General features: G+C 39.4%; 3 protein-coding genes across 3 annotated transcripts in view; 1 reads left to right on the forward strand and 2 right to left on the reverse strand.

The window, feature by feature from the left end:
- The window catches only part of ywhaba (tyrosine 3-monooxygenase/tryptophan 5-monooxygenase activation protein, beta polypeptide a), a 25,516-nt gene extending 21,786 nt beyond the window's left edge, over window positions 1-3,730 (reverse strand). The window contains exon 1 of the mRNA XM_084740727.1: window positions 3,592-3,730. The gene's annotated coding sequence lies outside the window, so the exon portion shown is untranslated. The remainder of the gene's footprint in view (window positions 1-3,591) is intronic.
- A 44,836-nt stretch (window positions 3,731-48,566) lies between these two features.
- Window positions 48,567-120,233, forward strand: rims4 (regulating synaptic membrane exocytosis 4). The gene is made up of 6 exons (XM_084745908.1): window positions 48,567-48,738; window positions 92,339-92,483; window positions 103,678-103,790; window positions 107,478-107,579; window positions 110,953-111,092; window positions 118,773-120,233. Exons 1-6 carry the CDS (start codon window positions 48,642-48,644, stop codon window positions 118,989-118,991), a joined length of 816 nt encoding a protein of 271 aa, XP_084602034.1. The 5' UTR covers window positions 48,567-48,641; the 3' UTR covers window positions 118,992-120,233.
- A 14,393-nt stretch (window positions 120,234-134,626) lies between these two features.
- The window catches only part of abraa (actin binding Rho activating protein a), a 7,787-nt gene continuing 4,137 nt past the window's right edge, over window positions 134,627-138,276 (reverse strand). The window contains exon 2 of the mRNA XM_084740739.1: window positions 134,627-136,675. Coding sequence (XP_084596865.1) covers window positions 136,238-136,675 — 438 coding nt within the window. The 3' untranslated portion in view covers window positions 134,627-136,237. The remainder of the gene's footprint in view (window positions 136,676-138,276) is intronic.

Here is a 138,276-nt window from a genome sequence, read left to right on the forward strand (position 1 = left end):
AAGACAGCAGGGATGCAACTAATGATTATTTTCACATAGTTTAGTCTATAAAATGTCAACATTGTGAAAAATGCTCATCACAATTTCCCAGACTCCTAAGTGGCATATTCAAATAGCTTATTTTGTCCAACCAACAGTCCAAAACTCAAATACCCATATACATTCAGGAATGGCAAGGACATGCAACAAATCCTTACATTTAAGAAGCTGGAACAAGAAAATGTTTAACAATTTTGCTTGGAAAAAAAAGAAGAAACTAATTTTCTTAAAGGCCTGAAGCCTACAAATTGACTAGTCCAATCAGAAAGAAACTTGTCTGTATAAGTGTTATGAGAATACAATGCGTTGAGACAAAACTGAAAAGAAAAGGGAAAAAAAACCTGCCCAAATGAAAAGCCTGTCATTCAAAGTTTGATCCTCTTATGCACTTCCTGTGGTCTTTAATTATCAGTCTCTCAGCCAGGAGCGCGCCAGTGGCACATTTCCCATGTTGAATTGTAAAATCAATTATCTGCTGATGATATTGAGTGCAATTCCATTCGTTTACCGAAAAACAAAATGATGACACCATTAGTTAATGGGATCATTATAAATTCAGACACCCATTTCCTCCATTATCACAACAGTCATTGAGAAGAAACCAGTGCTGTGTTGAGGTTGACATGAGGGAAATCTGATTGATTTCTATTGGCTAAATGCCCAACATCAGCATCGCTATGTATATACACTATATACACTATACACTTTTTAATTGCATTATACATTTTTGTATTGAAAGACCAAACCAATTAAATGAGTGATTCTGGGAAAAGCATTGTTTTCTACATGGATTTTACAACCCTAAAATTAGCATTAAAAGTATAATGAGTTAAGCATTACTTTAAAGGTCTAAAATGAGCATTTGCTGGCTTTCCATACCTTATATGATAGCGTACTAAATATCTGAATATTTGGCCTAGGCTGGAAAACAAACAAAAGAAAAACAACCAATTTCAGTCTATCGACTTTGGTTCTGGGAAATTGTCATGGTCATTTTCACAATTTTCTTACCTTTACCAGGAAGTAATGATTAATGAAAAACAATAACCATTTGATTCTTCAGTAAAAAAAATAAACATTAAAAAAAATTATGGCTGCAAATGGTCTTTATCTGGGAGAGATAAAGGATTTTAACAACCGCACATATCAATCAATCATTGCATAATTTTAGGAAATATAAGGTATTTGTGCAAGGTGGTTTATTTGCTGTTGCCAGATTTCACCCAATGTGTACCTTTAAAGGCTGCTACATGCTAAACTCTTTTATATCATTCATTATAATAAATGATTAGAAAAAAGGGTGGCTATTAGGGATGCACAATACAGATTTTTTAATCTTTTACTGGATATTACTACACTGAAAAACATTTAATATCAACTGAACACTGTCCGGCCTCTTGATTTATGCTCCTTATCTTGTCTTTTCATCTGTCAGTGGTTTCATGTCCACATTATGACACCATTAAATTACTACCTAAATTCCTGTATTTAAAAAAAAGATTTTTAGTGACTTTAACATGTTTGTTGATTTTTAGCAGCAACAATGAATCGAATTATGGCTTTGTGCACTACTGAATAATCAATTATTTGAGTCATTTTCTGAAGAAAAGATTTCCAAATGCTGCTTTAAGCTTCTCAAATGTGAATATTTTCTTGTTTCTTAAGTCCGCATTGACAGCAAACTGAATAGGTTTGTGGACAAAATAAAACATTTGAAGACATTACCTTGGACTTTGGGAAACAACATTTTAACTAGGGCTGCGCAAAATGGTTTTTAAAAAAGTTACATTTAGAAATGCAAAACGATTGGGGAATTATCATTTTCATGTTACAATTTTCATTTTTACTAGGACAAAAACTATTAAAATCGTGACCATCTGACATTTGTTGGGGTCTGTACCAATCAAACATGTTTTCTTTGTCCCTCTAATGGTACATTAAGGAATTTCCGAAAATTTTCAAGATGAAATAACGAGATCGAAATGCTACAAATTTTTAAATGAATACTATGAGATTGCTGAAATTGAATTTTAAATAAGTGTTGTCTTTTCCTACAACATTTCAGTATCAGCCTGCTATGTAGTCATGCACAATTCGCACACATACATCATCCATGATTAGTGATGAGTAATGTGTGAACTGTCCATAGCTGAAATCGGCAGGCCTATGCTACTGTATTATGTATATGTCATGAAAGTGGTACTAGAGTTGAATATTTTCTTAAGTGGTACATGGCGTGAAAAGTTTGACGAACACTGTTTGGCACATTTTAGCATCCTCAGGTTAGCATTTAGCATCGGATGAAATGGCTATTATCACGGTTGCATGCGCATTTATGAACCGCCGCAGCGACATGAACATCTTTTGTTCAAATTGATCCAAGCTGGCCTTTTCGCAGCTAAAATCATTTGGCACGCCACCAACATACTCGACATTAGCAATGCTGTTACCCAATCACCAGCTAACTGTTAAGGTTAACAGGGCTGGTGCGCACCGAGGAAAATGGGGAACACCGTCTTCACCAGCAAATCCGCCGAGCTAGACAGACTGAACAGACGAAACCTCTGCGCCCCGGGAAATGTTTTGACACGAGTGCTTTAAAAACTATCTCCAGGGTACAAAATATGAGAGTACGGCGTTGAGCCGGCCTGCTAACAGCTACGCCCTCCTTGTCGCATTCCCCTGCGGAATTTTAAGATGGAGAGATAGATTAGCGCCAGTTAGCTAGCTAGCATGCTAACCGAACGTCACAGCACGGCCGTTAGCTGTAGCCGTTAGCTTAGCTGCTAAGGGGACCTGACCCAGTTCAATCAAGAACGGCGATACAATGTGTGAGCTGAAACGGCTGGAGGGTTGAATACAATATCTATTCTTTTTCACAGCTGTGAAACTGACAGCTAAATTATATGTTAAGATTTTTTCTTTTAAAAAAGCATACATATTTGAGGGGACACTCCTGGGATATCGGGAGGGTGTGTTAGCATCCATATCCTTTCACTGCTACGCCATGACGGCTTTGAGCTAAAGACATCGCGCTGTTCTGTCATTTCTGCGGATAATGAGGGCAGATATGTCGGTTGCTGGCCTATGGCAGCAACTCAGCACTAGCCTCATGTTATCCATCGTGTTAAGTACTAAGCACAAGCTGCTAAAATGTCTATTCTGCTCTCACGACGGCCTGGCCACGGCTGCTGCTGCTAAGCTGTCAAAATGGCCAAACTTGGGTGCTGCTTCTCCCCCCCTCCCCTACACGGTCACCGCGCACCACGCATGGCATCCACCGGACTCTGGGCCTTCAAAAATCACGACATACAGCACATCTGACAGCACAAACAACACATGCAACATCATGGTAGGTGTTTAGTGGGTTATTTCTCGCCATTTGGCCAGAAGTGTCGGCCTAAATCCTTCACACCCAGCCCCTAACCACAATAGGCACCTTCCGCCGCAGAGGCAGGGAACGGGGCCACCGCTGGGGCTGCTGCTCCCCTTCAAACACCCGCCTCACCCTGCATACAACACAATAACCGAGTGATATGCAAGTGAACTCACATTTAGAGCGTACTAGGAGTCCCGATGTGATTCTGTGAACGATGGGAGTTTGTGAAGCCGTCCTCCGCTCGCTGCTCACGGTATTCAGGGCAGTACCACTTCCGCCTGCTCTGACACTTCCGCTTCCTCTAAACCCCACCCCTCCCCCCGCCAGTATCCATGGTGACCGCGCCAGGGGGTTTCCTGAGCATCTTGCGAGGGGCTTTGACGTCAGGAGGACCATGGCAACCGCTACAGGATGACGTGCGCCGGTCCCCATGGCAACTGTCTCCATGAGGCCGCTGCTGTCGTATCTGAGTTCACCATCGTGTCAGCTGATACAGCTTTGTGTGGGTTACACTGATTTTTTTTTTTTTTTTTTTTTTTTTTTTTTTTTAACAAGCGTTCATACTTTATAACAAGCTGGTCTGTTTCTCCCACTACACCACCTACACAACCACTGCAAACCCTGAAACACACAGGCCATCAACAATCATTATCTTATCTGTGCAGTACATTTTTTTTATACATATTTTTCTAAGTAAAAAATACAAAAATAATAAAATTGTGACCATCTAAATAATCCAGCGCCTCTTTAACATTCTTTATGCATTTAAATCAGTTTCAGTTATGGTTGCAAACTCTCTATGTCTCCCATATTTTGAGTGTAATTTTGCTGCCAAAAAAAGAGACAAAATGTGCAATAAACAAAGTTAAGATGAATTTTACTGATAGCATTATTTGTTTTTTATATTTTTAATAGATAGTGCGATACTATGATTATCCTGAGCTGAATTGAGTTGAGTTGAGTGAAAATCTAATATTGTGACAGAACTATTTGTGCAAAATAGCCTATAAGACTGCGTTTACATGTGCACATATATCCTGAATATGGGAATATGGGGTTTAATATAGTATTTACACGGAACACAACAAGCCTTGTTATTCATATCTTTGTATACACTGTCCTAACCAGTATGCAGGTTTGTCATCATCTGTGTGCAGCTGTTTGATCTCTCACCATCTCAACCACTGCCTTCTGTACCTACAAAGAAATTTCAGAAACCAGGATGAGGTGTTTACATGCTGCAGTATCCTGGTTTCTATCGGAGTACTCCACGTAGCATATCCAGGTTTATCAAAACCAAGATAAGGCCTTATCCAGGTTTCTGAAACTAGGATATGACATTTACATGCACAACACATAGCCAGGATACTTATGTGCTGTAAACACACTCAATAACCAACTAAACCAACAGAGGCAACGGGCCCATTAGTGGCAGAGTTCCCGGAGTACGGATAGAAAAACTATCAGATAACTGCCTGAACATTGAAAACGGTGGTTTGCTTTAACATTAGTTTTTAAAGGATTTTTAAAGGTATACAATTTGCACACAAACAGCACAATAAAGACATGATCTGCATGTCTGCCAGTAGCCTCCCATACACCATTCCCCCCCCCAGGATGGTGAAGTCATGTTCTGTGGCATTCATTGTCTGTATGTATTTAGTCAGTGTTTTACAAAGGGTTTAACTTGAGCTAGGTCATACAACAATGATAGCAATCATATCACATCCATACAGGGTTAGTGCACACAACTGTTAAAAAAAAATAATAATAGATTTTTAATGTGCTGGTATCGGTACTTGGTATCAGCCAATATGTAAATCAGGTTTCAAGATCAGTATTTTGAAGAAAAAAAAAGGTATCAGAAAATCTCTAATTTTAATAACAGAGCCCCATTTTGTTCAACTTAAAATACTGAAGGTTGGAAGTTGTTGCATCTCCATCTTTTTTTGTTGACCACCGCATAGTTTTTGCAGGCAAATGAAATTATCTTTGGTATAATTTTGTTCAAGTGGTGCTCAGAGTGGTCCTCTCCTGCAGTTTGACTGGATGCTGTCAGATTGGTTCAAAGAAAGGGGACCTAAGGAATTAGGTGTCGACTTGCTGAGAATGAACAGCATTAAGTTAGTTAGTTGATTCAGGAAATTAAGTGAGCGGTGGCGCGCACACAAATTAATTTATAAGCTTCCTCATCTTTTGGCTTTGGGGAAGGAATCAATTAGCCTATTTTTAGGTCAAAAGGCTCAAGTCCAGGTGAAGTCCGAGTCAAGTTGCATGTCTTTTTTGATTTTGTCTGAAGTTGCCAAATTTGCGAGTCTGACTTGAGTCCATCTGATAATAGAATACTTTTAAAGAGTGTCAAGCCGTATCAGTTCAGTGAGACAATCTGAATATGTATTGTTTCATCTGGCCAAATATTATTTTTAATATATTAACATTTTTATTTTATCCTAGTCTTTAGAGTAAAGTGATGATCCAAGTAATCATTTAATGATTCAGCAAGGCTGAAGATTCAGAGCATAAAAAATTAGCTTTTCATATAACAAAGAGTGCTTGTCAACATGAACTCTATTTTATCTGTTTGATTTATTTATGTATTTGGAGCGTGGTTGAGCGGTCCCCTAAGGCAACCAGCAACCAGTGACAAGCACTTAATTTCTGTTTGTGACCCCCTAGAGAGCAGTAAATTATGATTTTGAACCACTGTAAATCATCAATATTTCACATCGTTACTGACAACTACACTGTTGAATAATTAAATGTCTGTATCAAATGCAGTGCTTTGCATTTTGGGGTTGTTTTGTATCTTTCAGGACACTATGTAGTAAACTATATAGTGAATAAGGAGTGATTCTATACATGGCCTAAGATTCCAATTAATTCTTTGTAGAACAGAAGTCTGCACCAATCAATTTCTGTCCAGGAATTTCACTCTGAGCCCAAATTGTTCACCTGCTGGTGAGTTGGCCGACTGATGGGTGATATTTTAAAATAATACCACATAAAGAAAGGTCATATAATCTAGAATTATACTCCAATTATTACTTAATCAAACAAGCAATAAAAACAAGACAGTGAAAGTGAGGAGTAACACAAGACCAGACCTGCAGTTAAAATGAGCAAGCAACCAGGAAATGAATCAATAAATCCATAAAACTAATCAGTCAGTGACATCAGAAGTTACTGATTGAGTGTAACTGGACTGTAACTGATAGATTACCTGTTTAAAACCTTTTGTTCTGCATAAGCCAGTGAATGTGTTCTCACATGTGTGTTTATATTGTGTTTGGTGCATGGATGGATTGTTGAACTAAGCAAAGCAACTATAAAAAGATCCAAAACTACAGACAGGCAAAACAACTATAAATGATACAAAGGGACACGTCTACAAAAAGACTGCAAGGAAAACCAAAACATGACAGCAAAGAGACACAAGCAAAAGATTCATAATGACTTAAAAAATTGTAAAATGTCTAATAAGACACCCAAAAAAACAACAACAAAAAGAACACAGAGCCAAAACAAAGCTGTACAAAATATATGCAAAACAACCACAAAGCTACAAAAAAACCTATTGTGAGATGCTTAATGCGCTGCGAAATAACCATAAAGAGAATCAAAAAGACTACAATAAGACACAAAATGACTACGAAGATATGCAAATCAGCTGCAAAGACTACAGAGAGATGTTTTGTGTATCTTGCTCAAATGTAGGAGGTGTTTTGTCCCTGGTCTGGAGGAACCCAGACATCACTTGACATGTGACTCCCCCATCTTCCCATTCCTGAGAAAGACCAGCAGCACAACGAAGATAAGGTCAATGTAGCGGTTTTATTTTGACTTCACAGTAAGCAGTGCCTAACACGACATACAAAACCTCTCTAAACAGGAGAAAAGAGGGTTAAACTGTATTTACAGGGTGCCAATTATTATTTTCATTGTTTGATTCAGTATCTTAAGTTCAAACTTCAATAAGACTATCAAAATCACAAAGCACAAACCAAATAAAATCTCTCCTAGACTGCTTGTTACTCATCTTACTTAAGAAAAAACTCTACAAGCCGACCCTTTCAGCTGGAGCTTCAAAAAGACTGCTGTCCTCCCTCCGACCAATCCCGCGGCAGCAATCAAGCTGAATGGACCAATCCACTGTTTCATAATCCGTCCATGCATAGGCCTACCTGCGGCTGAAATGTTTTTATGAAACGTCATAAATAAGGCAATAAAGTAAGAATAAATATAATAATAAAACTAAATAAATAATATGTGCAGATTTTTGACCTCAAAATGCAGTTATATTATCCAACTGGTGCAAAGAGAAGAAAAGAGCATGAAGATGGATAAAAATACAGAAATTAACAAACACAATAAATGGACTGTGTGTGTTTAAGATAAACCAATGAATAGTATATGCAGTAGAATGAGTTCAGCTAAGTTATGTACTGTAAACAGTAATGCAAGAAATAGTTCAAAAATATTGACACGACAGAGATAAAAATTTATTCAGAATTAAACTCTTATCACTCATCTGTATTTATTTACTGTAAATGGAAACCATCCTCGTGGGAGAGCCTTTGTGTCGGCTGCATTATGGACAGTTTCCTCCATAGTTTTACCCCAGTGAGCTGTCTGACAAGGAAGGTTAAGCATCCAATAGTCTTCCCAGCTGTCAATCTCCTGTGTTTCCTTGACATGTTCTAGTATTTGAACTGGGAACAGGTTCATTTTGTCTTCCAGTAATTCTTGGATGCTCTGCAGAATTGTTCATAGCAGGCAGCTGTTACTGAACGCAACATACAGATGTTTTGTTTTCCTGAAAGGCCACATGTTTGTATTTACTGCAGGGAATAACTCCTCTGTCATTCCCTTATGCTATTTTACAGTAAGTGGCAAATACCATAAGATTTTATTTTCTCTCTGTTCCTTTTTGATCATTGAATATGTGTCACATTATTCCTCACATTTTGTATAAACATGTTGAGGTTAACATACACTTGCTAACCTGACCTTGGTGTGCCCCGCCTCTTGCCCAGTGCATGCTGGGACAGTCTTCTTCCTGTCACATCACTGAGCATCACATACGGTTGAGAAAAAGGATAAATGGGAGTCAGAGAACGACACAAAGAAAATGAGAAAAAAATAACCATGTGAAAAGAGAACTGAACAATTCTGAAGAGACGTCTAATATTTATATTTACTCTGACAGGTCTTAGGAGGTAAAGAAGGCAGTCAGAGGAGCTGTTGTTCCTCTGTGCTGTACCTCTCTGTAGCAGCCACTAGATGGCAGTAAAGACTGCTGGTAGTTTTAATGTGGTTCAGTCTGATCTGCGGAGGCTGCTGGAGTTTTATATGGTACAGCAAATAAGTACCTCAATTCAGATCATACAAATTATTTTGAAGATAATGTTATATTATGTATTGTTTTCACTAATATTATTTGTTAATTTTCTTTCAGATCTAAGGTAGAATAAATTCAGCATAGATTCTAAAGCTATATATATACGTGTGTATGTATATGTATTGATTTTACTTTTTGCAAAAGAAAAAACAAGGAAAGGAATAAAGGAAATGAAAAAACATTAAAAGAAAAATATAGAAAAGAAAAAGAGAGTATGAGTGTGTAAATATTGGGATGAAAAAAATTGAAAAAAGACTTACAATTAAACTAAACTTAGAATTTAAAAAATGCCCATAATCATACTCTCTACTTGTTTCATTAAAACCATCATCATTAATTTACACAGCACCTCTCAAAACAAACGGCTCTTTGTATGGGCAAATCAAAATTTAACATTTCAAAAATTGTAAAAGGAACAATGAGACAAGTAAAATCAAGCAGAAGATACTTGTACAAAAATTTCATTAAATAAAATACAATAAAATATAACGAGAATAAATAGGCTCAGTAAGATACATAAAGACATACAAATAGATAAATAAATAAATAAATAAATAAATAGATAAAGGGCAAGTCCAAAAAAGTCTGCTAAGAAAACTTTTAACAGGAGAAAATACATTTTTTTTTGCATTGCTGTTGCTTCAGCAGCACTGATTCCCCCATGTCTCTGTAAATTTTGTATATTTAAACTTTGTAGGTTGTTTGGGAGTTGATGAATCACTTTCTTTGCATGTTTGCTATTTTTTCACAACATGACAGAAAACATTCAGTCAATAAACCACGCCTGTAAGTTGCCACTTTTGTCAAAAACACCTGCAGATACTAAATACAAGTCGTGTTTGTCATTTCTCTGACAGCTCAACCAGTTTGCTGTGACCCAGAAGTGTATTAAATTTAGATCATCATCAGCAGCATCATCATCATCATCATCATCGTCCTCGTCGTCATCGTCTCTGCGGGAGGTGTTCAATCTCAATATGTTCTACATCTATGTAGGAAAGGTTACTCAGACTTTATTCATCAATAGTCTATTTTTAAAAAAGTACTTGACGATGTTTCTATTTTGTCCAGGAGGATTTTAGGATGACTCATAAATTCATTCAAGAGCAAAAAAGCATTAGGATTCATTTACCAAAATCTTGGCAAGTTTTTTCTTCAATTTCTTCAATTTGTTCGCAAGAAAGTTCCTAAGAAAAATCTAATGAATGATTCATGAAAGTGTTCTTAACTCACAGAATTGTTCTTGTCTGTGTTCTCACATTGATTAATTCCATTGTCCTCATCAGTGCCAATCCAGTATAAGAGCATGAGACTGCAGGGCTGCGTGTACGCACAAAAATCACACACAGAAGAGCTGAGAGAGAGGTCAAGATATTCCCGAACAAAACTGTGAAGATGGTGGGGCGGCATCAGCAGTCAGCTGTTTTTTTTTCAGTATTAATACAATTTTATAGTACATTTTATCCAAAAGTCATGAACCAGGCTGACACATATAAACATCAGTGTGTAAAACCTGAAAGCAGGGGAATATTTTAGTGAACACGTGTTTAGTTTGTATTCAAAATTTAAACATTTGCTTTTGCAGTATAAATCAAACATTGCATGATTTAAAACAGTCACTACAATAGTTTAGTTTTTAGCATTTATTTACAGATGAAATCCCAGTGGGGTGATGAACCCAGGTCCTGTTCAACTGTCCCAGGTCTGATCTCAGATGCTGTCCTCGACAACCTCAGAAATAAATACACACAAAGAAAAATAAACAAATAAATAAATAAAGACATATACTGAAACCTGTTGCATTTTCTAAGTGATGTGTTTCTTTCTTGAGCTTATTTGCAAGCTACAAATAATCACAATGTAAAGTCAAATTAATTATTTGTTTTATAAGACCATAATGCCTTGTAAAATATTGAAAAAAATATCAAAAATACTATTATTTTATTTTATATGTGCATAGTTAAAATCCTATAATATTACACAACAGTGACATGGAAGAAAACACAACAACAAACGTTTTTTCACAAACATGTCAACGCAAATTTCATTTTTTTTTTTTTTTATCTGATTTTTAACAACATACTCCACCTCAGAAAACATTAGGCTCTCTACATTTGGCCATTATGACTGACATTAAAATACAGTTGTGTAGACCTACCCTATGCAGCTACAGAGTTCACACAGTTTATTCCTAATAAGAAGATTATTTATTGTTGACTGACAGTAAGGCAGTGGCTTACTGCCATCACAGTTTAGCTTATAACCAATCATGGATGACGTAGGTACATGTGATGAGCAGGCTGATGCTGATGCAAAAAATATCACAGAAAAGACAAATTTTATCATTTCAAATTACATTTCAACAATCTCATGACGAAACTTTGTAGTATTTTGATAAAAAAAGTGTACCTTTGTGAATATAAATGGTCTTCACGTGGAGCAGTATAATAAAATTTATGCTATTTAACACAGTACAGAGACGGCAGGACATAGAGAGACAGTTGAATATTGAAGAACATGATAAATGAAGAGACGGTATGTGACATTTTTTCTCTTAGCAACCACAGTTGGCACCATCACTGCACAACAACCAGTTCTACCATAACCCACGTGGTAACCAAGACATTATACTGGCCTCTACTTGTTACCACACAAGCAGACAGAAAAACTCAAAGGATGATTGGTATTATATTGGCCTGTATAATCAGAGAGGAAAATATAATGTATCAAATGCTAACACTTACTGATTTGGGCCCACATACTGCCTGGTGCTATAAAACATCCCGACTAGTATTGTGGATGGATCATCTTCATGGTTAAAAAAAACATTAAATAAACAAGAATTAAAGGGATATTTCACCCAAAAATGAAACCCAGCCTTATTTTGTGGCCTAAAAAAACTAAACCTGACCTTCAGTCTGCATGAGGGTGAATAGATAATGACAGAATTTTTATTTCTGGGTGAACTATACCTTTAATAGAGGCCATGGAAGTGCTCTGCCTGGTCATACTGAGGCCTCACAGAGCCTTGGGCAGAGGTGCTTTTTAGCTAAGATGCACACAGCAATGATGCTAACATGCTGACATTTAGCGGGCATGGGCTACATCCAAAATACCATACTAGCCTGCAAATTAGTGCACCAAAACAGTATTTGAGACTTTTACTGTCTGAAATCGTGGTATGAAACCAGTAATAGGTAACAAGACCCCATTTGAACATACCAACAATCCCATAATGCAATGCAGTAGTAACAGACAAAGGCAGACGGCGACCAAGGCAGTTCTGGTGTAGCATTGATAATGCTTTCATATAAATGTAAGTTCAGTTTCACTTCTCAAGCTGTAATACATTTTTTAAATTAGTTTGTTTGGGTTACCATGGCTACAGCTCTCAGGAAAGCGTGTCTAAAAGGACATATATTACTGTTTATTTACACAAAAGTATACTGAATGACAGTACACATTTTGGACATGCAGTGCATGTGTGATTTCGGACGCGGCGATAATGTCGTAATCATGGTTGCCATCTTAGTTTAGAATGTTAGCATGCTAATATTTGCTAACTAGCACTAAACAGAAAGGTCAGTTGAGGATGATGTTGGATGTCTTTAGCTTTGCAGGTACAAATTAAGGTGACCAGATTTCTGAAATGAAAACTGTAGACATGCCCAGTTTGGTGGTCAATATATCATTAAAACAGACAATGTTATTATCTATGTGATAAAATAGGAGAATAGTTACCTTAGAATTAGCTCTTTTTAGGCCGCCATATTTCTACAGTAGCCCAGAACAGACAAACCAAACACTGGCTCTAGATACAGCCTATTTCATGAGACCTTTCATTGAAATGGATATTATTCTACCATTATTTCTGTGTCCCAATACACTGTAGCCTATGGAGTTTCTCTCCACCAGTATTTTCAGGGTTCCCTTGATAGTTAAAATAAAAATGAATGAGACAAGGCCGTTAATACCATATTACCAATAACAAGAAAAATGTGACCACAATGGAGCGACAGGTGGATCCTCCAGTAGTCTAAACTGCACAAAACACCTGAACCTCTTGAGGTTTCCTCTGTCCAGCTGCAGGCTACATGCTGCCTCTGAATTGGTCGTCATCCAGGAGAGTGACTGAGAGCTGCCTCGCCTTGACGCAAGAGTCCAGTCTCCGCAGTCCTCAATCAATCTGACAGAGTTTTAATCAATATGTTATGAAGTCCTATAACTCAGGCCTTGCTGTGGGGCTCCAAGCAGAAGAAGGATCTGCTGAAAATCAATGGAGTCACAGTTTCTCTACACAGCCATTTGGTCCGAAAGTGACAGCTCTGGAAAGTAACGGGAACCAGAACAAGAGAGATGAGGGGGAGAGACACAAGACGAGGAGGACAGGTGGATATTTAAAAGACAGGACAGGAAGACATGAAGAGCAAGACTACTCTTCATGATTTCCTCCTTTATTTACACAAAATGTTATTTTTACATTTCTGTTTGTGTGCAACTTAAAGAAACTTATCTCATAATCTAAACTTTTTATGTCATAATTCTATTCTATTCTATTCTGCATTCTATTCTGTTCTATTCTACTTAGGCCATCACCTTTTATGTCAGACGTTAGAGAGAATAGCAGAAAGATAAACAGCAGTGGTGGAAAAGAAAACAGAAACAAATCAGAAAACATGGAGACAAGAATACAGAGAAAGACCAACAATGGCTGTCACGTTTGTATGAGTGTGAGTGTGTGCGCGCATGCGTGTGTGTGTGTACATGTTGTCAACACGTTAGTTAATGGTCCACGTCTTAGTGCTGTAGATTGAATTTCATCCCATGTTGGTAAATTCCCAGGAGAGTGCAGGTTCAATTCTTCATCCCGGCCTTTTGTCAGCGCTATCAGTCACTCTGAGACAGAGGTTAGCAACGAGAGGCCCGTGTTTCACCATGTAGGTGTGTTTTCTGTGTTTATGTGTGCAGAGTTTATGGATCTGTGTGTGTGTTTAAGAGACACAGTACCGGTCTCCTCATTCATGTCATTGAAGGTCTTTCAAGGTTTGTGATATACACTACCCATACATATGATAAACATAATAAACATATATCAGTGAAAAACTACATTTTGCAAACAAATTCACAAGTTAAACAAATTATTAATATTTTTATTAATGTACAGTGACAGCTAATTATAACTAAGATGTAGGCTAACTTTTACATTATCCATGTTCCTGGTCAGACAAAAGTATTGATAAGCTCCGGTCCTGCTATCAGCATTTATGTAATGTTAATTTACCACATTCATTTCACATCTTTGCATATAATGTCTTTATTTTTTGCATCAAATTATGGAAAGCAGTATCAATAAGAGAACTGACAAGTATTGAAATTGATAAGAAGCATTAGTATTGATATTGGTACCGAAAAATGACACTGCAGACGTCACAAATGACACAACAGGTGATGTGGATTGATGGGTCATACGAGTTCATGTCCGATGTGAAACCAGGAGCCGATGTTGACTTATTTTAACTTAAACTGTGTTGTTCCACATTGTGAACCACTTGTTTATAATTATCACCAAGCCACAAAGGTCACCTGACTTCATTCTTTTTTCTTTTTTTCTTTTTTTTAATAAACTTTATTGTGCATTATGCAAACATAGCAATAGTGGCATGATAATATATTACACTGGAATATAGAACAGGGATCACCAAAGGGAGAAGTAGACAATTAGACAATGCCAGGGGTTACAAATTAAGTTGCATTATAAATAAATAAAATATATGCAATAAAATTGTATAAAAAAAAATTATTATAACAGAATCTTAAATTTAGAGCACAATCTTAGAGTTTTCACAGCTTTTCTATTACTTGAGGTATGTAAAGTCTTGATGTAGGATTCTGCTTCCTTTTTAAAGGCCCAGAAAAAGGGTTTGATTTTTAGCACCACCTGACTTCATTCTTCCCATCACTTCTAAAGCATATTAACTCTTTCCCCACCATTGACACTGACCTGTCATGTCACTCTAAGAAGAAGAGGACTGCTGGAATAAGCAGCAGAAAAAGAAGATGAATGAGAAGTGTTATCTAGAAATGAAAACATCAGTGCTCAGTGGCAGATCTATGGGTCAGAGAGTGTCGCGACCTGGCCGCCAAGCTTGGGCACGCAGCGGTGCAGCTCACACTGCAGCCCCTGGGAGTCATGCTGCAGCTGGGTCAGATAACACCACGAACTGGGCACAGAGCCCGGGGCACAGAGCCCAGGGCACAGAGCAGGGATGCTCATGCTGCGGTCCCCGGACCTCAACAGCAGCCAGGACACAGCAAGGCTGCTCACACCGCAGCCCCTGGGACTCACGCCTCATCTGGGACGGACAGCACTCCAGCCCCTGTCCGAAACTAAAAGACCTGTTCTTTCTTTTGATATATTCCATGTTAACTTATTCATAGATCAGGGTGTTGAAAAATCAGTGAACTTTGTCAAAAATGTTGGTGCTGGCTTGCAACTTTAAAAAAAAAAAAACTCTGGCGGTGAAAGGGATAAATGCCACAGAGTAAACAGCGTTAAACGGCGTGCAAGAGCTTAAAATACATAGACATGAAATGCGAAAGGTCTTTAAAACGTGGCATGCTGTTTACACACCATCCCAAGAGATTTCAGCACATAGACCACCAGTACATCATTTATATCATAACTTGAGTTGAGAATGCATCAGAAAACATGGCTGACAGTGACCAGAAACCCTGAGCAGGTGATGCCACAGTATCCTGATTTCTATCTGAACACACCAGCTAGGATATTCAGGTTTCTCAAAACCACCACAAGGGCTAATCCGGGTTAGGATATGATGCCCACATGTACAAACACAAACCTGCATGCTCCAAAAAGCTGAGCTTAAGCAGGATCCTTTGTGGATGTGAGTGCGCTCACTGATGTAAAACATTTAAGGAATGCAGGAAACGAGCAGAACCTCCAGTGAGGCAGGAACTGTCCTTTGAGCAGCCTGTCTCTGCTTTCATGGCTCCCGCTTGCTTCCTCAGATTAACAAGAACAGAACAGTTATTTATAGAGCATGGAGAACAGGGGATTAGTGCTATTCCTGTTGTGTTTTGGATGCTTCTTTGATGACTCAAGGTGTGGAAGTGTGTACTTGTGCATCAACTGTATGTCTGTGTGCATCATAAACCCTCTCCTCTTCTCTTCTCACACTGCTCCCCACACAGCCCTGCTGTCAGTGAAGGATGCACTGTTTCTGCTTACCTACCTGTCTCTATAGTCTGTGTATTTGCGCATTTATGAGGTGTGAATGTACATTTCTGTCTATAATATAAATTATGTGTGAGTGTACAGGTTGTTTTTTATGTTGATTACATGTGTGTGTTTGTAGTTGCCTGCAGTTTTCTGTCATCATGAGGCTTTTTGGTGGAGGATGAGTCAAGCAAGCAGCGGGTTCCTGTTTATTTTTGGACAGGCTGTATACAGAAACAGGACAGGATATTAAAGAACTCACAGGACGGTGGTTATCACGGCAGCGCGTGTGTACGGGGACATGTTTCTTCACAAAATAACACAAATGTAATGACACAGACTGACATCCACGTGCAGAAAAACTTTTTTTCTGCCGACATGCTTAAAAAAACAGGCCATAAAAATCCAGAGACCTGCCTGTGAATTATAGTCAAACATGTTTCTTGTGGTTTCTTGTGTTGAAATAATGTTGTCACATTAAGAGCGGCACATTCTCGTTGATGAAGTACTCCATCACTTTAAGAGCAGTGCAGGTCAGGATCATGCAGAAGTGCTCAATAAGATGCTAGAGACACATACGTATGTATATCGGGAAAAATTAATAACTGCTGAGATGTGTGTTTTTGTTTATGCTCAGGAAAAAAAACCCATAAACATTGATAAAACACAGAAATAGTTACCAGTGGCAGTAGATGAGAGTGTAATGAAGTTGTCAGACTAAGGATGATGAGTGATGATTTCATATTCTTGCCAATTGTAGTAAATTTGTAAAACGTGTTGGCTGCTTGATGTCTCCACCATACTGTGGGAAAGACTGAACAGTGGGTTGGAATAAGTGGTGATGAAGTAGACTTATGAACAGAACTACATCTGACTGGTGTAAGCTGACTAATTTAATAAACTGTAATAAATGTTGAGGCCCAGGTATGTGTCTTTGTGCACAGGCTGCACCCTGGAGTGAGAGTGAGTTAATTATTTTATAATGAGAAAATTCATTTTGCAGTTCATGTGAAAATGTTTATGAAAATACATTTTGTTCATGAATGCACTTTGCTGTAAAATACTTGATACATTACAAATTTATCTATTTGTGTTTTTTGTGTATTTTCTTAATTTAGAAAAGCCACTACTGTTGTCTAATATTGACTATTATTTTCTAATACTGTCTAATACTATTTAGTACTGTCTAGTTAGTCTAGTAGCGTCTAGTATTGTCCAGTACTGCCCAGTATTGTCTATGAATGTCTAGTACTGTCTAGTTAGTCTAGTACCGTCTAGTATTGTCCAGTACTGCCTAGAATTGTCTATGAATATTTAGTACTGTCTAGTTGGTCTAGTACTGTCTAGTATTGTCTAGTGCTGTCTAGAACTGTCAAGTATTGTCTAGTAATGTCTAGTGTTGTCTAGTATTGTCTATTACTGTCTAGCACTGTCTAGTATGTTTAGTACTGTCTAGGTGGTCTAGTACTGTCAAGTATTGTCTAGCAATGTCTAGTGTTGTCTAGTGTTGACTAACACTGTCTGGTATTGTCTAGTACTGTCTAGAACGGTCAAGTATTGTCTAGTACTGTCTAGAACTGTCAAGTATTGTCTAGTAATGTCTAGTGTTGTCTAGCATTGTATATTACTGTCTATTACTGTCTAGTATGTCTAGTACTGTCTAGGTGGTCTAGTACTATCAAGTATTGTCTAGTAATGTCTAGTGTTGTCTAGTGTTGTCTAACGCTGTCTAGTAATGTCTAGTACTGTCTAGTATTGTCTAGTATTGCATAGTACTGTCTAGTGTTGTCTTGTAGAGTCTATTCAAGTCTAGTAGAGACTGTAAAACTGGAGTTCATTAGAGTTTTTAACAGGAGGCTCTAACCAAGAGTCTGTCTACTATAAATGGTCCTGTGTTGTGGTACTACCTACATCACTGTTTACCAGTATTGCTGTATGTGGACTGAAGTTGATATTCAGTGAACAGAAAAGCAGAGAAAGCACAACAAATGAGGAAAATATTTTTCTGCTTTGTTATCACTGTGATTTTTGTGAAATCCTTGATACCTACAATCCTACAATATTAATGCACTTTTGTTCAAAGGCAGTCTGGGAATAAATACCCACACAATAATTTTATTGTGTCCAGTCCCACCATTTTTTGATTTGGCTACACATACATTGACTACTAATCTAAAATGTTCATTTGCAACACATTTCAAAGATTTATATTCCCAAAGACTTGTGCATTGATCTATGGACTAAAGAAAGACATGCGAGATCAAAAACTCTCAAATTCACTGCAAAATGATTTTATTTACTGTTGAGTTATTTCACCACTCTTCTGAGGATTCTCAGCAATACAAGCCTTAACACAAATCCTTTCTTTTGGCAGCTTTTAAGTTTTCATTTAATTCAATTCCATTATTTAATTCAGTTCAATTAATTGATCAGAAATCATATCAATAACAATTTAACATTAACTGTTTAAGTCCTTGATCAAGTAAAGCTACCAAACATTCTCTAATCCTGCCGTATCCAGTGTGAGGATTTGTTTTTGTTGTATACCACTGTGAATTTAATCTCTGTTGGTTTTGAACTTTTGGTGAGACAAAAAATGAACAAGTGACCTTGGCTCTGGGAGCATGACGGTTTTTCCTGGCCTCTCAGGCCAACCGATCAAATGAAAAAGCAATGAATAAATTAGAAACAATGAAAATAATCATTTACAGCCCGAAATAAATTAAAAGAGACACAAAGGACTGAGAGAGAGGTAGACAAGATGAGATAGTGTTCCTCTCAGCATCTCTGAGTGAGGAATAAAGAAAGCAATAATCTGTGTGCGTGTCACTACTTTCTCCCTCAAGACAGCCAGATCTCCCATGGTAGAGCTTCTTAATCTCAGGACAGTGTCAGTGGCCTTCTGGGAAATCTGCAGGGATGAGCGGCGGTGGAATACAGAGCGGACGTCCTGTTGACTCAGCAGAAAAACACAATGAACTCCTGGAGAGGAGGAGCAGATGGAGGAGTGAGACAATCATCTGAAGACTGAGTGTGAGTGTGTTTGTTTGTGTGTTTCGTTGATGCTGATTGGTCACAGGCACTGACCGCACCGCTTACTGCTGCTTTCCAAGAAAGAGCATCTTGACCTACTTCATCAATCAATAATATTGGACTGGAGATGCTCCTGAAAGTACCAGTCACATAACATGCATGCCGGTGAAATAAAATTCATTTGACAGATATGAAGACTTTACGTAAAACAAAGAAAATAAAGCCAATGTGGCAAAAACTTTCCTGTTACCTTCAGTTTCATTTTTACCTAGCTCCTGAATGCTTTTAAGCATGACCCGTTTGTAATGCCATCGTGTTTTACTCAAGTGCTGAAATTAAGTTCATTTTTTCAGGTACTTAAACTTTAATTTTTCCATTTTTGCTTCTGCTCAAAGCTTCTCCACCACCTTTCTGAGGAAAATGTAGCGTTTACTCCACTATAAGTCTTCATTACTTTCAGATTAAGAAGTTACATTAAAATATATATATATAATAATCTTACAAAGGGTCCACCAGAGAGACATTTACTGTTTGCTTCATTTAAATAACTGTTTGTGGCCAAAGGGGTCAAAGAGGTTAGCATCTAAATTATATCTGCTGTTACATACATTAACTGCCAAACGAAAATATTAAAACAAGAAACAAAGACGCTCCTAAAAGAACAAATGCTGGATCATGTACCTCTTGCAAGAACACGATCCATTTCTTCATGGAGGCAAAGATTTGTAATCCCACCATTTTTTGCCTCTACTTGAATCTTTTTCTCCACTACATTTAATAGAAAATGTATAGTTTACTCCACTTACTTACTTTCAGATTAGTTACATTAAAAGAATACATTATAATCTTATACAATACAACATTTTGTTAAGGATTAAACCAGTAACTGTGAACCTCCTTGGCTTGCAAGCCTTTACAAAAGGTTCAGAAGGTTCAGAATTTACTTTCTAAACTTATCATTTGTTTCATTTAAATAACTGCTTGTGACGGAAATAGGTCACATTATCTAATATTTGATGAAAAGCAGCAAAATCAGAATACGGATCTGTGTAGCAGACATTTGTAGGTTAAAAACCAGTGGACTAAACTGTAAAATAAGGCAGTAAAAACTAGTTTTACCTCAACCAGATACAACTGTAAAATGCTACTTACACACTGATGCACTTAAGTGTGACTGTGGAGATTTATTCCTCATCTTGGAAATGCATCTGAAAAAATATTCTACACTCAAGTTCACACAGTAGCTTTTTCCAGATTTTTTAAAACAATATTTTGGTGCATATCCAAGTGTGAGAACATTTCAAAAGTAATTTAGGTGCACTGATGATTGACACTGAGGTTGGCAAAATACACAAATTTGTTAGCTGTCTTGTCTTTCTTATTAGCAAACAGCAGTGAATAAAAGACTCAAGCGACAACATATGAATAACTGGACGACAATTTGACATGAACTTTTGAACCAGGACCTCGTAAAAAAAATCAAAATGTAAGTGAATAATTATAGATTTGGACCTGGTATGTGTAGATACCCAATACTTGGATGGGGACTGGGACAAAAAAAACCTTGATCAGGACATCCCAAACTTTTAGGGCCGACTGGCTTCAAGAGACACAATATAAATGGGACTTGAAGAAACCTGCTAGCCTAGCAACATTAATGCTACTAACAACCTACCAGCAGTCCACGATGAAACACTCTACATTCAAAAAGAATACCTGAAGTTGTGAACACATAATTGTCAAATACAATGCTCTCTTCTACTGCTAATTTCATTAAACAGTGATTGTCTGATATTCAGGTCAATACAGTCGGAAAACTATGGTGCTGCTTCCCCTCTTAAATGGGTGCATACAGCATAATAAAACACATTTATGAAAAAAAAAACAACTGGTCAGAAATGGTCATAGTTGTTTCCATAGACAGGTATGTGGACAGAGGGAGGAGTTGGTAAAGAATTGATCAACCAGGTGAGAGAAGATGAGGAGAAAGACAGTGAGGAAGAAGAGGTGATAATTGTGAGTCTGAGCTCCAGTTTCTATATAAACTGTCTGTCTGAGGCCGCGGCCCAGTTTCTCTCCAAACTAGGCTGAGATGGCCTAAAAGAAATTGACTGCTGTACTTCAGACAGAAGGACTCAAGTACTTGAGGTCTGACCGTCTGGGACACACACACACAAACACACACACACACACACACACACACACACACACACACACACACACACACACACACACACACTTGTACTTCTATACTTCTAATATGATATGATGCATCCAATAGCCTGTAACCATAACTTTCATAATTAACATGTCTAATTCGAACACTTCACATGATACACAGCATTATTTGCTTTCAGTGAACTGAACCTTAAATTATATACTAAATTGAACCATTTTCTCATTGTTGCACACATTTAGTGTTAATTTTGTAGTAGCCCAGACACAAAAAAAATAATTTGAGTACAGGGTTAAGTATTACTTCCTCTGCCTGTTCAAAGTGTCATGTAAGTTCCTCTTTAACTTCTCAAACAAAATAAGATCGATGAAAACCTAAATCTCAAACTGAGTCTTTGTTAGGACACGTGAACTCCTTTTTGCAGTGGACTAAAGGCTGCAGCGCCTCACAGTTAGAGGTCCATCCCAGAGAGGAGCCGCCTGCAGGCAGAGAGGATTTTAATGGGACAGAGCCACTGGTCCAGAATTAGAAAAACCTCATGATCAAAATATCAGAGCAACACTTCCCCAGACTTCCTTGACTTTAGTGCACAGTTGAAAAAGTCTGCAAAGGGCAGTTAGTTTTAGTAATTTAAATGGGGCGCACAGAGGAGCCATTCTTCAAGTCTCAAGTCCAAGTCTCATACTTTCAGGTGAAATGAGTCCTTGCAGAAAAAGCTGCTTTTGAGGCAACAGATGACAAAGTGAAAAGGTCATCAGTCAAACACACTAGCTGACCTACCTGAAATATAGAAATCCCTGCAGTCACTCTAATGCAATTCACTAAAAAACAGACCTGTAATAAATAAAACCTTTGTGAAAAATGCAGCTGTTGTTCACACTGTGTTATAAAGGTGTTGATTCACTCTGTTATTCTTTAGTGGCATGGCTCTGTTGGTCGGTCGGTCCAGACTGAGACATCTCAACACAACTTTAGATTTCCATGAAATTTTGATCAGACGTTCATGGTCCCCAGAGGCTGAATCATACTGAGTTTGGTGATTCCCTGAAAATTATTGATAAATGCATAAATAAATTTTACAAAATTCAAATTTTGGTGTTTAAGCTACAATCATTGTTTTTTGCATTATTCTATTTCTCTGTGATCCTTTTACTTTCATTCTATTATTGTATTGTTCTAATTTTATCCTTGCATTTTTATATAACTTAATTTATTTGTATTTTTTATCATTCTTTGTTTGTTTTTGTTTGTTTCCTGTTGAGTTGGTGTTATTTTATTAAAAAAAGATAAACAAACAGAATAAATGCATTAATTTCTGAGTATTTATCATGAGAGATAATAGAGTTGGAAGTCAAAGGTCAAAATGACACTCATGGCTATATCAGCTGTAATTCTGGCACTTCTACCTTAAACATGTGAGGTTTTGTTTGAGAAACAAAAAATTATATTCATAAAATTGTATGATTGTTTCTGTTTGTCTGAATATAAGATTCAAAGGCTTTAAGTCACACAGTTTCTTCTAACAAAACCTGTCTTATCCAGTCACACGTGGACACAGTAACTAGCAGGTCTGTGAAGCCAAAAATGGTCTGATCCAGACTGTTCATAGTCTGGAAGACTTCTAGCAGTAATGTTCGTAAGACAATAAGAGATGGAGAGCGAGATCAGGAAGCAGCAATGCAGACACCACTTTAAACAAATATTCGCAGCAGCCACATGATATTTACGGGCCAAGTGTGGACAAACAGAGACGTGATTTCATCGAGTCCGATCTCAAGAATCAGATCTCACAGAAATAACAAGCGTAACCGCAGGCGGTGACACAGAACAGCGGAGCGCGACAGGCCTCAGCCATGAGAGGAATGCGTCCTGCAACATCTGCAACATCTAACCTTTACGATGAAAATGTCACACCAACAAACGACGGCCTGCGAGCTATTTATGGTGCGGAGCCAGAACCACCTGCATTGTTTCACCCAGCAGGGGATGATCCTCATCTGTGGATGAGATATTTATATTCACAAAGAAACACTGACATTAAAGAGCTGTGGATACAACAGAAGCTCTAAGAAGTGGGTTAAATGTGGTGAAATTTGTCAAGCAAGGAACTGAACCACTGAAAACTGATTCACCAGATACCATTATAATGTTCAACATATCTATCTACAACATAACAACACCCAGAAATTTATTAAAAAGTGATTTCATAACTGTCATTTTGGTTGAATATTTTTGCAGGACTAGCTTTGTGTCTCTCTTTCAAGTGTTTACACAATGTATTTTAATAGTTCTGAACTGTGGAGAGGTTAGGGATTGCATAACAGCAGAGTACCAGTGTTTATCAAGCCTGTCATGGAGCTGCGACTGTAGCGTGTGTGTGAGAGATTTAGGCTACATTTTTTCATTTGAAGCTGAGCGCATATTCCAGATGACAGCTGACGTCCAGGTAAAAGTCAAACTGTCCTTTTAAATTCCATTCAGTAACAAAGTGAGAGCAGTCTGCACACGATGAGCTTGATTTAATTACTGCTCATACCAGTTGTGATGATATGATCTTTGTGTAGCTAATTTTCTAAATAAAGTTGCACGGCTCAATAAGCCTTTCAGGCTTCCTTCCTCTCCTACACTGCAATCATTGTCTTTTCTATTGCATGCATTTCTTCGTTATCGTGCAAACAAAGTAAACTAAAGGTGCTTTACAAAGGCACAGTTATCGTCCATAATATCCATGTCTGTCCAGACACATATAATGCATGTTGTGAAGAATTTAAAGGAAATTAATGAAAGGTTAATTGAAGTTATACTATACTGACGTTAGTGAAGCATGGATGTACACATAAATAATCCACCTGCCACACATCTGTACACGTAATTTTCTCTGCACTTCTTCCCCTCCCTGGAGGCCATATTGCCTCTTAACTAGTGTAGAGCAGCACAAGTTTTCCAGGCAATTTCTTTATTGTGTTTGAATAATTTAATGATTAGAGAGTCTGCTTTCAGTGTCATTTCAATGCATGCAATAATGCAGTTAAATATCATCAATATTTAAGAAGCAAATTTAAAAACTGTTCTTATAAACTTGAGAGGACAGAGGAAACTCTCTTGATTTAAGTAATCAAAGAAATTGCACTGCTGTGCCTTGTGCGTAAATGCACACACAGCCTCTCTCTCTCTCTCTCTCTCTCTCTCTCTCTCTCTCTCTCTCTCTCTTGTGACCCACCACCTATTAATCAGAATGTTAATGTAGTGACTGTGGATTTACAATGATGCACAAAGTCATAACAGCACTAATTGACATGTATAATTCCAGTGAATAAAATGTATCCACCACACCCTCTAAAAAAAACCCCGGAAACTATTTTGAAATAAATGATATAAATGAAAATATATATTTAATAGAAGCCAACTCCACTTTTGAAATAATTCACACACAACACAGGTTCTATTTAGCTAAGTGGTATCAACCGCATGCATGACCTGTCTTCTACTAATGGACCTTGTTTATAGCAGCATGTAATGTAGGAAGCTGAGCTAAAACCAACCTGTTTTCTACTTCTCTCAGTTCATAAAGTTCACATTATGAGCACGAACTGCAACCAAAATAGAGACAGCGTCTCTGCTCCACTTTGCCTCCCCCCTCGATCCAAACAGACAAGTCCAGGACTGAATTTCACCTCTGTCCCCCTCTAAGTCGCAATGAGGTCTGCACCCTTGCCGCTAGCATTACTGAAAACAGACTGGAGTTATTAACTAGAACGACAAACAAGAACAAAGCTGGACTGCTACAGTGACACAGCTGACAATGACAGGAAACTAGTGTTTGTAGGCAGGTATTCAGACTGAGTGGCTGATCGGGGGAATGAGGCGCCGGTGAAGATCACGTGACGCGGTGGAAACTGACGACAGAAAAAAACAAGTTAAACTAATTAAGGTTCCATTCCATTCAGATCAAACAGAATGGAGGTGCTGCTATTGTGCATGTTGGCTCACTGGAAAGTCTCTGCTACACTAAATGGAACTGGACCTTAATCACTATCATTTATAACACCTGTGTTTACCTACTGTAACAGGGATTGAAATGACAGGAAACAGGAAGCAGAAAAATGTAAAAAAAATGTTGCTTTGAAGCAGTGTCTATGACATACGTATCAGTGAGATGTTAAAGTGTCCTCAGCTCTCCTGTTGGTTGCTCACACTCAGTACCTGAATTTCACATCAACACAACACAGTGTGGTTCTGAGCCTCTGTAAGCTCCCAGGGATCATCAGTCATCTGCTGCCCAGCCTGCACACTTCATGCGTCACACAGACTCAACGTGCAGCCTTCAGCCCTTCTCTGTGTATGTGTGTGTGTGTGTGTGTGTGTGTGTGTGTGTGTGTGTGTGTGTGTGTAGGGAAATACATTTAGCTGAATCCAATACCGCAGATTTATGTCGAGTTAGGGACACTAGATCACAGTAATGCTGCTTACACACACAAATCGTTCTGGTTCTTTCTCTCCTCTGTTTATTATTTCTTATTTGTCCTCTCAACCTTTCCTCACTCCACTCCCCATGGAAGTTCAGTTCACTCAACTGTACTGCTGCAAATACATTTCGCTTTATTCTGCCAAATCCTTGTCAATAATGAAACAATACTGATAATAATAAAACCTGCTGAAATAAGAAAGAAAGCATCTTCTTGTGTGTCTGTGATTTCACCTTTTCAGACGGCCTGAAGAGGTAAAAATTACTTAATATTTCTAAAGAACTAAATAAAGCAAAAATACATTTTGTGTAGCAGTATAGTCTGTTTTCTACTTTTCCCATCCTGACAATCTGAGACTGTTGTTTCAGCAAGTACCCCAAAAAATCACATGTTGCACACAAACTTGTCACCTTTCAGTGAAATTCACGGTTTTTAATCCAAAATAGGCTTATCCTCCATTCTATATGTGGGATATGAAAGTAAATGTCACCAAAAAATGAGCTTGCAACTTATTTTAAATGCAGGAAAAATACTTTTATCTTACAAAAGTGTTAATTTATCTGGTCTATCATCCTTAAAAGTCAGTTTTGCCCTGTTTTCCTCTGCTTTTGGAAATGCATCCATGGATGCAAAGATATAGTGTACTTTTGCTCAATCTTCCTGAGTCCTGAAACTCATGAAAACATAAGCATTTTGTAGCTTAAAAAAAAAACAAAAAACAAACAAACAAAAAAAAAAGCCAGGAACATTATGTAATTGTAGTGACAACTTTAGCAAAAGTAGGAGGTCATGGCAGATGGATGGTTGGGTGATATCTAAATGTTATATGACGATGTCCACAGTGAAACGCTGAAATGGACGATGATCGCATTGGTGGGGTGTGAGGCCTACAAATCTTGATCGAACTTAACCAGGTACCTGGACGGAGGAGGAAGCTGAGCTAAAAAACAACAACAGCACAAATAATGGCACGACTGAAAGAAAGACGCTAACAGCAGCCTGCAGAAAAGAAACACCACTGCCACCAATGTAACCCAGTGTCTTGAGATCGCCTAAGTGAGCAGGTTTAATAAGAAAATAGTGACCAGCAAAAACTGTTTCTTTTTGTTTTTACATGTCAAATACAGAACGTCACCAAATAAATCCTTGATTCATGGCGTAAAGGAGCATGCAGGCAAGAAAGAAGCTCTGCAGGCGAACTGATTTTATACCTCAACTATAAAAGAAGGGACACTATTACTTGTTAAAAAAAAAAGATTAAGGTCAAATTGTCAAATATTTGTATTGATCTGACTTCAGGGAAAGCCCTTGTTCTAAACATGACAACAAACATCCCCTAACTTTTGCAAAGTATTTACCCAAACAATTTGTCTAACTTTGTAGTGAGATAAGTTATGAGATATAAGTAATTTGGTAATATGCATTATTCAATTATTGTTCTGCAATAACCCTTCAATGTACTTAAATTTTTTTAAGTACATTTTGTTAGTGGCAGAGTCCGCCATTTCCTTGCAGGATTTAATGTACTCATAATCCAGTGTTAAAGTTGTACATTTTACCTCAAGAAGAAAGAAAGAAAGAAAGAAAGAAAGAAAGAAAGAAAGAAAGAAAGAAAGAAAGAAAGAAATGTAATAAAGCAGAAGCAGATAACAAGATCACACAGACAAGATCAAAGATTTGAGAGATAATGAGGGAGCGAGTGACGAAGGAGGGTTATTGGAGGAGGAAGGAGAGATTGATGGAGTCGAGGTAAGTAGGAGACCTAGGAGACAGAGAAAAGAGAGAAATGGCAAAGAAGAAATTAATGATAAAGAGAGAGGGGGAGAGTTGTCTGCAGGTTTTCCAAAGCTTATTTTTTATTTTGTTACAGTGACAGCTGAGTAAAATCAACTAATGAAGTCTTACATACTCCTTTGCAGGTCATCCAAATTCATCAACATAATAAGTTGTTTGCCCATGATGCCTGGAAGGATTGAATCATTTGCCTGTGTCTTCAAAACTAATCACTGCTTGGGTTTAGGATAATATCACAGAGAGGAAGAAAATAAGTATGTTACATTACGTTATGTTACGCAGGGCTGGGAGGGTTACTTTAGAAATGTATTCTGATACAGTAATAACGTAATAAAAATATCACAATATTAAAGTAAAGTAACTTGATTACTTACTATTGGATTACGCCTAATATAGTGTCTTTAGGGCTGCAACTAATGATTATTTTCATCATCACATAATTGATTAGTTGTTTGGTCCATGAAATGTTAGAAAATGGTTAAAAATGCTAAAGCAGCTCAAAGCTCAAGATGACGTCCTAAAATGTCTCTGCTGTAACTATTGCTTGTTGCTGAGGTACTTATGGCTCTGGCAATAATTTGCTAGGAATGACCTCTAGCATTTTAGCCTCTCATTTGGCTGAACTGACTTTAATAGATTGACTCCCCTTATGAGTCAATAAGAGGTTCATATTTTGAACATTGTTCCTTTGATGAAAGTCATGAGGGACTGAGAGACTAAAAATCAGTTCTGGGCTGGCTATTGGTCAGGTCTAACTCCAGATCAGAACTTTTCATCAATAGATCAACAGACTGACCAACTGACCGATGTCACTGTCTGTGGGTCCCGCTGCAGAAATATCTTTCTTATTTAGACTAAATGAACAAAGAAATGAAAGGAAAGAAGAAAAGACAGGGAATAAACTGTGCATGTGGACGCATTGCTGTGGGGACATAAAATCTGCTTACACAAAAGGGCAAAGTTGAAGGTTAGGCAGTAATGGTTGTGGTTAAGGTTAGTATTAAGTCTCCAGGAAATTAATGTAGTCAATGTAATGTCCTCTGAAATGATGGAAACACGGCTGTGTGTGTGTGTGTGTGTGTGTGTGTGTGTGTGTGTGTGTGTGTGTGTGGTGTGTGTGTGTGATCCAGTGTAAGTGGAACAGTTGGGCAGCATCTGTGTCCTTGACAAGAGGGTATGTTCCCTCTGCCCCTACAGGACCTGCTGTCCCTTTGTACCTGCAGAACAGTACACACATTCATTAACTGAACAAGAGGACAGACAGACAGACGGGCAGTCAGACAGAGACACACACGGACAGACGTTCACACCTGGATATGCCTGTATAAGGTTATAGAAGGCCGATGGCAGGTTTATATACAGTGCAGATGCAAACACGTCTTTGCATTACTTAAAATTACTAATAAAAAATAAATATGAAGGGTCACCATCTTAAAATATTTAGTTACTGTTGCTAAATTTAGGACTCTGAGTTTTCTGTCAATTTGTATCTTTGTAGAGAGAAATCTAATTGATTTTGTCAGTGACATGGATCAAGTCTGTGTTAGCTGGGTTCAGGAGTGAAAATCTGTTTGGATCCTTTGCCAGCTGCAGAATCAGACCACGAGACAATGCATTAGAGTCTGCCAAAGCACCAGTGTGGCTGCATGACACACTGTTAGACTTACATTCACAGTCTTTTTATTTACCTCTGAAAACTGATAGATGATGATTAAAAGAGAGAGAGACATGTATTTAATTTAAACTCTTATGCTCATGTGTTTTCAGACACTGTTGTGGTATTCCTCGGGAGACAGCAATTTTGGTCAGTATGTCCAACAGTCTTTGTCTATCATGAGACCAACATTAATGGTGTTTAGAAAGTAGCAATTGTCGTAGTTGTACAGTACGGTATGGATTTTTTCTTGCCACAGTGAAAAAGCAACATATTCCAGCAGGATGGCAGTTTAGCTGCTTTAATAATTACGTTTTATTGGACTTGGCAGAAAGTTGTCAGTCTGGCAGTAAATGTACAGTACAGGTTACAGTGTGTCAGTTAACACGCTGCAGCTTCACAGGACCAAGAGAAGTCTCATCTGTTGTTTTCCAACTGCCGGAAAAGTGAAGGAGTTTAGTTTGATAAGTGTGAATGCTGCATACCGTGCTGGGACACGATTAGTGGATCTCTGCCTGGGTCAGTTTTAGATGGTGGTCTGGAGCACGGTTCATGTGTGGTCGGGCATGGTCCGCATCGGGCGTGAAAGCAGCTGGACCCAAACACGGAAGTTCTGATTGACAGTCAGCAAAAGCAGCAGCAAAGACATCTCTCAACGCTGCATGACGAGCCCATCGCATCCTCTGAGTTGCAAAGCCATAGAGGAAGATGCAGGAAGGCAGGCGAGAATCTAAAACATTAGCAATAGCAGGCGTTTCGACTCCACTGTATGACGTCTGAGATCTTGCGATTGACATGGTTTTGTGGCCAAGACATAAACACATCACCTAGTTGATGACCAGCGCATTTAAGTCCACTTCCTTAACATGACCATGACTACCTGGGCAGCAGGTAACATCAGGTGACTGTCTGCTGTTGTGCACTTGGCTCACTGGGTTGAATTTGTAGCACTGATAAAGTCTGTCTGTATTTAATGTCTGCCAAAAAAAGGCTTCTGGCACAAACAAAGCAAACAAACACTCTGGTCTCTTTTTCTGCTCCATCTGTGCCTGCGTCTCTTCCTTTTCCCTCCTGACTAAAAAGAGACACCAAACACTCTATTTGTCTCTTTAAATATCTCTCTCACACATAAACGGCCATGACCGTACATCATGGCCAGCGATGGTGTCACAGTGATGTCATATATTCAGTGTGTGGGCTGTGACAAGCTGCTACATCAGAGGTGTCATGTTTGTGTCCTGTTTGGTTCATTTTGTTCCCAAATGAGGAAAAAAGAGCAAAAATCTCTGAAGGGACATTTTGTCCAGATCTCCTCTCACCTCTGTAAAGGTTTCAGGTTATTCCTAAAAGAACAAATTAACATATCTAAAAGGGCGTATTTAGTTTGAGATTATACGATGAGTGGAAATTTTAATACTTGTGTTGAGTTTTACATCGGTACATTTTATTGAGTAATGCCTTCATCAGGAGCTTAAATTAGGCTGGTGCTTCGTAGTTAAAAAGTCACATCAATGACAGGAAAATCACATAAAAGGGAATATTGATAGAGTTCAATAAGACAGAGCAGAAAAAAATTAACCTTAATGTAACCTTAAAATAACAAATCCTCTAGATGTTGACAGTTTCATCTGTTCATCTCAATTTCTGGGCTGAAAGATTCATCTACCAGTTATTAAAACACTGACTGAATCTTAAGAACTTTAATTGTTGCCAGCGGGTCTTTGGGAAAGTGGTACTCAGACCAGATCATGAAGGGGTACAAGACTCACCGATCTGGGAACTCATTGGCTTTCATTTGGCAAAGATTTAGCCTCTGGGGGCAGTGGCCAATGGTTTCGGGTCAAACGGTGTAGTCACTGTATATCCAGATAATGGCCATCTGGGCTAAGACCTCCTTTCCTGCGTACCAGCTATCGTTTACAGTCCGATTAGCAACTTGAGACGCAAAAATGGAGAATCGTATGGATGTGAGTCCTTATGGACAAACCAAACACTGGCTGTAGATGTGTACTTGAGTGTTTTGGTGGCCTCTGAAGGTTTTCCTACACCCTTGACATTGGAGAGTGACATGAGTTGGTTGCAATCTGCAAGCTCACAACTAGATACCACTAAATCCTTCACACTGGTCCTTTAAAATGGCCTTGGCTCGTTGTTTGAGGCAACTTGGAGGTTATAATTCAGGACACATTACAAAATTTTACACAGACAACTGGCCACACCTCTACTACTAACTCATAGTTCACCCAAAAATGAAAATTCAGTCATTATGTACTCATCCTCATGCCGATTGAAGGTTGGGTTTAGTGTTTTAGGTTATAAAACACTGCTGGAGTTTCACAGGAAAACAGTATTGTAGAATCCCAAACAATAAAAGTGAATGGTGACCAGTTTTCAAAGGGAAAAAAACAACAGAATAAAAACATTAAATGCCTCCATACTGCTCGTCTGGCGTAATCTACGTCTCTCAAAGCCCCAACATGCCAAGTTATCTAGAAAAATGTTATTTACATCATGATTTTAGCCTGAATCTTCACTGTAAATCTTTGGTTTGGAGCCATGTTCACATGTGCATACATGCTGTCTGAACTGGGTGTGTGATGTGATGGTGTGCAAATGGCATGTCGGGACATTTTGGATACTTGGATTATTCCCAATGAACAGTATGGAGGCATTTTATGTTTTTTTTTCAGTTGTTTTTACGTTTGAAAACTGGGCACCATTTACTTCCATTGTTTGGGGGATTCTGCAACACTGTTTTCCTGTGGAAAGCAGTGTTTTGTGGACTTAACAAAATAAACCCAACCTTCAATCAGCATGAGGATGAGTAGTTATTGACTGAATTTTCATTTTTGAGTAAACTATCCCTTTAAATGTCCAACATATCCAACACAGTATTATAGTTTGTGCATATCTGAGCATGTAAGCCTGAAACTCAATACTGGAAACATGTACTTGTACATGTACATGCACTGTTTGTGTGCGTGTGTGCAAGCATCCAAGTGTGTTTGTGCAGGAGCCCAGCAGAGCGGCACCCAGTGGCATGATTGGTGATGGCATTAGTCATTCACAGAGGGGACCAGCTGCTCTCTGCTAATGTGGTTCTTTGACATTTTGTGGAAACAGACACACGCACACAGACAAATACTTGCAAACGTACGTGCCCACAAAACAAAAAAACCTATAATATATGTAGCAGCAAACACAATCTATTGTTTTTTTATGAGCTGTTGTACAAATTCTAAAGCAATTTTTTCCTCAAGCATGTAGAAATCCAGATACTTGTGTAAAAAAGACTGATAAAAGTAGAAGTACTGATTCAGAGCGCAGACTCTGAAATGTTTTCAAAGGAAGCTCTCTGAAAGACATTTTCTCCAGCTGTTTCTGTGCAAAACCAACTAAACTAAGCTTTTTAATGCAGTTTAATTGACTACAAACATTGCAACATGCACCACAATTTTTTTTAGAATACCTATTGTGAGATCAGGTATTTAAGGCTGCAACAATCACAAAAAAGCCAGTAAAATCCTGGAGGGACAGGTTGAAAAGTGACACCTGCTAAATCCAAGAACAATTTTTTTCCTCCAATGTTGCTCTGTTTTCCTCTGTTTGCTTAAAAGAGCTATAAGTACAAGTTTATTTTAAAACAGTAAAAAAAAAATAATTAACATGATCATCAGAAGGCCTGTGTGAAGAAATAACAGTTTAGACATCATGCCAAAGATGTTTGTGGTAATATTTTTCCTATAAAATTTAATTTAAAATTTCCTTAAAAATTGCTTTAGATAAGTAATTTTCTTATTACTTGTCACCTTTATTTTAACTACTAAGGGAACCCTGAAAATATTGGTGGGCTAAATGTGTAATGACCAGTAGAGGGAGTGATTATTGAAACAACATTAAGTTCTTGGTGAGTAAAGGGATTAACCCTGATGCTGAACTCCTTTCAGGCTGCTAAGTAAACAGATGTTAATACTAACATTAGCTACTTAGCAGCAGCTTATAAAGGCAGCTAACTGTATGTATGTTACTGACAGTGTTAATATTTTTGCTATGTTAGCTGTTTTTTTTTCTTTAAAAAGACCTATTTTGAATTTGACAGATGGACAACTCTTAAATATAGCTCCTTTAAAAGCTAAATAACACACCACTTGCTCATTTTTTAACTGGGTTTGGAGTGACCACTTCTGTTTACATGAAATATTGAATTAATTAATTAATGTTAAGTCCCAAATGCTCATCCGAGTGAAGGTATTAATAAATTATTATATTAACACAGTGAGTCACCTGATTTTTCAGGTTGTAAACACAGCGGGAGAGGTAAGCAGATGGTCCAAGTCCCGTGTTGTCCATTTCCAACATGGAGCAGCATATTTTACTGGTCTAAAATTGTTTTTGTTTTGTTTTTTTCTTCCCCACCAGCTGCCACCAGCTCCTCCATTTTCACACCAAAACTAATGCTGTTTTGGAGCAAATCAGTCAATTAATGTTTGTGATTTTTTATTAGCTGTCTTAACGTTCGCACAGAAAATGTTTCAGTTTTAAATCCAGTTTGGTTTTTTTTCTGTTTTTAACTCTCCTCCCATTATTTTCTTCCCCTTTACTCTTCATCCATCTCTTTCTGTCCCTTACCTTTCCCCTAAACACACAGTCACATGGCCACAAAATCATTATTTACATGCTCTGTGACAAACACACAAACACATACATGCTCTCTCTCCCTCTCTCTCTCTCTCTCTCTCTCTCTCTCTCTCTCTCTCTCACACACACACACACACACACACACACACAGAGTGAGTGATAAAGCAGATGAAAGGCTGGAATGAGGAATTGAACCTACGCTCTCCTGGGACTTTCCCAACATGTGATTGGGATTCAGTCTGCAGCACAGAGAGACCCTGCCCATTAACTAACATGTTGCAATACACACTCACAGACACACATTCACTCAGACATACAGCCTGTGTGTGTGTGCATGTGTGTGTGTGTGTGTGTGTGTGTGTGTGTGTGTGTGTGTGTGTGTGTGTGTGTGTGTGTGTGTGCATGTGCATGTGTGCATGTGTGCGTGCGTGTGTGCGTGTGTGTGTGTGTGTGTGTGTGTGTGTTTGAAGAACACATTAGAGATGCTGTAAGGCTGTTTCTCTATTTCCTCAGTTTTTGGGTCAGAGAGGGAGGGCAAACAGAGAGACAGAGGAATGAAAGTGGTCAATATTTAAAGGTGCACTTCAACTGTTGTAACATCAAACCAATGTGATATTTAGTAATTGAGAAGATTGGGATGTGGCCCAATACCTCCTGCCTCCTCCACAACATGCTGATTGAAAAAAGGAGCATCTTCAGCAAAGGACATATAGCCTGAAGGTGTTTCATCAAGGAGGACAGGACATTGTTCCTGCTGGTGGCCATTAAACAGTTCAACTCATTCCCTGTCCTTCTAGATTTGCAAACAGAACTAATAAATGGAACATTTCCCTATAACTCTTTTTAACTTATGACTTATAATTGGAGGTGTTTGATCAAATGAAGCACCATATGAAACAGATTTTGAGGAAAAGCTGCAGAGGTGAAGCTCATCTAATAGGCTACGCTCTGAACACATAGCTAAGCTACCTGTTATCTCCTGCAGGCATTGTGGATGCAGCACAAGTTGGCCAAGCTTTGTAATGTTTCTTTGCAAATGCATCTCAGTAGAGTACAGATCCCAGCCAGGAAACAGATTGTGAAGCACCTACTGCAATGTCACCATAACTGCCAGGTGCTACCACTGAAGATTTGTCACAGTGACCTTGACCCCTGACCGGTCCAAGTGGACGATTGAATCAAGCTTGAAGAAACTCCTTCTAAGGATTCCTGAGATATCACCCTCAAGACCTTTGAGGGTGATATTTAATCACTTCATCTTTAAATCCAAGTGAAAATTTGTGCCAAGTTTAAAGAAGTATGCAATATTAGTTCTGGACAAGATGCGGGAATAAGTGGGGATAATTTTTTTTTGTTGTTGTTGCATTTTTGCAGAAATTAAATATGTTGTTCTAAGGTTACCGCCAACTCTTAAGGTGCCACGTTTTCCTTCATTTTATCCAATGCATGAGTTGAGGTTGTGAATCAGTCGACACACCTGAAATGTCAATATGGCAACTTTGACCAGTCCATTTATTTCTATTGGCTCTGACCAACTGACTGATCTACCTACCTATCTATCCTAGCTATCTATCGAAACGTCATGTAACAGTAGTTCTGACAAGCTTTTTACCGGTGAAGCATGTGTGACACTAAAACTTCAGACATCACTCTTATTTCTATTCCTTCTGTGAAACCAAATCAGTAAAATAATTACACATTTCTAAATGATCCCAGCCACATTAAATAAAAACCACCTCCGCCGACTCAACTGACTGTTTTATTAGAACCGAAAGCAAATTACTCATATCATAGCGAGATTAAACACATTGCTCTTCGTTGTGATTAGATATGAGACAAAATGAGGATGGACAGAGTGACAGGAGAGATATGAGGAGGAGAGAGGTAAGACAGAGGGTCTGAGGGAGGAGATAAGACAGGCTGGTTGGAGATCAATGATAGCGGGAGAAGAAAGGAGAAACAGGTGAGAGGAGGAGGTGAGGAAGGAGCAGAAACACGAGGGGAGGAGGTTAGAAGTCTGAGATAGAGGGGTGAGAAAAAAAGATACAGAGCCTTGTGGGAAGGAATGCCTCATCCTCAAAGACAAATCAATGTCACCTCTATATTTGCACGCCCACCGGGACACACACGCACGCACACACACATGCACACACACTGAGAGACAAACAGCTGCACGCATCACGTGCTGGTGCAAAGCTGCTCACCTCCTATGGTTCCACAGACACAAACACACACACGGGGAAAACACAGTGCACAGTTTCTCAGTAGCTCAGTTACATTCAATTCTTTCACTCTGGTTTATTTGCTCTCATTTCTGTGCGTCTTAATGTTTGTGATCATGATTATATAAAGCTGCATTTCCACTGCATGTCACTGTATGGCTCACCTCGACTTAAAAGCTCTTTTTTTTGTGGTTTTCCATTGAGGATGGTACTTGGTCCCTCGGTTGAGGTTCCAAGCAAGCTGAGCTGATGAAAGGTGATGTAAAAACACTGCAGACCAATGACTGGTCACAGGGAATCATCACTAGATTCAGCACTCGTACAACATGGAACATCCTGCACAAACTCTACATTATAGCTCCATTATAACACCAGAATAGGTTGATCACTTAGTCAGGTTAGATCAGTCAGTTATTCCCAAAATGACATACATTACTGGTGGAGAGTAACAGCAGTGACTGGCTTTCTGGACCTTAACTATGGCTACATTCAGCTACACATTCACCACATGTACACTATCGTGCACAGTTTTCATTAAACATGTTGTTCAATCTGGAAAAGTTAGCAAAATGGTGCACAGTGTTTTCAGACTGAACGTGCCCTACATTACATACGTTACTTGACATACCTCATGCGACATTATACACATGGTTTACATTGTTAACCAGTCACAGTTTGGTTAAGTTTAGGTTTCTGTGCTTGTCTGAGTCATCCATCCACCCCATCCCAAATGAGGACATCCTCCTGGTGGTGCCGCCTTACAATAAACAGACAAATCAATTGGAAAAAGCTACGTGCACTTTTGACCGACACGCATGTTTTTCTGGTGAGAACGGGCTCCATAATATCCAAGATTCCCTCAATAGTGACTGTGATTTATTTATTCACCTCACTTTTTACAAACGGCAACCCACAAAGCAACCCTATACCTGGCATCATCATCATCATCATCAGTGTAGACGTATCAAGAACACCATCCCTTGGGTTGAGAACAGGTTGCATATGTCTAAGTATGTGTGTATGTGTGTGTGTCCTGATAGATGTAAGAAAGACGAATACGTAAGTACTGTGGTCCTACCCTGCTCTGCCAGTTAAAGTAAGTTAAAATGAAAATCACTCAAGGTTTCATACCGCAAATTTATGCTTGCATTACATTAAAGGATCAGCGTGTTGGGGTTTGGATCTGGTGGTGAGCTTGCAGAGTGTAAATTAGAGTTACAACGGTTTTGCAGAAGAGTTTTGAAGAGAAGAAAAGAGGGGTAAACACAAGGCAATCAGTGATCAGAGGGAGTGAGAAAGAGAAAAGAACAAAAATAACCTGCACTGCCCTACACCCAAGTGTTTCATATCTGTGACAGATCCTATAGATACAGACAAGGAAACTGTAGTGAAAGGTGTCATGGTGCTGACATAATGTTGATATGACTGTGAAAAAATAATTTTCACTGTGTGTTTTTGCAGAGAAGTGTGTGCATCACACAGAAAAGTTAGATGAGACTCTGAATCTCTTGATGAAGTGTGGCTGCAGCCACACGTGAGCAACGCAGCTCAAGCTGTGTGGCTGCTTTTTGATGTAAAGGAGGAAAGATTTCTGCTTTCACGTAGTGCGTGTGTGTGTGTTGATAGATTTGTCCTGACTGAACTTACTATGACGGGGACACACACACGCACAGACACACACACAGACATAGACGCACAAACTCACAGTGCAGGGCTACCTGGTGATCCATCATGACTTGGTTATATAACACTTTTATCTGTCCTCTGTCCCCTCCCTGTCTGCTCATGAACTCACAGACAGAAAATCATGGTGTCACAGAAAGACGAGCATAAGAAAGTAAAGCTTGTAACAGATGCACACACACGTACACACAGACACACACACACACACACACACACACACACACACACACACACACACACACACACACACACACACACACACACTGTGGTAGCTCAGCGGAGGTCTTTACCTCTGGCTGCTCAGCCTTCTGTCTCTTCCTGGATGGACCCCAGAGACACAGCAAGACTGACAGACTGACGTCAGTGTGTGTGCGTGTGTGTGTGTGTTATACAGCATAACTGAGCCATGCATGACCTGGAGAACATACTCCTCTGTCTGCTAGTCCTCAAAAGAAAAAAAAAAAAGAAAAAAAAAATACTGCTCTAATCAGTTGTAGTGACAGATTTCAAGACTTTGGAGAGTACTGAAAGATCTGCGTGAAAATATTGTGTCTGTTACGTATTTGATCGTCAGGACAATATAACCAACATACACAAGGAAAAAGACAGGTGGTTTTCAGTTTTGCTAAAGCAAAACTACTCTAACAGCAACTCAAACATTACAAGTTACTTTTTAGTGGCAGTAATCTTGTAATGTAAGAAGTTACTTTTTCAGGACCATTCTTGAAAAATTTAGTATTATTCTTATTATTGATTATTCTGTTATTATAGGGTAAATATGATCTACTAAGCAATTATCTAGATGGTTGTGATGAATTTAAAGAGAATTTACACTATAGTTATTTTTTAACTACTAGGTACCTTTTCTATTATTAAATTTCAACTATACTTATAATTCAAAGTAACTACAGGAAATGCAGGTTGTATACTAAAGCACTGACATCCTGTAATAATTGAATAGGTGTGCATGTGCATTTTCTATTAAAGCTAAACTTAATCAACAGTCTGATGCATCTGGCTTTAATGTGTAAGATGTGAATGCATCAGAGGGCCTGTGTTGGTAAGTGCATATGCATCAGTTTTAGCAACAAAAAGTAAGAAAGAAAGTAACTTTCCTCCATTTTCTCTCTCCCCTGCCTCTGCCTGCACCGCTCTCATTGGATACCTGCTGCCTCGCTCACACAAAACAAGCACTCTTCCCTCCCTCTCCCATCTCTTCTCTACATTTTCTCAAAAGAGTAAAAGAACTGACATTGCACCGAATCGCACTGCCAAACTTTCACAGCACGCAAGAGTGGAATAGGTTTGAGTTTTATAAGAAAGAAGACACTGGTGCAAATCATTTCTATTTGTCGGTAACATGTAACATCACTGTTCCTCCACGCCTCACTTCCTCTACACGGTCAGATTCAATAAAAACCACAACACTCTTCACATGAAACACTGCAAAAAATGCATTTTTAACAGTTTTCAACTATTGTCCACAGATTTAGGCTACAGTATCTCATCTACAAATGAGATTCCTAATAAGATAGTAACACCACTGTAATGTCCGCTTCTCTCTGACCTGGATTTAGTAAAACTAGCAGGATTTCTTCTTGCAGCTAATAATACCCAACAAATATAGCATTAATAGAATCAAAAGTAAAGATTCTCACATCGTTAGGTATTGAAAAAAGATACCTAAGATATCGCTGAACATTGGGATGTGCATTGAATCATCTCAGTCAGAGAGATGCACAGGTGGTGTTGCTAATGCTAGGCTAGCAGGATAGATTGAGGTGAGCCATTGAGTTCAGTCAGAGTTTGGGAATGATAACTGTCCAGCCCAGGGTGTGTGTGTTTGTGTGTGTGAGAGAGAGATGAAGAAAATGAGAAAGAGAATAAGACAACACTTTAGACCTGGTCTGCTCTACTCATAAAAGTTTTCACTGTTAATATCCAGCCAGGCAGGATTATGATGGAATAACACACATTCAGTTGCATAATCTCACTGGACTACATGGCTGTGTGTGTGTGTGTGTGTGTGTGTGTGTGTGAGCTTAGAGTTGGGAGTGATTTCAAAAATAACTGATTTGAACACTGACGGACCCCTCCATGTTATTTTTCATCTCTCCTCCGTCTGTCTGACTCTGCATTTCCATCTTATTCCAACAGTTACGGCGTGTCACTTCAAATATACGCCGTTAGGAAACGTCCTCATGTCCTCAGTCTGTTCCTTAATTATTTCTTTTTCCCATTTACTCTCTCCTCATCGCCGGGTGGTCTTGTCATCTCACATCAGTGTCAGCTGATCCTGACGTTGCTGCTGCAACTTGCAGTTGCCTTGGCAACGCCCCGGTTTGGGCGGGCAGGCAGCCAAGCAGGCAGGCAGGCAGCAGAGACGTGACCTTTCTTGCCCTATCCTGATCACAGCGTGCAGGTCAGGGTTCAGTCCGGATGAATTTTATTTCTTGATGAAGTGGCTCACATAGAAATGAACTTTACTGGTGCTCTTTTAATTAAAAGGTCTTTATTAGACGAACAGAAATGTGAAAAATCTGATTAGTTGTGGAAGATAAAAGGACAGAAAAACAGACAGATAGCTACTGTGGACAGACAGGTGGTTACAACATGGGGAGGTGTTTAGTCACTGTTAGTCAACGGCAACACGGATGCTAAACTGTTGGAGTCTAGAAGCCACAGAGACTAACAATTTAATAAATCAGGGAGTGCAAGAAATGCAAAGTATAATGAAAAGATGAGGCTGTTGGGATTATCTACATTTCAGAAAATTATGAAGAAAAGTATTCAACTAAAATTACAATATATGGAGCTATCATCTACTGAAAAAATTAATTTCCACAGCCTCACATGTCACAACTTGTGAGCTTTCAGAAAATTTCCACTTTGGAGTTTGCAAATGCCACAGGAGGGGGAGCGATTCTTCTTGTGAGCAGGATAAACATGATTGAAGGCAGCATCTCCGACAGAGCAACGGTCGAGCTGCATTGTGCCAATGTAGGTGGCAGATTGTGTCAAGGACGTGGTAATATGATACAGTTTAGTGAGATTGTCCTCTAAAGTAAAAATGATCTCAGCTGCTTCAGCAGAAGTTGCTGTGAAGCCACAAAGTGAGGAGGTTGAGGAGAACAAAATGTAAGAAATATAATTTGACAAAAATATTTAACTTTTTTAATATCGGCCATCTTCAGTACAGATATGTTGTGACACCTTTAGTATGGACAAATGTATTTTGTTGTTTGGCTTCAAGGGTGGAAGTCGATTTACTGAACGAATTCGGTTAAATTTGCCTGGAGGAGCTTCTAACCTACCTGAACTAATACTGTGACATTTTCATCTAAATAAATGTCAGTTTTGCTGTTCTCTACCTCCAGGTAACAAAGCAGAACAGTGTTTTGACCTACTGTTCTCAGACTCCGGGCTCATGTGTTTCAGGTTTTGTGCCAAAACGAGTTTATCCTGCAAGAAATGTTGCTCCTGTTGTTGTAGTTGCCTTGATTTAATGTCTGCAAGTCATTTTCCATCAGTACAACTTTGGGAAGGACTGTGCTTTACAAAGTTGGTGCAACAGGAGAAGCAACTGTTGAACAATCATGACTGAATATACATCCATAAAAACTTAATCAGTGTTGGGGAAACTATTTTAAACTATAGTTCACCAAACTACTAGCTACATCACAATGAAAAAATAAATCTTAACTAACTTTAACTTTTTCCAAAACATTATCCAGTTCACACCAACTTAACTGCCAAACTGCCAATGCCAATTGAAGGTCAGGTTTTTTATTTTTTAGTCCACAAAATACTGCTCACAGGAAAACAGTGTTACAGAATCTCCTGAATGATGGAAGTGAATAGAGATGAGTTTTCAAATGTACAGAAAAAAGAAAGTAAAAACATAAAATGCTTCCGTACTGCTCATCCGGTGTAATCCAAGTCTCCTAAAGCCCCAACTTTCCAAACTGACTGAAAAAATTTTATTTACACGTGTTTTTAGCCTCAATCCTCACTGTAGATCCTTAGTTTAACGCCACGTTCACTTGCACATGCAACGACATGTTGGGACTTTAGGAGACTTGGATTATGCCAGACAAGCAGTATGGAGGCATGTTATGTGCTTTTTCCAGTTGTTTTTTTACATTTTGAAACTGGTCACTATTCACTTACTTTGGTTGGGAGTTTCTGCAACGCTGTTTTCCTGTGAAACTCCAGCAGTGTTTTGTGGACTAACAAAATAAACCCAACCCTCAGTGGGCATGAGGGTGAGTAGATAATGACTGAATTTTCACTTTTGGGTGAACTTTCCCTTTAAAGGAGAACAATATCCCATGAATGAATGCAAAGATAGGGACGCCATCATGAATTTTTCAAAGGACCGAGACATAGAGGAGATTTGATGTTACAGGAACAAAAGTAAGGTTCAGACAGTAGCATGACTGTCAGGTACACAAATAAACACAAGCAAATAAAGGCAGACAACTAAAGACGGCTGATGATAGCATCAGCAAGACAAATAGAAATGCAAAAAAAAAAAAAGAAGACAGATAGTCTGCCAGAGGAGCAGATGGAGGAAAAAGGCAGGGAGGCAGAGAGACAGGCAGCGACACGAAAAAGGCGGAGACGGAGACTGAGGCAGGTACTTGTAGTAAAAGGTCAGCGCTCCTGTGATAAGGTGTGCTTGGACAGCATGCTCACAGCGAGCGGCCGAACGCTTGTCAACACGATACCAGTGCACTTCACTAGCCACAGTACACTCAGCAGAGCACACAAGGACGGAAGCATCGCAGTGTAAAGAGCCTTTTATGAAGCATCGGCAGGTTAGTGACTGAAAGAACACAAACACGAGCAGGAACCCCAAAATAAGACAACCACCGTATCAAAAGGCCACTGAGTAAAAATGTTCATAGTCCCAGAGAGACAGAAAAAAAAATGATAATGTCTGCACAGGCTTGATAAGGTTGTTTATAACCTGTATTTCTGACTTATACAAACTCTTTCTCTGCCTGTATTTGCTGAATAGACTAAAAGTGAACAACAACTGGAGCTGACAGTGGAGGGAGGACAGTGGTGACACAGGATTCTTCCGTGATAGCCTATAGTACGTCATCACTTTTACTGAAGAAAAAAAATAGATAAATAGATAGATAAAAATCAGGCTGAAAAAGCGAGATCATCACTGAAATATTTAGCAAGCAGAAATTTAAGGCAGGTAAAATGAAACGTAAAATATCCTCTCAGCCAGAATAAGTGTGTCAAAACAAATGTATCTCTAAATGCACAATATGTAAATCCTGCTGCTTGGGATCACTCATTAAAACAATAACGAAACACGTAGTTTGATGATGCCGTGAAGTAGCATGGGATCACTTTTAAACAACCAGAGCTGATGAAAATGTGCCTGACATGACTCAGGCAGATATTATGTTAATGGATGATGGATTATTTTATGCATGTTACTTTAAGTCACATGTGCCAGCTGACTATCCCAGAAGTTATTTAGCAGGAAATGTTTCCTTAAATTATAGATTTCTCTATTTGAGCATTCTTGGAAACATTTGGGATAATGTAAGTACACAACTCAACAAAATATATATGACATATGTTGAGCATTTATAGACATTTTAATGCAGAAATGTTACAGAATATAGTTTTAAAGGGATGCAACAGTGATAGAGCAAGCAGACTATTTATGTTTATCGGAAACCAAAATATTGCCTAATGAAGATCATTAACAATGAAACGTTGCTGGGAACTTGGGAATTTTTGTTTGCTTTTAAAATTTTAAATCAATAATCAAAAGTGAAGCAGCTTGAACTGAGTTTATTACATTATTATCATCATGAAAACACTTCTCAGGTCTGGTTTCAGTGCAAAGCATGGATCTATGGAAAGCATTGTTGGTCTGCTGGTCGGGATTTGGGATTTTTCCACCCCTCGATTCCCAGCAGGCGAGTCTCGTCTGCAAGAGGCTTGTTAATGACGTCGCCTGTTAAAATGACTGAAACCAGCGTGGTACTTCATGACATTGACACCAACCAGGTGTACTTACAAGCTTGCATGTATAAGTATGCATACACATTAAACAGGAGACTATCTCTGTGTTTCTCTACAGAGACGGTCACACAGACGGCAGCAGCAGAGAGAATGGGTGAGGGAGGGGTGGAGTGAGGTACAGTGAGTGGAGACTGTCTATCAGGCCTAATTTAAAAAAAAAAAAAATCTTTTTATTATTTTTAGCAGTATAGGGATAACACAAAAAATCCCCCACATGCCTCCACATCTCACCCTTCCTTGCATGACAGTGCATAGTATCTACAAAGGAGTAAAAATAGATAAATAACACAATAAGCGTGGAATGCAAGAAAAAATTGGAAGATGACCAAATCAAAGCATTACATTGTTCCTGGCTAAAAAGATAAGAGCATTGAGTAAAACATCAACTGAGATTTACAGTAAGACTTTGTTAAATCTTTCTAAATTGTAGGCTAGTTTTAAATTTAAAAGTAAGCCACGATTTAATCAGGTTTAAAAAATGAATCGTTGTTGTTGCAAGCCAGTCTCACCGTATTAGCATTTAGTTCCATTGCATAAAATAAGCCCTCATCTAAACAAAGTGCACAAACTCATGTGAAATAAAGGAGACAAACATGCATATTTTCATGTAACAAGCAAAAAACTCTATTTTCTCCTGTCTTCACACTTCACAACACTCAGACTGAATATCTTCAGCCTGGAAAGAGTTTTCAGGGAGGAAAGACCAGGATGCAAAAACCTGTTTTAAAAAAAAATACCTGTCTTGTTAAACAAGTGCTGCAAAGCTGCCTTATCACTGTGCTACAGTATCAATGTGATAAGGCAGCTTTGCACTATACATGTGTGTATTTCCGTGTCTCAAACTGTGCAGTGAATGTGTTTGTTTTGATTATGTTTGTGTGTGAGTGTGCGTGTGTGTGTGTGTGTGTTTTGTGTGTGTGTGTCCCCTATGGCTTCTATCTATAGAAGCAGAGCGAGATGAATGGAGTCCTGTGAAGCACCGTTGATTACACAGCCCATCTCCTCCCTCACTCCTTCCCTCTCTGCTTCACAGAAAAGAACAGAGGGAGAGAGCACACAATATGGAGATGCAGACAGGAAGAGACACAGGGAGGTGGTGAAGAAGAGGTGAGAAAGATGGAGGAATAAAAGACAGTTAAGAGTAAATGATAATGATAAGCTTTATTTATATAGCACTTTTGAGAACAGCAGTTACAAAGTGCTTCACAGTTAATAAAGCAAGTAAATAAAAACAATAACAGCAACATAACGAGCAGATAAAATCGATGAAGCAGCAATTTGTAAAAACGACAGCTTACAAAAGTGGGTTTTTAAATGTTTTTTTTTAATGTGGCACAGATTCAGCTGACCTGACATTGAATAGGAGGCAGTTCCATGGCGTCAAAGCCAAAGTGGTAAAAAGCACGGCACCCCTTTGATTTGAGCCTGGACCGTGGGACATCTAAAAGCAATTGGTCAGCCGATCTGAGTAGTCTTGGTGCAGACGGCCATAAGATCAGAAATACAGGAGGGTGCCATGAATTCTGAAAAGTTTAGGAAGTCATTGTAAGTCGGCCATAACGGTGGTAACATGCTCTTTTCGATTGGTGTTTGTTAAAAGCCTGGCTGCTGCGTTCTGCACGAACTGAAGTCGAGAAATTGCAGATTTGAGTTACAGTAATCCAAGCAGGAAATGAAAGCATGAATGATTTTCTCTACAACACACCACTGAGTTTTAAGAAGCGAGATTGAGCCAGTTTATTAATGTGGCTCTCAAAATTTAGATTTTTGTCAAACACTGCACCAAGATTTCTAATGGATACCTTTATATTACCTGGAAAAAGCTATAAAACATAAGGACTAACATATTTAGGAGCTTGGTCTGGGCCAGCGACCAAGACTTTGGTTTTATCTGTATTCATTTGTAGAGAATTTAATGACATCCAGTCTCTGAGAGAAGTAAAGCAACAGTGTGTCCACATTCTCAAGTGTCAGATTTAAATGATACAGTTGGGTGTCATCTGCATACCTGTGGTGAGCAACAGTCTTACACAAGCAGAACAAGATGGGACCAAGGACTGACCCTTCTGACCATTTTTAAATGGTATTTGAGTGTAGACAAGATGACCTGAACAGAGGCCTAGTCATGACCAAGACTGAGTGATGGAGACCAAGATCATGACAAAAACTAAGGCGTGACAACGTATTGTTTTGGGCTATGTTGGAGCCAACTTTAACATAAGTTTATATACATGAGCCAGATAACTTTAAGTGGCCTCACATTTTTTTTTTCATCACAACCAAAAACAGAAGTTAGGAACAACAATTTGTCACCTACCACACTGTCCCTTCAGTGTCACAAAGGAGGGAGGAGTGGCAGCTCAAATAAAAATTCAAATTAGAAATGAGTCAAATCAAAGTTGCATTTAAAGCAGGAAGTTTTGCATCAGTCATAGTAATGATGTTCACAGAAAAAAATCAGGCATTGTGTGTTATCCCCACAGTCCTCTTTGTCTGATATGGTAATTTCTACTGTATCTGGGACAATGGGACATCATTCATCTCAAGCCCTGATTTAATAAAAAAAAAAAAAAAAAGTCAAGTCCTGTCATCTGTCTCCAGTGTAAAACCCCTTGAACATGTGCACTGCAACTCTGCAATTATCTAGACATTACCCAGAGGAGCTGTATGTGTGAACACAAATGTCTGCATTAGTTGGCCTGGATTTAACCCCGTCAGCTCCCTAGTCCAAAGTCTGGGTAAGCCTCGTGTGCGACTAGAGCAGCTCAGTGTCCAGAGTGACTGCTGATTAATATCAGCCTACATGAATCATGTATTCTTTTCAGTTTCTGTTTTATGTCTTTTTGAAAAACACCAGATTACAGTTTGAAAAGTAAGATGTGTGTCCTGTAAACATTGCAGGCAGACTGGACTCAGCTCATCTTCTCTGTCACCCGTCTCTGCTTCCCTCACAGTTTGACATAAAAGCAAAAACAGTTGTCATTACAGATGAGTCGTCGTCCTCCTGCGTGGTCTGGAGGTGCCCGTCCTTGCCTAAACCACGTGCAATATTTTCAGCATGTGTGAACACGTCTGTCGCAGACAATATCCTAATGCATGCTGCATGTGTAAAAGGGCACATTTGGACCATGTCCTGACCTGGTTCTCGGGGTATAGGTCGGCGTACATATGTGAGAACAGCTTAAGTTAAGTCTCAAGTCATGAATACCAATACCGTCAGTGTTAATCGCGTGAGTCTCAAGTCCTCAAATTTGCAACTTACAAAAAACAGTCAAATATTCTGCTTCCAAAATATAGAGAAAGGCATCATCCAGCATCTGAGCACCTCCCTTGCGACTCTGATTCACGTATTTCATGTGATCTTTGTTTGGAAAGGGCTGATGACCACTGATATGGAGAGACACAAGGAGATGGAGAGAGAAAGGAAGAGAGAGACACTGTAAACTTATCCTGCCCTGCATTGCCTCCACTGTCCCCAAGTCACGCCCATATTCCCTCATCCACGTTTCCATTGGTCGGGCTGCCAGCAACAGTCTGCTCTCCATCCCCTCTGTTCCCCCTCCTTCCTCCCCCACCTCCTTCCCCCCTTGCTCTCTCTCCCTCGCTCTCCATGCAGCTCGTCAGTGAATGAGTCCAGTCAGACACAAGCTGTTAAACAGCACAGCCTCTCTCCCTCTCTGTTCCTCTCTCATCATCTCTCTCGCTCTCTCTCTGTGTCCTTTCCCGTCTCAGGAGCAGACAGTCAGTGGAGCATCGGCACGGCAACGGAGCGACACAGGACTGAGGGAGGAGAGAGGAAGCAAACAGCAAACCTCGCTCACAGCAACACAACATTGACAACATTTACAGCAGACCGCCAACTGCAACACAGTTCAGATCAAAGCAGAAGCAACAGATTGCTCCCAGTTGCAATTGTTGCTGCAACTGATACTCTCTCGGCTGATCTGGGCTTGGAAACGATTTGCAACAGCTCCTGCAGCTGACGTCTCCTGAGGGTTTGAAAGTCAGTTTATCTGTGCGAAAGAAAGAAAAGCTTTTGCTCTGTCAAAACACGAGGAGATGACAACGCCGAAAGACAGAGACGAAAAGCTTTGATTCATTCGGGAAGCAACACGTTTCAAGCTGGGCGTCAACATCAACCTCTGCCACCACCAGCGTCTCCTCCCATCTTCGGTCTGAAGAAGACCAGGCATCCGGGCCGTGAATGCACAAGCAGGAGGATGTTAGGTTGACACGCAGAGTGCAGAGTTCAGGGAGTTTTGCTGTGACACAAACTGAGCGAGATCAGGTTTTATCAGCGTGAGGAAGCAGCTAAGACAACAAGTCCATCAGACTATCAGCTGGACCTCTGAGGACAAAAGGGGATGAACAGGACAGGAGGATGTACACCAGCTTCTGCCTGAGAATGGAAGCAATACAAGAATCCAAAAATTAAAGCAGAAATGACAGAAAGAGACAGATCCAACTTTGCTATGCACCATCACAGATAGATATTCTTTTAGGAAAAAGCATAAACAAAGATTTAATTTATTAGAACACTTAACCTCATCAAAAGTGAGCAACCAACTGAGATATATCGGACTTCACAAGGATGATTTTGCACCATCGGAGCTTGCATTTTGTCTAGAGAAAGAGCAACATCGTCGACGTCTGCTGCCACTTGCTGCAACTAAGTTTTTGCACCGATTCGATTCGGTGCGAGCACCTCTGGGGTTCTTGCTCGACTCTTCTTTTCGGGGTGAGGTGGATCTGCCGTGGGGGGCAGCTGACAGCCATCCAAGACGCCGCGAGCCGTACTCCGCGTGAAGAATGCCCAGCCGCGCTTGGCCAAGCCGGCCGACCCGGGCCCGACGACGGGCCTCTACATGGAGAGATCGCAGAGCCGCATCAGCCTGTCGGCGTCCTTCGAGGCACTCGCCATCTACTTCCCCTGCATGAACTCCTTCGATGAGGACGATGGGGGTGAGTGGGAATCGCACACAGACACACACGTGCAACCACAATAAGACTGACTTGAGCCACACATAAAACATACACACAGAAAGCACATGTGTTTGTCACCTGTCTGCTGGAAAACTGATATTTCCATCCACACGACAGGCAGGCAGTGTGTTATGTAAATCTGTCCTGGCTCAGAGGACAGTCTCACTCAGTAAATCACCTTTCAACATGTACATGTCCTGCAGAAACCTTGTTTGCTCTCCATGTTTAGTATTATATTCATCTTGGCTGATTTTTCCAGTAAGAAAAAAATCACATTTTTATTCATAAAGTCTGTAATTTGTGCACAATATGTGGAAATAATTATACTAACATTCAGTACTGAAACACAACTTTTGGTTATGATAATTGATTAATCCTTTAAGTCATTTGTCAGTCTAAAAATACCAAACATTCACTCAGCAAACAGCTTCTCAAATGTGATATTTGCTGCTTTTATGTCCTTCACATCTAAAGATGGCACTCTTTTATTTTATAGTACAAATGATTAATCTTTTTGACAAGATAATAGACATCAAATGACTGTGAAAATATTTCTTAGTTGCAGCCCTATATAGGCTTCAAATAAACATCACAGGCTGGGCAGTAATGGTTGGAATGGCAGATGTCTGCTTAGCCGTTAATGCTGGCATTTAACCAAATTAAATGCATCAGTGTTTGTGTGAGTGCAGTATGTAGGCCTGCCATATGTGTGCATGTAGTCACACAAAACTTAAAGTGATTTAGTCTTCTAAAATGTCACTTGAAAGCTCACTGAATAACAAACAAAGTCTCAGTTTTAATGATATAATGAGTCCATTTCACATCAGTTATTTTTTTTATAATAACCTGTAGAGTCTATGAAGTCAATTTGAAAATGGACGAGGTATGAGACAACAATATTTCCTCTGAGACAGAGTGACCTGAACACTGAAGTACTCAGATCCTTTATAAATCCTAAAATATCCTAAAATTAAGCAGATTACTCACTATGCAAAATCATAGTGTGAAATCATGGAACCATCAAGGTCTTGTATGCACAAATTATTTTTGCATGCACCAAGACAAAAATTGAATTTTCTGAAACTTCAGGGGCTCTGCTGTTAGTTTTGTTTGTTAGCACACGAGGGCCTCGTGTAAATCCCAGTAGAGATTTGAATCTAATCAGCAACATAACTGAAAACACCTGCAAGGGTCCGTGGGGCTTTTAATTCCTAACAATGCATCTTATTATCATATAAACTGATCATATGTTTGTATGTAAAATTAAAGTGTCTAGTAACTAATGTAGTTCTTGTCAAATACAGCTTGGTCAGTGGCCCTATGCATCAAACTAGCAGCAACAATATATGTGCAACGTCTGGGAAGACTTTCAAACTAAAGGCACAAAAACTATTTCAGCTTTAATAAAAGATCAGGTTTGTGCCTTGCATAAGTTCAAAAAGAAGTTGACTACTGGTTTCACTTGGGACACAAACCCCTGTCTCCTGTGTTCATTAATCACATCCTTCCACCTCATTGCTTCCTACGTGGACTTTGTCTCTCTTTGTGCTACATCTCCTGACGTTTATAGCATATCAAAACATCACGCTAGAGGTGCGCCTCCTCAAATAAGGCTCGAGGGATACCTACAGCATCATAGTTTGACACGTTGAGAATAAAAACAGGCTGAATATTTCCCTCTGAAATGTAGTGCAGTAGAAGACATTGTAACTGTAAGTAAAAAATGTCTCCAGCTATGGTTAAACTGGACTATGACTGACATGTATTTTTCATGTGTTGTCTGTGTGTGTGTGTGTGTGTGTGTGTGTGTGTGTGTGTGTGTGTGTGTGTGTGTGTGACAGAGTGCCTGTGCACACCTGTGTGGTTATGTCAGGTTTTCTATGATGAGATTGTCAGTAGGATCAAGTATTTCCTCAAATCGGATGCATCAGATGATGTAATTTGCTCTGAACTGGCTTTATTGCTGCATTACATTACGCCTGATTTCCTGTCATATAATCCTGTCTGAAAAACTGCAGTACCGGATTGTCTTTCCCATACAAATTGAAGTAAAGGATAAAAGTACATGGAATGTATATAAAAATATCTCTAGAAAGAAAACAACACAGGTTTCGATAAGATTGTGTATTGGCAGGTTTGAACTGCTAATGTAAGTGTAAGTAGGTCACATTGTTCCTGCTTAAACACATTTAACACAATGTATTGATAATTTATCAGCTGACATTTTCAGCATTTGTGTAAACTGCTAGAAAACAGTAAAACAGTTGTTCACACTTCATTTCCCCCATTTACCATTTACAGTAATTTCAGAAACAGTCTATAACAAAGAATAAAGGAGTGTTAAGTGCTATGAAGGTACAGAATTTGTCATTTTATTACTCCAACTGTGTTTTATTATATAGTCATTAGGGGTGGAAATTTTGTGCATTTTCTTTAGCCAATAGTTGAAACGATTAACAACTGATTAATCAATTAATAGGGCACAAAATTCATGTTTTTTTTTTCCAGAATTTTAATCTCATTTTATGTTTAGGTCAAATGGCTCCGTCAGACAAAACAAACAAGGTGAAATTACTGCCAATTTTTAGACTATCAAATAATCATCGATGAATGCATTTTAATCAGTCAAATCCTTAAAGCTGATTAATTGATCAGTGATTAATCATTAAAATCGCTAATTGTCATTTATTACTGTGTTGCCATGCATTTTCTTTTGGACTTCAATTAATGGGTGCCTACAGGAAGCATTTCTTGGGTATCAGGCCTGTAATGTACATTACCACTTTTTGCTAAAGGCTGAGTGTGAGTTTCCATTTGAAAAACATGCAAAAGAATGCAGATGGATTCGCCCTTAGTCAGGACACTATGACATCACTGCCAGGTGTGGTTAGACGTGCAACTGAGCTCACTTCAGACTTCAGACTGCACAGTGCAGCACACTTGAAAGTTTCGAGTCTGCTGAGAGGGTACAGACACAGGGGAACATTACTGACTGTGCACACTGACTCATAAAAGACATAATGTAAAAAAAAAACAAAAAAAACAAAAAACTGTGAGAAAACAGGTTAGTTATAGTGGAGAAGTGCTAAACAACATCTATCATGACCACTGAGGCTGAATTTTAAGTTGGGGATTGCAGGCCACTTTTTGAGCTATGGTTGTGGTTGGGGACATGTTAACTCTGCCTAATTAGTATGCAAAAGATTGCAATGTGATTGGTTCTACACAGAGTATGCTTGTATTTCTATTTCCTGTAACAATTGTGGGATATTCCAGAATTCTTCTCACAGAAAACAAACCTTGAACCCCCACATGAGAGTCCTCGTCGTCCTCACACAGACTTTATCACTCTTTAATCAGTACCCCATATAGAAAATCTTCATCCTTCAGGATATTTTTTACTGTGATTTAAGAGCAGAAAGCTTTGGTAGGCATCATTTTGTCGTCATTGGGCAAAATTTCTGCAATAACCTCTCAGCATATAGTAATTCAAGTGGTCTGAGGGAAAATTGGACATCTGCACCTCCTCTTGGCTCCGTTTCCAGAATCTTACCCGTGACAGGAAACACTGGCCAATTACAGTAAGTGATTCTGGAGAAAGATGGTCGATTGCTGAGTCTCATTCCCAGGTCGTCATACACTGACGCTCTGGATTGTTGTGTGTCACCTGACGACCTGAGAGTGAGACTCAGCAACCAAGTATCTCTTGCTCCAGAATCACGTACTGCACCTTTAAGTGCTGCTGTTGCATCACCTACATTTCAATGAAAACCGGCGTGAAAAAAAATGCAGCCTGGTCAGCAGTATCTCGTGGGATTTTTTTTTTTTTTTTTTTCACACAGTTGGAGCTTGTTGGAGCAGCTGGGACGTGACCAAATAGTCTGCTTGGCTGAAACCACCTGTTGTAATTATTTACACAGCAAATAACAGTAATTTCCAATCCAACACTCGCAGCAGCTCAGTCTATCCAAACCGTTCGGCCGAAGCTCTGAGACGGCAGCTCATTTTTAGAAATATCTTTCACAACATTTACACCTGCTGCCTCACAGCTACACACACACACACAACTGTGGGCAACTAATTGCTTTTGTGAAATCTGATTGTCAATGAGACACAAAGCTGGGAAAAAAAGGAAGAGTTTGAGATAAAAAGCGCTGAAAGTGACTGTTTTTTTCTTACATTAGAATTGACACATTGATGCACGTTAACAGGTTATTTGTCCTGTCCTCTCACGGGAGCACATGGCCCGTAACGATCACAGATAACACAGCTGTGCACGCGACTAAAATCACCTTTAATCACCCCAGTGAAAGTCAATATCCTACCTGTGACAATACAGCTAATCCCCCCCCCCCCCAAAAAAAAAAACACTGAGGACTTAAAAATCCTCGGGGTTAAGGTGCTCCTAAACCACAGGTCAACACCTCCATAATCTTTCAGTGAGTTGTCCTTTCTAGTTAAAGCAGCAACCATGAATAAACAGCATCCTCCATCTGACCGGAAACTTCTGTTGCATGTCTTCTCTGATTCCTTCTTCTTTCTCCTGCAGTTACGTAACAGAGTCATAAAAACGCAGCCATTTTAAGCGTAGTGATTATCGTAACGCACGTGTTATTATTATTGCTTTTATTATTCCTGTCTGTGAGCAGCAAGCGGTGCTCGCTGGTCCTGTAAAGCCTAAAACTCATTAGACGGCAGCACTGATGCTCACATGCTTGCAGGGTCATTGTTCAGGTCAGCGTGCGCTCGTTTAATTGCCACCTGGAGCTCATGACATAATGTGGGGTGTTGTTATTGTAATCAAACTTTTTTTTCTTGTGAGTCTTGCAGCTATTAGATATTAGTGTTTTGATATTATTATTATTATTTTTTGATTTGTCCACTACACTGGTGAACATGATACACAAACCTGCTGCTAATAATCAGCATCTTGAGTTCCAAGTATCACAGAATTAAAGTAATGTAACTTGTTTACTTTCCATTACCTCATTGTAAAATGTGGTGAAATTGTTTAGTCTAATATAGTGTATGTAGGGCTGCAAATAATGATTATTTTCATCATCAATTAATTGGTTGATCATTTTCTCAGTTGGTCAGTTAGTTGTTTGGTCCATGCTGATCAAAGCTGAGGCCAGTGTCCTCAAACATCTTGTTTTGTTCACAACTCAAACACATTCAGTTAACTGTCAAAGAAGATTAAAGAAACCAGAAACTATTTATATTTATGAAGCTGAAATCAGAGAATTATGACTTTTTTAACTGAAAAAAAATGACTCAGAACAATTAATCAAATATCAAAGTAGATGCAGGTTAATTAAATAGTTGATTAAATTACAGCAGGGATTAAGTTGCAGCTCTAAGCGTTTTATGTTTGTTGTTAGGTTTATTTGTTTGTCCAGCTGTTCCTCCCTTTGTTGTGCACAAATTATTGATTGATTGATTGATTTAAAGATTAAAGAAAATGGTGATATTTCCACCCAGTGACGCATCTTTTCATTAAAGGCCATGATAATGAATTGGCAACTGTTTATGCACTGTGCATGGTAGTATATTTTTTTATTTTTACTAAATGTATCTGTAATCTGATTATTTTTTAATCTAACTGTAATGAAACAGTTAACTTTTTTGTATCTAGGTTCTCCAAGCCTGCAAGTACCTTATTTTGCAGACAGTTTGTGTTATCAACAAATGCTGAGTGTAAAAATGTCAGCGAGTACTTGTTCTGGCTGACAGGAAGGCTGAAGCACTGGGGATCTTACGGTCTTAAAAGAAATTTGATATTATTCCCCTGAGTTCATTTTCACTGCAATTTTCATCCTAAGATTCAACATAAGTGGTTCTCTGTGCAGGGGAATCTGGAAATAAATAAGTATAAATGAACAAACTCATTAGAAAATGCTGAGTCAGCAACACATTTCCAGGAAAATTGGTTCCCAGTGATGTGAGGCCATCTTGGGAGACCAGACAGAACACATGAAGATCGTCGCCAAAGCTAATTCACACTGTCACCTGCCTCAGAGGTGTCAGTGTTTACATGCTAGCCAAGAGGAGTCTGATGTAAGGCAGCATGCTGGGACATCACCTGTATGAAAGTGTGAATAATTTGTTTACACTCACGAACAGAATTCAACCTGTCGACGCTCTTTTGTTCCTGTGGACGTCTCCGCGGGAAAAAACAGGCACCCACACATCAGTGCCAGCATTGCTGTACACACATCTGTATGAGCACTCATGCATTCATAAATAAAAGTCTTCCTGCGCTAAGAAACACACATTTACACATTTTTATGATTGTGGGCCACACGTTCCCGCACACACACACACACACACACACACACACACACACACACACACACACACACTGATATGAAAGCAGTGTGTGAGGTAATCAGAGCGGAGCGGGAGGCCGTGGTTTGTGGCTCTCAGTCTAATTAAATGCTAATATGGCTCCTGATTGTGGCTGACTGCAGCTAAATAGAGGCCTGATTGCAGGTTAATTCTCTCTCTCTCCCTCTTTATCCCAATGTCTCTCTGTCAAGCTTTCACTCTCTCTCACCCACCCCCTTTCATTCAATGATTTAAAAATCCTGTTTGCAGGTTAACTCGGTCTTTCCACCTTAAATTGTCTTTTAATCGCTTTCCTTTTCTTGTTTTCCCCTCACTCTGTTCCTGCTCCACTCACTCTCGCTCTTCAGTTTAATTCAGTTCAAATATGTTTAACTGACAGTGGAGTGAGGTAATAAAAACAGAGGGTAAATTTTTTGTTTATGTACGTTTTGTGTCTGAAATCTGCATCAGCTTTTAGAAGATGGAGACCTGGAGATCTGACATCCCCACTGTGTAGTTATGAGTCACCTTAGAAAATCAAAAGGAGCTTTGATGGTGTCGACATGTAACAGGTTCAGGTGAAATAATTAAATTTTATCCAGGGAGTCCAGTTTGACTCACAGATTCATGAGCGTGAAGCCTTATCCGATACCCAAAAGCAGATGTGCGCTTTTCACATTATGAGTTATGTTGAGCAAAAAAAATTTAGCCCATTGTTTTGCAGAATAACCCTGTGATATTAGGCAGAAGTCATCACTGTCTAATGAACTTGGGGCTGTTTTTTACAAATGGATAACGATTCGATTTAGTATCAATATTTCAATTACAATACCACTTTTGGTTGGATATGAAAGAGATTATATGCTGTAACTTGTACAAGGAACCTTCTAATCTGGTGCATTATTAAAAAATATTCATGTTTATATTGGGTATTGACCTTACAGCATTTACTGGCAGTAACAGTTAAGATAGTCCAAGCTACACTGTAAACAGACAGTGGCGATCAGCTGTGTCTATGCCTTCACAGCCTCTAAAATCACCTCCAACAGAGCAGATATTTCCACTCATCTTCCAGCATCAGTTCACTTCCTGTTTTGGCTCGTTCCATCATTTTAAAAGTGCTGATAAAGTATGGACTGTATTGTCCTCTGATCAGCAAAGCCCAATTTGCAGAAAGCACCAGACACTGGTGGCCGAGGTCCTGCTGCAGCTTGGGGGAAACTGGCTAAATCCCAGCCTTATAGAATGAAAAAGAAAATACACCAAACTTCACCTTCTGATCTGGATGTTTTTTTTGCAATATAAGCAGTTTGACTCAGCTGAAGTTCACTAGTCTAGATCTGGGGGCCAGATCTCATTAAGGCTGACCACGCCAGACTAACGGGGTTTAAGCTTCACACATTCACCGGAAAAAATTACATGAATGTGGCAGGTGTTGGGGCAACATTTTGATAAATAATGCAGTCAAAATTGGTCATGTGTGGTATCTCTTTACATTAAATTTGTTGCACAGTTTGCAAGCATAAAGCAGTAGAGTTACAAGGAAAGTCCAGTTCAGTTAACGATTCAGCCAGAGTCAAAACCAGGAAAACAGTCACACAGGCGAACAAATCTGACAAGAGAGCAGGGAATCCAAGGTTCAAAAACAGGCAAATCTGGCAAAATAACACTGGATAGGTTTGCAAAAACACACATGACAATCCGGGAAAGGGCAAGGGAAAGTTGACTGGTGTATATACTGAGGGTCTGATGAGAGAATGAGGCACAGGTGAGGAGATGGGCGGAGAAAACCAGGTGAAGGTAATGAGCCGACTGCATGGGCTGAGAGGAAGGCAGGAAAGTTATGAGACATGAAGACAAAACCAGATGAAAACAAAATGTGCTGTGCTGTTTACATGACAACATTTTCAACATAATAAAGGTAAACGTTTGCTGCGTTTTGGCCAGTCCTTCACATGGTAACGGCGCATTCAGGGCCTGAAAATGCAAACTTCTGAAACCAGGTTCCAGAGTGTCAGCTTTTGAAAATGTCACCTTTACCACTGCTGCAATATGAGCTTCCTGTGATTATGTTTTTTGGTCGAATAGCCATGCTTGAGTCATGCACACTATAGCTTTTCCATTCTTAGCATTCTTAGCAACACAGCTGTCATGTAAACGTGGCCGAAGAGTCGGAGAGATTCATGACATCCGTCTTTATTGACTTCCTCTTAAGAAGCAATAAACAGGATGATATATTATGTCAGTTTAAACCCCATTATACTGAAAGATAATTAATAAACACTAATAAAAGTATGATATAAGTATAAATATAAAGTATATTAAGATCCAAAAGGTGATACTGTGTAGCAGCCATGGTTCAGCCTCTGCTGTAAAGGCAGGTTGATTTGTCGTCTTAATTATTAGACTGTATTACTTGTTGAACTAATAAATTGACAACTAGCCCACAGTGAGCGATCATTTCAGTTCGCTGACTGAACTAAAATGAATTTACACTCTAAAGATTTATGCCCACCTTAAAATACAAGTAACCTTTAAATCAAAAGTAGCTGAGGTGAGTTCAGCAGATTTTACTCTTTACTGTCACATCTCTCTCTTTGACCTGAATTACAGTTTGCGGTTTTTGCTCTCAGTCTGTTCTCATGTCTCCCCAGATGATCAGCAGACGGAACATGCGCACACACACACACACACACACACACACACACACACACACACACACACACACACACACACACACACACACACACACACACACGCACACACACACATTATGTATGTGTTATCTAGCGGCTCAGGTGTCAGCTCTCACTGCTCCTGGTGACAGACTGACAGCTGAGTGCTGATTCTCCTGCATTACAGATTAAATGTTAAACATGAAAAATTAAATGTTCACTCAGCGACTCATCGATCCGTCCATCTCATCACCTGTCTGACATAAACCAACATCCAACATCCATGCGTCTTAAAGGAGAAATCCCCCTAAAAGTTACAGTGTTCACAGAAATAAAGAGCATCCTAGAAGTTACTCTTTGCACCTAAAATTTTCTTCTGCTGGTAGTAGTTTCCTACAATCCAACTGATATCTACTTGTTGCTTTCAGCTGTTTCAGCAGTTTTCTAGGAAAATCATGTATGCCTTTTATTCAAAACCAATTGCTGCATTGTATTCTGAGATGTTTCCTGCTTTAGAGGTCGCAGAAACTGAACTTTGTGTCTCTTCTATGACAGATTCCCTCCTGTATGATAACTAAATGTTGGTGTTCATATCGCCAATGTTGGAATAACTTCAGTAAAGACACTAATACTAGAGTAGAATTTTACTCCAACTGAAACTGAAAGTCCAAACCAAAGTCAGTATTTTTGATAAGATTCAGTTGATTGGTTTGACAGGCATGCATCTGGCATCAGTGTGTTGTCAGTCCAGTTCATCCTCTTGGAAAATAATTAAAAAGTATCAGAATATATGTGTTTTTTTTCCCCAAATGACTCTTTATAAAGTCGTCGGACTTAATGTCAGTTAAACATTCGGTCTTCTCTCCCTCATTTTGTTTTGTTGTGCTGTTTTTCAACAATAGCCTGAAGAAGAACTTCCTGTAATTGGTCCCAATCTATCTAAAACATCAGACTTCATGTACAACAATGTTTTGCATATAAAATCATATTCTGCAAAGTAGTGAAAGAAGTAAGTCTTTAAAAATAAAACTATTCAAGAGTTTTCATTCATAATTATACCTGTATGCCTCAGTATATTTGTTGATATACTTACTGAGATCCCAGCCAGGCAACAGATAGTGAAGCACCTACTGCAATGACACCACAGCTGCCAGATACAGATGCAGGAGGACAGGAATGATAGAGAGCTGAACATTATGTCACAGTTTCTGAGAATTCTTGGCAAAAAAATGTGTTTAGTGAGGTCACTGTAACCTCGACCACTAAAGTCTAATCAGCTCTTCTTTGAATCTAAGTGGTCATTTGTACAGAATTTGAAGAAATTCCCTCCCTGGACACAGGTTTGTCAATATTTTTCAACAATTCTGAATCACAGAGGTCTTTCAGCATACAGTTATGAATATGCCTGGTGATCGGTCCAGTAGTAGTGAAGATCAGACAAGCTGCAAGTCTGTTGATCATGTGTGCACGCAAGCAAATGCATTATCTCCGACATTTGGTGGGGATAATACTAATAATAATAATAACTTGATCTGTGTGATTAATAAGGAAACATAAATACAACAGAGAAAGCAATGGTAAATTTCCAAAAGGTGTTTTTAAAGAAATATTGGTAAAGTGTTTTAGGGAGGATGTATTTTCCTCTCAGGCTTGTTCTTGTCCATTCTGATCTTCCCATTAATCAGTTGAAGAAAAAAAAATCTCTAATATAGAAACAGAGCAGGCGCTGCTGCTGCTGCTCAGGGAGACTAATTGAGTCTATATTTCTTTGTGTGAGAGTCTGCTGCTGTAATTCTCTGCTTGTAGGGACCAAATGTTCTCACAAGAAGAGAAAAATGATGAAAATCTTCCACAGTGAGGATTTTTTCTTCAGCCCCTCACTTCCTAAAAGGGTAACTTTAGTATTTTTCAACCTGGTCCTTAACTTTCCATGTTTTTTTTGTGTGTGTGTCTAAGTGACTAATGGGGACAACAATTTTTGAAAATGGTGCAGTATTGAGTCAGAATGTTGCAGCCACCAGAGGCAAAACTAAGCTATAACATAATCCCTACAGACAACTGCACACTGTCACAATAAGTCCAGAGTTTTTGTTTTTGCCACTGACAGGCTCAGATTGTTATTCTAAGTGTGTGACGACATTATGGAAAGGATACCTGCAGAGATAAACGCTTTTTTTTTTATGTTTGGTTTAACCAGAAACAGTTATTTTATTGCTCTTGCCAAACTAACCAGACTCCCTTTGCAAAACTGTAATTGTCATCTTGACTCAAACTCAGCAGAAACAAAATCATACTCACCAAAAAATCTCGGCTCATCTTTTCAGTGCTCCAACAATCTCCAGCTCTGGTTGTTTGGTCAGAATGAAAGTCTTTATTTGCCGAGGCAGGTGTGAAAACAGTCTGCATCAACATGCTGTTTCTCCTCGCTGCTTATCTGATATCCGACCCCTCTCTTGCTCCTCTCCCGTCTGAATAAAGGGGTTATTTTGACCAAACCAAAGTTAGTGATTGTCGAAAAAGTGGAAACATGAGCCAGGATGGTTTTGGTGAGTTTTATTTTGTTTCTGTCGAGTTTGAATGGAGATGAGGAGGACAATGTTAAAGAAGAGCACTTCATCTGCAGTGTCTTCCTTGGAAATCTCTGTTCTGGCCCATAATTTGTTATTGTTTGCACACTGAACATTAATTTGACTTTAAATTAATGCAGAATGTTTGTTGAATGAGTGTCTGATCTCATACAACGGTTAAATTAAGCAATAAGTTAATGGAGTCTTGCAGGCAGAGACTAAACTCCAACTCCAGAATGTGCATTTTCAGAGCAGTGGGCTTTTGTTTTCAGGATACTGGGATTAACTTTACATTGACAGACTTTTGACTGTTATAAAAAGCAGTGGAGGACTTTTGTTACTCGTTATTGTCAGAGTCCAATGTTGTACTTGGCTTGTACTCCTGCAGCATTCCTGCAGCCTGTCTGAGTTTCCCAGGGTCCATAGAGGACAGGGCAGGAGGAAACAACTTGTTTCTTTAAAAATACTAAAAAATACCAAAGTTGCACCCAATTTAGAACAAAATCTTTGCTTTATGGTGAAGATTAGAATTTAGATTACATTTAGGTTGAAGTTCAGGTGATTGGTTTACATTTTTTCTGAGTATATTTCAGAAACTTATGAATGAGAGTGAGCTAAACGTGTGTGAATTATGAGCATGCACCAGATATTATGATGTCATAACAACAGCTGAGGTAATGAGAGGTCACTTATTGTGGGAGGATCCGGAACATTAGCTTTCAGCGAATCAGAGGACAGATGGAAAAAAGTGATGGGATGGAAAAAGAGCAAATGATGGATGTTGGAGCAGAGGTGGAGGGAGTCAAGGAAGAAAGGAGCTATGGAGAGAAGAAAGCAGCATCAATCATACATCAACCAGGGGTGAGGGAGGGACAGAAAAGACAGAGAGGAGAGTGATAGAGGTGACAGAACAGCGGGGGGAGGGATGGAGGAAGCAAGAATTTAAAAATTAAAATGGCTCGGTAGGTCTCTTTTCCCCTCCTCGCTCGTTACCCTCGTCTTTTATCCTCGCTCCTTTCCTTCCCTTAGTGCTTTCCTCCCTCCTCTCTCCTTCCCTTCATTGTATCATCATCACTCCATCTCTCTGTCTTCACTCCCGCTGTTGAGCCGCATGCAGGCCAAGCACTGAAAGGACAAAAGGAGAAAGAAAAAATAAGTTTCCTTGTCAAAATAAATCTCATAATGCTGTGAGGTTGTGTTTTTAATCAAATGAAAAAAAAAAAACTCAGTAAAAGGATTTCTACCCACTGCAAATGTAGCTATGATAATGATGCATGGAGCAAAGATATGAGTTATGGAGGAGAAAGAGGGGTGATGGAGAGGAGGAGAGCAGTCTCTGGTGTGCATCTGAGCTGGAGAGATGACCCAGAAAAGTCAGGAGTACAAAATGGACTGCCAGGAAAGGAGGTCTATTCTATAGGGAGGAGGAGGAGGCAGAGGAGGGGCGGAGGAGGTGAAGGCTGCAGGTGTTCATTTGTTATACTGAGCATTATGGGAGCAGCGAAGGTGTTCTTCAGCGTGCTGTAGTCTAATGCAGGAACAATGGCTGTGCTTGTTGTTTCAGTGCAGTGGAAGGAGTAAAGATGCAGGAAAGATGTGGTGCCAGGCAGCAGCGATGCACACCAGCAGCACCACATGTTAGGGAGAGGTTTGATTAATTAGATTTTCATTACCCGGGGTTTATACTGTAATATGATGTTAGACAATATGCTCATCTTCTCCAAATGAAGCAAAAAAGAGATGCGAGAGGACAAATATTTAATGTTGGCAAGATTAGCTTTTTCTGGACCAAACTGGCTCGCTGCTGTGTTGGAAATTTTTATTCTTCAGGGATGTTCAGACTGAAATCAAAGCACACATTTCGCTTTGCTTAGTTAGTATAAAAGAGTGTTTTTGCAATGTTTTTATCAGCCTCACACACCGATTTGAAACAGACCCGATGGAAAAACCTGCCCAAACTGGACATGCGTGAATTAATGTTCAAACAAATGTGATCCAATCTGTAGGGGACGCATGAACAGTCAGACCTGATCAGACCCGACCAGTGGTGGGGGAAGCATCCAGACCCTTTATCTGAGGAAAATTTCAATACTGCACTGTAGACATGCTCGGTTACAAAAGTCAAGTCCTGCATTGAAAATATTACCCAAGTAAAAGTATGCAAGCGTAAGGAAAAGTCAGGAAAATATAATTAAAGTATTTTATTAAAAATATAAAGCATACCTCTGTCCCCTGTGACTGTTTCACTATTATATATTATATCATTAGTTTATTATGACTCATGCATTAATGCAAATTCAGGATTTTTACTTTTATAGTTGGATGAGTCACACCTCATTTTGAACTATTTTGTGTGGAACTGCAACTAACGATTATGTTTTTATCATGGATGATTCTGCTGATTATTGTCTCCATTAATTGGCTGACTGTTTGGTGTATAATAACAACAGTCCAAACTTCATAATTATTTAAAAAAGTAATTAATTTATTAAAGGAAAAGCAGTAAATCCTCACTTTTGTGATGCTGGAACTGCGAAAGGTATGAAAAGTTGACTAATTGATTAATTGACAAATCATTTCGGCTGTATTTGTATAAACTGCTGAGTAGTTTAATTTATAACATCACATTTTATCAGCTCTTCTTATGTTTTGTGCATAAAAATCTTAATTTGTAACGTAACTAGCAAATGTAGAGGAGGTAAAAGTACAATAGTCCACCATAGTAATGTAGTATAGTAACTACTTGAGTAAATGAACTTAGTTAGATTCCACCACTGGAACAGACCTGAAGATAATTAGGTCTGACCCAAAATATGGTGGAACTGAACAGACACACTAAGTACAGACTGTTTACCTCCACCTGTGCACGACGGAGAGCCTTACTGAACTGCAGAGGCTCGTATCTCTGTGGAAACTGTCTACACTGACAGTGATGCTGCTGCTGTGCTGCTACTGCCAGCCTTATCTTTCTACACGAGTCTGCAGAAGAGTTGTGAAGAGAAGTGACAAGCTATAACCACAAAGCAGTCATGTCGTTCAGAGAGAGAGAGAGAGCAGAGATGGGTTTGTCTGTTCAAGGGTACAGCAAATGGATAATATTGAAATTTAATGTGACTTCTTTCAACACAGGTGTATTTCTGAGGTTGTAATTATAGCTCGCTGCTGTTGGGTACTGTTTAGCACCATTTTTGTTGAAGCAACATAGTGTCATATTGCACTTCTAACTCTAATTGCTTTATATAGCACCAAAAGCAGCTCCCCACATGATTACACTACTTTTAGTGCTCTTTAGCGCCGTTTTTATTTAGTGTGTACAGACATAGATATTGAAACTGTAGTAAAAGGTGTCCTGTTGCTGGTATGTTGTCAATATGACTATCAACAGATCATTTTCATAATCTATTTTTGCTGAGAGCCGTGCGTCTCACATGAAAAAAAAAACAGGCATGATGCCAAATCTCTTACATGAAGTGTCGCTGTGCATGAGCTGCGCTGCTCACACAGACTGTGTGGCTTGTTAAAAACAACTGAAAAGCAAGAGGTTCCAGGGTGCACACACACTGCTCACGTAAGGCAGTGTGTCTTGGGCGTTTAATAATGAGAGAACAGCAACACCGGCAGCAGCAGCATGATATCCCACCAATTAAAGAGCACAGCGATACATGTCGCCATTTTTCCTGCACTTTACGGCTCGCTCATACTCTCTGCCTGCCTCAAAAAAAAAAAAAAAAAAAAGATTCTCTCCTGTGATGATGATGCCACCTGAGATTTGAAGATGCAACGGAGGGAAAGAGGCAGAAAATGAAGAATGGTCAGAGGACAGAATGAGACGGTCTGAATGATGCACTTGTGTCCTGACAGACTGCTTTGTGCCAGACGGAGAGCAGGAAGTCAAGTTGTCATGCGGGCTTCAAGTGCAGACAAAGCCGCATGAGACGAGCTCTACGCTTGCCTCTTCAAACACACCATTACATAATGAATGAGAGTGTGATTTCATTCTTAATGCCACAGCCGGTTAACAGCCGTGCTTTGTGTGGTAATGACAGGAAATCACCGAAAGGCAATTTGAATGTGTTGATCCATCGAGCTTTGACAGCCGCCACCCATTGTTTCTGATGACAGGTTAAATCCTCCCATCCTGCTCCGGCAGCTTGTAAATCTTCCTGATACGAGTGTCTGTTAGTAATGACAGAGAAATATTAGTTAAGAGGAGGAAAAGAAGGCCTGTTTTCTTATATCTTCCTTTCGCTGTGACCTTTTCCTCCTCTCCCTCTGTGCATCTCCTTCTCCTCCTTTCTAATCAGCTCTTTGTCCTCTTTCCCTCTCCCTGGTCCTCCTTTTCCTCTTGAACCCATCTTCTTCGTGCCTCTGTTGATTTTCATCTCTCCTCTTTTCAATTTTCCCCTCTACTCCTCTTCTGTCATCTCTCCCCTCTTCTCCCATCTTTCCCTGAGTCTCTCCCACTGTGCGTCTCCTCTCGAGTCTTCACCCCTCATCACCTCTAATTTTCTGCCTTCTCCTTCACCTCCTGCTCTCTCTCATATTCATCTCTCCTACTTATCACTCCTTAAACTCTTCTGTCCTCTCCTGTCTTCTTCTGCTGTGGCGTCTCTCTCTGTGTTCTGGGTTATACACAAAAGGAAAACTGTTTTATAGCATCTTGTTTTTTTACTTTCTTTGCTCTGTCTGTCAGTTTTATTGGTTACAGTAACATTTTCCTCACCAAAGTTAGTTCTGAGATCTGGGAATGCGGCATTTTTCACAGCAGACATTTGGTCTTTTCATAGTAGGAAAAGCACAGATGGAACTAAAAACATTAACGTCTCTGTTTGAATCAAGTGTCCCAGGAAGCCGTGAACTGTATCCACTTCCTGCAGTCTTGTTTTCCTAATAAAATGAGTTTTTGTCAAGCAAATGTGTTGCCAGCAGAAAATGTATTCCTGTAATATAATGAATATGCTTTTTTTAGTCAGTCCATGAACATTTATATTGAATGTGTCATGATCAAGAAAAATATTTGGGGTTGTTTTTAGGCAGCGGAAAGCAGTTGGATTACGTTTCGGAGAGATGGTCTAGATTTTTTTGCTAGTTTAAAGGACACAGCACAGTTTTCTTCAAACTTAAAGAAATGGTCTGACACTTTAGAAGTAGAAGCAGAAATTAGAAGAAAGCACTACTCTCATATTTGTCCATTTGTCGGTGTGTCAGCAGAGCATGGCAGGGATTTGCATTTCTGTTACAACAGAGCTTCACATTTGGAGGTGTTTCTTTTAACTTATAATGCCATCGTCTTGCAAAAGAATGGATAATCACTTTTCATCTTCTTTAAATTCTTGACAGTAAAAGTCCCCTGTTATTTTGTTATTTAAAAACTTTCCTCATGGAGGAGCAAAATCAATGCCGGCTTTAACTTAACATGATTTTGATTCAGCTGAAAGTGAACATGAAACAACAAAATAAAGCAGATATCTGAAAGTACAAACAGCAATGCAACTAAACATCAAACTGCAGAGATTCGGGTTAGTTGAGTCTTGCGACACAGGTTGTTTGAGGGGTAGAGTGGGGGTTGTCAGTTGATTGGCTGTGATCGGTGAGTGACCGCAACCTGCTTGGAGGGGGTTCAGGGACAGTTTGGTCTGATTTCAGAGATGGTCCATCTTGGGTGTGACATGACACAGCTCAACACTTTTAGACTAACACAAATCAATGCTGGAAGATTTGACTATCTGCAGCCAAATGTGCCAATAGAAAAACACCAAAGGTTAGCTTAGCTTAGCGCTGGCAACGGGGGGAAACAGCTAGCCTGCTACCAGCACCCCTAAACCTCAATTTTAACTCAACTTACATTTTGTTTGTTTAATACATTAAATAAGTGTTAGGCAAAACTTTGCTTGACTTTTTCTGTTATGTGTGTGAAGTAAACTAGTAAAACAAAGGATGGACCTAAATAAGGCAGACTGAAATGAAGCAGGCAGAGTTCAAAGTGATTTAATTACAAACCAAAAGTAACAGAGGATCAGGCTTAGATGGATGACGTGGTAGTCCAAAACACAAAACTAAAGCTGTTGAAATACAAAATAAAAGGTCAAAAAACATGTGGAAAACACAGACACAGCTTGGATACTCAACACAATAGAGAACGACGAACTGACACAGAAACAGAGAAACACAAGGACTAAATAAACAAGCAACTAATCAGACACAAGTGGAACTAATCAGACAGGTGAAACAAATGGCAATCAGAAAGGGCAGGAAAAGGACGAAGACGGGAAATAAAGTCAAGACACATGAGGGAGGACCAGGACTACAAAATAAAACAGGAAGTAATCGACAAAAAACCCCAAACCTTAACAGTTTCTTAAAAACTGTGGCTTCCCTGGCAGTGGCTCAGACCAAAGAAATAGCCTGGCCACATATCCTGCCATAAAATGTTGTTTTATGCTCACACAAACCATATATATAATGTGTTAACTAGTGAGCTTTACAAGTGCTAATAGATATATTTTGTTACCTGTGGACTGACCTAGCTTTCTTTATGCTAAGCTAAGCTAACAGGCTACAGCGTTCCCTTTAACAGACTGATATGAAAGTGGTATCAGTCTTCTCATCATGAGTAGGGCGTGGTGTATATTACCAAATTTTGAACTTAAGCTTTAACCAATAATTTTTAGCAGTAACAACACATGGGTCACTGGGTGTAAACTCCAGTCTCCAGTGTGAGAGAGAGTCTGGTGCTCTGTGGGCCCAATCATCAGCCTCAGCCTCCTCCCTGTGACATTTGTGCAATATAAGGATGTGTCATGCTTCCTTCCAGGATATAAATGTCATTTGGAAGAGATACGGTTGAATTCAGACACTGTGAACACACTTATTAGTATGAAATTTGAGTTTCTCACATACAGTATGCTTCCACATTTTGATGCACCACGCTCAAAGCTGTGACAGCATCAAAGACCATCACTAATGTCTCACAACTACACCTTTCCTCCACCTCTTGTTTCGGTGCTGCAATGCCGCTAAATTAAAAAAAGTGTATACACATCTCTTTACTGTCTGTGCCCTATTTTGTGACAGAGCAATGAAGATAAAGATATAATTCACTTAAAGTGAACAGGTCTCGCCTCTCTTACAATTCAGCAGCTCCTCTCTTCGGTGTCATGTTGCTAATTAGATTAAGTTGCGAATACAGAAAAGCTTTAATAAAATTAACTTTGTGTAATTATCTGATACGATTATCAGGTCTTATTAATGAATCTAATATGGTTATAATTTGCTTACATCACACTCCTGACACGTTTTGATGAACCTCAAGTTAGAGAATCATCAGGTGTTTCTGCTTTTTGCTGCAGCATCGCAAAATAATTGAATGTGAAGGTGCACATTAGCTCTAATTTAATTTCTGTGTAATTTCTTGATGTGATTATCATGTAGAAAAGTGCATTAACACTTAATGGAGTTACAAAATCTCTAATGACACCTGCATGCTGCAGATAACATTTCCCGTAGCTTCGGTATGTTAATTAAATGAATGTGAGGACATACAGAATGGCTGTGAAGGTGTCTTTATGGCGAGGCGTAAAGCTGGACTGACTGAACAGAGGGGCGAGCAGTAAAACAGGCACTTTTCTCCACATGCAGCACTTTATTGCTGACTGCTGCCTCGTCCGCTCATTATCTGGCAAGATGCCGTTCGTTGCTCACCGTGCTGCTTATGAGTGTTTGGGGGGCGTTCAAGTGCCATTGTTCCTCTCTGTTTAAAGATATACTCGCTGATTTTGTTATTCTTTTCAACATTGTCACATTTTATGTGGTTGTTCAGTCAGTGTTGATGGTAAATGTAGTCAGTGGAAGCAATAAATTCCTCAGTGTGTGTTTTATTTTACAAGAAAGCTGAGTTCTTCTTCTCCAGAATCCACTGTTCATCCTGCATCCAGTTATGTCACAGTGACGTTGTTGGTACTCGATCAAAGCTTAGAGCATTTCTTGGCTTTCAGTTACATGTACCATCATGAAAAAGTGGAATTTTCCCTTTCACTAAGAATCAATTTTATAATCAATTTTTTTTGTGAAGATGATTAGATGACATGTGTCTTATTTTTAATGCCGTGACAACCAATTTGGAGGTGTACATGTCTGTTTTTAATCAAATTTCCATTCCTTGGAATGAAGGACACAAACTGACATTACATGTTAACAGGGGTGTAACAATACATCGATCTGGGCTGATGTATCGATTCAGTGATCCAATATTATCAAGCTACATTGTCATCTTTAAGGTTAGCCTTTATTTTTTGAAAGTCCCGCGATATGTCTGTGCCATAAATGTCTCAGAGGGTTCAGTCATAAAACTGTCAAATCTTATCTTTTTGTGAGTTGATGTAAAATGTAACATATGATATTGTCTGATATCAGTCACAGACCCCTGAACTGAATCAACCTGAAATCGTGTTGTGGCAGACTTTGGACAATGATATGATATTTGTCAATATCACAAAGAATCAATATGATAAACTTGTAATTTCCACCTCTACATGTTCAGATAAGATTTTTGGTACTGCGGGAAAAATAAGACAAATAAACTTTACACCTGTGTTTTCCAAAAACTATAAGACTGTTGGAAATCAACAATCTTTGCTTTCATTAAATTTAAGAAATGCTCCAGCAGCTAAATGAATTGGGACTCATCAGTCAGTCAGGTGATGTTATTATAGAGCCACAAGCTTGGACGTACTTCTCTAGGGAGCATTGGACAAACAATGTGATACTCAAAAAGAAAAAAAAAAGTCTCAAGTGCTCAGACATTTAAATGATGAAGCTGCAAAGAAAGTTCTCTTGGGTAGGGAACACAAAAGTCCAAAAATAAGAAAGGCTCTTATCTGGCAATAGTTTAAATAGTCTTTATTCAGACAGGCTTTTTGTGCTTGTGGGTTGTGACCCAGCTCCATTTAAACAAAACAACATTTCTTCTTTTTAAAACAATCCATCGTCTTGCTTAATTTCGAGGACTTAACAATAGAAATATGAAGCCTTCTTTCTTCTAAAATGTAGTGTTTCTGATCCCTCACAAAGTCAGTTCTCATCTTTATCTGTTGCATCAGGCAGTCTGAATTTTATTTGGTCTTTGCACCTTGTTGACAATTACATTTCTGGGCCTCATACCAACCCAGCGTTTTTGATTCTGATGTTAGCTCTGAATATAATACAAGCCATCCTTCATCGGAGTGTGTCTTGTTTTTTAAGTGAGGCGGAATCGCTTCAGAGGGACTTTTCCAGTGGAGCGCACAGTGACTTATTAAGACTCCAAACCACAGCAACACGATGCGTTGTCATCTGATGATACAATAAAAATTTAAAACCATAACAGCTGTTAGGCCGTCGGTGCACACAGAGGGAAGGTGGCTCAACTAAATAAACTTTGCAAAGAACTTCAGTGATGGTTATAGCTCATAAAAACAAAAAGTGTGCTTTGGTTTGTGCAAATATTACCTCTGGAGAAGGCGTCCTTAAAAATGTCCTTCATGTCAATATTTACTTGGCTCTTTTGGAGCTCTTTACTGAATTCATCAAGTCTTTGTTGCTGTTGAGTCTTCAGGGTAGACTTTTCATTTCCAAAAGTCCTTGCTCAGACATTTTCCTCATTTTAAAAAGTCCTTGTTGGAGCCTCTTCTTCCACTTTGGATCAGTTAGTCTTCCTCGCTTCCTTGTCGTCTCAATACAGACATTGGCAGGGAGAAATCCCCACAGTGCCAGCTCTAATAGAGGATAGAGGACTCTGTTGTGTGTGTGTGTGAGTGACTGAGTGCTAACACAAGTGCTTTTCGTATGTGTGTAAGTGTGTGTGTGTGTGTGTGTTCTTGGTCAAAGATCCAGCCAAAATCATGTTAAATTTATTTCATTGGAAGCACCAACAGAATCGGTCCCCCTTAAAGTGATTTGTTTCCCTGCAGCAACACAGTCAAACTGTCCAGTCATGGCTCTGTCCAGAAGAGAGGGAATGAGGACATAAACGCCAAAAGATGGTTTTTGTATTCACTTAAATGGATTTCATCAAGATCCTGTCAGTATGTCACTCAGGTTAAGTATCTGAACCTTTAGGGCACTGGTACGATATAAAGATGTTTTTGTTGAGATTGATTTACAGAACGTATTCAGCATCAGTCTGATAGGACAGCTCTTCTGGGTTCACCAAAATGCTGGTGCATGTTTAGCTTATCTTTGCAGAAAATTAAAGCAGAATGAAAGTGTTAATGTAGCTCTAACGCCTTCTAATAACTGAACGACTACAGATACACTTCTTTCTGTAATTAAAGTGTGAAATTTCCAATCTGGCAAAAAAAAAAAAAACAAAAAAAAAAAACAGCAACCAGTTCCTGTGTAGAACAAAGAGAAGTTTAGATTTAAAGTCTCTTTCAAGATGATAACTAATCATTTAGGTTTTCATCTGTCTGCACTACCATCAGGTGAAAACTGTATCTGACTTCTATGAGAGCAAATACCTGCAAACTTAATGACATTTCCATCAGCCTCAGCTGTACTGTTTCTGTGCCAATTATTGTTATGCTAACATGCTAAACTAAAGTGGTGAACATTACCTGCTAACATTCTAAGCATGTTAGCATGCTGATGTTATCGTTAAGGTCAAAGCTACTTGTCATCATAGACAATGGCATTAGTGGACGGAGCGTCCAGGTCGGAAAAGTGAAGCCAATGGCCAACAGAGGGCAACTCCATGTGTAAATCATGTCCCATGTGGAGTAAAATACATCATAAAGCACGGTATGCCTTAAGGATTTTAATTCAGAGTACATAACACACCAGCTTCATGTTCTTGTCTGTCCTGTGGTTGCAAAAAAAAACAAAAAACAAGATAGGAACCCCCATAATACCAAATTTGAAGTCCACAGGTAGACCACAAACCAATGGGTGACATCATGGTGGCTCCATCCACTTATTCTATTGTCTGTGAGCCTCATAGAGCCACTAGCATGGCCGTATACTTGTTTAGACATGAAACTTTAAAAAAGGGACATTGCTGTTTTATGCTTTGTAAATATTTCTTGACCAACGACATTTTGGTGCATTAATCTCATGTTTTGTCTGACAAGTCACAGTAAAGTTGCCGACTTGTCGGGTGGATTGATAACTGGCTTGCTACTTAAATAAACATAAATGCAACTTTTTAGGAATTGCCCAAGGTGTAGTTTTTCACATTTGGAGTAATTGTAACCTGATACCGATACCAGTTTTGGAAAATGCCTCCAAGGACTGTCTAAATTTCCATTGCCATAGAAAGATGATAGCAATCATATCACATACATACAGGGTTAGTATACAATAATGCACTGGTACTGAATCGGTACTTTGGATCAGCTGATATGCAAAGTTCAGGCATTGCAATCCATGGTGGGAAAGAAAAATGGGTTCGGAGCGTGTCTAATTGTCCAGTGTAAAATATAGCATGGACCTATATGTCTGTGCAGACATTAAATGTATAAACAACAGAACTCAGGTTGCAAAAAAGCTGAATTCTGATGCAAGAAAAGATGAAGAAATCGATATATAATGACAATATTAATGCCCAAATAGCCTGAACTAAAGGTAGAAAATATTGTGACGCTAAAATAAGCAGCTTTAAACTACTTTGTGTTGCCTCTCTCACTTCTTTAAGAGCATCTTGAGAATTCAGTTTAGTGCTGTACGTGATCTGATTTCTTTACTGCATTGTTTTGTTATAAACTACCTATTTAAGACTTTATGGTTTTTAACAAGTGGAGGAGCACAGTTTATTTTATTCTCGTCTGTCTCACAATGAAGATAAACATCAGCGTTTTAATCCTCTGGAAAATAGTTTATCAGTTTGTTGTATTGCTTCAGCGACACAGCACTTAATGTTTGGAGGAGCAGAAATCTGCGCTCTTTCTTCTTTTTCTTCTCCTTAATTATCACTCAACAGCGATGCTGTCAGCTTCTATCTCTTTTCCATCTCTATCTCTTCTTTCTCTCATTCCTGTCTTGTTATATTTTTCTGTTTTCTTATTTTTTGTGCCTTGAAAGATTTTCCCTCCCTCTTTTTTCTGTCTTCTCTCTATCTTTCATTGCCTCTCTATCAGTGTATACCCACCCTCTCACCAACTGTATCACAGTCTGTTCATGCATCAGACCACAATCTTCTGGTGTATTTAAATCACAGCAATAAGAAGCAGCAGTTTGTGTGGAAATTATATGCACAGGAGATATTTAAGTCTGTGTAGGTAAATAATGTATAAACATCCTGACGTCAGCGTCCTCAGATCCTCCTGCTGCCGCCACACTGAGCACATCACCAAGGAGGTCTCAGGGAAGGAAGCAGACAGCTGACTGAGGCTCAGCCAATGTCCTCACAGTGTTACAAATTCATGGCCAGCTCACAAACTGTGGTTACATTTATATTTTACCATTTACATGTTTAGCTGGCCTAATACAGAGTGACTTAAAGTGATAGTTCAGCCAAAAATGAAACTTCACTCAATATCTAGTTACCCCTGTGCTGATGTGAGGATGAGTGAAGATCTCCAGTTCACAAAACACTCCCAGAGCTTCACAGCGCTGCAGCCAAATCCAGTACAATTGATGTAAACGGTGACCAGAACACAAAAAAAACAACACAAAATGTAATATTTTAAGCACCAAAATAATGACAAATCAGATTCACAGTTCACTGTGACCAAATTTTGAAATACAATTTCTTTGAGTTTGAAAAACTCAAATATGAGTTTGAGTTGGGCTCAAAATTATCCCAGGATGTTGCTTTGAAATGTTGAGTTGTCTCTACAGTGTAAAGTGATTTTTACATTTACCAACTATAAAAATATGTAGCCAAAAATGTCTCTTTTGATCATGAAGGTTGCAGACCCCTGGCCTACAGCTGGTGGAATGAATTTGAATTTCTATTTTTCTAATCAGATCAATCATTACGGTGAGCCTATTAGAAATAATCTAGCACTTCCACCTTGACATTTTCATTTTTCTGCATTTATTTGATGGTTTATTGGAGCAAATGCATGTCATGTGTAATATAGGAGCCATAATGTTCACATAACAGATAGAGAAACATCATTTGTGTCTGTAGATTGACCAGTCTAATGTTCCATACATGTATGAGTTTAAACTACAGTACAGCAGGTCAAACTCAGTGCAGCAGGTTAAAAGGTCACTAATGAACCAATGATGGATGAGGACTTTTTATGACAGAAATGTATAATCAATGCAAAGGTTTAACCAGAGTATTGGCAGCTGCAGGCCTGATCAATAACTCTCCCACGGGTCACCGTGAAACTCCATTTACCCTGAGTGGAGAGGATGGAAGACATCCACTCCAATTTACCTGGGAAATTTTCCGTGGCAGCGAGGAGGAAAAAGTGATCAAGTGATGGCGATCCATTCATGCACAAACACACACACACACACACACACACACACACACACACACACACACACAGACACAAACACAAGTTGTTGTTGCTACAGTTCATATGCACTTAGTTTTACTCCTCTAATCTCACAATTGAACATCAGAGTATAAGTGAGTTGGAAGTGATGCAGAGATTGAAATGTAGCTGAAGTGGCCGGACTTGTATTAGTGGTACAAGTCAATCCTGAGTTGCAGGTCACTCTCGGTTTTTGGTGTGATTATCATGTTCCACTGTCAAATACCACTTCCTACCAACCTGTACTGATTCGTATCGTGTTAAAGGTGGTATACGCCATTGGTTCCCAACATGGGATCTGGATGTGCCAAAAATAACAGGGGGCCCCCAAGGCTTTGTCTGCTCTGAGGTTGTCAAAATTATTAGATTTACATGCTAACTAAAATCACGATTATGCAAAAGTTTGTGTACATAACTACTGAAAAAGTTGATCGTCGTCGTAAATACAAATTGGGGGCTCCAAGGAAAAAAAGTCAGGAGCCACTGCTGTATATAACATAGGCTGCCACTAAATCTCACACTAGAGCACCGTCATCTCAGATCAAAACAAATGTACACTAGGACTGTACTGAATGCTTATAAGCCACTACCATCTCTGGAAGGTACTGTGTAAAAAGTAATGCCATAACAATATACTGGAAGATACGGTAACAGCTTACTGTCGGCCAATACTAATAGAATTGTCTGAACCATCATGCAGACACTAAAACAGTTACAGAGACTGTTGGTACTAAAACCTGAATTATCTTGTTGCATGAGGCTTTTTCTGAACCAATTGTGGCTGTTTGATGTCAAACAGAGGAAAGGTTGTAAGACTATGGGCTTCATTTATAAGACAGACTAATGTTTTTTTTTTTTATCTTGAAGCTGCTGCATACTTTTAAGTGCTTATGAAACAGTATCAGTTCATTACTGATGCTTTTATATGACCTGTTTAAGTTAAGTTTGTTCTCAGTGTCTACCACTCAGTCAGATTCTCAGTCAATCGTAATTTTGCCAGTTCAAAATAATCAGGAGGAGATATTTATTTAGATTAAAAAGAAAAAGTTGTTTTCTTTCATGGTTATTACAGTGGAAAATTAAAATGACTTATGCAGAAAACCACTTACTGAAACCAGAAGTAGCTATTTGTAAAACCTTACTTTGACGTGGAAATTATTTTAGTTCTATGCAAAGTCTAGAGGTGATGTAAGTGATTGCTATTTATGACTAAACCTGTGTTTCTGCTGCATTATATGATGTGTTATATTACAGGCTGCTGAGTTAAAAAATATGCTTCTTAAAACCTGTGTAACCAAGGTTTTTTAATGCACAATATCTTTTATGAATCAAACGTAAGCCTGCCATCAGAAAGACTGAGGTCAGGTCTAAATTTAAGAACGTATTTATAAATGACGCCCTCGGTTCTTGCTGTCACTGTTGTTTGACAGGCTGCCAATTTGCCATCTTTATTCATTTCAAACATTAAGCATAAACCAGCTTGAAAAATCTTAACTTGATGTGTCCTTGAGCAAGGCATTTAAAGCCTGGCTTCCCTTTGCCAACTGTAATTGGTCCGGTAGCTCCCAGCAGGTGTTCAAAAATAGCATGGTGTGCTCAGCAAAACCCTTCATTTGGAGAAAGGTTAAAAAATGCTTATCTACCAATAAAGTAATTAGCTCTGACTCTGTCTTCCGGCCTGCGACGTTCTGCTTTGCCTGTCGTTTGTGGTGCCAAGAGGTTTCAAAAAGCAGCTTCTTTATTCATCTCCGGCCTTAGTCATCACTCGTCATCGGCTGTAGCACCTCTACAGGAAAGTCATTTTTCAAATGAATGCAACTCTTTCAGGGCCTCCCAGGGTCCTCCTTCTCCTCTATCTTGCTCTGACAAGCACCTTATGCCAGATATTCTCTCTTTCTGTAATGAATGGTCTGATGGTGACAGAGCAGTTTCACTCACTGGATATTGCAGTACATCCATTTTATTTTATTTAACCATTTATTCATCCATGGAGGTTTGAATGTGCAGCACTGCCCTTTCCCAGCAAAGTGTTGCTTCATTGTGACCCAGGTATAGGATGATGGTAACACTTCATTTGCAGGGGTTACACTGTCATAACCATGTGATGTTACCTGTCATGAATATGAATGAGCCTGAAATTTTACGACTATAAGTGTCATTCTGTCATTTAAGGCATTTGTAAAGCAAAGCTGACATTGTTTGAGATGTCATTGTTGTAACAACTTGGCATTTATCAAGCCAGTAATGTCTTTGTTATGACAACTAAGACAAAAATGTCACAGCATAACCTGTCAATGTCATTTTTCTGACAAGTGTGTGTTGCGAATGTTTTCCTTGACCTCGAGTAAAATGGTACATTTAGTAATTGTCATAAGTATATCATTAAATTGTATAACACTGTCAAATGCTTTTGTCACAGTGTCATGATTCGTTTCCTGGACTGAACAAATAAAGTAGTACTATTTGGACTTGTCATAAAGATGTCATTGAAATGTTATGAAGGCAGTTTGACAACAGTACAGTACCAAGATGTCCAAAATGCACTGTTTAACTTGACAAAGACATTGACAGGTGATGTTGTTTTGGTTAATGTCACATTGTCATAAGAAAGACATTCTTAGCTTGATTAATGCCAAATTCCCGAGCAATATCAACTTTGCATTAAAGACGACTTAAGACATAATTGACCAAATGACACAATGTCAGCAGTAATAAACATTCATAAAGACTCCCTCATGTTCAAGCCAGGTATCATGACATGGTCATGACAGTTTAGTTGAAGAGGTGTGCATAAGACTGTCATTAAAGTGTGATCGGTTAGATAAAAAGTTTTGGCCAGTGATAATACAAGGAATGTTCGGATGGCTATAGTTAGAGAAATGACAGATGATGTTTAAAACTTGTCTGCATAACTAATAGATAGAAGCAGGGAAAATGCAAGCAGGAGGTCTTTCATGGTGGCTGTAATGTGTACAGTTAAATTTAGTAAGAGCAGTTTCTACAAAGTATTCTTTATCTCACCCCGAGAAGACTTTTTAGGCGTCTGCTTCTCCTCCCAAAGACTGTCTGTGAGAAATTAGGCCAAGCTCAAATGTATCATGATGTTTTATCTTTTTTTCCCTACGTCACCCAAAGGAGGAGATGTACCCCGACTCTCTTCATTAGCTTTTGTGACAAACTCAGTGTGGAGGTACAGGAGGGTGGGTGGGCGCAGGGATACGTCACAAGCTCCCAGCATGGCCTGGGAGGGAAGTTGGGCCTCAGATGTGTGTGAAGTTGAGAGTTTTGAAACTTTACAAAGGATTTCAAGGTGTCTTGAGGTGAGTCTTAGGAGCCTGCACGATTCTACAGTTTATCATATAGATGTATAGAGTGTGGCACTAACACTGACAGGGTTAGGACTGAGGTAGAGGTGAATCAAGAAGTGGATTTATTTGCAGTGCTGTTAGGAGGCTTGGATATGATCCTGCATGGAACTTTTTAATTCTCCTTAGAAGTAAAGAACGTTGCTGACATGAAAAACAACCGGGTTGTCTGGGCAAGCAGCTTATTATGACCCATATTTACAATTATCATTAGGTGGCAACATCTAGTGTCTATAGTAATTATGTCAGGGGAAAATTAGTCAGTTAGATGACGTAGTATAAAGAGCGACAAAGTCCGTCTAGGAAGGAGGTCGGCGTGGAAGGAGAGGACAAACACAACATGACTTTCACCCAGGAGACTGCTGTTTGTGTCCTGCATGAGACCAAAAGTCAATATTGACTTATTTTAACTGAAATGCATAAGTTAATGTACAAAAATGTAACCTAATTAACGTACTAATTTGAACCCAGGCTATGATCTTTTTCTCAACCTAACCGAGCAATTTTGTTGCCTTCACCCAACCAAACTACTGTTGTTTCACAACATAGACCATGTCCCGTACAGTGAAGGTCGCTGATAAGTGACTGTTGGGATGACAGAAATTTTTTTTTAGCTGGTTAAAAGTTTGCTTTTCGTCTATAATTAACACGCATGCTTGTCGCATGTCACAGTACTGATTCTCACTGACTGGACACCCAGGGACAACAGCGATTATGTTTTAATTTTTAATCAAAATTAATGCTAAGGACAGTAAGTAGTTGCTGGACATTGGTAAGGACATGTCTTCACCCTCCCTTCCAAATTCTATGCTCTTGGTTTGGCTGGCACTCTCTAAAGGTCATATGGGCTTTGTCATTTCGGCAGTCATTGGCAATTGACCTTCTGTTGTGCAGGTATGAGGACGTTTTGGACGTTTTTGTCATCCAGCGTCTCAGTCTGCACATTTTTCTCAACACATCTGAGATTCAACTTCATCTCGCACCTCTTTATCTTCTACCTCCTCTTCCTCTCAGCAGGTCTGTCTCAGAGAGAGGATGTTATTAGACTCTATCTCTGCCGCTGTAGTTAATGTGACTAAGGTGGGAGTTGATTGATGCTAATGTCATTGATTGCTCAAGTAGTCCAGACACCACATAAATCAGGATCTGTCTATGGTCAGGGTAGTTAAAGGTTTATTGCATTTTTTTTCTAGTGTCTGTTGTACAGCTGAGTTCATTACTAAAATCTGATCAGAGAAGACAGGCTTCACTAACAACAAACACAAAAAAAACAATAAGATTAATCAAATCAATGTCCAAAGATAGAGAAAGGTGTTAAGTGAAACACGTTTCACAATGGCGCATTGCAAATGTAGATTTTAAAAGAGCAGAACAAGCAAGAAAATGATATAATTCAGTACATTCAAATTGTAACTAGAGGGGCACTCCAGTTATCTACAGTATTATGCGCAAATATATGTCAAATTGTAAAAAACAGTAAGGATAATTTAGGCATTGCTTGTTTCTTACATACCTGCTGCATTTGTTACTAAAATTTTTGAAATTTTTGAGGTGGCTGTTATGTTTTGTTGTATGTTTTTTGCAGCACAACATTCACACGCTGTATTCAGTTCACACCAGGGATACAACTGACCTGTCTTGCAGTGTTAATGAAAGTAAGGAAAATAATTGTGTCAGCACCAAATTTAATGGGTTCCTCCTTGGACCACGCTACAAACTTCCACCAAGTTTCATGAAAATTGGGCCTGTAGTTTTTCCTCCTAACCTGTGGCCATAACAAATAAACCAAAAACATCTTTGGTGGAGGTAATAATAATAATCACTGTGGAGCTTTTCTGTTATCACTTTTGCTGGGACTCAAACAGTGTTGCACTGATTTGCATTTCCATTACCACTTTTATTGCACCGAGCTGTGCCGAGTCGTGCCTGAGATGGACCTACTCTGGAGGGTGGCCAAAGCCAAGCGAGCTGTGCTGATGTTTCGCCGACTGCAGCCGACTTGTGACGACCCCCCTTTCTCCCCCTCAAACAAGCATTCATCGGCTGTGTTTCAAATGTGCTTCTCAAAACCTGTGTAAAACCTGGGGGAGTGTTGTGATACTCAACTCATGTCTGCACAGAGAAGAGAGAAAGACATTTTCAAAAGTGTCTGTGACTGAGTGTTCAGCTCTCAGTTATCTAGAAGCTAATTTCTGTGGTTTGCAATTCAGTATCTTTTTGTGTGTTGCTGTTTTTACATTCAGGTATCTGCTATATTTTATTGTCTTGTCAAGTTACCGCTAATGAAAACCGAAAATTTCCTGGTTTTGCTGCTTCATAATAAAAGCTTGGGAATTACAGTAGCACATGACTTGTATTGTTAAGAATTTATAGGAAGTTCAGGGTTTATTTGCCATTTTGCGGCTGCTTGACACGAGCTAAGTGTCTCATCTGCAGTTAAAAACACACCTTTAAGTGAGTGGTCCTGTTGTAACGGAGGTGCTAATCCCTGACGTGCTGGGCTGAGTCAAACCAAGCCAGCACATGTTTATGGAAAAGGGGTAAAGGATAGCTTGGATAAGAGACTGAAGTCTGTATATTTAAAATTTCCTGTCAAGGCTTGCTTTTTTGTTAGTATAATTAGCTTCTGAAGCTTATTTAGTTATTAAAACCACATTAAACTCACACACCAGCTAATTACCAAAGAGAAACTGACATTAGCAGGTAAAACACAGGTCAACATTTGCATGTTGTATTGATAATTTTGCTAAACAGTTGCTGTTGGCTATTTACTGTAGCTAAGAGTTTGTTCAGGTTCACTACTTCAGCTGACAGGACCCTGAGGCAGACCAAAAATGCAACAAATGCATGCAGTTCAATGACTTCATGATCAAAACCACTGAGTAGAGAAGGCATAACAAAGCAATAATAGAGGGCTACTGGAATAGTGAGGCAGACAGGGGACAAAACCAGGGAAGCAGTTCAACACAGGCAAAAAATACAGACAAAAAGAAAAGAAATAAAGTGCAAAAAAGGTAGGTAACAGAATACAAAAGCTAGAAAGCAAAGGCACAATTCACATTCTGGCAGGAAACAAAGGAGAGGGGTATATATGGTGAGGGATGGGCGTAGTCGGGCATGTAGCTGCAGGACTGATGAGAGGAGGGAACAGGTGCTGGGGAAAGGAGAGGGAAAGTCGGAGGGCATCTGCTGGAAAGGTGAAGAAAGGCGGGTCCGCATGTGGAGCAGAGGAAAGTACACGACCTGGGAGATGTGAAAATGTGGCTGGAGAGGAGAGACAGAAGTAGACTAAAAGACTTTACTGTGTCACAACCTGTAACCTATTTAGAAACTTTATCTAGTGCTGAAAGGATCAACGTGGGTTTATTTAGTGTCATTTTATTTTAGACATTTAGCTTATTTGAATATTGCAAATTGTCAAGGGGACAGCAGTGTCAAAGCTGCAAGAAAATAGCTTCTTCATAGCATGTCTTCGGTTTCTGTAGAAGTCCTACATGTCTGTGTTTTGGGTCATCTGGGACACAGGTATGACCTACCTTCTACCAGTGTCTGTCAGTCTGTCTGTCTGTCTGTCTGTGTGTTGGCCAGAGAAGTTGGCTGAATGGGGAGCAGCTATTTTTGTGTCTGTTCTGCTTTCATTAATATCTCTCTGCTGGGAGACAAACTAATGAGTCCTGGCTCTCTGATTGCTACATCACAACTTTTGTGAGTCACATCAGGCACTTTTTGTGCTACATCACAGTGGGCGCTCTCCATCACATGCTGTGAACCACATTCACCACAAACACAGTCGCCTATTTTGGAGTTTGGTGGGGATTTTTTTTTTTTTTACTTTTATTCTGTTTTCAGAGACTCGGTACACAGAGAACAGATGGGAAGAGACGCCCATGCTCATATTAAAAACAACAGAAGTGAGACATTATAAAGATACAAGTCCTTGCAGACGTATGACCTTCACAGGACACTCACAGGATGGACTGTTGTGGAGCAGACTTGTGGGTGTGAGTGGACAGAAGCGCTCTGCAATTCCTCTGACACACTGAGCTACCAGATTTCATGTGACTGGACCAGCCTTAAGATCCAGAACATCTGGAAACAAATAAACAACAACAGCTGGTCACAGAGGGGAAAAAAAAGTGGTGCGGCTTGGCTTTCCAAGCAGATGCTGGCTGTCCAAACATCTGTCTCCTTCCACCCGTAAACATTTGTGTTTCAGGGTCATTACCTGTAGCTGGTGTGGACTGCTCACTATGAATGCAACACATAGACCGCACCGGTTTTTAAAGGGACTTTCTCATTTTTCTGCAAGCAAAACCTTTGATTTGAAAGACTGACAAAACTACATTTTCCACATGGTGGCTTTAGCTGTATAAAATTTAATAAATGTCTCTAAAAATGCTCAGTAGAAACGCACTATCACTATTTTTCTCTCTACAGTATATATATTGGTGCACGGTTGTATAGCATAGTTGTAATTATTGAGTTATAGATTAAAATCATTTTATTTAATTGCATTTCCTGTCTGATCATACAGTATAATATAGGCCTATTTTATTCCTATCTTCAGATAAGATGGAAGTGAAGCATTACCAGCTTTATAAAACATAAATAATCAATAACATTGTTCTCTAAAGCTGTCCTTGTATTGCATGAATACAATTTCAGAGCAGTAACAAACTGCCATTTTGCACTCTCTTTTGTAGTTTGAGTTTTGACTATTTTGTTTGAATCTTACCTGTAAGCAAAAATTAATCTTAAGGGAGAGAAAAACTGAGACAGAATATTCTGATGTGAGAAAAAGGCAGAAGATAGATCAGTCAGAAACAGCAGAGACACAACAAGAGAAACATCAATACAGAAAAAAAAAAGGGTGTATGGAGTGAGAAAGCAGAGCAAGTCAACTGCAACCTGAATCCAGTGCAAACAGGTGCGTAACCAGTTTGATGACTAGAGATCATACAGGTCAGGCATCGGGAAAGAGAAAATGTTAATATACTCGGCCTGAGACGGGGATGATTGTGTTGTCTCTTAGACTGAATTATTCATTAAAGTTTGAAAACAGTTCCTCCAGTGAAAACCATTAAAATCTTTCTGTTTGCACCACCTCTGACTGAGGGATAACATCAACTGATGCAAAAGCTAAAGGAGAAATACAGGATATATTTATTCTCTGAAATCATAAAATGACCATGACATGTCAAGGAAACATGCCGTCTTTTCTGACTACGCACAGCCAGTATGTTCTCCTTTGAAATTTCCAGTCTGGTGTGAAACATTTCACAACACTGGCAAACAGTACCACTGGAATCACTTCAGAAGGATGACTGAGGATAGAACCACCGAAAGGCAATCAAATCAATCAAAATGTAGCCTACAACTTATTAAAAGCTTATATAACCTGTAATATTATGCTTCAAATTACATAAAAAATATGTCATTTTACCTGAGAAGAACTGCCAATCAGTCTTTGGCATTGATGTGGAGTGATGTCCTCTTTGTTGATTGGCAGGTTACCATCAAATTAATGCTGACTCATACAAAAATTTGATTAAATTTTTCGCCAAAAGATGACAGCTCTCGCAGCAGAGCTGGATTCTCGTCTTTGAAGAATTTCCTGAACCCACATCCTTCTTTTTGTTTCTCATAACAAGTCATCAATATCCATTTTACCATGCAGCTAACACAGCTTGATGCCACTGTTTACAGAACTTTAACATTAATCAGTGTGGATGCTCACATAGTTATTGCTGTAGTTACTGTTACGGTTATCTTTTTTGGTGCGGTTGACCCTTTCGGCTAGCAGTCGTTCTTATCTGTGTCCTAAAATGGTATGTGTGCAGTTAAGTTTTCAGACATTTTTGGAACTTGCAGACTGGCAGAGCGAGTAATAATGCTGAGTACAGCTTAAAGCACAGAAATAGAAATCTGCAGCCGGACAGAGAAGAAGAGAAATGTAATGTTATGTGGTAAGAAGTGCTGGAGACAATCAGTGTAGAAATGTTGTAAATAAGAAAAGACGTCAATCTTCTAAATTTGAATCTTTTATCTTGATTGCCTGGGATGATTGCCTTTCACTCTGCTGCAGATAAAGCATGTTGACTCGGATCGAATTGAACTGAGATAATATCCCATCAGCGCCATGAAAGGGTCACCGAGGAGCAGAGTGGCTGATGTGTCTCCAGCCATTATCCACCTGCTGTATTAGTTATGTAACTCAACTCCGCCTTAATACACCACCGCTGACAAGAGGTGACAGCAAGTTACACACACACACGCACAAGCTAATGTAGAAAATAACAGGCCTCTCTGTGTTAAAAGGCTCTTAGAGTATTTTCACCGTAGGTTTTGGATTCCAACGAGGTCTCCGTAGTAACGACATCCATGTCCATGGCAACCGTGTCTGTGTCACTGATGATGACACAAGCTGTGTCCAAAATCACTTCCTCGTTCACTCCCTCATTACTCCCTGTACAGTAAACACCCTGTAGTTTACTCAGCAGTGAGCAGTAAATCAAGATTTTGGCCAATCAGTCATCATTCTGTGTCATCACTGACAGCAGTGGAGTCACATAGCGGCAGGGTCAAACTGGGAACAAAATTACCTTTGTAATTTTCATCTGATCTGCTCCATTTTTCCCCAACATACACATTTAAAGCATGAGTTATATAATGGATTATCAGACTATTTATAAGATATAGGCTGAGTTATATACTGTATATCAACACTGTCATAACATACATTAGCACTAGCAGATCACCTGCTGGGACATAATCACTTTGTTTGTCCTCAGCAGCAGCCTGATCTTCTTGCTCGCCACTGGAATCAGCCTGCTGCTCATCTGTCCAGATTCTTCCCTCGTTCTCTTCAGTTGGGGCTGGCAGTCTGTTAATGTTTTTTGCTGCAGCTAGCAGGATTTTGCATGGCACAGACGTCTTTAAATAATGAATGTGTTAACTTTCTTTTTCTATCTGACATTTTCAGTTCCACCTTTTCAGTTTCTTCAGTCCTTTATCCATACCGTTTGTGTTTTGAATTGGAATACGCTCTTATTTGTTCTGGATTTCATTTGATTGTTTCCTGCTTGACCTCTGACATGGATGGATCCACTTGAAGAGGTCAGGTAAGGTGATGATGGTCTGTACCACTTCCTGCACGTCCCTCAAAACAAAGGGTCACCTATTGACAATTTTGGCATCATGTAACCCACAACCAAATGGGCTGTTCCAAAATTAAGTGGGCAGCAGTCGGCAGGTCAGATTTTTTCCACAAATTTTCCCCCCACATTGCTGGTGGCGGCCTTATGGCCCACAAGGCCCCTTTCCACCAAATCTGCTCTGGTTCTTGGACTGGTTCCATTCAAGATTCTAAGAACCTTTATGCCAAATAGGAAACCAGCTCACATTTCAGTCAGTTTTGTGCAGACCCATTGTTCAATCAAGGAGAGACTAAGAGTAAAAGAGAAATGGTTTATTGGCACATGCATGATATATGAAACACGAACAGTCTTTGGCAGTTAGACCCCATTGAGGTGAAACAATATGTATATATAAATGGGGGTGATGAAGCTGTAGTGAAGAGAACCCCCCGGGGTCTAGACACTGGTGGTGGTGGTGATGATGAGGTGCAAAGCAGAGACTGGTGAGGTGAAGTGGCTCTGGACTCCTGCTGCCTGGACCTGAAGACTGGAGGAGAGGGCGTCAGGGAGGATCGAGGTGAACATCTTGTGACTACCTGGGTCCAATGACTGGAGGAGAGAAGGGTGGAGGAGGGTCGCACGACTGACTGAATGACAACTGATGGAGCAAAGACAGAGACTATTTAAAGTTTGACTGCCTATCGCAACCGTGGCAAAATCTGATTGGATAGTAAAGACGAAGGTGAACGCCCACAAACAGCTGATTAGAGGGAATAGGAGGAGAGAGACGGAGTAAAGGAAAGTTATGAATGAAGGCAGTGTAATAGAAGGTCTTCCTGATTGAACTTATGCTGAGCTTCATTTGTCAAAGATGGTATTTTTCATATTTTACTGGGAACCAACTTTTCGGGTTCCAAACCAGTATATTTTTGGTGGAAATGCTCTGAACAGTTCAAAGTTAACAGGAATGGAGTCGGTTCCATGTTGGTGGAAAAGGCATTGACACAATTGCCATTCCAAACCTGCACAGGGGTAACTTTTGTGCCTATAACATGCAGAGCATTGCCTTGTGCGATTGTCATCAGAAAGTACTCACTACTGCATATAATAACACATTCCTATATGAATACACAACTTTTCCTTCACAGCAAACACAAGATTTTAGTGGTTGTAGTTGCAGAAATATGGACTAGTGAAACATTTTAAAACATGTTGAGATTCTGAAATGCAACTTTTTCTTTTTCAATTTTCTTGAATCTTACTGAAAAGTTTTTAGTAGTCTTTTATTTTGTTTTACTTTTTACTTTGTTCTTTAAAAAACTGTGGGCTTTAATGCAAATGTCAACTTTATTGCAACATCTACAGTATAGTATACAAATATACAGTGAGATTTAGTCTGCATGTAACTCATCCTGATATCAGGAGCCACTGCTGCGCTGTTTGTTAGCCACCACCTTGACTGACCTCTTGACATAACACACATGTGACTGATGGTGGGGGAAACTGGAGAACCCTGAGGGAACCTGTGCAGTCAAACTGGGATTTGAATCCATGATGTTCTTGTTGTTAGTTGCAATTTCTGAATGAAAGGAACTATACAAATAAAGTTAAATATAATTACTAAACTGTCACACCGTCTGGATTGCACTGCAGCAGTTAGTGATATGCGTCAGTGTTTGTCCAGAGTCCATCTTCTGTTTTTAGCAGTCAAACAAACCTGACATGTCTGATCCTTAGTGTGGTAATTGCACAGACTTTTACTGTCTGCACACTGTGAAGCATGTCATTCTGTTAGATGCAGTCATTTATCTTCCGGTGGTATCTTCCCTAATGAGCTTTTTGTTGCTGGGGGCGGCCTGAAGAGTCCCAGTGTCATTTGGGTCCAAGTGACAAACAAGAAAAATCCATGTTTCAGTGGCTTTTGAAGGTTTTTTAATATTGAAAGGGTTTTGCAGAAAAGTGTAATGTTTCTGTGGCTTCACACAGCCCTTTAAATGTTTGATTACATACTGACAAAGACGGACATGACTTGTGACCGTTCTTACCACAATGGTGCACATTGCACTGCTGGACTGAGAGTAAAGCAGATTTGGATGCTTGTAAATCCAGATGCAGGGCAAGATTAGGATTAGGAAGTGTGTTTTACAACTACAATCGTTTTTATGTGGCTGGTCAGGTTGTTCACCGGGGCTCACCAGCTTTAAAAGTGCATTCTGACCCAATTTTTGTCACTTGTAATCCCAGGAGTTTTAGGCTTCTGCTTTGCTAAATCGCTCAGAATGAAAGCATTACTGTAGGTAAATGTTTGAAATGAAAATTGTATGTGCAGGTGTGTACACACATGTAAACACGTAACATAATGAAGTTCATATAATCCCAGATAACTTGATGAGTTGAGCCCACATTTGGCATATTTTGCTGTTTTTTTGTTTTTTTTAATCAACTGAGCTAGGTTTGACCCAATGATGGTTCATGGAAATGTTGCGCATCAAGTCTGGCTTGTGTCAATTTAGGTCTCTGTTGGTTCAATCCATCTGGGCTATCGGTGCTATCTTGCTATCATCTGTGCAAGCAGATGTAGGCGATGACCATTGTGGCTGTAGTCTTCATGATGGGAGCGAAGGAAGAAGTCAGGTGATGTAGTGTGAAGAGCAGCAAGGTCTGAATGGATGGATAACCCAGACCTTCACAGAGGCTGCTGTTCATATCATGCATGAAACCAAGTCACTGTTGACTTATTTTAACCTATGTCACAAATGCAAGGTGACATAATGTATGTGCATAAGTTAAAGGCAAATTATGCAGGATTCTCCTCCAAAAACAATGCATAGACTCATATAAAAATAAGCCTTCTCAATGATCACCCGCCTAACCCTGCCTGTACCTTTCTAGACATTATTTTGCTGTAGTTTGGAGGCTTCACTATCCCAAAATGTCTGTACGTGTTGCCCTGGGAATGAGACTCAACATTCAACCATCTTTTTGTTGCATTTATAACTGCAACTGACAAATATTCTACCTTTAAATTACATAACTACGCTTATTTTAACTCAAAACAGGATCTCTTCCTGAACCTAACCAAGTAGTTTTGGTGCAAAAACATAACCAAACTGCAACCATTTCACAATGTTAACCATGGTTCAGCAAGTAAAGTAGCCCTATCACTGGTACAGGGTCATATATGGGAGTCATTGGTGTCTTTAGCTATGGAGCTGTTTTGTATTCGGGCCACCAGAGAGATCTCAAGCTACCTTATTTTATGAAAGATGATAATTCGTCTCCTAACAGTTCACTTCCTGCAGTTGAGTTTGAGAAAATGTTTCGGTGATAGAAAAGATCATTTTTAAACATCAGGTTTTTGTGACAATCCCTCGGAATCAAAAGGCTTCTTTCTTGAGCCACTATTTTGCACCATCAGAGAAGAGGCTCAGACACCAATTTATATAAGCCCACAGTAGTTATAGCTGAGACCAGAATGCAGCAAAACAACATTAGGATTAAGGGCAATAAGGGATGAGGCTGCAATCAGTGATTTATCCCGGCGGGGTCTCTGTGCCCTGCACACCACACTCCATTTACACCTGGTACTAAAATGGGATCTGATCTTACCTCTGTGTTTACATCTGGTATATTAATGCATTGTTGTTATGACTGAGATCAGATCTCTGTCCTCCAGACCAAGCATGTGTGGCTGGCAAATTAGCCACAGACATCCTTAAGAAAATACAAAGTTTTGAATGCATTACGAACTCTGTAAAATGCTATCTATGACATATGACATTTAAGATTGCTATGGACTCAAAAAGATAGAGAGAGTTATTTGTCCTCCTCTTGTAAGTTTGGTGAATCCAACACACTGAGTTATCACTTTCTTTGTATGAACAATATTGTGTCATTGTCTTTGTGTCATGCATTGCTTTCATTTTTCATGCAGCTCTGTTGAATAGCTCATCTTCTGGGGCTCCCATGGAACGAAATAGACAAACAATCAGTAATAAGAGCCTTGTCTCTTTCTGCCTTCTTGCACTCTCTCTAAATTGGAACACAAACCTCTATTTCATGTTAGTTAAACCAGTGTTATGTTGTGTACGGATGCCAGCACGTTGTGTTTACACCTCCCTCCTGATGTGGTCAGGCAGATCTGATCATGACACATCTACGCCTTGCATTAACATGTGTTTTTTATTTTATTTGGATAACAGGTCTGGATACAGATCACATTTTAATACCAGGTGTAAATGGGATGCTAGTGGTTCACGGTGTATTTATAAAATTGCAACATCCCTGGTTTAATTCTGCCCAGAGACCTTTGCTGCAGGTCCTTCCTCTTCACTGTATTTTCTCTCTTCCATACTGTCAACTATTTCTGCGTGTCTGTGCTTGCACTTTTGATGGAAAGCAACAAATCCAGAGCTGTTCTCAGGAGCCAAAGCCAGTCTAGGAAATGAGGAAATATAGGAAACTACAAGCAGAGGTAGAAGAGACAGGCTGAGGAAAGGTAGGTTCACCAAAAAAAGACACCCCATCAAATACATCACAAACCACTGGAGAGCACTGAGCACCACACTGAGGAGATCTTACAGGATTTCTTGCAGAAAAGCAACACATTTGTAGCTTTATGATGTAAAATTATGTCCTTCACTGGTCAGGTTATGGTTATTTTGACCTTCGTCGTGGGCTGCAGTGTTGATGTGTGATTCTGTGTCTGCTGTGTCTGAGTTAACTGATCATACGAAACCAGTCAGGCAGCAGAAGCACTAACCCAAATCTGCCAGCGTCCCGTCCCACATGAACGATAGAAATAGCACCATTCTAGGTCGCTCTTTAATAACTGCAGAACTAACTTCATGGCACTGTGACCATGTGTATGTGTGTCTGTGTGTGTGCGTGTGTGTGCCAGGCTTCCTAAAGCACGTTTCTTTCCATTAAGGTGATTGAAACTGTCTGTGGAGAAAGAGAGAGTACGACATAGACTGGATTTGATCAGTGGCTGTAACACAGGAACTAAAATGCCTCTGGATGTGGAGGAGCAACCCGTTTTCACTCCAGGTCGTCGTCAAATGCTGACGTATTTGTCGCGTTCCACGGCGTCTCATACTGATGCACAAGGTACCTTTTAGTTTCTGTAAGGTTTAGAAATGAAGGTAGTTCATATATTTGAGGTAACTTGCTACAAAATAGATTAGGTAACTATTATTAAGTTGTTGTCTAAACCGTTATTATTCACATATTTTTATGTTTAAATAATTACAGCAGCATCTTTAAAACAGCTAAAATGATTTGCTGAACCTGCTTCTGTGGTTCACACTCGTTCGCCACAGTCCGAGTCCATCGTAGCTTCTGATTGGTTAGTTCAGTCACATGTGAGTCGTAAGAAGTAAGCGCAATCAGGAAGTGTTGCTAAGCTGCTGAAATGTGGAGAACAGTCGAGTGCTGCTTAAGGAACATATCTGTCTCCATCCTGCTGTTTTGTCTTCTTAATAAGAGCAGTCCAACCCCAGACATATATACGTAGACGCCGCCACCATTTTCGTTAGGTCATGTGTTTTTTTTTTCTAACTTGATCATAAACCCTTGATTATAACATCACTTGTTTCGATCGGCTGAGAAATAAAAACTACTTTTTGACCAGAAGAAAGGCAGTGCTCCTGTTTACAAAGAGTCACTCATAGGTCAGTCTTGACGGAATGAAAATGGCGGCGACGGTGACGAATGATTCAGGCCAACGTGACGTCTACGTATATATGTCTATGGATCCAACCACACCTCATGTTACATTTGGTTATGTTTAGGTAACAAAAGTAATTGGTTAGGTTTAGCATGCTTTGGGCTAAAATTATTATTGTTATAACATAAATCTAATATTATATTATTTATCATAAATTAATATTATCATTTCCTTTTGTTTTTATTCTATTCTATCAACTTAATTACCTGTATACAGTGCTGTGCATGAATGTGCTAAAAGAGCAGCGTTCATTCAATGTGCTCATATTTTTGGGGAACAGTGAACTGCATTAATCAGTTTTAATTAAGTAATGTGGATGTGAGCATAATTTACACCTGAGAGAGATAACAGCACTCACATGGTTACCTGATTTTAAAAAAGCAGATGTGTGGATATGGACAGAAGTGTCGACGTGATATAAAAACTTTTCTTTGATCACGAAACCTGATGTTTCTTTTTCAAAGTGACTTCCATGCAAAGCCATTATTTTAAGATGTTAAGTCATTATTTTGGGATGCTAACTTCCTTCATAACTCACAGACCACTTGAAATGCACTAGTCATCTTTTGATATGAGAAACATAGGTTTGCAATAATACAGCTGATATATTTTCACCAATAAGGATGAGACTGTAATATTTAATGTCATGCCAGAAGTCAAAATGTTACTGCTACCCCCTTGGTGGGGGCAACTGATACAGCAGTTTGGGACAGTTGAAACACTGAAAAAATAAGTCATATTAACCCACCGCATCTCAAATAAAAGTTTCAAGTTAATGACATTGCTGCTGTACACTAAGTTTGTTTGTTGTTTTGTCTGTGGTTTGCATTCAGTCTTTCTCTAGTTTTTTTTTGCAGTAGATGAAGCTGCTATTCTGAGATTTTAATTATTTGAAATGAGTTAAAAGTGATTTCTTTCTCTGTGAACTGAATGTTGGGCTAGCTCTTTTAAAGCATGAACGAGCACAACACCGCCTGTAAATATGTTGTATTTGTGTGGAGCATGATGGAACTACAAATCTCATTTTGTTTTACAACCCTGTGTTGTGTTACAATAATAAATTACCTCAATACCTTGATAAAAATAAGTACATTATGTACATTATGTACATAAGTGAAGTAAGTCAGTATGTAACAGTACACAGCATCAAACTTTAGGTAACGTTTGGCCTCCTGGGCTTGTTGTTTGACCTGTCCATCCATCTCTTATCCTCCACATGCAGACTTTTTCACTCTTTATACTGTGTCACCTGACACAGATGGGTTTATACCGCAGTTACTTGAATGTGTCTCAACAGCTGGTAAAGGGTGTCTTCTGTGTCTGTGTGAGACACAGAGGGGCAAGACAAAATGTCTGACAACCTGGGAATGAGAATGAGCTGAGAGAGGGGGCAAAAAATATGAATTTTGTTTTATAGTTTTACATTTAATCCACTCATTTGATGAATTTTAGTGTATATTCAGTTAGAAAACCTGCTGTAAACTCAGTCAGTGAATCAGTTCTGTTTCAGACTCGTGTGTGTGTGTGTGTGTCTTCCTGTGTGTGTCCTCGCTATTACAGGAAAACAACTTTCCTGTCCTGTCCTAAAAACAAGGTCAAAGACCTCCTGCTAGAGCACTTCATTATAAACTCAACCTCCATCAACACACACACACACATACACACACACACACACACACACACACACACACACACACACACACACACACACACACACACACACACACAGAGGACACCTTGCAGCCACAGATAGGTCCCATAAAGAGCTCCATGCATCGATTTTGTGGTCTATTTTGCAACAAGATGTATGTCTGTGCTCTGAGGAGGAATCGAGTGCATTTTGTCCTTGGCCTTGTTAAAGTGATTTCTCATCACTGTGGTCATCCTTTTCCTGACACCGATGAGGTCACAGCGGGACAAACGCATAAGCAGCTATAGGCAAACAGTTTAGGCACAGAAATGTGGGGATTACTTTCACTTATTTAAAAAAAAACAGATTTTTATTTTGTTGCTTTGTAGAAATTTGACAATAAGGTTAAAGGATGTGGATGCATTATAAAATGCCAGTTGCAGAGCATATATTTAGTCATTAAAAAAAAAAAAAAAAACTTTTTTACTCTTTGTAACTCACCCCTACCTGGGAGTATCAGTACCTTGTGTAAGATTTCAAGCAAGAAATAATGCAGATGGATGCAAAGTTTATCATCAACTCAATCAGCTGAGTTTTATTTCAAAAGAGTTTATCTGCTTCAGTGGATAAAAATCTGTGGCTCCAGCATTTATTTATTCATGTGCGTCTGTTTGTTTCCCTGCAGTGGATACGGAGGGCAGGAAGTTGAAGGGAGGCATCCAGAGGAGCACAGAGACGGGTCTGGCTGTAGAGATGCCCAGTCGGACCGTCCGCCAGGCCAGCCACGAGTCTATAGAGGACAGCATGAACAGCTACGGCTCCGAGGGCAAGTGAGTAACTCATCCTGCTCCGCTTCATCAGCATAAACACGACCCCTTCAGCTGGATCCAACACATTCAGATTCATGAAATCATCTTGAAATCATAAACATTAATTTTATGAATGTTTATTTTCCAACAGCTGCTTTATTTTTTGGTCATTTTGCCTTTTATTGGAGAGCTGACAGTGTGGAGTCAGGCAGGAAACAAGGGGGAGGGGGGCAACAATCGTTCACAGCCAGAATCCAGCGGTGGATGTCGCGGTCATGTGCCCAAACCATTCAGCTACTGGGGCGTTCATTCCAGGTCTTTGTTTGTCTGTTAGTCAGCAGGATATTTCCACCACAGTGAACTGATTTCAGTGAAATTTGGTCACAGTTAAGCCATGGCCCCAGGAACAAAAGACATTTTGCTATAATTCTGAAGCCAGGATTTTCTTCTGCTTTATTTGCAAGCGTTTTGATTTTTGGAGAGGTACGCACAGTCTTTCTAGTTTGTACTGAAACACAAACTAAATCTTTCCACTTCCTTATGTATTTGCAAACTGCCCTGATCCCAGGTCGTCAAATACTGACATCTTTGTAACACCCCTCAGCATTTCACAGTGATGCACACGGTACCCTTATGAAATGCTGCCAGAAAGGCTTTCTAACACATGGTTAACACTGTGAAATAGTTGCAGTTTGGTTAGGTTTAGGTTTTGACTGGATCACAGTCAAAAACAGTGGGGGGCAGCCTGACAAATGCAAAAGTCTGTCCATGACTTACTGACTGATGAAGTTACACAAGTTGGTCGGTTGAGTGTTAGAGTTTCCCCATTGACAGTCCTCAGTTACGTACTCGGGTGGCTTTTACAGCAATTCCACTCATTGACTGCCACCCTTTCCAAACTGATCACATGCCAGGTCTTAAGACTTCTCCTTCGTTATAAGTTCCTTTTCAAATCAAATCTAAGATATGAGTGGAAAGTATTGCTCTTGCAACTGCTTTTTTTTGCCTTTACTACTGTATATAGTGCAGACAAAGAATAGACAGGAAAGGGGCTAGACAGAGAGGGGGCAACATGCAGCAAAGTGCCCCAGGCTGCATTTCAGGAGTGCTTCAACATTTTTCAACTCAAACATAGTAGAACCATTTATCTGGATCTGCAACATCAGTACACTATAGGAACAAATATTAAGGTATCAATTTGGCCACATTTTTGCATATTGACCAGACATGGTCCAGTCATACACCAGGTTTTGAGACCACTCTTGTTGCTTGTTAATGATCTTCTCTGTGTTTGTGTCTGGAGCAGATGTATTTTAATGAACTAGAAACAGCCTGCAAAGATGGCGCCCATTCAGTCCAATGAGAATTGCTTGCCTGGCGCATAAGCTGAGAAAGTTTCCAGGTCTACTTCCTGGTTATACAGCCCACTGAATATGGGCCACGAGTTCACACTCGGACCACAAATTTTACAAGTTTTACTGAATTTAAAAACTCCATGGATCAAAAATTCAGCACAGAAAGAGTTGTAATTGAATGTGTTTGCAGTTTGAGGTGTCCTGTCAAACAATTTCATCTCTTTTATAATCGTAGGTTATTGGGAAAATGCTTGTCTGGGCTGTAGGGTAATTTATTTGCTGCAACACCACGAGTGGCAACTGGAAAAAACTGACTGGACAGCTAGACTTACCTAGGTTTATATATCGCATCTCTGGTCTGGAGCATATCTCAACAGATTCCGATGAAATTTGAAGGACTCTTTAGCATTTGTGGAGGTTTTACACACGAAAAGTCCCTTTAATCTTTTTTGTTTCCATTTTATTTTCCTCCCGTCTTCTGTGTTTCTCTCATCCATCTAACAGAAACAGTCGGCGGGGTGCCGGCACACAGAGGGGGAGCGTATACAGCAAAGCCCAGTGGAAAAGCAGCTATGACATCAGCAATACTAGTGTAGTACTACTGAAAACACACACACACACACACACACACACACACACACACACACACACACACACACACGGACACATGCTGATCAGTGCCAACCTGGCTACCAGCTTGAATTCCTACAGTTACATAACAAGACGAGGCAGACAGACAGACAGACAGACAGACAGACAGGGTGATGGGGGCTGGGAGGGTTTAAAGACAAACAGACGAGTGAGGAAAACAAGGAGAGGTAGAGACTCACAGAGAGGATGATTGCATCATTCGGTGTGTTTGCATGCATATTAATATTCCATTTATATTTGGAACATGTAGATGTTCTGTTTATGAGCTGCTGCAGGAAAACGTTGTTTAGCTCGTAGTCCAAATGAAAAAGAAAATCCGAGCAGATAAATGATGATACCACCTGATTTATTGTGTGATGTAAACTATACGTTTAATGTCGTAAAGCAGCATTAGAGGAGGCGTCAGAGACAATCTGGACTACATACAGCTGTAAATAAAAAAAGAAAACAAAGATGTCATTGATTGCTTGGTGACACTTTATTTGAATGTTGATGTACATAAGACTGACATGACACAAGCATAACATTTCACATTCATTCAAACCTTACAGTTTACTCCTCTTCCTCTGTGGGTCGAGCTAAAAACACAAACCAGTCACATTCTTAAATGCAACCCTGTCTCTCAGAAAATATGTTTATCTTCTTCTAATTTGAAACTGCAAATCTGCTTTGAAAGAAACTTTATCAACCCCTGGATTATATTTTCTATTAACATAATGAGAAAACGTTGTTAATTAACATATCTGGCAAGTCACAAATTGTTGATACTGAATGTAGCAGCAAAATGTTCCCAGAGAAAGTATTTAATTTCCACCCATGGCAACTGCAGAATGATAAAACTTGTGTTGTGGTTATATTTAGGCACTCACAGCACTTGTTTCAGGTTAGGGGGAACATCATGGTGTTGGTTGGTTAATATTGAAAAGAGACATTTTTATTATAACCCTAACCTCACAGACAATAAATGAAGTTGTAAGTGACAGGCAGAATTTAAAGTCTGGTCTTTTTGTGTACAAAAGAGGTGGGATACTTATTTCCTCTTTTTTTCAAGGATCTTAAGCTGACCTTGGACTCTTGCGATACCATTAATGTGTTGAGCGCACAAGAGGGGAGAAGCATCCTTCAACCTCCCTCATAAAATAGTTTGATAGGGGAGGCTCAAGGCAAGAAGATTGGCATTGAAATGCTCATTATATTTGTCATTGAGAGGGTAAATTTTATGTTTCCCAGCTCAATAAATTGTGCCCAAAACCTTCAACATTAACACTAACCCAGGGTTGCCAGGTCTCTGTGACAAAACCAGCCCGATGGCAGATCAAAAACCAGCCCAAAACCAACCAAACAGCCAAGATGGAGAGTGTAGACATGTTGTATTTGTGAGTGTTTATGTGGGTTAGGGTTTATAGATATTATTCTAAGACAGGGTTCTCTCCCTCTGCCTTAACTATTACTTGTTACTGAATTAAACTATTATATTATATTATATTAAACTAAACTAGGGCTGTGGGTAAAGCAAGAGCACAGGGACATCTTCATCTGTGTAACTCGGTCCTCTTTAATGCCCGAATGAAAACGTAGGACAACTGAACACCCACGACAAAAGTGGCATCTCATATCTTACGAATTACTCCACCAATCTTAATCATAACTCACATTCCCTGCACGTAAGGTGCACCATGATATATAGTTCCAGATCTAAATTAAAGAGCAGAATACAATATGTATAAATATGTGGTTACCATTAATTAAATTGTGAAGATTCCAAATAATGAACAGAGAAAAATAAGACAATCTACATCTACCCAACCAGTGGACAAAACATTCACTTTACTGGCAAAACTTCAAAAGTAGCCCAATTCTACTTAAAAAAAAAGCAGAACTGGCAACCCGGCCTTTCCCATATAGCCACTGTTTCTCTGCAAACTTAACTTTTGGTGCTTTCCCTACAGGAAAACTACAGGAAAATAGTTTTTGTTAAGCCATTTTCAGCCATCTGGGAAGCATCACAACAACGGCCTTAATCAAAAAATTTAAATTCAAAAGTTAGAAAATCTGCATAGTACTATTGTTACATAACCGTTTTATTATCTCTTGATTCTGTCAGACATAGGAGCTAAGTGGTTAAAATGTAAATCTGTTTACGCTCCAAGCTACAAGCTTCACTCCGTGGAGGGAAACTACAGTGGAGTCATTAAACGGAGCTGCACCAGTACATTATTTAAATCAGCAGCAGCAGCAGCACACCGCTGGCTGCTCGTCCTCCTGTCTGCCTGCGTTTCCGTCAGCTGTTTGGCTCCGGTTGCTGATTGAAAAGCTCTGTGCCTGCGTATGCACGACCATGAATAAGCACTTTGTTAGCTAACACCATCCAATCACACTTATGAGCTTATTGATTTATGGTTCGGCCAATTCAGGATCCGGCAAATGCGTATGTGGGTGTGTTTCCGTGTGTGTGTGTGTGTGTCTGCTGATGGTGATGATGGGGCTAAATGGAAATGGTTTGCTATGTTTGTGAATGGGATATTACACATAGTTTTGTCTGTTCAAATTTGTCTGCAAAACTTTCTGCCTTTTCAAAAATCTACCCATTTCTCTCGGCAACTGTTTCTTTGCTTTACTACGCCTGTAGTCATGTGCAGCACTATAGAGGTGATAACAGAGACAGATATTACTTTGAAAAGCCAAGAAAGGCACCATAAAACAGTGCATAAACCTGAGCCTTCAGTTTACCATTCACAAAAAACTTTTACGCAATACTGGCAAATATATTTTGAAAGAGACATAATGCAGATCAGTGTTTCATTGTGAAAATACCTGCAAAACATTCACTGACAACAAACTCAATTTAATTAGTTTTTCCTACAATATGCATGATTAATGTTTTGATGTTTATGTGTATGTTTGCTAAGTATCTTTTCCTGAACTTAACCAAAGTGTCTTTTGTGGACTAAACACACACAGGATGCAAACCCTGATTTCCAAGGCTGCAGTTAGATATCCTCAGAAATATTTGTGCAAGAAACTGATAATTTTTTTGGAGACCGGGTTGACATTTGTCACTCCTAATTCTTAGAAATATTTCAGCCAGGAAGTTTTTCTTTTGCTGCCTAAAATGACAACTTTCAACAGCCAAATTTATCAGCTGTAATTAGCAGGTATGTCTGTAATATTAAACCTACAACCTGGTCAACCTGGTAATCCTGCAAACTAAATGTAAGTTTGTTTTTAATGTCTATGTCCAGTAGGACTCACTGCACTACATGCACAGTGCTGCATTCAGTAGTCAGTAACTACTTCCAAAAAGCAGTTGAATAGTTGGTCAATTCTAGTCCAAAAGGTTGATTAATGTAGGCGGGACCAACCTGGGTCACCAGCAAGCTTGTCTGAGCTGGTAAGAGGCCACTGCAGTAACAACACAACTCCTTTCTTTCCTTCTCTAAATACCTTTCCTTATGTTTATTTTACGTGGCTGACCACAGATGAACAATAAGTCTGCATTGATGCACACTGTCGACTGGTTGACTACTCTGTGAAACCCCTGTGTATGATCCTTGTGCATGGTTATGAGGCAAAAAACCACAGGCACAATCATCACCAGTTATAAGATAAGATAGGATAAACTTTATTGATCCCACACTGATGAAATTTACACGAGACAGCAGCTCAAAAAGTAAAGAAAAAGAGTGGGTGATACTGTAAACAGTATAATGATCAAGTAAAAATAGTTAAATAATTAGAAAAACTAAACACACACTTTATACGCTAATATATGGAAATCTATGACAGTATGGACAGATATGTGTATATGTATGGATAATTATACAGGATTGTACACATTGTAAACAAACACATGGTGTGCAGCATTATGTTAAGAGAAAAAAAACTGTGAATAATATTGCCTTGTGAACGGATAATTGCACAGAGACACAGAGATTAGGACTGGCCAGAGTACAAGCAGCAAAAAAATTCATAGAATGATTCACAGCGTGGAGATATTGTTTCATGGAAGATGATTTAACAGTGAAAAAAATAAATACACACTATACTGCACAGGGTAATTGCATGTTAGGGACGTGAGGGATTAACTGTACGCACATATGAAATATAATGATGTAAATATAATGATCCATGTTGCAGAAATGGGCCGATGAATAAGATGCACTTGTGTTGCAGGTTGCAGTTAGATTTTTAGGCCCTCTTGCTTTGGATGCTCACTCACACAAAGTTGAAATTTGCTGTTCATCGCTCCAGTTACCCACATCTTGTTGATGCGCACCACCTGCATGAAGCATTAACTCCTCACCTCCATTCACTTTAACTAATTCAAACCAAACATCCTATGAATTTGCAAAACATAAACAGTGACGCACACTCTTACATAATGCGATATAGAATATATTATACAATGCAGGACCTTGAAACATTTCCAGTGTGTCGTCAGCCTACAGCACGCGGTTTACATTGAACGTCATATTTCTGTGGAACAGCGGCGTAATCCCCAGATGTGCCTCACACACACCAATATTATAATCTAAAGCTCAGGATTTTATCACCCAGTAATACCCACTCGGCTAATGTTGCTGGACTTATTGCATGTCAGCACTATTTACACACACACACACACACACACACACACACACACACACACACACACATATGCAGGAAAGGGATTTTGCCTCATTAGATTTTATCGAAGTCTAATATGTTGATTATTAATTCCATGTAGCTTAATTTACTTATTGCAGTACATACAAGCATTATGCACACATGCACAGGAATGGAAACCTGCAACACACAAAAAATGGAAATATGCAAATTGTGAGAAACACACATGAATGTAAAAACACACAACAGGAAATGTAAATGAGAAATCTGGAGTATAAATTAAATATTAAAATCACCTGTCATCATTTAATGTTTGCTAGCGTCTGCATAAATGACTAATCAAAGCTAAGTGATTTTGTGTGTTCATTATATTGGAGAGAGACTGCCCTGTAAATTATTTTGTAAGCACTGTTGTGTTTGGCTACTCATTCCAAAGTTAATATTAAATGTCAGGCTGTGTGCCATTCTGTGACTTTGCTGGAACAATCTAGTAAATATTTTAAGACTTTTTTCCCCCTCATTTAACAATGAAGACAAAGCTGTTGTGTAATTTAGGTTACAGTCCTTTTGGAAGAACTGTTGGCTTTTAAAAAAAATAATACACCTGTTTCCTTAAATGTGCAGCTAATGTACTCTCATCAGAGCAGGGAGGATTGTGCAACTGTCAGCCAGGATGAAATATGAAAGCAGAGGCAAGAGGAAGGAAAATGAAGGTTAAAGAGACGTGGAAAAAAAAGAACGGAGGCTTGTTGGTTTCCTCTTTAGATGTGAGATGAACAACAGTCTGCTGAGCTCACAAGCTGGACAGCTTTAGTTTACAGTAGGTTACATCAGTTTATTCAAGACACACATTTCAGGGTTCCTACACCTTTTACAAAGTCAAATTTAAACACTTTTTAATGTGCATTTTTAAGCACCTAAAAGCTGTTTAGTCTGTGTAAAGGAAAAAAGGTTTTTTTTTCTAAACACATTATACATGTTAGCAAATATTTGCTGAAATATTAAACCATTAAATGATTTCTGTGGTGAGGATCTTTTGGGCCGACCTGAAACTTGGCTCAGTGATGATTTTTTGTGTGATTCTATGTAGACTTGACCTTATACATAACATGACTGAGCCAATATAAAACAATTACACAGACAGTTACTAGACAAATAATTTCAATTTCAATAAAATCCCTTTCATTTTTTTCTTTTTCGTTTTCAAGCCAGCACTCATTGAAACAGCAAAACTCCCGGCATGTTGTCGTCTGTAAGCCTCCCGCTCACTTCTTCCATCAGAGAGCACGCATCAACAAAGACTGGCAGATCACACTAAGGAATTAAGCGTAGCCTCACATGTAGGGTGGCAAGCGAGGCTTGTAATGGAAGAAAAATTGAATTTGAAATTGCTTTATCCGTGTATTGTTCCCAGTTGTTAGATTTCCACTACGGGCTCGAGTGGAGTTGTCTTTATTTTGTGCAAAAGGCACAGGCAGTTCAGCTATCTTCAACTTGTTTTATTTCTTTACCTAAAAGGCAAAACTGTTCAGATGGAGATTTATTACTAAAGTAATGCAATTACAGTTTCAAGCAGCTTCTTAAACCTTTAAAATGTTACATTTTCATGGCTTTCCAGCACCTCTAAGAACTCTGGTGTTTGTATCGCTGGCTCCAGTCTCACAACTGACTGCAAACCACGTCTTGTTTGTGGAAAATTTTATGCTCTTGGAGAGGAGATGTCACAATAATCAAGCACCCCAAGCAACGGAGAACACATCAGCTGATTAGCCTCGTTGGCTCCAGGGCTGTGGGCCAAACTTGAGCGTGATGTATTGGCACTGACGTCGACAGATTGGTAAAGGAAACTGTTTAGCTCCGGTCCAACTGTTTGTGAACACGTCACTCTGTCTCCTCTCCTTGTGGACGTCGACCAACCCAGGTCCAGGACTGGTTCATTTTGAGACACACACAGACAAAATCTTTTAATAGTTCCTCTCTTACCTGAGGCAGTGTCCACAAAATCCAACAGCCAGTGGTTACAGTCATGGGGTTTTACCACAGATAGTCATATAAAACAGTGTGACGGGCATCAAATCTCTCGTAAACGCGGTAAATATGACGCCATTTGGACGCACCAACGTTTCTGTTCCATTCAGGTCAACAGAGTCCGACTCAGTTCAAGGGTCTGCTACACTAAACACTTAATTAATATCATTGGTAACAGCTGTATTCACCCAACTTCAGCCGTTCCCAAACTCAATTCAGTCAGACAAGTCATGTTTAAGAATGTTTATTGCAGCAGCAGAACATAGTTAGAGTTTGACGTCTAGACTCCGACCCCATCACTCCTCACATCTTATGTTTACATAGAGATATTGAGGAGTGATGAACACATATCTTGGGCAGGTGGATGCTGTGGTGGCTGAATGAACAGGCAGTGACGCTGTTGCAGGTGGCAAAGGCATTGACAGGCAGAGGGAGAGATGGGAGGCTTTAGTGGTTTGCAAGGCCAGATTGCAAGGGTGCATTTGGTTCGTACCACAGAGTGTGAGGTGCGTCACGTGTGATTGCTTGAACTGGCTTGCAGGAGTCGCCACATGAATGAAAGCCCAAAACCTTTAATCAACATGAGACCAATCATACCAGTGACAGTGTTAATCTGACAGGTCACCAAGAACAATTAAACGTGTTAAACTAGGTCAGATAAATGAACATCTGAATCCTTTTCCTTATTAGTTCTGATTACTTTTTCAAAATTCATCATAAATTACATTTTATGGTCATGTCAGAATTATAAAACTGAAACTTAAAAACGTCTTATTTATTTTTCATGACCTCTAATAGCACACCTGCAGGGCCTTCACAGCCCAGACTTTGGGAATCACTGCCCTAACATATCATATTAATATGGCTGCTGTGAAAAAGTACTATTTTTGACTTTCCAGCTCTCCATCAAGATGGTTTGGATTGCACCTCTTTCTCTGCAGAGATTCAACGCACAGGTGTAACTAATAGCGTTAATGACGGCTCCATTATAATGTAAGCGTCTGTCATGTGAAAGAGCATTCATAATTGCAGGGGACACCTGAATAAAATTAAGCTATAGTCATTAATGTAATTAATTACTCCTGTGCTTTTCCTGCCACGATACATCAGAAAGTCTATTGGTCACATTATAAAGATCTCTGCACAAAAGCTCCATGTAAGTCAGTGAATCCAGCTAACGAACTGATTGTGAGACGTTATAAGTACCGTAGCTGTAGAGAATTTCTTGTCATCTTATTACTGGTTTTTAATATACTTTCCTTACTAATCAAATATGTTGTCTGAGAGATTAAAGACTTTCTCATCAGTTCATTGTTTGTTGTTGCTTCAATTCTTTACCTTCTTCATAACTTAAGACACAGTGTGTCTAAATGATAATATATTATATTTATTAAAGGGTTCATCATCAGTCATCATCTACTCACCTTCATGCCGATTGAGGGTTGGGTTTATTTTCTTAGTCCACAAAACACTGCTGGAGTTTAAAAGGAAATCGGCGTTGCAGAATCTCCCAAACAAAACAATGGTAGTGAATGGTGCACGCAAACGTGGCTCCAAGCCAAGGATCTGCAGTGAAGATTCAGGCTAAAAACATGGTGTGAATAACATTTGTTTCAGTCAGCTTGGCACACTGGGGCTTGGATTACACCAGACAAGCAGTATGGAGGCATTTTATGTTTTTATTCTGTTATTTCTTTATGTTTGAAAAATGGTCACCATTCACTTCCATTGTTTGGGAGATTCTGCAGGGGTTAAAAAAACAGACTTCCACCCAGGAGGTTGGGGTTTGCATCCTGTGTGAAACCAAAAGACAACTTTCTTAAATTTGAAGTTACATAACTTCACACACGTCACATACATTATGTGACTTATGCAGTGTAATATATTTATTTGAACCCTGTGAGTGTTTCACTTAAACTTAAAAAGGCTTTCTGGCAGAAACATCTCATACAGACACTTTGTGCATCAGTATGTGACCCAGAGGGGGGCGGGACAAAGCAGCGTCAGTATTTCGCGACCTGGAATGAGAACACTTTGTTCAGACACATATTGAAAATCACAGATTTATGATATACAGTACATCAGCATCAGAACATGTTTGGGTGGATTTGTCCTTCCATGCTGCACACACACACTCACACACTCACACACACACACACACACACACACACACACACACACACACACACACACACACACACACACACACACACACACACACACAGAGTTGTAGTATAATTGGCATGCTGCCACCAAAGCACTCTGAGCTGATTCCTTTGCACAAACGGACACAGGGGGGTCAAACTCTAAAACCAACAGCCTGAGTTTAGTTTCAGGGAGCCGATTTGAATTTGGGGAGTTTATCTAAGTTGAAACAGGAGCGATCATTTTTTTCAGCCCTTATTCCTCCAGATGTTTTTTTTTTTGCCTCGGCTCTCTTCATTTTCTTTTGCGTTCTGTTTTTATTTTCTAGTCTCTGACTCACTTTCTCTGTCTCATAGAGGCACAATGAGAACTGCCTGGTCGTGTTTAACCACCTGTCTTCTCTGTCTACCTCTTCCGCTCTCTCCCCGCAGCCTCAACTACAGCGGCATGTGTCTGGCGTCGGACGCACAGTTCAGCGACTTCCTGGATGGGATGGGACCCGCCCAGTTTGTTGGGCGACAGACTCTGGCGACGACATCCATGGGTGAGAGAGGACGCACACTTTTATTCTCACACACACATTTTAAAAAACTTTTCCCCTTCATGAGCCTATGAGAAGTTCATCTACAGTCAGAAAATTATTCAAATTTGAGGGCCACAACTATAAAATGCCAGCAGTGGGAAGTAACGAAATACAAATATTTAATTACTGTACTTAAATACAGTTTTCAGGTATCTGTACTTTACTTGAGTATTTATTTTTCTGGAAAGTTTTTACTTTTACTTCTCACATTTTAACACAAATATCTGTACTTTCTACTCCTTACATTTTCAAAACAGGTGTCTTACTTATAGTTTAATGCATTTGAGGGAAATTATTGGTTATTTTTATTTTGCATTATTGTGCGATGCCTTCATAACATCAGGACCGATTCTAACCTACATGGATGAGACATTAAGACATAGAAAAGACGATTGTGCAACTGATGTAACAAGGCAAAAACTGACTTAAAAGAGGTAACAAGACATAACAAGATGGAAAAGCTGTAACAAAATGACCCAACAAGACTTAAAAGACATGATAAAACACAAATAAAAGTAATGACAAATATGTAACAAAACATAAAAGATCGAAGAAGATACAAAAAACATAACCAGGCAAAAAAGACATAACAAGATGCAAAATACCTAGTAAGATAAAAGACCTCTGTAAAATGTCCCTGATACAGGCAACAAGTAACTCTCCATCTGCAAAATGGACTTGAAACTTGGAAAGAAAAAATATGTTATTTCCTCATAAAACTGAACCAAGGACTGCAGAAATCATTTCAAATTAGCAAAAAAAAAAAAAAAAAACATAAATCAGAGCTGTGTCCTCCTGCAGAGCATGTCTCGTCCCCTGCCTGTCTTCATTTCCAGCCTGTATATGCGTTGGATATATTGTACGCAGCCTGTCCTCCGCAGCAGTGATCTACTGTAAGTGGGTCATTTTCCTCGCTGGCAGCCAGACAGTGTCCTTGGCCCGACAACAGTGACACTGACTGGACCGACTCCACTCCAAACCTGCTGTCCAGTCCAACATTATATAATATCAGAGAACTCAGAATAACTTGGCCATCATCTGCTCTCTGTCACTTTCAGAGGAATGCATTTGTCATTTTGGGGGCATTTAGCTGAAACTGTTATCCAGTGTGACTTCCAGCAAGTGGGATGAAGAAAAAGTTTAATTTCCCAGATCGCAAAAAGGCACGAAAGACAGATTTTGATGGGGGGCCAGAAAGAAAGACAGTATACTGTCTGCTTGCAGAGTCGATATAGCTAACATGTTAGCAAACACTGAGGCTACCTACCTTTGATTTGAGAAAAACATTTTGCTCAATTGTCTTGACCTGCTTCTGCTGTCTTTGTCGTCTGATACCGTCGGCGCTGGTACAGTCAGTTTACTGGAGCTTAATTACTAAAATCGGCTGCCTGCTGCTGCCACAAGCAAATCTTAATCACAAAGTTTGGATAAAACCAAACGCGCTAAAGTGCAAACTGGATTCAATCTTAAGATCCTGATATGTAGATTTAGGTGGCTGAAGTTGAGACGCAAGGCTCACGATGCAACTGTATGAATGCAATCATCAGTAATAGAGAAATGCTAATTAATCCAGTTATTCCCAAAGGGTCGTGACCCACAAGCAAGTCACAGGAGATTTTTACTTGGGTTGCCAATGAAATAAAACTATAGAAAACATTCTGCAAATTTAAGATTTCTATTTGCAGTACAGCTTTTATAAAGCACCTAAAATGTGTATATTTTTTTGCTAATGAGAGGAAAAAGCCTGTGAATTCTGCATAAATGCACTTGTTTTGTCTACTTTATGAATTTCGGCTAAATTCTCTTTTTTTTTTTTTTTGCTTTCCTAAGAAGAGGAAATACAAACAATAAGATGGCCTGTTCGCTCAGCCTAAATGCATTTATTTCTCATTTCAAGCAGACAACGTGTTCGTGCCTTCAGTAAGTCGCTCAAGATCATATAAGGTTGTGCTACTGCAGTGTTGAGTCCAAACACTGTCACTCTTTCATGGATGGTTTAGCTCAAAACATCTAAAGATAGAGCTACATCTCCAAATCCTTTAACACTTTATTTACATTTAGGATAATCTGAGCTGTTTATTCTGTGTTTTGATGACTTCCGGTTCTTGTTTTTATGGATGCTGGATACATTTAATGGCTCTCATGCACAAACATTTTCTTTTTCTTGTCTTAAACACATCATTTATGTTTTTTCTGCAGCTTGTTTGTACAAGTGTTGAATTCACCAACTGGACAAACTTGTCGTTAATCACTTGTTTCATCCTGATTAATGCTACCTGTTCACGAGGAAGTGTTCCGGACATTAATCTTGAGCATAATCCAAACTCCTAAAAATGTCACAGGCTACCTGTTCCACTCTATTTCTGGGCAAGTTTTATTCACAAAAATGTTGCTGAAGTGTAAAAACGCTGAAGTGCTGGTGTAAGACATCAGTAGACAAAAGGAAACAAATTAGAAGATATTAGACTACTGTATATTATAGCCTACAGCAGGTAATGTTGCACTTTTATTCCAAAAGAGTGCACCTGCATAAAGACGATGACGTTGTTGCTGTTGGAGGGAGAGAACTGTACAAACTGTTGTTCCAAAATATGCCAATAAAAATCATTACATCTAAAGAAAATCATGATCAATTTGTAAGACATAAGAGTGTTACTTTCACAGTAAGTCTGTCTTGGTTACACGTTTTTATTATTTAGTTTTTTTTAAAGCTCTCAAGTAAAGATTAGTGAACAAATCCTCTGAAATCACTTATATGTGCCACTTAAGGACAATGTAAGTTCTTGTTAGGTAATTGCCAAATGAGCAACATCCTGAAAATGACTTTATCATTGATAACTGATCTTAAAATTGACCTCTATTAGCTCTGGTCCTCGTCTTGTTCCAGTGTGTTAACCAGGGACAAGAGAAAGGACCCAAATACAGACTGCAGCAGGAAATGTTGACTTCAAACTTCTAATAGAAAACTAAATGCAAAAAACTGGCATGGATGGCAAAGGCAGCCAAAAGATCCAACAGAGGAGACAGAAAAAAAAATCAAAATCCAGGGAAAGTAATAATCTAAATGAATTTGTGCAGAGGAGAAACACCAAGCAACACAATTACACAAGAAAACACGAGGATACGGACAAACTAACAAGCAACTAAGGGGGAAAAGACACGGGATTAAATACACGAGGGAGGGAGAGGATAACAAGACACAGGTGAGGACAGGTGAATATAATCAGTGATCAAACACAGCGGGAAAACAGACAAAGACAGGAAGTAAAAACAACACAGACACACAAGAGAAGACATACCAAAATAAAACAGGAAGTGACTATGAAAAAGCCAAACCAGGACAAGCCTTTACACTTGGTCTGGGACCTGGTCTTGATTTACTGTTATCTTAGAGTGGGCTAATCTTAAATAGTAGAAAAATTCAAATATGGACAATGTAGCACCTTAAATATTAGTGACACTAACAAGCTTCATTAATTTATGATGTCATGTCTATTATCTAGGTAGTTTGTTAGAAGTATATCTAAATATTTTTTCACTTTTATACTTGATCTGAAACTTTTCTGACACCACACAAAAATGTCTCATCATATAAAAGCCAAAATTACGAATAACTGTGAACGTGGAACTTGTTTTCATAAATTCCAGGTGACGTGGAGATCGGTCTGATGGAGAGGAACGGGGGTCTGGAGGTGGAGGTCGTTCAGGCCCGAGGACTCACCATGAAACCAGGTTCAAAGGGACCTCCAGGTCAGTCTGAGCCAGTCCAAGTCTGCTGTTTTATCAAAGGAATCTGCATTTTCTAAAATTTGAATATATTTTCAATTAAAAAGGCCGCTGTTCATCAAACGGCTGCCATGTCTCAGTACATGGAGGTTCCCACAGCACATGAATGCACCACAAGACAGCAGATAGCATTGGCAACGCTCAAACAGAACAGCCTGCGGCAGACTTTTCAAACCTAATGGGATATCCTCCAAAAACACAATTATCGTCCTTGAAGATATGAAAGATGCATAAGCGAAGAGGAGGAAATGGTGTTTTCAGCATTCAGGGAGTTAACACACAGAGCCGATAAATAAGTCAGATCTACATTTGCTTCTGCTAATGCTGCAGTGAAACAAGCAGCATGTTGTCAGGCTTTAAACGCGGCTCCATAGTTTCTGTATAGTGAAAAACGCATTATCTGAATAGCCCAATTTTTTCCAACGGAAAACTGTGTCACAGACATATTCAGAATTTTAGAAATAATGACGTCATGAGTCCTCAAAAATCTTTTCACATCCTCTATATTCATTTAAAGGCACCCTGTGGAGGTTTTAACCACTAGTAGCATTGCTGCTGATGTTTTTATAATAATAAAAGTCACTTTGAACAGAATGATATTGAGGCTTTTTAGGGCTAAACACAAAGAATCTATCTCTTTCCAGAATGTTGGTGGACACTTAAAATAACAGTCTGAGCCTGTCAAGCTTTTTTAGTGGACATACTTTGACAGTTTGCAGTTGCATTGCAGGATTAAGTTGCAGCTTGATTCCTTTTTGATGGCTGCAGCTTTCTCCCTCAATATTGGACCGGTGTCAAAACTTATTGTCCCAATCATTCATTTAGAAACAAAACTATAGGAAAATATAAGATCCAGGTTGCAAATACCACAGTTACTCTACATGCTTAATTTCATCATGAATGTAACTTAAGTCCACCTCCAAGGATTTCATTTCATTACTGCTTATTTCACTCCTGATATGTCTTGTAATACATGAAAAACACCACATGGACATGTTGATGGGGTAAAAAACTTTCTCTGGAGGGGGTCATTAATTGATGTAACTAACTAGACATACATATTTTAACATATACCACAGTCTTTTCCTAAATAGAACCAAATAGTTTGGGCGCCTAATCCTAACAAAACTGCAACCATTTCCAATAGTTAACTTTGTGTTTAGTATCATGACCAAGGCAATGAAGATCACCTGACTATTGTTATCATGATGATGGAGGTCACCTGACTTCATCCTTTCTTCCACATACAAAACTCATAAAAGCCGCCGGTCTAACAGCGATAAATGGCTCCTGAAAACCTTTAAAATGCATCAACGTGACATGCGAAATGTCCATAAAAGTGGCGTGCTGTTTATACACCATCCCGTGATATCATGTTGGATTGTCTGCAGTTCTGCAGCCAGGATCACAGGTGCAGTAGTAATTCAGTGACACAGTTCCTGCACCTTACAGTCCACCTCGAGGATTTTCAGCTTCATGTATTATTGCACCTGAAATATATCAAAATCAAACTTTACTTGCAGAGCTGTTAATGTGAGTTGGCTGCCCAGCTCCTTTACTGTGTATTAAACAGAGGAATAAATCAAATGAACACTGAACTGATCAAGAAAAGAATCAGCTTAATCAGATCAATTAACTTTTTATGTCATGGAGGCCGCTATTGTATCAGTGATCTGGACTGGTCAGAGGAAATAGAATCAGGACTGGCACGATGTCAACACGACTGCGCTGTTGTTTTATTTATTTATTTTTGCAGCAAGTTGGATTGTGTAACAACAAACTATTAACTCTGATTGTACTTCCCCTGTGCGGTTGCATAATATTAAAACCAGCCATTGATCCTAATTGCATAAGAACAAAACAGCGTCAGCAAATAAGGAAAAACAAAAACATTATCCGGGGTGAAAAAACAAACAAACTACGAGTGAGATAAAAGAGAAGAGGATAATAAACAGAGCAAAGCGCAAACAAGAGTCGGAGGACGGAGGGGAGGAACGTGTGGAGAGCAATTTAGTGTGAATGAAAACAGAGAGATCCAGAGATGAAAAGAAATCCATATATAGCAGGAGGACAAAGGAGAACCTTGCCCCACATTTCATCTATTTGTGCCAGGTTTTCATCTTTAATCTTGTCATCTCACACGCAGCACAAAAAGCTGGGTGCGTGCGTATGTTGATGTGTGTATTTGCGCGCCTGTCAGTCAGTCAAAGTCAGAGGCCTCATCCGTAATATTGTTTTGGCTGGTGTTACCTAGCAACAAAGTTTCATTCCAAGAAAATAAAATCAAAAACTACACGACCGACGTTCAGCAAATTATTAGTCAGCTGTATTTCCTCTGCTTCACAGCAGCGCGGTGCAAACTTTCAGTGTGAATGTGAAAAATCAGAAGGCTTTCACACTGCAAGCCAGCATATGACAGAGAGATGACAGAGTGTCAATTTTGGGAAACCTTTTTTTTTTTTTAAACAATTCTTTTCACTTCATACGTTTCTTTGTGTCTGTAGAGAGCGCTGTGCTCTCTCCAGGGTGCTGACAGCAATTGTTTGCATGTGAATGGATAAAGTGTGCTATTCATTTTTGCTCAGTCTGATGTTTTGTTGAGGATTTATATTAAGAGGATTTTATTATTTTAAGAAGATTTAATTGCATGCAGAAACTATGTTCTTTCAACAGTCTTCTGCCTGCATGCTAGTTTGTTACATACATCAGTGGGCTCACATTTGATGTTTTTTGCATTGATCAGATAGTTTTAGTAATGTTTCAAGTATAGTTGTGTACTGTACTCTGTCACTTACCTCTTACAGTACTGGGTACAGTGCCTTAAACATCTGATTTAATGTGATGAAGAGGTGAAATAATCATTTTGTATATTACCACAGCCGTAAGGTGCTGGAAACGATTGAAAATCCACCTCAAGAACGCTGCAAAAGTACTTGAATTTGACTTTGGACAATGTGCACAAACCCCGAAATTGTGATTTTAGTTGACACGTGCAAGTCTGATTTGGAGGATCTCAGAGCAGCCAAAGTCTCGGGGACCCCCTGTGACTTCTGGACCCCAGGTTGGGAACCAACATGTTACACGACCTTCGCTTTGCCGGTTGCATCAGTACAACTGTGTAATATACCTTCTCCTCAACTCTGTCCTTGTCTTTTCTACACTCACACTGTACTGCACTTCACTGTAACTTAGTCTACATTTAACATCAGCAGCTTTAAATCCCTGACTCAGCGTAAAAAGTAACTGAAAACTTCAGTTTGAAAGCAGAGCTGCAGTGTACTCTGAAGGGATTAAAACCGAGTTCAGGTTTAATTTGTTCCGTCTGCTGTCATTTCAGCGGCCTACATCAAAGTTTACCTCCTGGAGAACGGGATCTGTGTGGCCAAGAAGAAGACCAAGTCAGTGAGGAAGTCTCTGGACCCTCTCTACAACCAGGTCCTGGTCTTCTCTGAAAGCCCACAGGGGAAAGTTGTGCAGGTGAGATAACACCACTGTGTTTTTCAGATTTTATTTAACAATATTTACTTTGAATAAAATCTTATAAAGTATAGAAACCTCTTAAAATATGCAAACAGTACAGTAATGTAGGAAAATTCTCAAGTTACTGCAATTAAGTTTTTCTTTGGGGGGTTGGTGGTTGTACTTTTATGAGTAGATTTTCAAGTCTGTACTTTTACTTGTACTTCAGTACACCATGTAATCTTCTTAGTTACTGAGTACTAAACACAAGCTGAATTAATATCCAAACCTTTCATCTATATTCTTATAGATAGATAAATATTCTTATTCGTCTCCAGTCAAGTTACTGTATCTGATTGCTAACAGGCCGATGAAAACTAGGACGTATGGACGAAAAAAAAAAGACTCAAAACACTGCAGCAGACACAGCTTTGGAGTAAGGATGTCAATGATTAATTATTAATCGATTAATAACCAATTAAAATTGTACCCACAAATATTTAATCTATAGTCTTGAAATGGCAATGAGTGCGCCTCATTCGACGTTGTTTTGTCTGGTGGAGCCACTTTCAAATGACAAAAAATGACAAAACAAAACAGAAATGAATAAAACGTTTTACACAAGTGTTTTGTATCTATTTTGTATCTTATACATCATTAATAATTAATCAGTTACTATTGATTAAGGAAAACAGAGAGGAAGTTAGAAGAGATTCTGAACTGAAGATTTAGAGAAACAGAAACCTCAGAGATTGAATATCTGCTATTGATAACATATTAAACACCAACCACTAAAGAGTAAATAATACTAATAACATTACTTGTACTCTTTCCACCTCTGAAGAAAAGTAAGAAAATTATTGTCTGACAAGCAAAATGGGATGCAGGACTTTTTTCAATTTGGCACCAGCACTTTTACAGCACTTGCTCTCAACCTAAAGGGGGGTGTGATCGTTGATGAATGACAGCAGGAAAGTGACGTATGTCTGCTCTCCCGCATCACCAGAGTCAGCAGGTTTCGTCCTCTAGGGATCATGAATGTCTGTACAAAATTTCATGGCAATCCTTCCAATAGTTTTTGAGATATGTCAGTGTGGACCAAAGTGGTGGATCGGGCAGCATGAAGCCATGCTGCTGCAAGAACAGCAGGGTGTTGAAAAAACAAATTCATAAACCTAAAACACATATTAATCTCTCCAGATCATCACCATAAAATAAAAAGTTTTCACCAGAATCGTGTAGACTGATGAATGTAAGTGAGAAATATCTCTGGCTGTCTCTCCATGAGTCTGTAAAAGAAGGTTGAGGAGGTGCAGAGGAGTCACAGTGGAGGAAGCTGGGAGGAAGAGTTTGACATTTACAGTGAGACTCTGACCTGAGGGACCAGGAGGCTGTTTGAGCTGATTTTGTTCTTTCGGCTGTTTGAGCTTCAGCTGCTTTCAGGATCAAAAATGTCACAAAAGAAAGACTGATTATTACAGCGGAGCTCCTTTGCTTCCCTTTCCTTCCTTCCTCTTTCCAGACTGTATTCTTTTGCTGTCACTTTTTCCTTCATTTGCCACTTATTCTCTTTCCTGTCTCCTGTTTCCACTCTATTTTTCTCATTGCTTCGTGTACCTGCTCTCCTATCCTTCTCTTCAAGCTCTTGTAATCCCCTTCCACTGTTTTCTACTTTCTCTCTTTCATTCCTTATTCATTCACTCCTACATTTCCAGATCACTCCTGCTCTTACATGTTGTTATTAATCGTCATACTTCTTTCTTTCTTCCTTCTGTTACGGTAATGTTTGATTTTGCCTTCATAATAATGAAATTACGCATAACACACGTGTGTTTTAACCTGACGTGTGGCGGGTTTTCCTCAGTAATCAGCAGGTGGAGACGGTGGCGTGTTGAGTGGAGAGGCCTGCAGCTCTGCCTCGGGCTGCTCCGCTGCTCCTGTCACTGTGTAATTAGCCACTAAACGCCTCCCTCTTAATTATCTGCTGTCTGCGTCGCTGTCCTCCGAGTTTCATCAAACTCATTCACACTGGATAATGAAAATCGCTGAAATCAGCAGCACTTTTCAATTTGTCACTTCCCGATTTAGCAAAGCAGAGCGCTGCTGAGGTCCATGCTGAGAATTCATTCAAAATCCTTCCTAAATGACTCCATCACCAACTCTATTTCATTGAGCTTTACGGAGCATGTCATGTGAGACTTGTTCAATCAAGACACATGTTTATTTAAATGTCTAAATGGATTTTTGCCAGTTATTTTAAATGCAAAGGTTCCAGTTTATACTGTGAAGAAAAATGTTCTTTTCCTAAATATGAACTTTTTACATTCTACCGTAGCATGATAGAAAAAAATCTCTGTTCATTCAGATGCAGCTTTTACATGACTTTACATGTATTACCAGTGCATGACAACAATACACGTTACCATGACATTACTGCCGAAATCAGCCGCTGTATCACTGCTGTGTTTTTACTTAATCTATTTTGCAGTGTTAAGTGTGAAGATGCACTTAAAATATATAAATTTAATGCATGAGTTATCTAATATGTGCAACCAAGCAAACAAGCTGAAACTAATCAGTTTTAAGTGCTTCTGCCAAGAAATGTGTCTATCAGATTCTGCAGAACCAGTTATATGATGGAAATGCCATCAAACTCCATTTAAAAAAAAATACTATAATCTACAGTAAACAACATCCACTGTCTGCTCGATCATCTCCGGTAAGTGGACCTTTCCGTCTCTGTTAGCAGGGAGACGCAGACGCACATCCACTTTAATTCAAACATTACAGTATTTTACAACTTTCCACTTGAAAGAAAGTAGTGCTGGTGAGATGCTTAAGTACTTCTGGTAGATTATACTACAAAAATAAAGTAGTTCCTACATGAGACTGCTCACAACAAGGTCTGTGGATTATCTTGAGTAACTGCATTACGATTTCTGGAAAGACTGGAGTGACGGCAGACATCCATAGCCCAAATCTCCAACACTGGATAAACAGAACCACAGGCCAGAGGAAAAATCTGTATTTTTGATTTTGGGGTGAACAGTCCCTCTAAATGCTATGTGGACACAATCGTTTAGAGCACAACACATAAATCATCTACCAGACTCACCTATACTGATACTGATCATCTCCGCTGAAGTCGTGACTTTGGTAGAACAGTTTGAGGTCGGGATCTGTATACATCAAACTTCCTGCATGCCGTCGGGACAGGTGTGTGTGTGTGTGTGTGGTAATCAGAGGTCAGGTCAGTGGGTTTTGAAGGTGCTCTGTGTGTTCAGCGATAACGCCTTCAGACCATCCCGAGGCTGCTCTGCTGCCGTCACTGAGTAATTAGCAGCTAAACGCCTCCTTTCTAATTATCGGCTGTGGGTCTTTCTCCTCTCCTCCGCCCTGCTCTGTCTGCTGCCATCCCCTGATCATCTCATTTTCTCTCTTATCTCTCACTCTCTGACAATTTGCATGTAATCCTCTATGTTGTTTTGTTTCCCATATTCTATTGTGTGTTTGGCTCGTGTTTTCTGGAGTTAGTGTTGGCTTATTTCTGTGTTCTGAGAGTATGCAGATGCTAAAGATCTCTATCAGGTTTATTTTTGTCTTTAAAAAAAACACTGTTATCTTTCTCTCAAAGTTATAAGAGGCTTTATTTACACAGCTAATAACCATTGTTGCAAAACTAAGTACATCAGAGAAGATTAGAGGTTAAAAAAAATAATAACAGTTCATAACATTAAGAATATTTTTCTTTTTTTCATTTTCCTCAGTGTGACAGCTTCTCTCTGTCCACATACTGTAAAGGTTTTTTTTTTTCAGAACTTGGAAAAGTTTCATCATTTTTTTACCCAAAATGTGTCACTCTTATCTCCCTCTTTCACATCATTCTTTATTATTCTGTCTCGTCTAACCAGAGGGATTTTGTGGTGTCAAAACTGCGAGTGGCTCAGATAGAGACATGCTGAGCATTTGAAGAAATATTGCTATCTGATTCTGTACTTCAGGGCTCAGTCCCATCAGCATTTATAGCAGCAACATTTTTGACTGAAATCCGTCCATTTGAAAGGAATCAATAGATCCTCCACACCTCTGAGGTAAATCTGTGCTACCCTGAGGTCTTCCAGCATCACATCACCACATACAGTGTTTACTTTTTAATATGACTGTTGAATATCTCATTCCAAAACCATGTGCATCTTCTGGGGAGGCTTTCCACTTCAGGGATTTGTCCATCCACGAAGCCATTAGAGAAGTTGGACACTGATGCTGTGCGATAGAGTCTGGCTGACTGTCGGTGTCCAAGTTCATCCCAAAGGTGTTGGATGTGACTGTGGTCAGGGCTCTGTGCAGGCCAGTCAAAGTCTTCAGCATGGGGGAGGAAACTGTTTGGAAGCCTACATTTCCAAAACTACCGTAGCGTATTTGACTCAGGACAGGTTCAGGAAGTCAGGTGACATAGTATAGTAACATTGCAGTTGGTGAATGAGTCAAACTCAGGGCTTGCACCCAGGTGACCGAGGTTCACGTCCTTTGTGAAACCAAATGACTTTTCATTATGCCTCCGGCCCGGCTACAGCTGTGGTAAGAGGTATTATGTTTCTGGGTTGTCCGTCCGTCCATCTGTCCCATTCTTGTAAACATGATATCTCAAGAATAACCTTGACGGACATTTTTTCAACTTCGATGTCACCTCAAAAAACATGAATAATTTCCATTTTAAATACACTTCATACCTTTTATTAAAGTCTTCACTACATATTTTACATGTGTCTGGATGGACGTGAACATAAACTGCAACTTGGCTGGCTCACGGAGGCATTTTTTCAGTTTTCAGTCCCAGTTTAGTTATGTTTAGGCGACAAAACTACTTTGTTATGTTTAGGGCTCCAACTAACAACTATTTTAATCATTGATTAATCTGCCACTTATTTGATTGATTGATTATTGTTTGATTGCTCAGTCTATAAAATGTAACAGAAATGAAAAATGGAAAAATTGCTTAAAATATTATCAAAATTTTGATAACTAATTTTTGGCAACTAATTTTCTTTTGACTGACTTATTAATCGACTAATAGTTGCAGCTGTGGTTATGTTTAAGAGAATATCATAGTTTGGGTTAAAATTAAAAGTCAGCAAATCTCTTGCAGAAAGGCTTTCTGGCTAAAAGCCACGAAGGCAAACTGAAACAACACATAAAAATCTCGCAAGACACGACCAAACCATTTCTTTATTGGTCTGTATGTAGAGGCATTGACATTGTGAAACTGGAACCTGTGAGAAGTACACACATTATCCAGAATTGCACACTGTAGCAATGATATCTACCTTTCAGTTGAACTTGTCCAAACCAAAAGTACATCAAAGTCCTTTTGACCATCATGTATTTTGCAAGAATATCCAAATAAATTTTGCTGTCCTACTTTCTGGTGTTTCCAAGCACTTACAGTTCTATTTCCTTCAACTCGAGTTCATCCATCCGTTGTCTGTACCCACTTATCCTCACTTCAATGCAACATGTTCCTCTTTCTTTCTTTCTTTCTTTTTTCACTAAATCCCTTTTTGTCTTTCCATCAGCACCTGTACTGTGTGTGTGTGGGTGTCTCTGTGTGTTAGTTCCACTTCCAAGGAAGTAGACCAAGAGAGGATCTAGGACACTGTATTTTTAAATCTACCACACTAAACACCCAGTTTCTCGACCATACATGTCTGCTTCGCCCCACGTGTCTCTCCCTCCTGAGTTGCGGTGTTTGAGGTCAGCACCTTGTTTGGAGAACTGATCGTGAGCAGACAGAAAGAGAGATAGATTCTTCTTCTTCAAAGATGGAGGGAATAGATTGAAGCAGATTTGGCCTCTGTGCCTCTGTGTAAATCACTTGTGCACACACACACCAAACAAATTGGTATGCTGGCATGCACGGACACACAAGAGCACCACACGGGCAGACGCGCAGACGGATATTGATTATTTTGTCCGCCGCTTGACAAGATGTGGGGCCGTCTGAGATGAGCCCTGATGTTATCAGGATGTCAGGAGACAGAGGACACCTAACACACAAACACACACAGGTCTCTAAACACATACCAACATCATCTCCCCCTCTATTCCCTCACACACAATCGCTCTTCATTTAATTTAATTGAAACCACATCTCGCTCTGTGCTGCTCTAACAGAGACAGAAACTGTCTGTATGCTTCAGAACAGATTCCCAAACAATCGGGATTAATGCTAATTAACCCCACCCTCTTAACCTTATCGCTTTCTCAATTAATCTGCCTGCTCCTCCGTTACCCCCACAATGTTTTATGTGCACCGTTCAAAGGCCTCTGAGGACATGTTTAGGCACTAAGTCCTTTGGAATAAATTAAATTCTCTTTAGTGGGCTGGAGGAGAACATTAAGTACATCCACCTGTAGACAGATGCTACTCAAGATTATGTGATATTAATGACAATAGAGTCTCAATATTAATATAGATTAGAAATACAATAGACTGTAAAGTACAACATTGGTTAGATAAGCTCAGGTAATATTGCTGGTCTCACAGACGTCATACATTATGCATCTGTTTGCAAAATTTAATTAAAAACACAAACTTCCAACAGTAATATTTCATCAGGAAGCTCATTATAGGACCTTTTGAATTAATTCTAGCGGCAGTAAACAGGCAGAAATGTAAACACACACAATAATCTATTCCCACAAAACTTTATGCACAACTCCAAAAAATATGCATGCATACAAATTTGCATTAGAAATGACATTTTATGTGAAAAGTGATGTTTTTTAGATTATACTTTTGCATCAGTATAAAGATTAAACATTTATGTGGAATATATTTGCAAACTGTTCACCGCCAGCACCAAATGTATTGAATGTACCTGCAAAATGTTCTGTCAGTGTTTTTTTTTTCTTATTATCATTTATTTTATATATTTTTTTTACCACACTAGCAGCACAGCTCTCTATGGCAATGTCGTTTTTGGTGGATTTACCAATTTAATCCACACACTAATGATTTGACAACTATGTGATAGATTGCTATAAAAGTCCCTAGAAGATGAATCCGACTAACTCTTAACTCATGATTTCCATTTACAAAAATAATCAGATAGTCTCTGGATGCATCCTAACAATCATCTGACTTGTCTTCTACCACACTCCTGACTTTTCCTCTTGCGTCATCATGAGGTTTACTTTTTGGTTCTTTATTAAAATATGTGAGCAGCTGTTGGATGGACTGTTATAAACTTTGGTTCAGACATTCCTGATCCCCAGTGGGTGAACTGTAAAAACCTTGATCTCCTAACTTGTCGTCTAGCGCCATCATCTGGTGAGAGTGTCATTTTGTGTAAAACTTTGGCGGCAAAATTCAAGACATTCCTTTGTGTTTAGCGCTACTTAGCTAACATGCTAAACAAACAGTGAAAATGGTGAACATTATACCAGCTAAGCAACAACAGAGCAAGTAGCATGGCTGTAGTCTTAGTCCCGTTCCTACAATATCAATTTGGGACAACTAAAGCTTGATTAGTATTTTCTTTGTTATTTTTAGAAAGATCCAAACATAATTGTAGAGATCAGTGTTTAAAAAAAACATGATCTTTCCTAATCTTGACTGAGTCTATTAGTAGCCTTGACCTAAGATAACTGTATGAATGCATAATTCTCTAATTTATATCTTGCCACCTTTCCCTGTAGGTGATTGTTTGGGGCAATTATGGACGGATGGACCGCAAATGCTTCATGGGCGTAGCTCGAATCCTGTTGGAGGAGTTGGACCTCAGCACGATGGTGATTGGCTGGTACAAGCTCTTCCCTACCTCCTCCATGGTGGACCCAACGATGGCGCCACTCATCCGCCACTCCTCCCAGATGTCCCTGGAGAGCACCATCGGGCCCTGTTGTGAGCGACCCTAAGACTCACGCAGAAATATAAAGTTTTGTTGTTGCGGCTAAGATTCCATTGCTGTCTCAACCAAACCCTCAGACACATTTTTATAAACCCGGGTCAGCCAGGTGGTACTGCCCCTGGAGCAGATAGGTCTCTTACTCAAGGGCGCTTTGACAGGTCCAACCACACTTGGGACCCAACCATTCCCCTGATTGGGAACGAGTAGGTCATTTTGACACTCATTGGAAATGTACTGTAATTCTTTTGATATTGTATCAGAATGTTTCCCGAGACTCATGGGAGGCACATTTCTTTTGTTGTTGCAACCAACCGCCCCTCAGACTCACAGGAAAATTTTGCTCTCTTCAGATCTCTTTGATGAAAAAACAAAAACCTGCTTAATGAGGATACTTCAAAGGAGGGCTCGGTTGCCGACATTGATCACATCCTATTGGGACCACGATACACGGCGGGCTCGGCTTTGCTTCAGCTACGCGCCTTCTTCACAGCCTACATTCGATTCTCATTCCCAGGACTGCTTGTTGTCTCGCTGTGTCCTCATTAAAGGGGCTGGACAGCTCCTGAGTGTTATCTGTCAATCCACGAGTCCGGAGAAAAAGTGAGACTGCCCTCAGACTGTTTGAGACACCAGCCTCCCATTTTGCAGGAGCACAGGGACAGCAGAGGACTTTTAGAGAAAAACCAAGCTTATTTGTTGTAAGCAACCGAGATATCTTTGTTTCAAACACTCTTACTTGAGCTGTTTTTGGTTTTTGTGTCACACATTTGGCCCTTCAGTGTTCAGTTCATTTGGTACTACGAGTTTGTGTGAATGAAAGCCCATTTCGTCTCCTGGAAGGATCTTGATCTCTACCTGATCTTAGGGATCCGGATCACTGCCGGTTTTCTGTCCGATCAGTTAGTTCAGACTGCAGTTAATTACATTCTTCCACAGTTTCAGGTATAAATCAGTTCCTGAGTGGGTTTATATGGTTTAAAGAAAGAACTAGCAGGTTCTGAGTCCCAAAGACCATGTGCCAGTTTGACCCAAGAGCCATTTTCATTACAATCAATAACGACATTGGCTGATTTTACTGATTGTTGTGTCATCTCTCTTGGAAGGGGCTTATCAGACAAATCAGTCACTGTTGTGTTTGATAGGGATGAAAACCTGCAGCATTTTGAAATTTTTAGAAAAAGTGATCTAAGACCTCATTTCACCTGGTTGTTTCTTGAATCTAGCAAAAAAATTGTGTCCAGACAGATTTTCAGCTCATGCTCATGCAGGAAATTCACCCAAGACGCACCAAAACAGTTTGAAGTCTGATTACCTTAGCCACCTAATTCCATTTTAGCCAGATAGGAACACATACACACATTCGGTACACATATTTCTTATGCGTCAACCAGAACCCTTCCTGGTGCGTAACATTATGTCACGTACCCACTGAAGATGCATCCTATAATGGAAAAACGTCAAATAGAATTATGTGGCAACATAGCCCAACTAAATTGGATTTTATGCATGAGATATATTGTTTCAGATCAGTGGTTCTCAACCTTTTGGAGTTGTGACCCCTCAGAATAATCAGGCTGGTGTTCACGGCCCCCACAAAAAATCCATGTTGCAGAAATTCAGGGTGATATTTCAGAAGCTTGGTGGGAGTTCGGGGCTGTTGGAAATGCTGGCAACTTACGCTTCTCATTTGATTAGGCTGCTGTAGGATTTTCAGGTTCTTGTGATAGCTAGGGAAACTCTCTATAGCTGCTTGGTTGAGCACGTTACGGTAGCACAAAACCATGTTTTTGTGTGTACAATAACTTATGTGCATACACAATTTAGGGCTTTTCACACTGCATATTCTTAGCCCAGAGCTAAGGCTATATCTTGGCTAAGAATATGCAGTGTGAAAAGCCCTAAAGGTATCCGAGGGTTAAGCTAAGTCCAGGTCTACATGATCCGCACTGCACTTCTACTAGCCCTGGGTTAGTAGAAAGTTCCATGACTATTCCTTTGATCTTTTAGACCTGTTTCATACTGGCACCTTTTAGCCCTGGGTTTAGTTGATTTCCAGGGGACAACCCCACAAACTCAGGGCTTTATCCCAGGGCCAGCAAGCCCTCGGCTAAAGTTTGGGTTAGCCCACTTTGGAATGTTTTGTTCCAGTGTGACAGCTTTCTTGGACCCCTTATGACTCTCAATACACTAAATAAAATATATTCTAGGCTAATGTGATGTAACAACCATTCCCCAGTCTAACACGTGTCCCTCATTTCCCATCATGCCTAGTGCTAGACTGAGTAGGCTCTTTAATTTTTTATTTTATGTCACAAAATGCAAATTGTACTTGTTGTTTGTGTCTGTGCCTCTTCAGAACCTGGTGGCTTATGTTGGAAATTGTCATTTTTGTGCTACTGAAAGTTTTAGCCATTAGTGAGGTGGCTGTTAAATTTCTGAAGGCCATATTTTTGTCCCTTTAAACTGAATCTCAATAAGGAAGCTGCCATCACTGATAGCTCCTACCTGGCTCTCATTCTGTGCTGCCTGCCACAATATTTTCTTTTATTCTGCACAACCATCTTGTGGAAATCATCTCCTGATCCCTTTTGGGGGTCTTGACCCACAGGCTGAGAACCACTCTTTTAGATCGAATGTTTCTGCCATATCCAAATGTGATGTGGTTCAAAAAAATATCAGGATTCAATTAAACAGTCAGGTGTAAATGGGGTCCGAAATGAAAATGGGTGCTTGACCTCATTCGGTTCAATTCTGTTCTGTGTTGTTCTAAATTTTTCACATCCACCTGGTCGTGCAGGTCACATTGAGTGCAGGAGGAGATATTGTACCTTTGTTGTAGCACTTATACATGATGCTAATACAAAAAAAAGAGACAAATGTTTTCAGAAGCATTGAGGACAGTCGCCTGGCTGACAGTGTAGGGCTGAAAACTTGCTGTAAATCCCAGTGTAACTGTAGTTTGGATTGCTCTTTAGCTAATAGAAGTAGATTTTTAAGATTCCTCCTCTCTTTTTTTAAAGCTTTGGCTAACAGTTGTCTAATAACAATTTGTACTGTGCCAATTTCTACCAGCAAGTGTCTTCTCCTTCCTCTTCTTCAATTACCTTGCGGCATGTGCTATTGTGAGGGAGGAACAGAAACAACCACTCACAACATCTGACAGCAGCAGCATTCAGGCTGTGCAGAGAAGCGTCCCTTTTATTCTAAATTACAGCCCTAATCCGCAGACCGCCACGGCACCTGGTGATTAGCCATGCTACGACTCAGTACGGAGAGAGGAAGAGAGGGAGGAAAAGGAAAGAGAGAGGAAGGAAGCATGAAATGTACTTTGCATCATCCAAACAAAGGATCTGTCTGGACCGACGTCAGGTTTCACAGATTTCAAAAAAAGGACACAAAAATAGGATGAATTTAAAGGGAACACAATGTGCACACTGTAGAGAAATTTATAGTTTATTAAAGAACAAAATTATATGTATTTAATTTGGGCACTTTATGATTCTTAATGTCTTTTTAATGTGTAAATATTATGGTTGTTAGTGTCTTTTGGAGTGAGCCAAAGTTCATCTATAATGACTTAGCTGATTAATGTTAAAATCTGAGGGAGGGAAGCGATATCCTTGCTAGTTACCGTAAGATTGTAGCATTAGCTGGTAGCATCCGCATGACTGATTAAAACTTCTAAATAATTAGCAGACAACTTGATAAGACTAAGCATGAGCTATACGCTACAAAGAAAGAAGAGACATGAAAACCCGTTGTTGGGTTGAGACCCAACTTAAATGAGGAATACATAAACATATGTAGCAATTTAATTCAGATTCAAAGTTTACTGAACTTCATTTTGGGCTTTTTTTTACTTTCACACAATAACTGAGATCTATAATTAATACAGACAAAAGAAACTTTTGTTTTTTAAAACTTTGAACCAAGATTTCAGAACAAATTACACTAATAAACTAATGTTTTAAATAAACCATACAATTTGGAGTAACTTTACTCTAAAAACAAACTTTGCAAAATAGGCTTCTGTTTTGCCAGTAGCAGTGTTGCAGGGATATTAATACTGTATTTATTTCCAAACAAATTAGCTACATTCTGCAAAGCAATAATCAAAAAGCATCCAGTCATCGCAGTTTTTTTAGTTGTTCAGTGCAAACTGTGGGAAATGACAATTTTAGCCAGTGATTTTCGCTGCAGTCAGATTTATCAAATATATACTTAACAAGACAATTTAAGTTATCTTGAGTCCAGTTTTGCAAACCCACAACCCGTAAAGCCAAGTTCCAAAACCAACCCGTTACCCGCAATTATCTCAGAGTCAAATCCGCCAAGTCAAATCAGACCTGCCCAGTCCATGACCCGACCCATTAAACACACACTTATTCACTTGTGTTCCTGGATAAATATCTGTCAATTGTGGCTCTAGTTCGCAGCTATCAAAAGCTAATAGTTTTTGGCACTGACAACATTACTATCACCGTTTCTGATCACACCCAACATCCAATTTGGCCTTCGATGATGTGTTGTCTATAATTTGGTATTCAGCACTGGCTATTTTTGCCTGTGGGTCATCCATTTTGATGTACTAGCTATTAGCCAGACTCCCATTATACGGCCAGATGTAGGATCAAAGGTTGTGTCATAGGCTTTCACAATAAAAAAAATTCCTGGCAGATGATTGGGCTTGATATTATTAGCTGATTTAAATGTTAAAAACGCTACTTGTTCATTTCTGATTTCTCCAGGAAAACAACACAGAGATTTTTTTCTCACTCACTGCCTGCACATTTAGTCAATTTTACCCGTGCCAGTACCCCTGAATTTACATAAACATATTTTTTACCCAACTTTTTACCTTACTTTTTTGCGGGTTACCCGATCCATGGGCAGGACTCCATCTTGTGGCACACACCTTGAAAATAGCTCAAAGAATCTGAATAAAAGGAACCGAAAATCACTTGTTAAGATCTGTCATTTTAACCCAGTGTTCATGTTTTTGCCATAACTTACTACAGGGAGGGTGTCATATAGTCTCTGAGGAATCTCTGTTTTGAGAAGATACTGGTTTATAATAGCCCATGTAAGATTCCAATTCCTGATTTGAAAAATGCAGGATCATTTTTCACAACCTAAAATTATATTGAATAGCATGGATTTTATCTAATCATAACAAAGACTGCCTGGTAGTTAGAACAAAAGAGGACTGTTTATTATGATATTCGAAGAGTTGTATAAATTGAAAATATATATATAATACATATATTTAAAATCAATTAACTCCTCTAACTGTGACCCAAGGAATGTGTTTTTGTCAGTGTTCTATTGTGCCAAATTTAAATGTATTTTGAGGGCTGATTTCCCAATCGAGGACCAATGAAAGAGGAAAGTTTACACACTTGGCATTAAATTCTTTTTTTCAGCAAACCCAGAAGCAGAGTGTTCTAAGGAAATGACTTTGCATCCAAGAAGAAGAACTCTGAGGCTGAAACAAAAGTAACATTGCATGATAATGATCTAGATTTAGTGGAGGTAGATCACAAAGACAGTTAGAAACATACAGTTGCAGTGGTAACCATCATAGAAGTTTCCCATCTATCTACATCTAACCTGCAGCAGCTGCCTGTACATCAGTGTTGTTAAGTATTAATCAATGTTAACAAAGCGCTGATTGTTCACCGTAGCATTTAAAACCATTCCTAACAGTTCCTCTCGAGGGTGGAGCAGCATGGCAGCAGTAGTATGGCGTGCATGCAGTGAATGATGGGTTTTCTATGATGGCTACAGGTGCAGATGGTGTGAATTTGGTGTAAACATGTATACAGCTGACCCTGACAATTTTCTTCTCTAATTGTTTTGGGAGAAAGACAAAATACATGCCACCGTTGCTAGCAGGATTAAGAGTAATTAATGTTTGTTTAATTAAAAATTGATTGTGTAATTTTGCTCATCAAAAGCTTCTCATTCACCCGTCTGAATATGTTTGTGACGTTGTAATGTTGAAGGAAAACGAATGAGCTAATGACCTACATAGATGTAATAGTTGACATATTCAGCACCAAAAATGTATGTTTTTTGCATTCACCCATGTTTTGATTGTGTCTGCTGCCACATGGATGTTAATTACTATCAATTGTAATGTAAGTAGAGGCCTTAAACACACCGATATACATTTTGTCAGGGCTAAGGACTAAGAATTGTCACATAAAGTAATCAAAATGACGCAAAAAAAGTTTTACAGTGTCGCCATTTCAACCCATTATGTAAAGTAATTTAAGTGTCATCTAAGGAAATAATTATATTTGCGTATGTTCTTAATGAATTTCTGATATACTGATATTTCAACTGACTATTTGTGTATTTTCCCCACTCCTTGGTGTGGGCGTAATTGAACAAACTGAGCAAAAAAAAAAAAAAGAAAAAAAAAAGATTTTTGCAGAGTAGATATTCAAACATTCTGACCTGTTTCTTATTAACAAGACTTATTTTCTAAACTTAGAACTTACACTATCTTACACTAGTGTTTCTTTATTGATGTTTGAATGCACATAACAGTACTTTGTTGTTTCAATCAAGTAGAGTAAAATTATAAAAACAAAAGAACATTCGCAATTTAGCCATCTGTTAAGAATTGTACTGGAGTCCTGTTGGGGTCCTTTTCCACCCGAACTGCCTTTTAGGTTGATATTCTGCAAAAACTGACATTTTCCCTTCTCCTTTATCAGTATGGCACCATACAAAGCCAGTGGCCAAGATACAGAGAGAAAACTCTTGTGAGAGTTGTGTTGCATATGTTAAACAGCTTATGTGTTCGCTGATAACTTTTAAATGTGAAACAAAGATAACATGACTGTCCCTAAAGTCTGCCCTCAGCCATCTCTGACAAGACAGTTGATGGATGATGGCTAAGCTTTTTCTTGATCTTGAAATTTTTTTTACCATTAGAGATGTGTCCTGTTGTTGACACTGGCTATATTTACATGCATACAATGATGTAACTATTGTGGGTTATCTGATTAAAAAACAGCGGCATGTACATGATCTGAACCAGGTGTACCCATGGGTTCCAAAAGTATTTTTCCTCACTGTAAATGCATATTTAACATTAACTTTTAAGGACAACATATACATGCTCGTTCAGTCAAAAACAGATGCAAAGAAGTGCCCAACTCCTTTCCTTTCATGCTACAAGAGCTGGTTGGCTCTGTTGATGAATTAAAGGGAAATTTTGGCAGATTTTTTGTGGATGTCACTCAGTGTTGATTTAAATGTAGTCAACTGAAGCAATAAATTCCTCAGTGTGTGCAAAGTTGACCAAGAAAGCTGGGTTTTCCTGCTGCAAAATCCGTTGTTCTTCCTTCATCCGGTGACGTCACAGTGATGTTGTTGGTTGCAAGGAAGAACTACAGTCTGTTTCTCCTTGGATTTATAAAAGATGCCTCTGGGTAGTCAGGGGGTGTGCTAGTCTAGATCAGTATTTTTTTTGTCACCTAACATTATGTTTTAGCTTAAGGCCAGGATGATGACTCACAGCAACGTGGGCATTAGAAGTTGGCTAGCAATGCAGCCTGGTATGTAGGCACAGCCAGCACGTCTCAGCAAGCAGTAGAACTCAGCTTTCTTGGTCAGTAGAGCACACTCTGAGGAAGTTATTGCTTCAGTTCACCATACTTCTATCAACAGTGACTGGACATCCACATAAAACATGGCAAATTTTCCCTTTAAGAGAATTGGCAACTCATTTCCAAGATGGCGTCTCAATTAGTCCAATGAAAGTGAGTGAATTAAAGTCGCTCACTGTAAAAGTCCTTAAGGTTTCTTTTGGCTTCTGCATGTTTGGGCCAAAAACATTGATATTAGATGCAGAAATTAATGTGATGATCCAAATGTTAAATTTCTGACATAAAGATTCCATAAGGTTAAAGCTTGCATACATACAAGCATGCAGACTCTTATGGGTTATTTTTTTCTAGCTGCTATTAAATCAGCGCACAACAGATTATGCATGTGTTGTGTTTGTTAGTCTGGCCCTGGTACCTTATTAAAGCTATTATTCAATGAGCTCCCAAAAAAGATTTTGAACATTTTCCCATTATTTAGTTTGAACTTACTTTATGTAATTGAGTTCAGTACAGTACTTACTTTAACTTTATCCTTTCCTGTTCCTTCTACTTAAACATGTTATATGTGAGACTCATCTATGTTAAAAAGAGAACTAAATTTTGAAGATGGTTAAAAGATGTTGCTTGAGGGCCTGTAACAATGACATATAGTCACATCTGATTATGTCGCTTTTACAGATCTCTCAGCAACATCTTTTAACCATCTTCAGGATTTGGTTTTCTTTTCAATGTGGGCAAGAGCCACCCATAGGAAAGGCTATCTAGGTCCAGGAAACAGGAAAAGTTAGGAAAGGTCAGTTGGTTGCACCTCCAGTATATCATTGACATTGTTCTAACTGCAATATAACAATATTTTTGTGTTCAAACGCTGATGCAAAATGGCTGAAAAGTTTATCTTTTTGATTTTGTAAGTTTAAGGACGTCACATTTGGTAAACCAGATTATTCCCACAAAGAGTGCACAGGCAAACCTGTGAAGTTTCTGTCTGTTTTTGCAGAAAATCAACCTAAGAAGTAAATCTGGGTAGAATTCCCTTTGAAGTTCTTAAAAAAAAAACTTCTGTTACCTGAGCTTAAATTGTCCATATCATTTTCCTCTTAAGTTCATGGGTTTCACTGATTAGAAAGAAAGAGAGCACTGTTTGTGTCCTTTTCTTTTAGAGTGACAGTGTGTGCATTTCTAGACACATATCATATCATGTTCTCTCCGGGGGGGGGGGGGGGGAGAGGTGGAGGAGTGGGAGGATGAAAGGGTAGATGCAGCTCCTCTGCGGCTGTTATGAAACTGGTGGCTGGTGGATCCCAAAAGCAACACATCTCCTCCAGTCTGCTGTGCTGCAGAGGCAACACTTCCCAAACTTTTTTTTTCCCCTCAGAGGCCGTCCCCATTCCAACCCTCATAAAAAGTGTTCCCCCGCACGCCATCTGCTAGATCGTCTCATTCAAAGCGTCCCACATTGAGCGGATACATTTTTAGGTTGGGTGACCTCAGTGTGAATCAAAGTGCCATGGAGTTTCGTAACTTGTGTTTCTCGACACCATTTGTGTTAAATTACCTCTCATCTTTCTCTGAGTTCCTAAATCTTCTAGACAAATCTTCCTTTTACTCTCTATCGTTTATGATACAAATTAATTTTATCTACAGCATCCACAGCCTTAAATTCATCTCTAAACTGTCATTTGAGGCCTTTGGAGGACATTTGATGAATTTCCAAACATGATATTTTCCTAAGGCCCCTATAATTCTGCATATAAGAAGGTGATGTTTTGGTTTTGGGATACTAAATGAGACAGTTTTCCAGGCCTTCTCATGCTGTCAGGAACATGTGATGTGGGCAACTGTTGGAAGCAATGCCGATGGCAAATCCTCAGCGATAAGAATTCATCCAGGGAAGGCTTTCTAAGCATACTGCATTTTGTTTTTCTCAGCTAAATGTTCCTTTGGTTAATGAGAGTTGCTCCATCACTTCAGTAGCTTCACTGGAGCAACCGACTCGTTGCATCTGTTGCTCAATGGCAGCTCAGCAGCAGCGAAAGGATGGGAGAGCGTCACTCCACATTTTAAGAATAACCGCGCCATTTAAAGATTTCAAACTTTCATTTTCAAGCATGCTGCAGTTTTTAAAGTTTTCAGTACTCTTCATCCCATCTGTAGATCAGAAACGTTAGCATAAACTGACCATAGCAATTAAGCAGCAAATCCCCATCTGCATTGCTTTCCATTTGTTGCTCATGTTTTACTGCCTTGGGGACCTGAATGTTATCAGAAGAGTGACAAAGTGGTGCAACTTTAGTTTTATTCACCGCACTGTCATTTAAAACACGAATATATTTGCAGATTCTTTGGCAAACTGTTATATTGTTGAGTAAATGCACAATTTGGTGTATTGTTATTCTATTCCAGCTGTCAATAAAATAGTTTAACTCCATCTATTAGATGTTTCTAATGTTTTTTTTTTTAATATTTATGCTGTGTATTTGATTTGTGGTGGTGATATTATGTAAGAGACAACAGAGGCCACAACTCTGATGTGCCTTTGCCAGCATGTTAATCTTTAAGACTTGTTGTTGCTGAATTTATCTTTGGATAAAACAGTTAAAAACTCAAGAATCACAGTTCAGCTTTGAAAGGCTGATGGCAGACACATGAGAAAATCAAGTTACAGAAGCTAAAACTGACGATGACTTGGGAAACAAGATGGGAAATTTGCCTGCTATAATGACAAATAACATGACCATAACGTGCTTTAGGCTGCTGTAGACAACTTTTAAACTTCTCAGATCAAGCCAACACAATTATTGCCACTGATGGATTTGACAAATGCCTACCTGATTCAAGTATCTCCAACTCAACGAGCCAAAGCCCCGTGGCCCTCTGCCTTCCTGGTGCCACTGTGGGTCGGACAAGCTTTACAAAAAGAAACACGATGATGCCAGTTCTGTTAAGCTGGAATGCCGCAGCGTGTGTTAGATAGTTTCAGGGCATCTGGAAGAACATCTCCACAGTGAACTTTTATGAAGAAATGACACAAATTGAAGCTAAGTCCGTCTGATCTGAAAGAAAAATGGAGAAGCCACAAAGTTTTTGTGTTGGATTCAAGACTATATGTTAACGTTGCTCTTGCATTGCTGGTACTTTTGCTCTTCTGTGGATCAGTAAGTATTATGTCCATTTGCTACAGACTAAAGATCACGGTCTCTCTTTACTGTAGAACTTGTTCAGTATTGCTCTCAAGCTGTGTTGTGCGTACCCTCGATCTTTGGAGGGATGAACAGGGTTGAAGAGGTGCCATCAACCAGTCCGCCTCAGGAGTGGCAAAAACCGAGGGGCAACAAAGTGGAGCTGCAACCAGAAACCTGCATATGAGCAGCGAAGGCAAAATCTGACCACAAGAGGAAGCCTGTTATGAGTGCACTTACTGATAACAGTTATGTATCCAGAAAGCCACAAATCAGGAAATAGCATCATGCTCACATTCTCTGTCTTCCTCTGTCCTCATGATGCTCTTGCTCTCGTGACAGTTCTGTTATTTTCCCAAGTATTATTTTAGGAGTAGTAATCAATCACCTTCTGGTCACTTCTATAATAGCTTTACATCCATCAATGTATTTTATGTGCTCTTTGAAGAATGGCATTAGAAGATGTTGACTGAAATGGCAAAATTAAAAAGAATGTTCTCAATTTTGCAAAAAAAAAAAAGTTTTGATGCTCTCTTGTTCTATTTTGTAAAATGACAATAGTGACTCTCGTTCCATTCTATTGTATTGTACTCTATGGTACTGTATTCTGTTCTATTCTACCGCCTTTTTGAAAACAGAGTTAATGCAGAGAGAGGCCAAGTCCCTCCCTTTCCTATAAACGGTAGTCAACAGAGAGACGTGTTTAAACTGTGGAAACACTCGTCTTTTCATCTGGTGTAATCCAAGTCTCCCAAAGCCACTGAACATGCTGTTCAGTTGCACATACACAATCAACCACACACACCCAGTTCAGACAGTGTGCACGCACATATGAACGTGGTTCCAATATGAGGATCTACGGTGAAGATTTAGGCTAAATGCATGTGCATATCGTGGAATCATCTGCATAAACTGCAACGCTGGCATTAGCACATTCAAAATTAATGGCCCAACATCAGTGAAGGCTGAAAACGCCACACTCTGCTGTCCTTGCCTCAGAAAAATCATGTAAAATATACAAGTGGTTGTAGAATAACTTTATATCCAAGCAAAGGCAGATTCAAATCCAAAACAACTCAACTTACTGCACAGCAGAAAAAGCAGCGGTGGTGACAAGCTTGTCACAAGGTTGTCAAACGTGTTGTTAAAAGCAGATATACAGTATCAGTGCTCTGTCTTCCTAAATGAACAGATATGATGACCAGTGGCTAAATTTCCTAAAAACTTTCCTTAACCTCAATAACCTGCAAACCTCTTGTGGGAACAGATGAGAGTGCAGGGAAGAAGAAAAAAAGAGAGGAAAGACACCAGGGAGGACAAGAAAAACACAATAATAAGAGAGATGGAAGAAGAGAATGAGACGGGGAGCAGGAGAGAAGAGCAGAGGAGAGGAGGGATTCATTTTGTTTGACAGTCAGCAGCTAAGGACGACCAAGTATGAAGCTTCGGTCTGTCTGTCAAGATGGAGCACTCTCTGTCTTAACATCCCTCGCTTTTTTACCTCCTTCTGCTCTCCTTTCTAGCTCTTTCTCTATCCCTCTCTTCCTCTTATAGTTTCTTTCATGCTCTCAGTCTCTCTCCTCCCATCACTCAGTGTTTTCCCTCCCACTGTCGCTCTCTCTGGCAGACGTCCAGACTCCCTGGCGACCAAACTGATCAGCTTGTATTAAGGTCTCTCTCTCTCTCTCTCTCTTTCTCTCTCTCTCTCTCTCTCTCTCCCTCTCACACACACACACTCACACATGCACACTCACACAAAGCAATTGCGTGACAGCAAGGCAGGTCACACTAGGCACACACACACACACACACACACACACACACACACACACACACACACACACACACACACACACACACACACACACCGAGGCAAAGGCATGACTTGCATGCACATGCGCAGACTGACAGACAGAGAAGACACCACATCACACACACACACACTAGCATGACTTGCATACACAAAGACAGAAAGACAAATTCACACACTAAATTTGGATGAAGCAGCAGGAGGCCCTCAGATGGTGCACATGCAAATTGAGACATAAATTATTTTCTCCACGGGGGAAATTACAACTCCAAACAACAGCATGTTTCACCTCAGTCAAACTATGACACCGTATAAGAAAGAGTGGTGCTTTGACACAGACTGTCCCTGTAGCGCCCCCTGCTGCATTACTGTCCTGTAGTGTGACCTTTTCAGGTTTTGTGTACAAGGAGGAAATAAAATAGCATGGGGCTTGACTTTGATTCAGTCCTTTCCCCTACTCAATGCTCCTTTGTGCAAATACTGCATATAAATTACTTTGTTACCGCTTTTCATCTGCTGTTTCTTCTTCTACCTTCTACTCCCTCTTTCTTCCCTCCCAACTTGTAGGGAGTCCTATGTCTAAACCGTATAATTTACCCTCCCCTAAGTCCCGGCCTCCGTAGTTACTGTTTCTAAGCATGTTAAACTTTTCATTCTTGTGCAGGTTACAATATTCAATATTCAATAACTGATGAAATACGAGGTCTTTGAATCCTTAGAGAAACAAAAGCAGATTCTCATTTCTGGCTGATAATGGTAGATTTTGTCGGCCAAGAAGTCCGTCTTCAGCTGACATATTAATGTTTCCATTTGAGATCTTTTAAAACAAGGAACCTGTGAAAGTGTAAATGTAAAGTTAACTAGCAGCCGCATACCTGATATAATGTTAAAGCTTAAAGACTGAGGCAAAACCTAGCTTACATCTCAGCAGACATTGGTCGGATGTCACCCAGCCAGACCAGCCGGATGGCAATTGTGGAAGACAGCCAGGATACGAGCTAAGCTAACCTGGCTTAGACCTGAGACAGCGAGCCAGAGAGAGATGCACTTTGATTCTGCACCAGCCCACATCCTCCTCCTCAAACCCTGACAGAACAAATGCAGATGTAGTGGTATCTAACAAGTTTGTCTGGAGGTAAAGTTACTGGAGCTAGTAAGCTAGTGTTAGTTAGCTGGACATGCTAATGTTTGCAGCTTAGAGTAGATGAAGACAGAGATCAATCCATTCACCACAAATGTGTTCCTGTGTTTCATGTTTTTGAGAAACGACAAAAAAGACGACACCATCCAGACACATGAGACACTGACTATCGCTCCTCTCAGAGCCTCCTGCAAGCCTTAAACAAGTAGAGATATGGAAAGCTTGACAGCTCTAGTTACAGTTGTAAAGCTATGATTGGACAGTTGCTGTCTGGAGGTGGGGCTTAGCGAAGAGTCAATTGTCCAGAAAAAATAGCCTTCTCATTAGCAAACACCGCGACCTACACTTTTTTCCACAATTTACATGAGGGTCCACATGTGCTGACTACCAAAAATCTGGGTCTGGCCAAAAATATCAGCTATGGGATGTGGCCAGTATCTCCAAAACTCTGCCACTAACACCAAAACAATCCAGATGGATAAATAGTCCTACAGGCCAGGGGAAAAATATCTATTTTTGAATTAAGGGTGAACTACCCCTTTAAGGAAAAGCACAATGTACTTTGAGTGAAAAATGGGTAAACATGTAACCATGTAAACTCAATCAACTCAATCAAACCTGCATTCTAAGCTATGGACAACTTATTTAAAATAAAGTTACACATATTTACTTTCTACTGCAGTTGTGGTCATTGTACTTGGTCAATATCACACATCTGGACTGCTCCAGCTGTCCCACATGACCTCTACTCTCCACTCCCGTACTCCCCTCCTTTTCTTCTCTTGCCTCCTCCGAGGGACACCCCGGTAGCAGAGGGGGGGTGATGTTTGATGGTGGAGGGTGAGGAGCAAGAGCGAGAAAGCTTTGCGATTTGCTTACAGTGTCTGGACTGACAGCCACAGAGTCCACGAGGGCTTAAGAGTGTCTCACTGCAGTATCAGCACGGCGCTTAAGGGCTCTGGCATGAACTTCTGGAGCCTTCCCCAAGGATTTTTAGCAAGTCTGCAACTCTGGAGAGTTTTCAGAGCGAGCAGCCCATAATTCATTGCAACGGTGACATCGGTAAATGAGGACACTGGGGACACGTCCAAGGAACTAAAGCATAGCAAGCTCACCAGGTAGAAATGTAAAGTTAAAACTATAAATAACCTGTCTCACATCTTTAACTTTTCTGCTGTGCAAAAAGGTTTATCATATGATTTTAATATCTGTTCTTATTTAAAAATAGATGTCTGGATTTTTGTACTAAAAATAGAAGTGTTGCTTTGTATAAAGTGTAGCTTTCATTGATGTAAACATCAGGATTCAGGAAGAATGAAGGGCAAAAAAGCGTCCTTGGACAACTTTATCCAGTGTTAGTTTGACCAGTGTTTTTTGTGGTAGTAGGTGACTTTGGTATAAATTCAACCTCTTGAAGCAGCAATATATAATCAATCTCTACAGGAAAACAAGATAACCGAATTTAAATTTCAGTTTTTATTCATTTCAATGTAGCCTATGTTAACACTCTGACCACAGCAAAAATGATAAATATTTCACAGTATATTTACAAAAAATGTCAATCTGTGGATTGATTCACCACCCTGCACAGTTTCTGTAACACATTTTGTAACAAAATTGTACTTCTGTAAGAAGACACAGAGGCTTTCAGTTTGAAAGAACATGTTCTAAAGCACCCCTAAGTTTAATTTTAACACAGTTCCAACAAATAAATGTCCAAAAATGTTAAAATGAGGTAAAACACATTTCACCATACAATCATTTACGTCATAAGTATCACACGTTACCCGTACACTCAAGAGACGATTTTTTCAAACATACATTAACAGTTAAGATTTCTGTTTCTGAGCTCAACCTTATTATTACCATGTTTTTGTACAGGTGAACTAAATCTATTAGATTTTTGTACAGAAATTTCCCTTTTTTTTCATGACACACTGACAAACTCATGTATTACGCACTGTTAATGAAACATGAATGAATGAATAAATAAATAAATATGTGATGTCAAAGTCTGGTTACACTACTTACACTTACAGTACTTAGTTAAGTTTAGGAAAAGATCATAGTTTGTGTTACAATAAAAACAATCAAAACCGACTGTTGCTCAACTACTGGAGACCAGGATTCAGTTCTTGTGTGAGGGTCATGTCTCCACCACTGCCTCCTGTCAATGTGAACTTTCTCTCTCTTTGTTCTGCATATGTCCTCATCACAATGAGGACAAGTGGTGTCCATGTACATGAATGCTTAGATTACATTTTGTGAATATTTCACAAACTGCTTTGATGCCCATTTCAGAGTTAATTTAGTTTAGATTTGTCGTGGAACATGTTGCAAATTGATCCATCTTAATTGTACATGATGACATTGTGTAAATCCCAGCATATCTGTGCACAGCTAAAACCTGAAAAGGTCTAATCAGCCACATAACTCAAAACCTGTGTAGTATGAATGGTCTTTGACATGAAATAATGCATCATATTTTGTATAAGTTCATGTAAAATGGCACTACTTCCCTTTGAAATGTAGCGGAGTAGTTGTATCATATATTGGAAATAGTGACACTAACCCTGAGACAACATGTCAACAGTTTACAGATAATCAGTGTGGCTGTTAATGGTTCTGAGTTTTGGCTTTAAGAAACCAAGATGCAGCGCTGTTTATCAGTATATAGAGAGCAGCCTAAACTTGCTCAATCTGCTTTTAATTGAAATTGCAACATCCCCTCCATATACATGCAATTTTCTTTCTAACAATATTTGATGGATTTTTTAAATACATTTGGTAAATGTGCATTTAAATTCCATACATAATGCACATAATAATAATGTAAAAATGGTATCTGAGCTTTTATTTATCACTTCTTTCATTTATAATACCGGACAAAGGTCGGTCAAAAGAAGAAGAAAAAAAAAATGGTAGTCATGCTGCTGTGTAATTCTTGGATGAAATGAAATGAGATGAAATGAAGCTGAAGTTTCTTCAGCCACAATCTGAGTGAAGTTTCCAGTTGCATGACTGACACCGTTATGGATTCTCGAGGATTCCAACATGTAGCGTAGTTAGCAAGGCGAGCATGGTTAGCGCGCTAAAGATAGCTTCCCTTCACCGGATGACCTGTCAGGTATATGAGAAGAACTAATGAGTCTGCTGAGAGAATGTGAGTGTGTGTGAGAGAGTGTGTGAGAGTGGGTGTGTGTAGCCTCTGCATACACTCGCATGCAGTTTAATAATTTATGTACATGAAAATTTCGATGTTACCAGATTTTAAGATTTGGTTTCCATTGTTTCTACTGATAAAAACAATCATTTCCATCCCTGAAGCTGTGTGTGTGTGTACTATCTTCAAACTTTATAATCATACTGTTATTTTTCTGTCTCCTCCAAATATTCCTCCATTTTTCTTGCATTGCATTGTGGTTAGCATTATTTCTCTAGAAGAGCTTAAGTAGGTGAGCTTAAATATGTATAAATGTTCTTAAGACATCAAGTCTGTCCTCAGTCCCTCAGTGTAATGATGACATCATCATCCTGTCCTTTCCACAGCATCTCCCCCTCAAAGTCCAGCATCTTGTGTTTGCGGCAGCGCAGCAGGATGCCCACCACCTTATCTGAGATCTTCACGTAGCGGTCAAAGAGTCGACCGAAGGAAATGATGGTCCTCCCCTCCTTGTCCTTAAAGCCCATGTCTCTGATGATCCACACCATCTCCTCCATCTCCCTGTGGATGTGTTTCTGGGCCCTGTCGCCCCTCTGTGCCGTCTTGGAGCCCTCTTTGGGTCGACCGTAGCCAGAGTCGCCCTTGCGGAGGCGCTGGGCCATGGCGTAGTCATAGTCAAACTCCTCGCTGAAGGGGTTGAGCTTCTGGCCCTCGATGTGCTGATTAGACCACTGCTGCCAGCGGTTTTTGATGTCACCTGTGGTGGGAATCTTGACCTGGAAATAAACGATGAAGGGCAGATTAACGTTAGATAGATAAAAGAGCACCTAATACTTTTCATATAAGTAAACAAGCAAAGCAAAATGTCTTTACTCTGTGCTGGATGGACTGGTCAAACACAGGACTTTTAACCAGAAGACTGGGTTTTCATCCCACATAAAACCTAAAGTACACACTGACTTTTTATTTTTAGACATAGTTGACTTATTTTCAGGTTTTAGTCATAGTTTGATGAGGTTTAGGCACCCAAAGAATGGGATACAAAGAACGGCTTTCTGACAGAAAGCCCTCATGAGTTTAGAGTTTCACAAATCTAGGGTCACCATCTAGACACAATCACAGCTTTGCATGAGCTTAGTCAATTCTGAGAAAATAACCCTGATGATGTCATAGTGATGTCATAAGGGTTATCTTTGCTTGAGCTTGGATACCACAAAACTTTAACAGGAAAAATATTGCAGAACTGAGAATGTGGAGTTTGAAAATAAGGTGTTTACAAGGCAGGAAGATTCTGCTGAAGGGCATTAATGAACTGCATGATGGGATTTTTGGAGCTTGACCCATACTAGGGATTCATGTTTCATCCCAGACAAGTCTAAACTTGAAAATTTCCCACTTGTGAACTTCATGACTTTATGAAGAAATAGCGATGCTATTGTATTTAGTTAAGATAATACATGTTTTCATAAAACTGTTCTGAATGTAAAACGATGTCAAAATATGTCGTAAATCTTATTTGGTAGCTGGTTACAGTTTCCTTCTCTGTTTCACTTCTACATGCCAGCAGGCTGCACAGCTGAGAGTTCATTTACACTTGCCAAAGTGTAACACTTGTCACTTGTCACTTGTCACGGTCAGACATGTTCTTTGTTTACGTTTGGGGTCATGCAGGTCCAAAGTAGGATGTTTCAACTGGGAAATTCCAACCTCCAACTTTGGAACGCTGCATAAAAGTAAGGATATTGTGGACTTGTTTTTTTCAATGTATCGCTTGTAAGTCTGCAGACTTCACTAAAGTGCAAAGCAAAGTTGCTTCAGCAGTATTGTTTTTATACAAATTTGGATCATATTTCCCATAACTAGTTCTAGTTCTTGTCTTTAAGAGGTTGTTGCTGTCTCACTAGGTCTGCTAAAAATGCTGTATTGACTCCACTCCTCTGCCAATGGAATAATGTTGATTAATGACCCCCAATCTTTAAATAAACCCCCCTCTAGTTGGTGTAATTGATCCTCATGGTGGCCTTTGCTTTGCACTCAGGCATATGGAAATACTGCATGTATGTTCATATAAACAAGCATGCACAAACATCACATTTTACAACCTGGAGGGTCCGGCAGCAGGTTTTAAATACCAAAGCAGGGGATTGTGGGTCAGAAAACTGTAAGGCTCGAAAGCCCTTTTTCATGCACTTGCAGCTTTCTCAGATCTCATCCGTCCTTTCCATCTGCTTTCTCATTCCTCTCTCATTTTGCTTTTGTCCTCCCTGTCCTTCCTTCTTTCCCCTCATTCATCAAAACCTTCTTGCCCTTCCTATTTAATAGTTTCTCTTACCCCAACATCCCTCTGTCCCCCCCAGCTTTCCTGTCCCCCCCTCCT

Source organism: Lutjanus erythropterus, chromosome 2 (assembly GCF_056507025.1).
Source record: "Lutjanus erythropterus isolate fLutEry1 chromosome 2, fLutEry1.hap2, whole genome shotgun sequence".
Taxonomy (NCBI): Eukaryota; Metazoa; Chordata; class Actinopteri; order Lutjaniformes; family Lutjanidae; genus Lutjanus; species Lutjanus erythropterus.

Coding starts and splice junctions, on each gene's coding strand:
- rims4 (XM_084745908.1), top strand. CDS start 48,642: ATGGAGAGATCGCAGAGCCGCATCAGCCTGTCGGCGTCCTTCGAGGCA. Junction 48,739..92,338: donor CTTCGATGAGGACGATGGGG/GTGAGTGGGAAT, acceptor GTTTCCCTGCAG/TGGATACGGAGGGCAGGAAG. Junction 92,484..103,677: donor AGCTACGGCTCCGAGGGCAA/GTGAGTAACTCA, acceptor CTCTCCCCGCAG/CCTCAACTACAGCGGCATGT.